At 47.1% G+C, this 141,415-nt stretch overlaps 4 protein-coding genes and 1 long non-coding RNA gene across 5 annotated transcripts; 1 reads left to right on the forward strand and 4 right to left on the reverse strand.

The window, feature by feature from the left end:
* Positions 1-3,247: 3,247 nt before the first annotated feature.
* Positions 3,248-16,925, forward strand: SLC7A9 (solute carrier family 7 member 9). Its single transcript, XM_071440256.1, has 13 exons — positions 3,248-3,626; positions 3,850-3,977; positions 5,143-5,290; positions 6,222-6,464; positions 7,017-7,142; positions 7,705-7,804; positions 9,195-9,239; positions 9,566-9,689; positions 11,787-11,890; positions 12,737-12,833; positions 14,083-14,232; positions 14,805-14,979; positions 16,411-16,925. The coding sequence occupies exons 2-13, from the start codon at positions 3,873-3,875 to the stop codon at positions 16,473-16,475; spliced, it is 1,482 nt and encodes a 493-aa protein (XP_071296357.1). The 5' UTR covers positions 3,248-3,626; positions 3,850-3,872; the 3' UTR covers positions 16,476-16,925.
* An 8,212-nt stretch (positions 16,926-25,137) lies between these two features.
* On the reverse strand, positions 25,138-59,633 carry LOC139596205 (hydrocephalus-inducing protein homolog). The gene is made up of 29 exons (XM_071440257.1): positions 59,536-59,633; positions 58,628-58,837; positions 55,561-55,686; positions 55,189-55,308; positions 54,921-55,055; positions 54,538-54,737; positions 52,649-52,773; positions 51,877-52,078; positions 51,285-51,465; positions 50,831-50,930; positions 50,215-50,333; positions 48,966-49,189; positions 48,084-48,151; positions 47,125-47,360; positions 46,292-46,392; positions 44,328-44,463; positions 43,723-43,884; positions 41,367-41,519; positions 39,283-39,521; positions 38,681-38,936; positions 37,553-37,696; positions 37,242-37,385; positions 36,440-36,753; positions 35,981-36,254; positions 34,845-34,943; positions 33,967-34,176; positions 32,630-32,767; positions 32,151-32,328; positions 25,138-31,673 (listed from the first exon to the last, which is right to left on the reverse strand). Exons 2-29 carry the CDS (start codon positions 58,817-58,819, stop codon positions 31,561-31,563), a joined length of 4,689 nt encoding a protein of 1,562 aa, XP_071296358.1. The 5' UTR covers positions 58,820-58,837; positions 59,536-59,633; the 3' UTR covers positions 25,138-31,560.
* Positions 59,634-63,366: 3,733 nt separating this feature from the next.
* LOC139596131 (uncharacterized) lies at positions 63,367-65,589 on the reverse strand. The gene is made up of 3 exons (XR_011681255.1): positions 65,381-65,589; positions 64,069-64,327; positions 63,367-63,503 (listed from the first exon to the last, which is right to left on the reverse strand). It is a non-coding gene; the product is annotated as an uncharacterized lncRNA (long non-coding RNA).
* A 2,132-nt stretch (positions 65,590-67,721) lies between these two features.
* LOC139596576 (hydrocephalus-inducing protein-like) lies at positions 67,722-89,644 on the reverse strand. Its single transcript, XM_071440982.1, has 12 exons — positions 89,624-89,644; positions 87,520-87,639; positions 85,623-85,757; positions 83,987-84,186; positions 78,426-78,618; positions 74,820-75,043; positions 73,231-73,298; positions 72,034-72,266; positions 70,479-70,579; positions 69,100-69,235; positions 68,484-68,648; positions 67,722-67,748 (listed from the first exon to the last, which is right to left on the reverse strand). The coding sequence occupies exons 1-12, from the start codon at positions 89,642-89,644 to the stop codon at positions 67,722-67,724; spliced, it is 1,623 nt and encodes a 540-aa protein (XP_071297083.1).
* Positions 89,645-96,569: 6,925 nt separating this feature from the next.
* Positions 96,570-121,887, reverse strand: LOC139596577 (hydrocephalus-inducing protein homolog). Its single transcript, XM_071440983.1, has 27 exons — positions 121,857-121,887; positions 120,786-120,937; positions 120,414-120,533; positions 120,146-120,280; positions 119,756-119,955; positions 117,867-117,991; positions 117,095-117,296; positions 116,500-116,683; positions 116,046-116,145; positions 115,430-115,548; positions 114,181-114,404; positions 113,155-113,222; positions 112,196-112,431; positions 111,363-111,463; positions 109,400-109,535; positions 108,795-108,956; positions 106,439-106,591; positions 104,347-104,585; positions 103,745-104,000; positions 102,612-102,755; positions 102,301-102,444; positions 101,499-101,812; positions 101,010-101,313; positions 99,875-99,973; positions 98,975-99,184; positions 97,639-97,776; positions 96,570-97,338 (listed from the first exon to the last, which is right to left on the reverse strand). Exons 1-27 carry the CDS (start codon positions 121,885-121,887, stop codon positions 97,012-97,014), a joined length of 4,623 nt encoding a protein of 1,540 aa, XP_071297084.1. The 3' UTR covers positions 96,570-97,011.
* Between the last annotated feature and the right edge of the window lie 19,528 nt (positions 121,888-141,415).

Below are 141,415 nucleotides of genomic sequence, written 5' to 3' on the forward strand. Positions count from 1 at the left end.
AAAGGTTCAAACTACAGTGGTTAAATGGGATCAGCCCTCAAAGTGTTTGCCTCAAAATGCCTTGGAATTTGAACTCATTCATGTCTTCATCTATTTGTGTGCCTATGTGAGAGGGAAGGATTCTTTTCCCACGGCTGTAAAATGTCATTTCTCTTGTCTATGAAGAAAATAACATTAGAATCCTTGAAATCAATGTTTATTTTTTCCCTTTGGTAGCTGCGTCAAGGAAGGATTGCTGGTAAAATGAAAAATCTTTTAATGGGTGTACAGCATCCCAAGGAGAGCAATCCCTAAAACAAAACCAGACAATAAATGAAGATACTTTTATATTTTTACAAGGAAGCACAGACTAGTTGAGGTCAAATCACTGCAGACTTAAGACACCTTTTAAACAGGTGGGAGCTCTCCAGACAGACATTGCAGGTGGACTAAAGAAACCATTTGCTCAGGCAAAAACTCAAACTACATCTTTGCAATGCTGCTTTTATGGGATCTGAAGAAACAAAATGGAAAACAGATCTGAAGGAGAAAGAAAAGGCAACTGACACATGCATCTGCACAAATTAATCAAAGATTGCACTAAATCTAAGAAAAATTCCTCAGCAAAACTTGACTTAACATTAAAGATTACATTCCCCATTATCTTTTCATCAAAATTAAGGGGTTTTTGGGGTTTTTGTTGGTCTGTAAATTCAGGGTAGAGGTGATGTGAAAGATGTGCCTGCTTCATTTCAAGGGACATTGTTAGCCCCATAATATGACCTCCCCTTCTTTTGTTTTCTTTTCACATCAGCCATTTCAATAGTCTCTGTGGCATTTCAGGAATAACACAGGTATGAAAAGATTATAAACCTTCATTTCAAAATTATCAGAATAGGGAACATGGAGGTGCATTACATAATATCTGATCCCAAATGAAACTGGGAAATGTGAAATTGTGAAATTGAAGGATATGAAAACATTGGTTAATTTAATAATATATCACAATTACCATGAAAAATATTTTAAAAGTCCTTCTAAAACTTTCAGAAAAAGGAATAAATTGTTCATATTTGCCTTTCATATGGTTGTAGCATGACTATAATTTTAACATGTTTTATTCTCTTTATCTGTAGGCAAAGGAAAAAACTCCCAAGTTTTGTCTGGCCATTCTTACTGTGGTAATTTTTCAAGAAGTTATTTAGGATGGAAGAGCTTCTCTTGTATCTTAACCCCATTTCTGTGAGAATTAAACAATAAAAACAAAGAGAGGAAAAAGTCAATGACGAAGAAGGTACAGTTTTGGTTTTGTTTTCTGTACCAACATTAACTCTGAAACCTCAGCCTTGGAGAAAAACATTCCCAGTGCAGTCTGGCCCAGAAAAAATGGCAAATATAAACTAACAATAATATTAAAACCCAATAATACCAATATTAAAAACCAATAATACTAAAACCAATAAAAATAAAAACCAGAAAAAATGGCAAATATAAACTAACAACTGTTTCACATGCTCTGAAGAGTCCGTTTTTAGTCGCAGATTTACATCACCATTGCAGAGGGAATTCCTGGTGATCAGTCCTGCATGCTTAAGGAGTTTGTTAAAACAGGAGGAAGACAATTGTCAAAACGTGCTTAGGGTGGGTTTGTTGATACTCGGACCCAACAATTTGGTCCTAATTCCCAGCCCTGATAGTGCACGTTTATGAGCCATTATCTCAACAAGGCAACAAATGTTAAATGTTAACATCAGGAGCCGGTACCCGAGCATGTTTTAGCTTTTCCCAGTGGGTATTTATTGACAAACTCATTTACAGGGGGTGCTCACTGACTGGAGTGTCACACAGCAAAGGAATTGTACAACTGCACTGCTAAAAACAATCAAGTGATTAAGATGATTAAAGGTCTTTTTGCAGGTGTTTTAGGGATGACTAGCTCAAATGAAAGCAGTTACCTTACTGCAGAATTCGGGATAATAATACTTTTTTTTTTTCCTGGATATACAACCGCATAGAAACAGAGAATGACATTTTTGACTGAAGCAAGATCTTTAAATATTTACAAAAATGGAAAATATTTGTAGCTGCAAGCAAAGGGAACACCAGCTGCCCACTCAGCTGCCTCAAGTTAATGAGAAACAAAGGAAATATTTTTGCTTGTGCTTCTGTACCTTCTCAAGATACAAACATCAATTATTTTAACAGGCTTCAAATAACATCTGAGCATATGGTTTTAATGCACACCCATAATGTGACAATTACTTCAAGGTTATCTTGCCGAAGCATTTCTAAATTAGCAACTACTTGCTGTAAAGATCATCAGAACAGACTCTCCACATTATGGTTCACTCTCACTATGTGATACACTGCTTAGCACTGGACAAACATTCTCACAAATGGAACAAAGCTGGATTTTCTTGGTTTTAAAGATAAACGAACTGGACTATCAGTTTACCTGTGGTTCCTAACTCAAAACTTCTTGGCAGAGAATGGGTTTAATGATTACCTTTTATAACCTCTGTACTTAGGCTGCTGCTCCTTCTTCATATTCTGGTTTCAGACATGGACACGCCTTGCTTCTAACAGGAGAAACACACTTGGCAAGGATTCCTGCACCTGATTAACTGCAAACAAATTGAAATAAATAAGGTAAGTGAAAGCAAGAATTGCTAAAGGTAATGATTGAAGCAGTCAAAATACAGGACTTTAAAAGAGAGATGTTGGGCACAAAGCTGCAGTGAAGTTCAGCCACCCAAGCCCTGCATTCTTCATGTGTGCAGCTTTCCTTCATAGGTTCAATCTTAAAAGTTAGATTCATTATGATTATCTTAAAAAATCTATAATTCAGAAGATAAATTTGATGTCTTTGTAGCCTAAATGTCTCTGAAGACCAACGATACTGAGATAGGTGTTCTGTCAATTTAAAATGCTGCAGTTTTTGTAGACAGTTACAAATTAATTTACAAAAAAACCCCAGCTTGTATTTCCTAAACAAGATGCCTTCCAGAGTTACCATCTGTATGAAAGCAGAAGGATCTTCAGCATTCAAAGTGAAGTAAATACAGTTGTAGAGTCTTAGGAGAAAAGAGATTTTTGACTGGATCTCCTTTAGAGACTCAGGACCTAACCCGATCAATTTCCTTCACTGTCTCAGATTGTATTTTAGACCAGTACTAGGGGAAACAAGCAAAATCCTCACTGAAAAAAACCCGTAAGTCTAAATTTAAATTTGAAAACAAACTCTTTACATTCCAGTTCTAAAAAGGACAGAACATTGAGTGGAAGACATTCACCCTGAATCAACAGAGAGAAGATTGGTGACTCTTTCTGAGGCAAAGAGCTGCTAAACAGATAATTCTGGGAGCTGCTAAACAGATAATTCTGGGAGCTGCTAAACAGATAATTCTGGGAGCCCGCACTCTGTTTAGCAGATGCTTCCATCTCCAAGGAACTGAGGCAAAGTCTGATTGAATGAAGAATGGAAAGAAGGTCTCCTAGATAAGAAGAAAACCAGTTTTTGGGAGGAAGATAAAATCTGTCTGGACCTTTGGAGTAGTTCAAAGGAAGGACTGGCTATAAAAGCTGGATCGTTGCAGTGAGGACATCCTGCAAACTGAATGTGAGAAGGCACAGACATCCCCTGCCAGGTGGGTGAAAGGAAAATCCACAGCCAGGCAGAGAGCAGGTGAAGCTGACATCCCTTCTCCTCTCCGAGCAGGTAGTTCCATGGAAATCCTTTTCCTGGCAGTGACTGTGTGCATGTGTTTGTTTTCTGGCGATATTTACCTGCACTAATCTGTACCCACGTGCATCAGCTAAAGTCAAGCTATATTCACATGCTAGAGTAAGATTTTGTTGTTATTTCCTTAGAAAATTCAACAAGGAAAAAACAAATGGGTGGAGAAAGCTTGAAGAGAAGAAAAGGAGAGGACAAAGGAAGAGAGGACAAAGAATCCATTGAGAGTCATGAGCCCCAAACGATGAACCTACAGAAGCAGGCAAAGCTTTTTCCTTTCCCCTTGGGTCTGTGTGTCAGGGGCTGGCAGAGGGAGGCACGAGGGGATAATCTGTGCATGTGCATCACAAAAACACCACAATGTGTCCCAATTTAGCAAAAATATCCCAAGACCTCCGCTATGTGGTTGGCTTGCACTTTCAGAAGCAGCCAGTTACTGAAGTTAAATAGCTCTGGTGTAAACAGACTAACCCCCCGAGAATATGTCATTGAAGTTAGCAGATATAAAAATAATTCAAAGACTTGCTCTAAGTTGATCAACTGAGGCATTTCATAAACGTTTTTTTCTGCATGTAATTTTCAGAAGTCATAGTGGATTGTCCAGCTCATTGTTTCTGAAAGTTTGTTATTGTTTATAGCCAGAAAATAGGCACTGGTACTTGATGACAAGTGGAAATCTCTCTCTTCCAGAAAATTACAGATGGTTTAGAAAACAGTTGTGTCACTTCCTCTCAGGAGGGAGTGGCATTTCTCTTAATTTAAGTAGCCTGGAGAAAGATTATTTATGTGGTTTGAGTTTGGTGCCAAGACTGGAAAAATGCTGATGTTATTAGAGAAGCCATAGTTATCAGAAAATACCAAGTAGCCCATGCCTCAGTTTCAGTGGTTTCATGCAATATTGTAGGTCACTCCGGATCTGGGAGAACGTGATCTTATCACCCAGTGGTATCAACACCATTCCTAGGTACAAATATTTAAAGCAAGGACAGGAAAACAGCTGCTCAACAACAACAGCAACAAAAAAGGATTCCATCCATGAATTTCTGAATCTTAGAAAATTCAGAATTCATCAAGTGCTGGCAAAAGAATGTCATGGCTTAATCAGAGAGGCAAGGGCAAGTTCACCCATTCAAGGTTATATGTGAGACTCACATAATCCAAAAGACAGTTTAATAAAGGAAATAGGCAGGCAAAACACAAACAGATGTACTTTTGAAAACAGCAGGAGTACACCAGAGGGTACATACACATCTTGATAAGAAGAGTGAAACTTTTCAAAATTGTTTAATATATTTCCTTACAGAACTTACATATTGAAAGCCAATAAAAATCAGTCAGTAATGACAATTACTGTAGTTCTATGATATTGAGAAGAAATTGGTGAATTACTAGAAGTTGCTTACAAAACCATCTCATTTTACTTCAAGGTGGGCCTCATTAGTGGAATCTGTATGATTGTTGGTACCATTATTGGCTCAGGTATCTTCGTTTCTCCAAAATCCGTTCTTGCCAATGTGGAAGCTGTGGGTCCTTGTTTAACCATCTGGGCAGCCTGTGGAATTCTGGCAACATTAGGTAAAAACTCAACATAGAATCTGAATCTTTGCCTTAAATCCTGATATCTGCTGTTTCTGCATACTCTCATTTCACAAATTAGGTTATAGCACCTAGACCAAAATCAACGAAATCCTGCTCTATATATGCAGTACTCAACCACAAATTAAAAATGGGGTGTTTATAGAAAACAAATTAAGCTTCAAAATTGTAAATCATACTCTATTTTGAAAGGAAGTTTTAGTTTTTCCTGCTTCACCCACTGACTGTAATAAAGAAACAGTCTTCTTCTTAAATAGCTGCCAATGTGTGAAATTTACGGGTTGTGAGTGAGCCAGGTACTTTCTGCTGGCTTTCTACTTCTGTAATTATAATTCTATTCTATCTGAAAATTTAGCTCTAAGCACCTCCAAATATTTCAAGAAGTAAAACAAAGAAAATTTTGAGCATTGTATCAGGGGGGCAGCATAGAAGAAAAACCTTAATTCAAGATGCCACATACAGCAATAGAACAGGAAGTATCTCTGTATTTAATGCTGAGCTTAGCAGACATTTTATTTCAAAATGGGGCAGAAAGTCTGTTTTATCAAGCTTCCAATAGATATGTCAGCCAGTGCAGTTCTCACTTAAGTGCTTCTTACAGTGTTCATTTCTTAAACAAAAATCAAATGAAATCAAAATGTTTGTTTGTTGTGGTGAAGTCTTACAAATCAATGGTAATAATTTTTAGACTGCATCTGAATAACTTCAGGGTATTTCTTTCAATTGCTCACAAGTACTTAAAATTTTATTTTGCATATACAGTGAAATATTCAGAAACACGAAGAGAGTAATGGTCAACTGTACAGATCAACTCCCTTCACTTTTCTACCTATTAAAAAGTGATCATCTGTTCAAGCAGTGCCAGGTTCAAAAGTGCATGAACTAAACCTGCTTTTTTTGTTCAATTCAGGTGCACTTTGTTTTGCTGAGCTTGGTACAATGATCACAAAGTCTGGGGGAGAATACCCTTACCTCATGGAGGCATTTGGGCCAATTCCAGCCTTTCTGTTTTCTTGGACAAGCTTGCTGGTCACAAAACCCAGCTCCTTTGCAATCATCTGCCTCAGCTTTGCAGAATATGCATCAGCTCCCTTTTATCCAGGCTGTGATCCACCCCAGGCTGTCATCAAGTGTCTGGCAGCAGCTGCTATTGGTAAGAAGCACAATTTTAAACAGCCCAGATCCAAAATTGCATCGTGACCTGTGTCTGGCCCCATCCACAAGTGCATTTTCCTTATGTTCCTCTTCTCAGAGACACCAGAAATCTTTAAGGCACAGTCCAGTGAGTCCTTCTCACAATAATTAATTAAACAGCATAAAAAGGATGGATTTAAAATTTTTTTAAGGTTTTTAGGTTTTTCCCTAGTTTGAGGGTTTTTTTTATTCTTCCTTAAGATAGATACATCTGTATAATGAATGCCTATATCTAGCAGAAAAGGAAGAAAAAATAACTGTGAAAATACTATTTCTTTATCTGAATGCTGTGCAACTTCAAAATGTTTTTATTAAAGGTACTATAAAAGTCTAATTCATAAATCTATTTTTCCTCACTATTATAATAAGTTATCCAAACACACTAAGTAAAAACTGTATATAATATAAACAAAAAGTGTGATAGAAAAGCAGAACAGTAAATAAAGGGAGAGGCAACTTTTCTTTAAATTCTGACAAACAGCGCAAAAATTTATAATTTGATTTCTTTTAGTGGTAATTACAATTGTGAATTCATTGAGTGTGAAGCTGGGAAGTTACCTCCAGAATTTTCTCACAGCTGCTAAAATGATCATTGTCACAATCATTATTGTAAGTGGAATTGTTCTCCTTGCACAAGGTAATAAAATATATGTTATTTGAAAAAAATTATTTTAGCTTTTGCTATGATGATTAAAAATTCCCCACTGAGAGAAGTGACACAGAAATAAGGGACAGCCCTGAATCTCTTCATTCTGGGTTTTAGTTCTAAATCTCTTGGAAATTATGGCATTTTATTTCACAGAAGGGGGACGGGTGCAAAATGTACCCTTCTACAGATCAATTAATAGAAACTACAAATCTACAGATCTACAAATGCAAACTACAGATCAATTAATACAAAAGGGTACTAATTAATTTTATAAGTGAAAAGTTAATACAAACTACAGATCTACAAATACAAACTACAGATAAATTAATACAAAAGGGTATTCATTAATTTTGTAAGTGTAAAAATACAAATTACAGATCTACAAACTACAGATCTAGAAATACAAACTACAGATCAATTCATTCAAAAGGGTATTCCTTAATTTTATAAGTGAAAAGTTTGAGACCTATATTGGAATGTTTTTTCATCTGGTGGGGGGATTACAAGAGTTAAATTCAACACTGATCAGTAATCTTCCTCTTATTTGCAGGAAAAACAGATAACTTTAAAGATTCTTTCAAGGGCAGTAAAATTTCTGTTAGCTCTATCAGTCTGGCATTTTATAATGGACTCTGGGCATATGATGGATGGTAAGAAATCTTTATTAACCTTCACAGTTACAGTTTAACAGCCTTTAACTGGGTTCCTCTCTCCCTGTAGAGCCCTCTGAAGAGATTAACAACTGACTTCTTATTAAGAATGTCTGGATGAATTCTGGAAAATAGAACACTAGTTTGGGTGAAAAACCCCCAAAACTCCACCCTCTTTTAGTGTCTGTTTGTTAGGGAAAGAGAATATCTTAGCTCCCCAAAGGACTATTCCTGCTGTGGTGCTGAAGGTGCTCAGATCCTGCAGCAATGAGGGGAATAGAACACATTTAATTCCATTGTGTTAGAGAAAACAGCTTTCCCTGCAGGCTGCCCCACCAAACTCCATTGTTTGTGAAATATGTAGTGGTGTTTGATTAGTCCAGGAGAACATAAAAAGGAACTTTGTGTCAGAAATTATAAGGTTCAACTTGCAGGTTTGATTTTTTCTCAGGGAATGTCAGTTGGCACAGAGTTCTGTTGGCACAAATCCATTGTTATTCTTAAATGTACAAACTGCAAAAGTCTGTATATAGGTCAGTACTTTAGAGCAAATAAGGATATAATCTTGATCTACCACACAGCAATTCCCATTTGAAAGCTTTTGAAACTGAATTGATTTTAAAAAGATTATTTTTTTAGGTTCTGTTTCCAAGCTTGAGTGCCTCAACTCGGGCATGGGTCTGCTAATTCAGGCATTCATATGGACTTTTTAAGAGGGTAAAGAAGCTGATCCCTAAATAATTATTTGTGTATGTAACCACCAGGCACTAACATTTGAAAATTTGCCTTTGAACTGTAAATACTAACTCTTCAGATTTTCAGAGTGGATGAATATAAAAACCTTGTTTCAATTAGGTTGAATATAAAAACCTTGTTTCAATTGGTCCACACACTCTAACCAAAATGGGTATTTGGAAATTATAATTCAGATAGGTATAATCCTTGAAAAGGTTTTCCTGCCTGTTTTCCAAAGGCAGGATGATTTACAGAACCACTCTGAAACAGCAGCAGATTTGCTTTTCTCTTTGCCCCCAGCACTTGTGCTTTTCTTTGACAAGACTCAGATACTGCAAAACTTGAAGTTGAAAGGCAATTTTGGAAATCTAAGATGTCTGCCAAAGTTTTGTTTGATTATTCTGGGATATTTTAACCAAGATTTAGTGTCAGAGGTACTAGAGATAATGCAGATAGAGATGGTGAATCAAGAGGCTGACTTTTGGATAAGAAGCTCACATTGGTTTTGTCCTGCAGTTTTCCCACGTAAAAAATTGATTTTACATTTTTTTTCCTTTTTAAAACTGAAAAGATTAAAACCAATAACAGAAGAAACAACCTCACCTCCTAGGTGAGTATTTAAACTGAAATACTCTATGAATGTTTTTCCTTCCAGGAATCAACTCAATTACATCACAGAGGAACTTAAAAATCCTTACAGGTAAAACTGTGTAGGAAAGCAGTGTTTTTACTGGCAAGAAATCAAACCCTATATATTTTTCTATAAGCAAGCATATATTTTGGTTTGTTTTTTAAAAGCACTAATATTCTATCATTCAAGGTTTGAGCACTAACAGACAAAGCTAATTAGCTAATTATTATTACAGGCTTTGTATCTTTGCAAAATTGTTTACAATCCTGATTTCCATAGCTCTACAGTTAAAAAAAAAAAAAAGTAAATAGGAAAAGTAAGAATCCAGAGTTTACTATGACAACTGTAGCAGTGATCCAGCAATGCTGATGGGGTTTTACTTTTCCATTCTTTAGAAATCTGCCACTGTCTATAATTATTGGAATCCCCCTGGTCACAGTTTGTTACGTTCTGATAAATGTTTCCTATTTCACTGTGATGACTTCCACAGAGCTCCTGCAGTCCCAGGCTGTTGCTGTGGTAAGTTATTTAATTTTGTACTAAGACATCTGCATTGAAGTCATGTGAGCCATTAAATTCCATTAATTTTTTGTAAGATAAAATTAATTTCAGTCCAAGCTGTTAGTGCCACCTTTCCCCCCAGTATTTACTATCATTCCTTAATCTAAAATTTCAGTAATGCCAAATTGACAGAGTAGTTGTGTCATCTCCAAATGGGAATAAAAGAGAACAAAGTCTTCTGCAAACATTTTGTAAACATGGCAGGTCAGAGGGGGAGACTGCTTTCCTTTGGCATCAAAAAGATGGAAAGGGAAATAACATCTGACAGCTGCTTTGGCATGTTCAGCGTTCCCAGTATTTCTGAGAAAGCAGCACATGCCAAAGGACAGTAGGTCTGAGTTTGTTATGGAGATAACAGCAAATTGTCCATCAGTCACTTCCACCTTATTCTTTTGGGGCTTTTTTCCTTAACAAATTTGAAAGATAGGATTTTTACATTTTTGCAAGACGTTCTTACAGGTAAAAGTAGAAATTACAGAAGTTTCTGAAGCCATAAAAAATACATCTGCCCCTTCAGTACCACTCAGTCAATTTTCTATGTCTCTGAGACAACTGAGGCCCTGCAACAATTTTCCTAATGCTGTTTTTTGGGGAAAACAAACAGCATGTGACAAGCATTTAAATATATACATATATATTAAAAAATACATATATTTATATTATATATTTTATATTTATATATATATTTATTATATATTTATTATATATATATACTTTATACATATAATATATATTTTTATTTATATTATATATTTTAAAAGTATATATTCCATATATATTAATTCTATTTTATATATAGATATAAAATAAAACAATAAAACAATATCATAATAATATAGAAATATTATTTAATAATATAATAGTAATTAATAAAACAAAATAATTAAAATATGTATTTTATATATATATATATATATATATATATATATATATATATATATATATAAATAGTCTAGCCCAGTGAAGAAGAACAGTAATGCTGAAATGCTTAAAAAATTTTAAAGAATAAAAATAAAAACAAAATAAATTTTAAAAAAATTAAAAGAAAAGCTTTTAAATTTAGCTCTTCTGTGCATTTCAGGAGCTTGTCTGCACCAAAAGGTACAGAAAGAATGTATGAAGTTAAATCTTGTATAAAAACCAGTCCCGTTCAATACACCTTTACACCCACACTCTGAACAGTCACAGCAAGCAGCACTGAAGTGATCAATCAATGAATTTACAGAACCTCAGCCCTGGCTCTGAGCAGAGGCAGCAGAGCCCAGGAGTGCCCTGTGCAGGGAGCTCTCCACAGCTGTCAGCAGCCTCTGAGTGCCCACTCCTGCACCAAGGAACATCTCTGATGGCAGACTCGTGCAAAACCAAAGCTCTTTATGCTTGACTTACTTAAAAAAACAAAAAAACCCCAAAACCGAACTAAAAACTGAACCTACCTGTCAAAAACATTGAAATTGAAATTCATTTGGACAAGGCACCTATCTGAGATCTACAGCAAGAACTAACAAACCATGCCACAGGTGAAAACTCAAATGTGGTGAAAGACCAGGGGATTTTGTCCTTGTTTGCCCCCATCTGAGGCTGTCACTGCTGATGTTCCTCCTCCTAGAGAGGCTGGAAGCAGCTTTTTGTGTGCAGCTTTTTGTGTGCAGCTTTTTGTGTGCAGCTTTTTGTGTGCAGAGCTTTTTGTGTGCAGCTTTTTGTGTGCAGCTTTTTGTGTGGACAGAGCTCTGCAGCAATTCCATCTTCCTGTCTTTGCAGACACATCCCAAAGCAGGGGTCTTGACAGAATTGAATTTCTGTGCAGTTTTTACATCTGCCTTCCAATGTCTCTACAGATGTTGCATCTTAAACATCACGACAAGAACACTCCACTCCATTTTATAGTGGCCAGTGAATGAATCCAGGTCTTTATTTGGCAGAGCATTCTTTAATAACTGCACAAAATACACAACATGATACCCATTTACTTTACTTAAAAAGAGACTCTAACATTACTGAATATACTAAATGGCAATTAAAATGATAAAAGTGATTAATTTTAATCCCATTTCCCAGACATTTGGAGATAGAGTCCTTTATCCAGCCTCTTGGATAGTTCCTCTCTTTGTGGTGTTTTCCACCCTTGGATCTGCCAATGGCACCTGTTTCACTGCAGGCAGGTAAGTCCCCATTCTAAATATCCTCATGGAAGGTTTTGAAGGATGGAAAAATTTGTATCAATGTAACTACAGACATAAGAACATTGTTCTGCTACACATTACACAAAATGTAATTTGAAATTGCCTGTAAATCTAGCTATATTGTTTAATTTTCAAGAGGAAACAGTGGTTAGGTTTGAAAAATTAGAAAACATGGTCTCTTCTTAATTCAATGAAGGTATACCACTATAGCACAAAAGGGTTTTTTTATCTCTCATAAATGTTAAAGCTGAGAATTGAACAGTTAAAAGTTACCAGTAAAAACATCACTAAACCAGCAAGGGTAGCTGACAACTATTCCTTTCTATCAGTTGTTCAGCACTTCCATTTACTATTTAAAATATTTTAAGATTTCAAAAGCATCTGAACACAATGTGGTTTTAAAGACCATTTTTGACAAAAGCTTGTCAATATACCTTTTTGCTATGAAACACATGAAAAAGGAAATATGTAATTAAAAGAAACACAGTTGGTAACATTTCCCAAACTAATTTTCAATAATGATTCTGAAATTAGTTTCAAGTGCACTATTTTAATACTGTTCAGAATTTGTTTTAGCTCACTGCTTTATATATATATATTTATATTATATAATAATTATATATATAATAATTTTATATATATATTTTTTTTTTTTTTTTTTTTAATACTGGTTATTTAACTTCCCTTATTTTGAACTGCTACAACCTTTAAATCCCAATGCATATCAAAGAAAATGCTGATGGAATTGGCTGGATGCCCACTTTAGTGACACTCTCAGAGTCCAGGAGCCACACTAACATCCCTGCCTTGTTCTTGTTTTCTCAGACTTGTGTACGTGGCAGGTCGAGAGGGGCACGTGCTGAAGATTCTGTCTTACATCAGTGTCAAGCACTTAACACCAGCACCTGCCATCATATTTTATGTAAGGATATATTTAAATACAGAAAAATAATCATCACCTATCAGCAAAAAATTCTCCAGTAATTCATACCTTCACAGCTTCTTACCAGCAGTTTTGACACTTATCATTAACTATCTAGACAAGAAAATTGCTAAATGCATTTTGGAAAAAGGACTACAAAAAACCCCCAGCTTCTCTAATTTGAATATATTTGTTCCAGAACTGGACTTTAAAAATCAAAATGGTGAAGAATCGATTACATGAGAACAAAAACTTAAATGAATGTTTAATATTAGGGACACCTTTCACAGGATGCTTGCAAGCAAGCTATCATTACTCTGTTTCCTCCATGTAGAAGATTTAATTCACACTAAAAACCACTAAAAAAGTCCAGTTAATAAATACATTTAAGAATAAATCTAGAACATCTTGTTATTTTTATTTTACCCATTTATCTTCAAGGCAAAACAAGATATATTCAATCCTGTCAGGAAAATTAATCCACAAACACCTGAGGTTTGTGTAAAAGGAGACAGAGGAGTCTCATAACTTTATTTGAATAGAGGGAGAGGCCATGGGGCATTCCCCTGGGGTCTCTCCAATTATTGGAGGACACAGCCTCCCTTTAATCCCAATTTCCAGCCACATTTCCCTCTCTTTTCCCATTGGCTGAGGTACTTGGGAGGTGCAGACTTCCCACATCACCTCATACAGACCTCGTTTCTAATGTGTGACCCCTGCTTTATCTTTCTCCTCATGTCTCTGTTCTTCTTCTCTAAATCCAGAGATGTAGCAGAGTCTTGAGTGAGTAACAGTCTGTGTGTGTCAATTAGTGGAATTCCTATGGAATTTATGGTTCTGCCCATTGCTTCTTTCACCTCTCCCTATCTGGCCTTATCGACCCTCCTGCCCACAGTTTGTTTGTAAAGACACCTCCTCCTCATTCCTTTCAATCCCAGTAGTACTAAAAACCTAAAAATATATTTTGTATCTTCAAGATAGCTAGTCAACAATAAAACAGATTAATGCATAAAAATGATAAGCATTTTGACTTAAAATCTTTTAAAAGATTGCACACAAAAATAACCACATGTTGGCAGGAAGCAGTCACAATCTTTAAAGGGGTTGCAATGCACTTAAACCCAAATATTTAAGCAAAAGCATTCACAGTTCATACTCTGGAACATCACACATGCAACTGTAATGAAACAGAAGCAAAATTCAGCCTTCTTCTATTATTGACTACTCTAATTTTTGTTTTCATTTCTAGGGGGCCATTGCTATTATTTATATTATTCCTGGTGACATTGATTCCCTCATCAATTACTTTAGTTTTGCAGTCTGGATATTTTATGGTTTAACTGTACTTGCACTGATTGTTATGAGGTTTACAAGGAAGGAACTCAAGAGACCGATCAGGGTAAGTTCTGTGTGGCTTTTCCTCCATTCCATAGATGCTGTAGCAGGAATTCACACTCAGTATCTGGGTGTTTAAGCAGCCCCCTTGGGCACTGTCGTTGTTTTTTATTCCCCTTACCTGAAATCCAACCCTTTAACAGCAGATCTGCACCAGCACTCATAAGCTCAAAGCTCATAAGGGCTGGGAAAAGATTACAGACTGTTGATTTTCACTTGCACAGACCACAGGGCAAAAGCCAGATTTTCAGAGATGGGTAATTGCAGTCAGCACACTGCCACTGAAAGAATATCCAAAGTAAGACCCCAGGCCATTGCATGTAAGTCAGTTCCCACATTTATTAAAATGCAAACCTGGACACTGCAATTTGAAATAAGAGATCTTAGTGGATAATTTGGCAGAAGTGTTTTCCCTGCCCATATTTCTGCTACTCCTTCAGTTGCCCCATGTGATTCCAGAAAAAGTAAAAAAATGCAATATTGCAAATAAGGCAATAAAAATATTCTTTCCTACAGGCAAATTCTGTAAAAACAGCCAAAGAATGAGGAAGTGATTTTATTCTTTGTATCTTGCAGGTACCCATCATCATTCCTGTCATAGTGACACTGGTGTCAGTTGTGCTGGTATTGGCACCCATCATCAGTGCACCTGAACTGCCCTATTTGTACTGTACTTTATTTATACTTAGTGGACTTATAGTTTATGCACTTTTTGTTCATTTAAAATTCAGCTGGGCACAAAAAATATCAAGTAAGTAAACCCAACACTTGCTAAACTTGAGATTAATTAGTATAATAAAGTTCACTATCTGGTCAATCCCTTCTAAAGTGTAAAAAATGCCATTCGCTTTTGTTAAAATTTTAGAAGTTTAATAGTAATGGAAATAGTAAAAAATAGGACAATAAGAGACAAAAAAAAAGCAAAGAATTCTGGACATCTGGGTGCTTTGCACAAAGAATTACCTCTTCAAAGCAATAGCCTGTTGATATTCATAGATCTCCTACATGATTCAAGCATTCCTTCCAAACCAGGGGTTTCTGCTTCATTTCAGCTTCTTCCCCTCATCTTGTAAATCAACCCCCTTGGTTCCTCCAAGTCTGAATCCTTATAAGGAGGCAATAATTCTTCTCTTGGGATCTCTGGGTCTGTTGCTGTTATCTCTAGCCAGAGAGGATAATGTGAAGAATTTCTTGATTATCTTTTCCATTCTTTGTGCTACTTACAAAAAGTATCTTACATCACATAGTTTCTATTTTAATATTATGCTCTAGCCTAAAACCTGTATTTACCACACTACTTAAAAGAGATTAATACAGCATAATTTTCTAACATAACACATAGAGTATTCATTTTAATATTTGTGAAGAGCCAATCATGTAATATGCATTTTTCACATAAAGCATGTGAGCAGAACGTGGAGGGAAGGAATTTCCCTAGCATGCAGTGGGCTTTACTCCTTCCTGTTGAAAAGAAATAACACCTGACTTGAGGAAAAATAGAGCTTAATTCACAAAAAACCACACATCACTACAGTAGCACAAGGAAACAGAACTAATTAATCTGTAAAGTTAGTTTTTCAGTTATCTGTAATTCAAAACATTGCTTTAGCCATTAACTGAAGGTTAGCAGACATTCTTATGCCACCAAACACTGGGCTTTTACCTCTGATTATTCATTTTACTATCTTTGCTAAAGAAAATGTTAACAGCATTAAGGTAAAAAAATAATCCCAGGGCTGAGTACAGTGAAAGCTGCAAGAACTCAGAGTGACCATTTATGAGCTGATTGCATAATCCCTGCAGAAATCTGATATTATCTCAGGTAAAACAGGATACACAGGTATTTCTAGGAGGGTAATTGGAATTAGCTGCATACAACAGCATTAGTTGCATTCTACAGACATTAAAAAACCCATCACCTGTCTCCCTTGTCCCTAGGATGATTAATTATCATGTAATAATTTTAATTAGATAATTTGGAAGCATTATACTCCAATGGAAGTCTGGAAATGAGGAATGCTGTAGTTTGGATCTTAAGGCTGTTTATTCCCCACCCTTTATTTTTCATTTTGAAATAGGAATTCAGATAAAAAAACCAACTACACAGAGAGATAGTTTTCTCACTTAGAGTTTAAATTGAAAGTTCTCTTATAAAGCCTCTAACAATAAATCTTTTCCTCAGAGCCCATGACTATGCACCTGCAGATGCTTTTGGAAGTTGTTCCAGAAGAGGACGTTACAGAATGAAGTCTTTTATACCCACCAGGTTGTTTTTAAGTGCTGTACTGGTTGAAATATATTCAATTTAGTTTGGCACACATATATACTTGCTAAATTGTTATGTTGGTACTGGTGTATTAGTTTTGCAACACTTCAGTACTTCAAAGCATCAAATATAGATAAATAAAAGATTTCCAAGCCAGACTACAGTGTCCAGCAAAGCTGGTTTCATTGTTTGTTAATAAATCATGGTGTCTTGTTTTCTGAATTACAATTTTTAGCAAAGGTGTGTTTTAATGTCTTTACAAGCAATTCCATGGGTGTTAATGTCATAGATGAGCAATGTGATGATTGACTCTCACAATTAACAGACAAACATCATGTTTATAGGCTAAGAAAAGTTTTATAGGTTTGTAGTTCTGTTGTACCCCCTCACGTGGCTACCAAGGGACATCTGGGAGGGCTGCTGGTCACTGTGGTGACATCTGAGCTCCAGTCAGGATTTGGGAAGAGATCTCCTCCACTGGACAGTGAAGAAGGGGTCCATGGACAGAGCTTTGGGAGGGGTTAAAGGGTTAAAAGGCCAAATCTCCATTGTGTGGGTGAGCAGGGTGGGGAAATCCTCTGCTCCAGGTGCTGTAACTTTTTTCTCTATTCAGTGTTCTGTTGTATTTTTGATAAGGTTTAATAAACCTTTCTCAATTATGAAAATTGAGTAACCATTTCTCACATTAACATCTCTGAAGTGGGTCAATGTCTCTACCAACTTCAAGCCCCAGGTTTGTTACAGAGCCCAGCCAGTTTGACTCCTGAAACAGACTCAGCACAAGGCTGAGTGTCTGCAATTTGGGGGGAAATGCCAGGTTCTAGGGGATATGGGGTAGGTGGTTTGGGAAGGCTGTACCTCACTGGTACCTCAGCCAATGGGGGAAGGAAGAAGGCAGCATGTGGCTGGGAATTTGGGAGAAAAGGAGGCTGCACCTGTGGGAACCCAGGAAATTCCTCTGGCTGCCCTGGAGGACTCGAGCCCCTGGCACAGAGCCCCAGACCCCTGTGCCTTTGATTGAGCCCTTGGAAAAAACAATTACCAACCTTAGATGAAGAATTACAAGCCACAACAGTTTAGGTAGAATGATAGTGAACTAGATAGATTTTTGGGGTTTTTAGAATGGGGATTCAGCAGGGGACAAGATGGAGGGATCTGGGTGTGTCCAGCCTTTCTCCTTCTTCTTCTTGGCCTCCATCTTCTGCTGTGATGGTGGCACTCACAGATTGGTTTAGAGTAGAAGCTCACTGTCTAACACAGGTGATGGGTATTGGGAAGGAATTGTAACCATTGTACAGGTAGTTTTTAGTATAAAGACATAACCCTGCCCTGGGGGCAGGCAGAGTGCCTGGAACTGTCCTGCTGGATGGACCTGGCAGGGCAGGAGAAAGAATTTTATAGATAAGGAACAATAAACAACCTTGAGATTGAGAAATGAAGAGCCCTGAGTGCTTCTTCAAGCACCGGGCTGGGAAAAGAGACTTTCTGACACTGTGAGCATCCAGAGTCCTGAGAGCACCCTCTGAAACCCTGAGGGAGGGAGAAAGCCCCACAGGCTGTGCCCCAGGGGACCTGCTCCCATTATCCCAATACAGGTGCAAGACTCCTCTGTCTCCTTTATTGTGACAAACAACTGCTCACTTTGAAAACTTTAAAAGGTTTATTAAACCTTTACAAAAACACAACAAAAGGACTAGGGAAGGAAAAAGCTGCAGCGCTGGGAACTGCCCTCATGGACATCACATGGCCAGTTCATCTTCAAGATGGATGCTCAGTCTTTTATAGCCCAGGGGTTGCACCAGCCAGGCCTGGCCCCTCCCAAGTCTGTCACTCAGCTCTTCTGTGCCATTTATCAGTGCAAACTGCTTTCTTGTCACTGCATTGGAGCTCAGGAGTTGCCATGCCCACCCCCTGGGCACCAATCTGCAAATGTGTCCCTTGCATGGGGCAGCTGGGAATGGAAGAACTTTTTACTGGGGCAGGGCATTTTTCACACTTGGCTTGCATTAACTTGCATGCCCACACTGCTCTTGTCTCATTGTCAGGCCTTGCATTGCCAGGCTTTATCTCCTTTGCATTTCCTTGCCATTCCTGACTACCCATATCCTTTGCCTTCCTGACTCATCCATGTCCTTTGTACCCCTTGCATTGCCCCGCTCCCCCATTGCCCAGCTTGAATTCCCTGCCCATTTTTACTGCTCTTCCCTTGCCTGTAGTTCTCCTCCCCTCGGACTCTCACTGCCTTGCTGGCCTCTCCCCTGCCTTGCCTGGCACAGCCATCACTTGCCTTACCCTGACCTTGCTCCCCTCCCTTGCCTTGCTCAGCCCTCCCCACCTTGAATTCCAAATCCCTTTTTTTCCCTGCATTTCTTGGCCTTGCCTTGCCCTGTTCCTCCCAGGACTCTGAACCCCTCCAGGTACCCCCAGTGTTTCAGAAGCTCATGTGGGGCTGTCCAGGGGAGGTTTGTCCTGGCAGCTTGGAGTGCTCTGGAAGCCTGGTGGGAAATGTGTGTTAGGAGTTTTGGAGAGTCCTTTAAGGGTTTGTGAGAGCAGAGCAGGGAATAGACAAAGCAGCTCCAATAGGCTGAAGACTGGCTGCTGATATTTACAGAAGACTTGACCACCAGTGAACCTGTTATTGTGGCAATAATGAGTAGTGATAATTGTGCCTTTTTATCTCCCAAGGCCATTTGCAAGTGTGGAACAGGCAACTTCCAGGGATGATGCAACTCCTTAACACCACAAGGTCCTTACTGACTATGGGAGCTGTTGTTTTCAAGCATTTTCAATTCTTCCTCCATCTAATTTTGCAAAATGGAGGCAGATCAGAGATTGGTGAGGGCTCAGATGCTGAAATCCTGTTTGGACAGTGGGATTGAGCTCCTCACAGGCATGATGGGCATCTAAACCTCAGGAACATCAATCTACCAGCACTATCCATGTCCAGAATCATGAATCATAAACTCAAGGGACGGTTTGGGTTGAAAAGGATCTTAACACTCACCCAGTGCCACCCCAGCCATGGCAGGGACCCCTCCCACTGTCCCAGGCTGCTCCAGCCCCAGTGTCCAGCCTGGCCTTGGGCACTGCCAGGGATGCAGGGGCAGCCCCAGCTGCTCTGGGCACCTGTGCCAGGGCCTGCCCACCCTGCAGGGAACAATTCCTTCCTAAAACTCAATCCAAATCAACTCCCTGTCAGTGTGAATCCATTTCCCCTTGTCCTGTCCCTCCATCCCTTGTAAATAGTGTCTCTCTCTCTTTCATGTCAGCTCCTTCAGGCATTGGAAGAAAAGAAGGGTTACCAGCTCTATTCTTTCACTTAGTTACTAAATTTGATAAAGAATTTTGATTAGAGAGCATTTCTTAAAAAAAAAGAAAAAGAAAATCTAAATATAGACCGCCCCCATTTTTTAATGTAATATGTGTTTGTGTGGATTAAAAAAAAAATTGTTCTGCTTTTGACGCAATTGAAAAGCTTCAAAATGTAGCAGCATACAGGAATAAACTCTCAGAAATATATTTTTAAATGTGACAGGTATTAAATACATAGTCCAGATTCTTTGGAGAAACACCTATTTGCCATCAGTTTGCCATACTGGGACACGTTTAGCATCACTTAATATTAGGATTTTTATTCAAGTGCTTAACTTCAGTTCATACAGACCTGTGAGAAATATGAATGTTCAAAATATTTCAGCTTGGAGCCTTCATGGACTTACAGAACTTGGATAGAGGGAAAGAAGAGAAATGTTATTCACAGCATTTAATGTAACAGAAATTCCACTGTATCAATGACCAGCTGAAAAAATGAAATGTTTTAAATAAGGTCACCAAGGTTTGATTTCAAATTTATGCTTTATATTTTATAATCCTATTATATTTCTGTAAACAAGAGGATGGCAAAGCAACCAACTTCTGTCCCAGCTCTGCTCTGAGCTAAATTAAATTTCCAAATAAGCCCCAGATGCAAAGAGCAGTTTCCTAAAGGCCTGAACTTCCAGGAACTCATTCTGCTATTGCCATCTTGTGGATGACCTGCAGCATGATGCTGCTCATTTGGCATCTCTCCCATCCTGCTTTGGTGAGGAATTTTTCCTGATATTCCACATTGCCATGGCAATCCATTACCTGAAAATTACAAAGTTCTTTATCTCAAAATAATTGAATTTATTAATTTCAATTAGTCCATTAAAGAAAATTAAACTTGTCTCCATAAATTGTCAGTTGCTTTGTCCAAGTAAGATATTGAGCAGTGGTAGTATGTGAACTGAACTTTAAAAAATATCAGCTGTGCCATAAAAATGGTTTTAATTACCTTTGTATGGCTCCCTTTTTGTTGGAGGATTGCATTGTGCTAAAGAAGAATGGGCCATTGCTTAAGGCACAAGGCTTATGTGAATCACAAGAGTATTCAAAGTCACAAAGCCTGGAAGATAAAAGTTTTAAATATTAATGTATGACAGATGGTGCAAAACTCAGAGATGCTGGTGCTCAATGGGAGGAGCTATATTATATATATAAAAAAAACTTGGCAGCAATATTGTGGACTTGGCACCTCCCCACCATGGGGAAAAGAACTGTGTGTGCACTGTTTGGATTTTCTCCTTAAATGTGGCATCCCAAGGCATTGCCAGCCTCTCTAACCAGCCAGCAGCGTGTCTACCTTCAGAGCCATCAGGGATTGGCTCTCCTGGACACTCTGGAAGCTTCCAGCAGCTTCTCAGAGCAGCCACTTCTGTGGCCCCCACCACTGCCAAAAACGAGGCTGTGCCAAACCTGCCCAAAGCCTGAGAGTTTTGTACCACAGCAGAATTCTGAAGGACATTGTGTACGTTGCCAAGGTGGACCCCATTGGTACAAAATTAAAGGGGATTTTAAAAGAGAGCAGCTTTTATAAATGGTAAAGCCATGACCTGAGCAGAAATACGCCACTAAAAAGATTCAAAAAACAAAAGATTTGACTTTAGATAAAGCTCAAGGAGTAATGTAGAAAAGACATAAAGACAAGACATAACATAGAAAAGACATAAAATAGAAAAGAAGTAAGAAAGACAGCCCTTTTTCAGGCATCATACTATGTATTTTGTCAGCCATTTTCTGAGTAGAGGAAAAGACTCTGTCATTAAAAATAAATTACAAAAGTAGTTTTTTCCATATGGTTTTCCCTACCCAGTAATTTCTGAATTTCCCACTGTGAGTAGATGATTAGTCAGGGCCTATTTACACAAACTCTGTGAGCTTGCAGAACACTGTTCAGGGAAAGGAGGGCTGAGAGAAAATCCTTTTAAATCAACACACATTGTGGAGTTCCTCAACACTGCTGTCAGAATTAGAGTACTCAGAATTTTGCTAAGTGGAAGGAGCCTCCCAAAAGTTCTTCTGCACTTGGACAGAGGGGCAAACCTGACAGCATCACTTCTAAATGATGGTCATATAAAGGTCCCTGTTATTTAGAATACTCTGTGCCTCTGTCCCAGTCAAATTTTATACCTCACACCCATGGATTTGAAAGATTCCTGATGGAGAGAGCCCCTGGAGAGAAAAAGAGATCTGAGGGTGGGAGCTGAGAGTTCTAAGCTTCACACAGTGAAGATCCTGGAGCTCAAGGTTTAGGAATACAGGTGGGAACCACACTGGAACCTGCCAGCTTCAGTGGTCAATTCATGGCCATCTCCAGGGTCACCACATTTTGTCACCTGGCGCCAAGAAACATCTCCCTTGGGGCCTGGGGCTCTTGCTAGCCCACTGACAATTATAATTGTAATTATAATTATAATATATGTTATAATTACAGTTATAATTGACATTCACAAAGCTTCACTTGCTCTCCAGACCTGCTGTTACCTCTCCCTGACTCAGTGCAACATGCCTAGACACAAGTTAGGGAGCGTAAAACAGTTCTGGGAGAGAAGATTTTTCTTTTCTAAACTGGTACCATGGGTTAAAACAAATATTTAAATTTTGTCTGAAGATATAAATTTGGTATTCATCACATAAAGATATTTAGAGGCTTCTGAGGTAACACAGGCAAGCTGTCTGGTGCTTAGAACTGACATGAATGTTCAAGTTCACAATATTTTGCATGATGTATTTTATTCATGTCAAAAATCATCTTCTGAAAAGAAATTATTAAAGGAGGCGGTTGTAGACACTTTCAAAGTTGTTTTGCACCTCCATCTGCAAGAAGCTGTTACAGTTCATTAGGGTTATGGTTTGCTAGGAGAAAGGAACACAGATCCATCCCTGGCAGTGCCCCAGGCCAGGCTGGGCCCTGGGGCTGGAGCAGCCTGGGACATTGGGAGGTGGCCCTGCCATGGCTGGGGTGGCACTGGGTGGGATTTAAGGTCCCTTCCAACCCAAACCATTTTGGGATTCTGGGATCTTTCTTTGCAACAGATCTTGAAATATGACAAGCAAAGTTTTGGTGCTTTTTTGTAATCTATATTTTTAATTTCACTCTGGTTAACCTGAGCCCTGTGCTGTCTGTTTCCCTCCCTTTGGGGTGGTGGTTTTTCTGCCTGAGGCTCCATTGTCCAGGTAAACCTGTGCAGGGAGTGGGCAGAAACCCCTGACAAACCTTTTGGACTTACTGCAACTGCTTGATGCCCAGGGAGGGACACAGAAAAAATGCTTATGCACACATATGTACAATTTATATTGTCCAGCTCACCATTCCATAATTAAGATGTAAAAAATATAAAAGCATATTTGTTTTCTTTAATGTAGTTCTCTGGCTGTATGATTCATTGCCCAGACATTAATTACTTGTTTGAATCCTATTTTCCACTCCCTGTCTCCTCAGCCCCAGTATCTCTAGCACACTATTTTTGTATTTCTTTAGGGATTTAGATCCTATCAAGTGATAGCCACGTGCATTTAACAGGAACACCAATGATTTCAGCTGCAGGACTCTTTGCACAAATGAACTGCAAACTGAGTTTTGGAACCCTGAACAAGATGTCTGAAGTAATTCTGAATAGCTCCCACTTCCATTGCTTAGAAGATCTGAGGAGCTGTTTATTTTCTGAGGGCATTTTGAACTTCTGATACTTCAGGAATTCAGAATACAAACAGTTTCCATATAAACCCTGAATTTCATTAGAGATTATTAGAAAAATTGAAAGGCCTTGCAATAGAGAAGTAATTGACCTGTTCTATTCAAATGAAGAACACTTCTGTACAGTTTAATAAAAAGCATCTGTCATAAAGATTATGTCCTACACATTGGGGGAATTCTGTCACCACAGACAACGCAGATTAATTGTAATAAACAGAAATTGCCACTAAAGCTCTCAGCTTATGCCATCTAATATTGGGTGAATAAATTTCATTTGCTAATATTATGAAACAGTAAGAGTATAATAAATCAAGCACCTAGGTCCTTTGAGAATTTTTGCATAATTTACCAAAACAAATTGATTTTAGCAGTAAAGCTACTAATTTACATGGGGAAGAATGGTTTTCCTAGTGTGATGAATTTAATTTCTATTTCCCTGTTTGCATGAATTCACTCAAGCAATTCATCACTGCTAGAATTAAACTACAGCCATGTTTTAGTTGGGCAGGCACATAACCTACACCTGGATGACAATAAAGTGTCTTTCAAAGGTAGGATGTGAAATTTAGTGAAAATCATTGGAAAGGCCACGCTACCTGTCAAAAATAAAACAATAAGATGCTGCACAGAAATAGAAAGTATTTGGAGAATTTTATCCATAGATTGGTTGTCAACTTTTCATTTCTGAGGTCTAAACCTTCTGATAATTGATAAGCTTTTGTCCTACAATGGGGTATTTTTTATAAGGAATAAAGGTGTAAAAGAGAGTTTGTAAAATGAGTAGGTTTAAATTAGGACAGAATGAACTTTCTCTTCTGATTTTTGAAATGAGTCATCCATCCAAACACTTACAACATGCACAACATGGGAATAAGTTATATTTTGCAGTCAGTTCAAGTTGGTTCATCTTGGGACTGAGAAATGAAATAATACTACTGGCAACCCAAGTGTGGAAGGAATGAATTTGCAGCTTTATGTCCACAGTCCAGCACAAAATAATCCAGTGGCTGCTGGAAACCCAGAGTGGGTGAGTTTGTAGGTATGGAAAGCAGAGCAAGGCTGTGTTTCCATGCCTGCTCTATTTGAACAGTGCAGCTCCCAGGCAGGAGGCTCCTGTTGGTCAGGATTGAGTCAGATTTGTGCAAGGATTCCATCCTTCCAACAGGGCAGGGCAGGGCAAAAACTGCCCAGAGTTGTTCCTTGCTCAGTCAAGAAAGCCTTGAAATACTGACATGCCTTATTTTTCAGATATCAAAGCAAACTGCAAGCTGCAGGAATCCAGGACAGAAAGCACAGTAGCTAAAATTGGCCCTTTCCCCCATCACAGGCAGCATCAGATCCAGTGCTCAGCAACAAACACAGCCAGAGGAAACTAAACAGTAAAGGATGTTCCCCTTTCTGCCTGGTGAGCTGAAGGCAGCTGGTTATATTTTAAGGCATAGTAGTAGAGATTGGATTGTGCCTGTAGATATTTCAGGAATAACATAATACAAAAGGAAAAGATCCAGATTCTTACAGGAATGGACACAGTGATCAGACTGGCTACTTTCCAGCTTTTCACCTCCCTCCATCCTTAGGATGAGAAGCAGAACCCTTCATTGTCATGATCCAGATGTGGTTTATCAGGCCTCTGACCTCTCTATTTATTAATGTATTATTTTTATATATATCATAATATAATAACATGATGCCCATGTTCAATTACAATGATGCAAAGCTTGTTCACTAGGTAATGACACAAGGTGTTTGAAAAGCTGTCACTTACTCTATTTAGCACACACATAATATGGAAATTAATTTCACAGAAAGTAACTTGCTCCTCTGAAGGAGAAGGGCACTGCAGGTATTTATAGACTATTTGATTAGTTCCTTTCAGCAGCATCAAATAGTATGATGCTGGAGCAGTCTGTATTTACTTAATACTGAACCTATAAAGAACCCATCATTTACATATTCTCCTCAAAAGCACCAGCTGCACATTCTTAAATAAAGTCATAAATGGCACTGACAAGACTTCATCCTTTAAATGAAAAAAAAGACACTCTGTGGTACAGACTGTGCCTGTACTTCACTCTCCAGACTTTATATGCTCAGAACTCTATAAATGATCTCAACTGGAATAAGAGAAGGCAAGTTGAAACTTCACATGAAAATGAAATTGTTTGCTTGTGGAGTCTATGTACATTCAACAACATTTTCTTTCCATATGTTATGGATAATTATTCCAAATATAAGAGTTAATATGTAAAAGAAAACATTAAAGACAGAGTAATTTTTACCTCCAACCATCACTTCTCCTTCACCCTTGCAAGATTCACACCTGTGCACTGCAGGCATTGCTTGTAATTTAATGCTTAATGGGAAATTGTCCTTTGTGTAAGTTTTAGTAGTGCCAACAGCAAGCTGGAGGGGTTCCCTTCTTTTTTTGAGTGTGTCCCTGTTTCCCATGTAACTGGATGGGAATTCTTTCTGGGGTCAGCATTTTGTTCTTTGCTTGTGGCAACAGAGTCCTGGAGCTCCTGGATGCTTTTATAGCACACAAAAAATGATTCTTATTTAGACACATTGTTAAGTCTGCTGAGAATATTCGTCATATTTCTCAAACAACTCATTCCAACTCCTTTCCTTCTTTATATTTTTATTTCCTTGGTTTTCCTGATAACCAGTTAGAGATGCTACTGTGTCACTGTCAGATTTTCCCCCTCCCCTTTTCTTTTTCCTTTTTTATTTTTTCTTTTTCTTTTTCTTTTATTTTTATTTTTTCTTTTCATTCTAACTTGTAAGATTATGTCCTGCTTGCTCTATGGAACCTTCCAACATACAGAATGTTTCTGCTACACTTCCATGGCTATTTCAAATATCCCAAGCCCTTCTACAAAAGGAGGCAGTAATGTCCTGAACACAGTGTAATGCTTCCATTGTACATTAGACTAGTTCCTGTATTTTCTTAATAAAAATATAAAAATAAAAAAGAGAGGTAGAGGGAAGGGACAGGAGCAAGGATGGAGAAATTATTTTGTTAAGGAAGCTCAACAAAACCTCAAGAGCTTTCTAGAATGAATCCTTTTAAACCCAGCCTTTTATGTCCTTGATAATGCAGGGTGCATCTTCCCTTTAATAATTCCTCCCATGAGGTGATTTGCAATTACATCATCTGTGCCATGGAGCCCTATAGCAAGCAAAACACCCCAAAACAGAAGTTCTTTATCAAGAAATTGAGCTTTCCTTTGACTAGAAAAGCAAGTCTGTAGCCATTAGTCTAACACATCAAGTCTTGCAAAGACTCAGCAGAACAGGGCCACAAAACTCTAAACTTTCTGTACAGTGTCTTGTTTGACAGCTCCATGGACTTAGAAAGCTTTGGGGATGTGGGTTGTATTTTTTAAATTTAATTTTAAATGTTCACTGCAGAAGAAAGGTGGACCTGTGAGAATAAATAATTTCCTGCACAGCAGTTCCTACCCCATCATGGTATATCAAGCACACATTGCCAATAAAGACTGCTTGAATCATACACAAAAACGTTGGAAAATGCTCAAGACTGAAGTAAAATTTTCTAAATCACGAACTGTTAACACTCATGCTCTCTGCTACACGTTGAATGCCTGCTAAATGGGTGCTTTATTGCCACAGCTTTCATCACCAGCTCCTGCAGTAATCCTTCTGTTCAATGATCCTGATTTAAACATCGTTACAGTTAACAACTCCTGATATTTGACTTTCAGCGTTTTGGCATTCAGAAATCCTTAAATGAAACAGTTCCATCTTCTAAGTGACAATAATAGTTCTCATTATACCAACCTGCAGGATTTCCATTCTGCTACATTTTGATATATTATAGCACTGCTTGTCTATGATCATTAGCATTGTATTAAAAATATACTTAATCTTTGTCATAAAGCTCATCAAATATTGATTTTTTTGTTTGGAAATAGAACTTTCTTCTTGGGAATTACTCTTCCTCTACCCATGCTGAACATGGGCTCGAGTTTAGCTTCAATCCAAGGATCTGACTGAATTGTGGTGCTATTGCAAGTGTGTACAACAATGCATTAAAACTGCAAGTTGTTAGACTAATTCATTGATATTACTCATTAATCTCTGTATTATTAGATAAAAAATAATTAAAACAGAAAAGACTTGGGTAAAGTGGTGGTCTTGAAGCCTGTCAAAGCATCTACAATTTTCCGTTTTCATGATTTTATAGTGAAAAGGGGAGGAGAGGAAAAATTCAAAACAATTTTCTACTCAGTTACCAGGAAAGGAGACCACATGCTGTTTTCTGTGTAATTGCAGCATCTGTTTGTCTGTCCAGCAGTTCAGCTGAATTTGACAAATGGGCAATGGTCTCACAGAAAATAATCTACCATGAATGCTGTGAAAACATGGAGCTACACTCTTCCCAACAGATACTGTTCCATTTGTTCTTTTCTACCTCTTGCTGATTAATAGATAGGGAATAGAAATGAATAAGAGTACTAAGAAACAGCTGGAGAGGAAAATAAAGAGCAGAATTCTGAAGATGAAAATTAACAAGGGGATGGAAGAAGCAGGGAGAAAGAATCAACAGCTTTTTCTTTTAATGGGTGACTATTTGAATCACAGAATCACTAGTTTGGAAGAGACCTTCAAGATCATCAGGTCTATCAAACCATGGTGAGGAAATTTTCCAAGCACAGGCATAGGATAAATGATAACAGAAGTACAGAATGTCTTTGATACAAATTCTTCCTTTTTGTAGAAAAACCAAAAAGAGTGCCCAGGCCTTGGCAGGGGCTGCCCAGGGAGCTTGGCAGTGCCCATCCCTGCAGGTGTCCCAGGAAGGGCTGGAGGTGGCACTCAGGGCTCTGGGCTGGGGACAAGGTGGCATCAGGCACAGCTGGGACTCCATGGGCTGGGAGGGATTTTCCATCCTCAGTGATCCTGGGATTCTGTGATAGCAGAGACTTCAGTGACCATGAGAAACTGATAAGGCCTTGGGAATTCCATGGACTGAATCCCATGGACTGAGTTCCATGGACTGAATCCCATGGACTGAGTTCCATGGACTGAGTTCCATGGAGTGAGTTCCATGCCCAGCTGCTATAGAGTAGGAAGGGCTCTCTAGGTGTGCATGTTTTGGGTTTCTCTAACACATCCAATCTGTGGGCCCCTGCACTGGGGCTGTCCCAGACCCTTGTGGTCTGTCCCAATTCTCATGGATCTCATTTATTTGCTTAAAAGGATCTTGGCAAAGCTTTTGTGCTGGCAGTTAAGCTCTAGAAGAGCCTCAAAGTGAGGAATATCATTAAATCCTTCTAGCTTCAAGTTTCTGGAGAGCTCTGTTCCCACTCCCTGTAACTCAGTGTAGCCAAGACTTCATTTAGAAGTTTTACAGACCTGGTGTGTGCCTCCAATTGGTCAGTAGCTTTTTTGCCAATTACTCTGTTGGTTAGAGAAAGGTATTAACTTGTCTATCAAATCTCTTTATTCTTAAATTGTTGACATATTTTCTTCACTGATTCTCATGGGATAGATCTAATGTTTATGCAGGTGTGGTTGTTATGTTAACAAACCATTCACACCAGGATTATATTCACATGGGAACTTGCAAAGTGCTAGCTGCACTTAGAAGAAGTGACAGGCCAGCCATGGATCTAACAGAGCAGGCCTGATTTTATGAGGCCTTTCTTTAATAATTTTTCTCCTTGACTGCAACACAGTGAATCAAAATGTTAGGAAAATTAATCCACAAACACCAGAGGTTTATGTTCAAAAAGGAGACAGAGGAGTCCTTTTTCTTTATTTGAATAGAGGGAGAGGCCATGGGGCATTCCCCTGGGGTCTCTCCAGTTTCTGGAGAACGCAGCCTCCCTTTTTATCCCAATTCCCAGCCACATTTCCCTTCTCTCTTTCCCCCTTGGCTGAGGTACTTGAGAGGTTCAGACTTCCTGATACACCTATACCTAAGATTTCCCTCTAAGGTATAACCCTCCCTTTTAATTTTTAATTCTTACAGAATTTAGGGGTTTTCCCTCCCTATTGTTTCTTTCATCTTTCAATGTCTAATTTCATTTATCAGCAAACCTAAAGTTAATTTGTAAAAGCAAATATCATTTTCCATTCATCAATCAGTGGAATCCTTCCCATTGTTTCTTCTATCTCCCAGTGCTGGTTTTATCTCCCAGCAGACCCACAGCTTCTTTGTAAAGACAAATCCACTATTCCTCTCAAAATCAATTACCATGATAGCACAATCTGGCAAGTATGTGATCACAGCTAGAAATCCCCATTCCTTGGCACAACTGGCATGTGGGCAGTGAGTTGGGAGCCAGAGAGCTGCAAAAATGGGTGCTGGTGGGGATGCTCCTCTTGATAACCTCAGCAGCAAAGTGGCACAAGTTGGAGCAGTGATTTTCACTTTAGAACACCTTTGCCTTTGGGAGTGCACCTCACAGAGGCTGCTCCTCTGGAGTTGGAAATCCCATTATGGATGGGAAAGCATCCAGAAGGTCAAGGAAGAGCATCAGGCCGAGCCCTGCAGGGCTCCCTTGCATCTGGCAAGGAGCAAGTGCTGAAAGGCTCCTGCCCCCCTCCTCCTGTGTCACTTGAGCTCCTTGCATGCCCCAGCAGCTTCCTGGTGCCTCTGGCTGCAGATCCAGCTGAGATCCACTCGTGTCCAGAGATAAAATCCTCACGTAGCTCCACAGGGGCTTTGTTGCTTTGTCCCTGTGAGTTCTGCAGTGCCAAAGTCTGTAAACCTGCAGGTTTCTGGCCAAAGCTGCTCATATTATATTAGACCTGCTTCTATTTTATACTGCATTGACAATATGTAGATACTGTATTAGCAGTCAGTTTAGTCATAATGAGCCACATAATCCGTGCCATACATCTCACACCTGACCAAGAGTGTTCTCTCTGAGCCTGCCACAATCCCCAGTGTTATCTGGGCCAAAGTACACCAAGGTGACGTGGTTGCTATCAGACTGTCATCCATGACCATCCTAAGGGTGTCCCTAGCTTCATGATGGGGGTTTAGAGCATTAGCTCTCCAATTCCAGTGGCAAGGGACATGGTGGGACTTCAAGCAGTGGTTAAGGGTGGCTCTAAAAGCTCCAGGTGCTTCCCACAGGTGGAAAGGATCCAGTTCTCTGTCCTGAAAAGCTTCATCTGGGAGAAGAGGAAGACTTTGCAGGATCTCATGGAGTTTGCACCATGCCTGGGCAGAGCCCAGCCTTCACAGATCTCTTCCCATAAGTCATTCCTTTCCCTGCCTTATTGGTAAACAAGGTGTGCCAATGCCAATCCTCGAGGTTCTTATGGCTCAGTAGGTTCTTCAAAGAGCTTCCCAGTTTCCCTTGGTCTTCTCAAGGTTTGTCTTCTGAAGAATATTTGGATGATTCAGTTTCTTTATCCTCAGCTGAAACCTCAAGGTTGGCAGTATCACTGGAGAAGAAACCACATCATTCCCATCATACAGGTACAGAAATTGCCTTTTTTTTTTAAATAGTATTTTTTTCCTCTTAACCTCTGTATTCCAGAAGAGGAGAGAAATGCCTTGTGGAATCATACACCAATAAAAAATGAGGGCTATCATGAATAAGGCCATTTGGAGATCACAAAGTTCACCAGTTCAGTTGCCCTTTCTGCCATTTACACAGCAAATGAAGAAGAGTTTGCTGGTGCTTGGTCCTTCACTGACTCTGGATATTCTGCTCACTTTCTAGGTATAAACACTTGAATACAAATATTTCTCCCAGTTACAAAAGAGAACACACCACGAGCTCTCCAAATTCAGCAAGTGGCCCAGAAATCTTGTAATCTGATTATGGCAGTACCTATCTGAGAGCTCCAAGTATGGAGGATGGGCTGGCCACAAGCAAAGGCAACTTTGGGAGGGAGCACAGCTGCTACTCCTCCAGTTTCCCAAGTGGGAATAACCCTCCCACCTCTTCCACCAGAGCCAGAATGCTGCTGGGGGAGCCCTCAGCTGAAGGGGCCCTGGGAGATGTTGGACACTAGCCTGTTGTTCAGCTCTGACAATCAGTGACTCCATCACCACAGATGGTGACAGATGATTCATCCTTTTCCTTTTCTTCTTCCTCTGGGTTTTTTTCTTCTTCTTGCACTATTTCCTCCTCTTCTGAAGGAAAAAATTATCCATAAATAGAAGACATGACCCATTGCCAATCCCATTGAAGCTGAGAGGTCCCACTTCCCCAACACTGGCCTGTCCCAGAACAATGGATGCTGCTGCTCCTCTCTGAATCCTCATGTTCATTCTCTCTCACAGGGGATCATGTCACCCCTGCAATGCCACACACATCCAACCCTGCCAAAAGCCCTGCCAGCCTCTCTCACACCTTTCCCAAGCTTTTCTGCCTGGCCATCATCCTTCCAGGCCTACAACAATGTGCTGGCAAGATCCTGGGAAAAGGATCCTGGGAAAAAGCCTAAATGGGCTCAACTGCTCAAAACTCAGGAAGCAACCACGGAGGCCAAAGTGTTGGTCTGGCAGCCCTGCAAGTTCCAGGCTTGAGGAGATGGGTGTGAGCTGCCTGATGTGTGATGGCAGGGGAGAACCAGGGGATCTTCCTGGGAGCCAACAGACAGTGCTCACCTTTCAGCATCCTGGGGCGGTACTTGGTAACCCCAGGGAAGGTCCCCTTTCCCTTCAGGATGATTTCTGCTGGTTCCAGGTGAGCCACATGGACCTGGAAAGTCTTGTGGAAGACTCCCAGCTTTCCTGGCAGATAATAGACTTTGAACACTTGCTTCAGGCCAGGTGGAAGGAAACCCTGCAGGGACAGGAGAGGAGGAAGGGACTGCATCAAAGCTTTGATGGGGGATGGCTCAGGGGACAGACAGGCTGAGAAGACAGGTTCTCATCCAGAAGAAACCATCAGACCACATCACTTTCCACCTTCCTTGTGCCCAAAAGCTCACACCTCCAACCCTGGGGTGCAGTGTGTGCTCCTGAGCTCTCGCAGGGCTGGGGCGTTTTCCCCCCATGTTTTTCCCTCTTTTCCCCCTTTTTTCCTTTAATTCTCTCCTGGGCTGCCTGGCACAGGGCCAGAGCCAATGTCTTGTGCTACTCACTGCATTGGGCACGACCACAGGCTCTCCAGGCAGAGGTTTTGCTGCAGTGCCAGTGGTGGAGCTTGGCACCACGTAGGTGAATTCCATAACCCCGGTGTTCTGCAGGGTCACCTGTGCTTTGAGGACTTTGTTAAACACCTGGAGAGAGGACAGAGGAGGGAGAAGTTACAGACACAGGCCTGATGCTGGCAACCTCCTTCCTCTTTCATGGCATTGACAGCACACAGCCACAATGCAACCACACAAATACAGAGAGATGGTAAAACCATGTAAAGGCCAGCAATAAATGAACCAGGGGACCAGGTCCTCTGCTCTCTGAGGGGTCACCAACAGCCAGGAGAAACAGAGGATGTGCCACACTGAGATGTGTGAGACGAAGCCAAAAGCTTATGAAGTTAAAGAATGGAAGCTGTTGGTTCTGCATGTTGCTGTTTGTGGTTTGGATTTGTTCAGGTTGGTTTGTTGGGTGTTGCTGTGAGCTGGCAGAGGGACGGGGTTGAAGACCTGACCAAAAGGAAGGAGGATGAGAGGGGAGGGGACAGAAAGGTTGGCATCAGAGAGAATGGAAGTTCCTGAGTACCCCTCCGAGGGGAAAGGGGCCAGGGACTGTCCCAAAGGGGATACAAAGATTGCCTTTTTGTTGGAGGGTGTGTTTGCTCCTCTCTGGGGCAGGGAGACACACGTCCAGCTCAGCTGAATGGTTACTAAGGAACAGTTTTTTGCTTTGACAACTTTGTCCCCATTGAATCGTATCTAAAAGTTTGTGCATTTCTGAGAGGCATTCCAGAAGAAAAGGCACCTGCATGCAAATATTGGCAAGAAACAGGTGACAAGAGAGGCACACAGGACAACACAGGCAGTGCCAGGAACTGGAAGTATCTGTGGACGTTAAAGTGAAAAGAAGTAAAGTGGGGATTATTCTGGGACATTGTTTTCAGCTACTGAAGTGACTGAAAGCCCAACTTCCTCCCTGGAGGATTTTGTGGATCAAGCAAGAGCATTTGACAAGAGCATCTCCTTGGAGCTCAAGCTTTAGGAGCAGATCAGTGGAGGGATATCTCAGGGACAGGCCCCTCTGGACATCTTCACTGGGAGCCTTGTGCTGCCAGGAGGCAGTGCCAGGTGCCTTGGAGAGGAGGGTGTCCTGTCCCTCAGCCAGGGGAAGGGAGGGGAGGGTGGGGATGGCCATTTCAAACCAGCTGGGCTGCTGGACGTGTCTCTCAAAGGTTGCATCCCAAGGCCCAGAGCCAGCAGAGGAGCTGAGAGGGGCAGAGAGCCTGGGATGGAGGTGGCCATGATGCCAGACAAGGAGCTGTGGCAGGAGCAGCCCGCGGTACCTGCAGCCCCCAGTCGATCTCCTCCACGTCCAGTTGGTAGCTGGGGCACGAGGCCTCCCCGGCCAGCACCACCTCGTAGGTGGGGCCTCCCTGCACGTGGCACAGCGCCCTGACACTGGCCACGATGTTGGCGTGCCCAAAGAAGGTGAAGGTGACCTGCTCGCTCTCGCCTGGCTGCAGCTCACCCCACAGGGGCCGGACATCAAACACCTGGAGGGAGAGGAGGGGACATCGAGATGCTGAGAGTGGAGATGGATGCAGAAGAGCAGCTGTGTCCTGAAATAGAGTCACAGCTGGAGGGGCCTATTCCCCAAACGCAGCCAGAATCATCCTAATCTCATCCTGTGTCCGTGCCACTGACCAGTGCAGGGACCATGGGGAAAATCTTCTCCCATAATCACTTTTCTATGAGTATACACTACGTTAAAGTCAACTGGAATGTCTCCTGGCAGCAAGAAATTCTCTCTGCTGCAGAACTTGTCTTTAGAAACACTTCTCACTGTCTTCAGAAAAACAGGAGACTTGGAGGTGGGAGCCCTTGGAGCTGGGGGAAGGCTCATCTGACTTCTGAGGCCTTTTTCCCTCTCTCTCACTTACATGCTGTTCCTTCAAGCTGCTACAGCCAGAGTTCCTACAAAAATGTCCCGAAAACCACCTGATGAGGTAAATGGGAGCAATGCCCTCCACAGGTGCTGCACAGCCCTACAAAACATCCCACATGGCCTCTCCAGTGACCGCTCGCTTCAGCAGAGCTTTGAGATGGACTGGGAGGGATGTGAGGCCCCTCTGTGAGCAGTGCTGAGGGCCACCAGTGGCACTGGGGCTACAGAACCACTTCCCACACTGGAAACATGGACATGAGACAAATTCCCACTTACCTCCTGCATTCCCAACTTGGGGTGCTCCATCTCTGAGAACCAACTCAGTCCCCTCATCCTCACCGGCCTCTGAGACGCCCCAGGAGTGGATGCCAGCCCCTGTTAAAAAGCACCACGGGCTGCAGTGAGCTGGCTGCTCTGAGCAAGATCACTCTGCTGCAGGCTGCACCTCCTCACCCACCAGGAGCAGCTGAAAAGGGGCCTGGGCACAAATCAAGGGTGAAAATGTCCAGGCCATCAGTTGAGTGTGGGTCCAAGCCCACCCACAGATGAGACCTGGGCTCCATCTGCACCTCCTACATCAAACTTGCCTGGGAACTGGGTGCCCCCAGCACTCAGGCAGGGAGGGTTGGAACTACATAATCTCTGAAAGTCCCTTCCAAGCCAAACCATTCCAGGATTCCAGGATGGCCACTTGAATTTCCCTGGTTTACGTGTGTGCATACATGGCAACAACCAGGAAATAAAGATGATTTTGTGCTTCTATTTGAAACCATTCAGCCACACTGTTCATATAGGGCTTTGTTTCTCCTGATTCAGAAAAACTGTGCAGTGTAGAAACAACTGGTATTTGTGTGTGAGCAGATACAACCCTTCTCCTTAAACCTAATGCCAACACTGGGCTTTTGAGAAACTCTTCTGCTTCCTTACATCTTTTTTTTAAACTGCATAATAGTAAGTGACTTTTTACTGCCCCATAATAAGTGACTTTGCAAAGTCTTGCTTTATAAAAGACACCTCTGGAGCTGTCACTGCAATACCAGCTTCTGGGTGAAGGCAGAGATGTGAGTGCTCTAGCTGGGTTTGGAAGGGGCTCCGTGGAGATCAGGAATCCTCTTCATGGATTGACACACATGGGAAGCTGGAAGCCTTCTCATCATGATGCAGATAAAGACCTCATTTTACATTGTAAAGAAAATAAGCCAAAAATCCCAAACTCAGCACAGGTCTGTAGGATCTGAACGAGCTTCACTGAGCAAAACTTTCCTATTTGTACCTCCCAGACACCCCATGTCCAACTGCCACTTTCAGGGCACAGGACAGAAGGGCAGCAAAAAGGGAGGTTGGCACGAGTATGATTTTTTGGTGGCAAGTTGGGGAGGCAAAGCAAGTGGTAGGTGCACAAGAAAATCCACCTCTGTTTCCAGGGAATGCTCTGCATCTGCTGGCTCCTGGTCAGAGTCCTCCTGAGCAGAATCCTCCTGAGAAGAGTCCTCTTGAGCAGGATCCTCCTGGGCAGGATCTTCCTGGGCAGGATCCTCCTCATCAGAATCCTCCAGGGCAGGATCCTGCGTTGTTTCCGGGGTTTCAGCCAGCTCTTCCACACTTTCAGTCCTGGAGTATCTCCATGGAAACACTCCCTTCTTCTTTGGTGACTGTGGCTTGAATTGAGGTGGTGAAGGCATGAACCTGGAAAATAACATAACTGTGATGGTGGACCTGCAGTGGGAGAGAGAGGTGCCTGCAAGAGCAGCTCCTCACTGCACTGCAGCCCCTGGCTGGGTGCCGGGGTGCTGAGCTCAGTAACAGCCACTCCAGAACCAGGCTGGAGCAGCTCCATGCTGGGAGCAGCACGGGGATGATGATGCTCATACCTTATGGTGTGCACCTTTCTGTCTGTCAGGAATGACCAGTGGTAGTTGACAGGTAGTGGGCTGCAGTTGGTCATCCCCATATGCAACACTTGTTCAGTGTCATTTATGATGCAGCCAAAGTCCACGGCCTTGGTCGGGAGGTGGAGATTTGGGAAGTAGACTTCCCCCCGAACACGGACCTTCTCCACATGAGGATGCTCCATGAAGCTCACCCTGAGAACCTTCTTTACCACCCAGCTGATCTTACTTTTCTTATAAGCTGGGTTAAACCGGATGTAGAGATGAAGTTCCTTCCCCACATCCACTCTCAAAGGCTGCAAGGAGATGAGCAGTAATTAATCACCTGTGGGATGATGTCCCAAGGTCTGGCAGCATGAAACAGTAAATGCTCCAAGTGACCCCAGCACGGGCTTCTCAGTTCATGGTTCATCTCTCTCCAGCAGGGCTCTGGCTGCAGGCACCACAGTCCAGTCCAGGATCCCTCAGGCTCCCGTTTCTGTGCTCAGCCCCAGTACAAGGGGGTGGCTGCTGGAGAGCTGGCATGGCTTTCCAGGAGACACCTTCCCTGCATGGCTTGCCTCCATCTGCTTTCCTGCTCCCCTCTCCTCATGTTTTAGAGCCAGCATGGATGTTACCAATTCAGATAAGATTTTGATTCCTTCAGCAGCTCTGCTGATTCAGCTCAGGCCAATCCACTGCTGACACTACAGTATAAACTTCTCAACTTGAGGACCTCCCAACAGAAGTGCACCACCACATCCCTCCTCCTCAAACCCCACTGAAGAAGCCCACAGAGGCTCACCTTGGCATTTGCAGGGAGGGGCTTCTGGTTCTCATTGCAGACCAGGAAGGGCTGCTCCAAGTGCAGCACAATGCTGAATGGCAGGGAGCTGGTGTTTTTTAATGTCAACAGCTGGTACTGCAGTGTCAGGGCATCACTGGGTTTCTACAGAAACAGGAGACAAGGGCAAACGACCTCAAGTGCCATAGACCTCCTTCCCCTTCCAATGCATGTCACATTTTTCCGCCCCAGAAGTGCATCTATTTCTATTTATTTCCAGCCAGTTTAAGAGTTACACCTTTAAATGCCAGGATGCAATCTGGTGACTTTACCTTTTCCACACGGAAAGCGATGGCTCTGGGGGACATTTGCACTCCAGGGCAAATGAAGTTGCAGATGACATCCACTTGCAGGATCTGTTTCTTTGTTATCTCTTTCCCCACCACAGCGTGACACAGCAGCCGCTCCTTCACCTCCTGCACACAAGAGTCCCTTGTCTCCCAGTGTGTGCTGGCAGGCCCAACACCCCACACTGCCTTGCCACCCACCCATGGGCCCCATTCCTGTCACTTGTTATTAGGGACTGTAGTTAGTCTCTGCTCTCCTCAGTAGCTCTCTTTTCTTTCTGTGCTGCCACCTATTTACTCTAACTATCTGTGCCCAGGGGTCCTGGAGCCAGGGAATGCATACCAGACTTAGCTGGCAGCTTCTCGGCAGAGTTTCATTGCCCTGGAAAGAAAGGTCCAGGTAGGAGAACACTCCCAGACTCTGCTAAAATCTCCCCCTCTGAGTTGCTCTCCAGGGGTGCTGCAAAACCTGGCTGCCCCTGGGACACCAGGGCTGGCTGAGACACTGGGGCAAGCAGTGATAGAAAAGTTGACCAAAGTCAAATTGTCAATTCTGATGATCCCTGGGAACAGTTTCCTGCCTGGATGGACATTGCACTGATCATTAGAGCTGGCACACTGTGTTTTCCCCTCCAGGACTCATAGCTAGAGCAGCCCTGTGCCCAAGTTTGTCTTCAGAGGAAAAGCAATGCTGCTCCCAGACACTCCTGCCATTCCCAGGGCTTTTCTTTTACTCCCTGGGTAAAGGGTTTTTCCCTCAGAAAAAGCACTTGACAGTAGTTTAATTCGCTTCCTGCCTGGGCTTCTAGTCTAAGTTCAACTTCTTTGCTCTTCCTTTCTCCCTCAGCACATGACACAGGTAAGCCCTGTTTGGCCAAAGGAGCAGTACTTCCTTCAGCCTGTATTTTGGGATCAGCAAGTTGGGTTTATGGTAGTTAGGGAAACACAAAAGAGCCGTAGCAACTGCTGGTGGCCAGCAAGGAAAGCAACTGGCCTTGAAACAGCTTCTTGAAGTCACTTGCTCCTTTTGCCAGGCCACTGTCAAGGGGCTGCAGAAGAAGCTGCAGGGGGGGGATCTGGTGGGGAAGGCTCAGCCCTGGGCAGGGGCCTCACCTGGACAGTGCTGGAGCAGCCTTCCAGCACCATGTCCACAGTCTGGCCCGGCCTCAGGTCCACCTGCACTGGCCGCACCTTGAACACGGGGCTGCCAGGCCTGGGGATGGGGGCAGCCCCTCGGCCCTTGGTGGCAGCGGGGGCAGGGGCCCGGGAGCCGCGGCGGAAGGTGCGGAACCCTTCTGTGCTCCAGTACAGCCGCTGCGTGCGGCGGCCTCTGTTGGTCAGCTGGAAGTGGTAAAAGCAGGGACTGAAGCTACAAGAGAAGAGAGATGGAAAATGTCATGGCAGCTGTTATCTCCCTGGCATCACTCAGCTTCAGCTTCACCCTGATGGCATTCCCTGACTGCAATAAAACCTCCACCCAAAAGGCTGCCCAGGCTCAAAGCTTCAGCCCTGCCAGGTCTTCCAGCTTTTCCATTTCTGTGGCTTTTCAGGATATCTAGCAACTCTCGGATGACATATTTCTAAATGAATTCCTGTGGCTTCATGGAAACAGAGCTAGGACCTTGAGTACTGAAGAAGATCTAGCCTGAAGGGCTATGGAAAAATTGTTCCTTGCTGAACACACAGGAGATGTGGAAGTTTCTAGAGTCTCCTACCTGAAGCAGGACTTCAAGTCGAGCTTCGGAACGAGAGGTTTGTCTGTGACAACTGTGGTGCCAATGCCCACAGCCTGGAGAGAGATGATGGTCACAGGGTTGTTCTGAATGAACACCTTCACCTTCTCCTGGAATTTCACTGTGTCATTCAGGTTTGCTATGACAGCCACAGACACCTCAGAATTAGGGGGGACCACTCCTTTGCTGGGCTCAACCCTCCAGCAGGAACGTTTCCCAGCCTGTAGGACAAGACAAACACAAAGTTAGATGGAAGCCATGGACCCCACTCTGCTGTGAGGTGCAGGAAACAGGAAGGCTAAAGAGATGAGTATAAAAACCATAAAGGTTTAATTTCCCTAAATGTAAGCTATGGTGTCCAGCACAGCAACTCCCCAAGAGCTTATACAACCTGTATTTTACCTTCCTTTAACACACTCAGGTCATTAGCCCTGTTTTGCTCAACCCAAGGGATGCTCCTCCTCAGGAGAAGGTAATTCCCCCTGCTGGCTCTCTTTGGAGTGCTTGCCAAGGGAAGCTGTTTACTCCCTGCTGGCTTCCTGGCAGCAGAGCTGCGTGTGCACAAAGGCTCACAGCCAGAGGAAGGCAGGACTGCTCAAATCCCAGCCCAGCAGCCGCACAGCTGGAGGACACTGCTGAGAGCCTGCAGAATAACTCTGCAAAGCCAGCTGAGCAAAATCCCAAATCTCCTTTCCCAAGGGGCCACCAGTGCTTCTCAACACCCCCTAAAGGACTGAAGCCCTCACTCCCCACCAATCTTCAGCTGTAGAGAGGTGCCCCAGTGCCCTCTGCCTAAAGAAAAGTCACCTCCAAATGCTTATAGCAGAGCAGGAAAGCAGGAAGCAGAAAGAAAACTGGACAACATGTGCTCTGTGGGCATGGCCCACTCTTCCCAAGAACTCTTGTCATCTGCTTTCTCATGGACTTCACAGAATGGCCAAGAGAGCTGGAGGCTGCCCAAAGGAGGGAGGAAAGGCCTTGCACCAGCACAGCTGTGCAGACACAGCTCTGCAGGTCTGGCCCTGGCAGGAGCACATGAAACCCAACCTTTACACACCATGAGCACCCAGCCAAGGGGCATTGCTCCCTGCAGAGGCTGAAAGCAGAACTCCATTGTGGAGTCAGGGAAAGCTGCCCTGCCAATCCTCCACTTTTGGATAACGTTTATCTCCCAAACAGCTGGAAAAGCAGCAAGAGGAAAAGTCACACCCCTCCTCCAGGCCCAAGAGGCTGAGCCTGGACTCTCACACAACACCTGATGATTTATCCACAAACACAAACAAGTCCACAGTGTCAGGGCTGGCTTTAACCAGATCCAGAAGTTGAACCCACCCAATATACAGAAGATCAAATGTCTTTTCAAAGCTTTTTTCAAGCCTTTCACAGATGCCCCCTCCAGCAGGGAGCACATCCCACTCAGACCCAAGCCACGTACCCTTCCTGGCTGCTCCTCCTGCCAGAGGAGCAGCTCCAGCCCTGTGGCCTGTCCCCCTCTGTAAGCTCCAGGAATGCAACAACCTTCCTCTGCAGGTGATCTCCAGAGCCATTCTGCAATGCTACAGAGACCACAGGCTCTGGGGCTGCACAACCCTCACAGGTGCATTTGCTTGCAACAGCACTACTGGTCTGACCCACAGGAGTTGTGAAACTTGCCTCCCCATGAGCAGCTTGAGAGCAGATCTCACACCCTGGTTTCTGCCATTAACACAAGTTTGGCACAAAGCAAATGCAGATGGAATGGAGTCCATGGGGAAATCCATGCCCTCTTAGGAGCAAAGGGCCACAGGTTTCTCTTGTTCTGAAAGCTCCAAAAACATGACTTGCACAGTTAAGTATCTTCCACAAAATAAAGAGAGAACTTGAAAACATGATCCAAACTCATTTCTGCTCCAGCCTCTCTGCAAACTATTTCACAGAGGCGTGCCTGAGATCCTGGCTCCTCTTGCTTGCACTTGGATGGAATATCTTGCTTCCACTCACACAGAACAATACAGAAATGTTGCATCCAAAAAACAAGTCAAGGGCTGCTAGTAAGCAGCACTTTTCCCAGCCCCACAGACACTTACCATCTCCACCTGGAAGGTTGCAGGAATCTCACACTGATTGGCAAGGTGGAGAGTTTTGGAACGATCTTCTAGGACTGGGATAGAGCCGAAGTTTATCTCCCTGGGATGGACATAGACAACGGGGCCCTGGCAAACGCACTCCAGGCGGATCTCCTGTTCCAGGAAGAAGGTAGGAAAGGTCAAAAAAAAGACACAACAAAGGCAGTTTTAAAAGCACAGCCAGCTCTAAGAGCATTCCTAGACTGGGGATAATGATGGCCCTTTGAAGCTGTCGGTGGTGCAGACTGAAACAGAAGGCCTGGAGTAAGTGTGGGGTCTGCAGTGATCCCACCTGAAAGCCACAAGCTCCCATTATCAGAGGACAGAGCCCTGCTGTTTGCCATGCTTGCTTCTTCACACCTCTTCCACATGGCTCTTGCCTTTACCTGCTGCCTGCTTCATTCACTGCTCCACCTTGGCCCAAAGCACCCTCCCACCTTTCACTGCTGCACAGCCATCCTTGAACACCGAGTTCTTTACAATTCAAAAAGCTACACTGGTGAAAGCAGCATGAGTCAGAAGCAAGGCAGGCTCTTCAGAGTCAAGATGAGGCAAGTTAGCTGCCTTCAATTTGTGCTTATGTGTAATCTTCATATATAGGAGTAAGGGGCATTAATTAGTAATTGCATCATTCAAGCAATATTTCTTCCTTAAAAAAAAGGCTGAACTGACTTAATAGTCTGAAACTCAAAAGGATTGTTCTTGCAGAGCTGGCACAGATGGTGGGAGAAGGAACATGGATCCCTTTGCTAAACTACCTGCTCACACCAGTGGAAACCAGGACAATTTATTCAATCTTGTTGGATTTCACTGGTCCTAAATACCCCAACTCTTACACAGGACTTGAATGCATAAAACTCACAACACCAATAAGATTCACTGGAGGGCTTGGAGTATGATTTAACCACAGAAGAAACCAGCCTCTAAGATGTAAAACCTTTTGCAATGTCTGACTTGAGGGAATGGCATTGACAACTGCCAGAATTACCTTAGTCAGAAGGAGCAGCATCCAGAAATGCACATCCCTTCGGGACATACATGACTGTGCAAAGAAGAGCCAGAAACTATGTACCAGGGCTGGTACCTCAAGAATAAGGAATAAAGCCCTGCATGATGAGGGATCTTTTATTCCTCTGGGAGAAGGCAGGCCCAGAGGGCTGCAGCCTGGCTGATGCTGCTGCCCAAGGCTCCCTGGAGGAAGCTGCAGGGAGGAGCTGTGCCTCACCAGCTGGCTTCACTTCTAGGTGACAGTGGGACAGAAGCAGCAGAGGCAGGGCAGAGCCCTTTGGAGAGGAGCAGAATAGCACCTGGAGGATGCCTGACCTGGCTTCAGTTAGGGTGTGACAATGGGACAGATCCTCACTGAGGAAAAGGCTTATAAAAACACACAAACCCTTCATCTACAGGATTCTTAAAAGGGACAAGAACAGCCCTGCTCAGCAGTGCCACGGGCAGTGTGACACACAGGAAGGAGAATAAGAGCAGACAGCAGCTTTGTCCTCAGTGTTACTGCTACACACACCCCCCACATCCTGCAGCACTGCTGCCTTTGGTGGGGTGCTCATGGCACAAACCAGACTATGGAGGGATGAGGAGCATCCGTGCCTGGCAGGCTGGGCCTGTATTTTGTAGCCACTCTTGCTGTTATGACATATGCCTCTTTAGGAGCTCTTTTAGAATCTTCTTTACAATCCTTGAAATCTTCTTCAGAATCTTCAGAGTCCTCTTTTAGGAGGCTTTAGTTCAGGAATTGCTTGCCTTATCCATTTCCAAACTTGGTGGAAAAAACAAGCAAAGCCTGTGCTGCAGATGCAAGTTGTGTGGATATTCATATGGTTTTGGCTGGGCTTTTGTTGAGGAGATATGCTGGGTATTTCTCAGACCTGAGGGACCTGGCTTTCAGAGAAGCCTCAGTCCAGCTCTGCACAAAACATTCCTTCAGTGTTTGCCTTAGCAAATGGTGCTGTAGCAGGATTCAGGGATGTCCCTGTGTGATGCTGAACAGTTGTAATGAAGCAGCACTTGTGTTCATCTGATAACACGGCAGAGAATGAGACCCAGGGACTGATCTGGGTTTCAGCCTGGGGGTGTTATCCCATCTCCCAGATTTGTAACTCTATGCTGGGTCAGGCACTGAGATTGCCACCTGTGAGACTCCCACTCTTCCTCTTTCCTAGGCATGAGCTGCTGCTTGTGCCCCCAGTCCCTTCTGTCCTTGTCCACCAGCCATAAATCACAAGTTCCTGGAAGAATCCCTGTGCAGTTTCCACCCCACTGGGATGAGCTGCTCAAGGCACACGCGTCCCCTTGCTCTCACCAGTGGGGATTCGCTCCCAAACACGGCCAGCTTAGCAGTGATCTTGCACTGTCCCAGCAACTGGGCCTCGAGTTCAATTGGGATCTCCACCGAGCTGTGAGCCTCGATAATGCCAGAGGGTGCAGGGCTGAAGTACCACAGAGCAGCCTCCTTCTTGTGTTCCTGGCAGGGACAGAATCAAAGGCATCTTCAGGACTGAGGAAACTTTAAACTCCTTAACCTCTACCACAAGAGCAACTCCCACATGCTTTTAAAAATTCTCAGGAGGAAGCAGGCAAAAAACAAGATGCAAGGTGTAGGTGCTGAGCATCACCAGGGGGTCCAAAAGTTGCTGCATCAGAAACACCCACCTGGGTGCTGACAGCCTCCTTGCATCAGATTTTCACTACCCTCTAAGCTCTCCCACTTGAAAGCAAGTCAAGGACTAGACTCTAAACATCTTCCTCAAGATGTTAAACTGCTTCCTAAAGTTTGTATTTAGGTTCTTGTTCTCAGAAAACCTTTAGCTTTGAATAGAAACCAGCAAGGTCTTATCCAAACCCATTTATTCCCCTAATAAGCCCCTCAGTAACATTTGAGGGGAGGAGATGGATGCAAGGCCAAACCTGAGTGAGAACACAGTAGGAGGCAGGAAAGTCGCTGTCATTCACCAGGGTCACCTTCTCATCATAACGGACCTTCAAGCAGCAGTGCCCCAGTTCCAGGACAGGGTTGAGCACTTGCAATGAAGGAACGATGCACCTGGGCAAAGAGATGACCCCAGGGCAATTAGAGACACTGGGAGCATGGAGAACTTTTGTCCTCCAGGAGCATGCAATGGAGCAGAAGATATTTGCAAATCTAACGGAGTAGAGTAGTAGAGTAGTCCTACAGCAGTCCAGAGCTGTCTTAGCAGTTTTTCCCCTTCTCTGCCCAAGGACACTTGCAAGGACTCCTGTAACAGTCCCAGTGGTCCATGAGCTCTGGGGGAGCCTTTCCAGTGAGGACCAGTGCCCACTGCAGCAGTGGCTCTCAACTGTCAGCGTCCGGCTGGCTCCAGCACTGCCAGCAGCACGAGGGGCCCTTCTCCCGAGAGCTGCCTTCGGGATAGCGCCTGAGGCAGTGCCCGGCTTGCGGCTGCAGGCACACCTTGGGCAGGACAAAGTCTGGTAAAGGCCGCAGCCAGCGGAAAGAAGAGGGCGGACTCCAACTGTGGCTTAATCCGGGCTTTAATGAACCCCGGAGGGACCGACAGGAGGAGACGGGGGGAGGGGGGGGGACAGCAAGTTTTAAGGGGTAGGGAGAACAAGGGAGGTGCCGGGCATTGGGCCAATGGGGGTGCAGTGGGGAGTGGGGTCCAAGGGATTGACACGTGGGCAGCACCAACGGGAAACATTCTGGGGAGGGGCCCCGGTCCCTCAGCCAACCATCGAACTCCCCTGCTGGAACATTCTAGCAGTAAGGGCGGGCAGTGAGAGTGATTGGCGGGGCACCGGGGAGGGGTCAGAAGACAAGATCCAAGGGTTTCCAGGGAAACCAGGGCGGAGTTTAGGGGATACATTGTTGGCTGGGGTGGAGCCAGGGAGACAGACAGCTCCAAAGGCGGGAAGGGAGAACTGGGGCAGAACCATTTTCAGACAGAAGGGGATTGGAACAAACCAACCTAATAACTTAACAAAACACACTGCAACAGCCCACCAAGGCTCAAGGAACACAAGACTCCAGTGTATCAGTGAAAATGACTCCCTTTTCTCCTCCAGCACTGTTGTCCTGCCTAAAAACTGAATCATCTCTTCCAGCAGTGGAGGGCACAAGGCCCACAGTGCAGGTGATCAACTTCTCCCAGTTCTTAGAGCTCCCTCAATTCTTTCCCCCATGGGTCTCTACACTGAGTGTCCCCATTTGTGCTTGCTTTACAGAACAGCAGCCCAGGCACTGCCTGGATGGCTCTGCCTGGGAGAGGGAACAGCACCAGGAACTGCATCCCTCTTGGCATTAAACTGACACCCACAGCAGCACAGCAGGATGGAATTCTGCTGCAGCAAGAACAACTTTGGGTCTCAACTCTGAGATCATGACTCAAAAGAGCCAGAGGGAAGCAGTGAAAGCTGAGCTGACCTGCCACATCAAGGACTACAGTCCTCTTTGTAAGATCTTTTGCTCTCCCCACTCCTGCCTGGAGCCTCTTCCCCACTGCACATGCAGTGCTGAAGTGAACCAGACCCCAGCTCTCAGCAGGCTGCTCCCTGTGTTCCAAACCAGTGCTGCAGGGTGGTCACAAGCAGCACAAGTTCACCACTTGCAGGAAGGACAGGCAAGCCTTTGGAAATTTGTTCCAGCTCAAGCACCAAACCCTAGGCCAACAGTTAATAATGTTATTCCTGCTCCCTTTAGAAAAAGGCCTGGGGCCATGGCTGGCTGTGAGCAGGGGGGTATCTCACTATGGGCTGCTTTCCTGGCACTGTTCTCATGTCTAGATGGGCAGATCCAGCTCATGAAGCAACACTTCTCCTTTGGAGCTGCAGCCAGGCAGCGTGCTGGTGCTGGATGCACGAGCAAAGACAAGCAGGTGCAGGAAAGGTGTTGGTACCTGGCTGTGAGGGGCAGTGCAAACGCCTTCTTGCCGACATCTTCCGCGTCCAGCACCAGCTCCAGCTTGTACTCCCCAACAGTGTTGGGACACAGGGTGACCTGGCAGAAAAGAAAAGAAGTGCAACAAATATTTGCTAACTCCCAAAATCTCATCACCCATGTGTGCTGGAACTCTTGCTCCATGGTAGACAAAGGGAGGATTTTGCTTTAATTTTCCTGCTGGTCCATAAGTAGAGCAACAGGCTTTGAGAGTAAAAAAAGCCCTCTGGCAATATCAGATTTGCTAAAGGGGCTAATTTTTCACTTGACTACAATGACAAAAATGCAGAAGAAGTCTGTTGTCTTGAATGGAACGAGTCCAGCCTTACAGCAGGAAGCTGAGGGCAGTGTGGCCCAGCACATGCTGGGCAGTTCATGGCTGCAGAGTATTTTCTGTCCCCACTGAAGATTCCTGCAGTGACTACAACTCATCTGCTGCCCCGGAGATGAGAAACAAGACCAGGAAGGAAAGAAAACTGCTTCCTCCAATGATATCTCTCTCTTTAACAGCAACTTTCTGTTTTCATCCTTCCTCTGCCCACTTTCAATCAAAGAAATCGCTCTCAAAACCACAAGAATGGCTTCAGGACTTGACCATATGGTATTGATCTCAGTGTAGGATTTTGGAAACAAACCAGTGCTCCTTGAGGAACATCCCGGGTAAGCCAGCTAGCAGAGGCCTCCCAGCAGTGCAGATCTCTCACTCCCAGGATGCTCAAAGCTGGCACCAGAGCTAAAGCCCTCCCACACTGCAGTGAAGCTTCAGCCCCAGCAGCTGGGCTCTTCCCATACCTTGATATCCTGGGATCCCAGGGCACGGACGGTCCCGCTGCAGGGACTTATGGTAAATTCCCTTGGCTTCCTCACAACTTGAGCTGGCCTCCTCCAAGCCTGGCTGCTGGGTTTGACTATCTGAGTAGAGCTGTCAATACTGGGCAGTCCCACGCCATCCCCAGGAACGTAGAGGAAGAAGCCCATGGGTGTTAGGGAGGTGTTAAACAGGCAACACTTCAAGGTGCGAGGAAAACCTAAGAAAATGACACAAATACCCATTTAGGCATCAATATCTCATGACTGCTGGTGTGAATATCCTGCTGGTAGGATAAAACTGGGCTTGGATTTTACTGCTTTGTGATCTGAACTACAGCTCATTGCAGTGGATCTATGGCTTGGCTGGCCAGCTATGTGTGGAGCAGACATCTCCCAGCCTGCTCACCAAGAGTCATTTAAACCCAGATGGGGAGGAAAAACCAACTGCAGGCACAGCCCAGGGCTTCTCCATGCCCGTCAACAGTGACTGCAGCAGGGAGGCAAGAGAGGCACAAAAAGGATGTCACAATCTCAAATGCCACTGAGGGAAGCACATGCAGACAACATTCAGCAGCACAGTTAAAAGAAACAAAGATAAAACAGCTGCCCCCAGCTGAAGAAACCTTAGGAATGAAATCAGATTAAGCAGGATGAATCTGCTATTACAGAACCATATTCCTGCCTGGTGCCTTTCTTTATTGTGCCACTAACTAAAAGGGAAACCAGAAGTGGCCAAACAGTGATGCTGACTTTTTATTCCTTTGGTCCTGTTTGATCTCATGATGGCAAAAGGGTACTTGAGGCACCAGCAGCCCTGGAATGAACACCCTGAAGAGGCTGTGGTGGAGGAACACGAGTGATGAATGCTCTTATGTTCAAGTGCTCCATTTCAGCACCACACCAAGCTCTGACACTGTGGTGCCAGCCCAGGGCACACTCACCAAAGGCAACGTCACCGAAGTGCAGGGCAGGCACATCAAAATGGAAAGTGGGTCCCATCACAGAGCCCCTGCAGGGACAAAGGCAGGGAGGCAGTGCCTCTGTTAAAGGGAATCACAAAGGGTTTGGGTGTCCTTAGGCAGAGGATGGACAAAGGCAGGGAGGCAGTGCCTCTGTTAAAGGGAATCACAAAGGGTTTGGGTGTCTGTAGGGAGAGGGTGGATAAAAGCTGCTGTCAGAGCCACCCTGGGTTTCAAATCACCCCAGCACCCTGTGCTCAGCACAGCACCCATGTGGGCAGGAGGCAGCCAAAGCAAAGTGCTCAGCAGCTGACAGATGCCCAAGTCCTTGGCACAGCCCCTGCTGCACAGTTCCTGACTCCCACATCAGCCCTTTGCTGGCTGTGCAAAGGAGGCACCAGAGCACTCTGTGCACAGGAGCTGGGAGCTCAGCTTGTCCCCCACAGCATGGCCATGAGAGGGGAGCTGAGGCTGCTGCTGCCCATCTGGCATGGATTATTAATGGAAGTTTTTAAAAACACTGCTGCTGCTGCAGAATCCTCCAGGCTGGCCCATCTGCAAAGCCCTGGGGGCCTTGCTGGGTGTTCAGGTGGGACATCCCAGAGCAGCTGCTGCCCAGAGCTGCTCCATCCCACTGCCTGCAACAGCCTAAGCAGGAGACATCCCTGCAGGGAGTAGCCACTCCTGCTCCTGGGTACCCACACAGGGCAGCAGGCACCCCCAGACTAAAGTGATGCCAGAGCCAAGATTAAGACGTCAGGCAACACCTTTTTTCTCTGTTCCACCACAAAATGAGGCAGATGGAAGATGATTACCCAGAGACAGCTACAGATGTGCCCAGCAAGCTCCCAAAGCCCTCCTCACCTGACAGTGAAGGTCACAGGCTTAGGGGATTCGGTCACATGGAAGTGGAATTCTTCCTCAAACTCCCCCCGGATGGTGGGACAGAAGGAGACCCGGATGACCTGGAGCTTCTCTGGTGCCACGATGCCCTCCTGGGGCAGGAAGGTGAAGCAGGAGCCCATGGCTGTGGTTGGAGGGATGAGCTTGAAGGGAGCCTCAATAGGCCCATTGTTGATCAGGTATGCCTGCAGCAGCAGAAAAGCAAAGTGGAACTACATGAGGAATGTTCCTTTCTTACAGAAGTCTGAGTCACTTTCAAATTAAACTATTAACTACTGTAAAAGACAGAGGATGCCCTGTGCTGCTGCATGGCAGAAGCAAAAAAATACAACTTTGAAATACAGCTTTGTATAGCTTTGGGTTTTTCATGCAAAGCAGTGATAACTTCACATAACCAGAGTCACTCTGGGGTTTTCCCACTGGCAGAGACAGTCCACTTTGACCTGCAGCCCAGAGGGGCTGCTCAGCATCACCCAGTTCATTCACAGCTGGCCCTAAGAGCAGCACTGGGCATCACAGCATTACCAGTGTCATCACCACAGTGATTTCAAATGTGCCCAACCCCGCCATGGGCAGGGCATGTTCAGCTTCCATTGCAGCCCAACCTGTTTACAGCAGGAGTGGGAGAAACCAGGAGCAAAGATGTAGAAAGTTCCTTTGCTTCTTTCCCAGAAACACTTGGCTCTTTCTAGAGCCAGAGGTACATCATGGCTGAAGTGTGGTGAGGGACTGGTCAGCAAGGGAAAGCACTGCCAAGGGCTTTGAGCAGCGCTGAGCCAGGAGGGTGGATGGTTTTCCTCTGACTCCCACGAATATGCAGGAGGGACATGACTGAAAACTGTTTGCAGTGGACTTGAAATCAAATGCAGCCAGTTTGTTCCAGCTGCTTTTGGACAGCCTGAGCACAAAGGTGATTTGTGTCTGGGACTGGAACAAAAGCCTCTGAACGTGCAGCTTTTGGACCCAGTGTTGGTTTCATGTGTCAAGCAGTTTTGCAGGAAGCCTCCCAGCTGATCTCCAAAGAAGACTGCCCAAAAGCAGGGACTGGGGTCTCATGAACAACAGACCCCATCCAAAAGATCCAGATTCCAAGAAATCCCCCAAATTTAACTAGTATCCCAACTACCCAAGTTGCCAGGAATTCCACAGGTCCACAAGGCTCACTGCTACCCTAGGAGCCACCAGGACCCACCCCAACCCTGCTGCTTACCTCATATCTGTGGGTTACTCTGACAGAAACCTCCCTGATGTTCATTTCCTCAAAGTGGAAATGGACCTGGGGCCCAAGGCCTTCCCCTGTGAGGAGCAGGGGCAGCCTGTTCTCACGGCCTGGGGAGAGATTTCTATTTCAGTACAGTAATTCCTTCTGCTATCCTGCATTTGCCAGGCTGCCTTAGTGCTAGTCCCTGACTCTGTGCTGCATGGGACCGGCTCCTGATGTCCCAGGAGCAGATATGGACCCTTCTCTTCCCTCAGGAGATGCAGTACATCCATAGAGACCATCCTTTCTTCTATCCCTATGTTGAGCATGGAACTTTAGGAAATGCCAGAAATTTTGTTTTTCCTACTTCTGGGCGCACCTCCCTTGGGTGTTTTTCCCAAGGGAGGAGGAGCAGACTAAATACAGGCAGCATTCAGAACAGCTGAGAGGGGAAAAAATCAAAATAGAGGAGATGCCCTGGAAGCTGCAGGGACAGTGGGCATGTGCCAGCACTGCCCTGCCGAGCACAGACCCTCCCCAGCAATGGCACAGGGGCCCAGTGATCTGGGGGAGTGTTTGCAGCTGGCCTTCGTTGCAGTGAGAGGGGCAGGGGAAGGAGCCGTACCCGAGATGTCGCAGTAAACTGTTCGCTCGTACACCTGGGCTGCCTGGGGCGTGAAGAACACGCTGATTTCAGCAGAGCAGTTCGGCCTGATCTCACCCTCCTAAAGCAGAAGGAGACACCCAAACATTCATCTTCAGACATCACATTTCTTGTTTTCAACCACAGTCCTGTAAGCTGTTATTTAGAGCATCAGTGACAAGCAAGGAGTGAGTAACACTCATAAGAACACTGACAACAGAGTTTGGAAGCTTTAGTCAGGCTCCTGCTGCCTGCAGGAGCCCACAGGGCAGAAATGCTTTTTGCAACCAGCTCTCTGACCTCACCAGAATCCCCATGACTTCTCTCTTGGCACACAAAGCCAGCTGAGGCAGGGATCAGTCAAGTGACCCTACTCAGGGATGAGGAGGAAGAGGAAGAAGAGAAGCAGGAAGGCAGGCTCTCAGCCATCATTTACCTTCGGCTGAAGGGAGAAAATGCCGTCTAACAGCATGGGATCCCCTCTGATCTTTGCTATCTCACTCTGGAAGGTGTGGTTGAGAAGAGCAAGGCGTTCTTGGCAAGTGATGTCCACTTCACGCTCCTTCAGAAAACCATACAACTTCTGCCTTTGCTGCTGATATATCCTGTGATACTGCCTGCAGGCATAGGAAAGACAAACCCAGCAGGTTGTTTAATGAGCCTTGTCTTTGCAGAGAGAAGTGGAAGTGCAGGAGCAGCTCCCCAGCAAAGGGCTGACCCTGAGCCATGGGGTCCCAAATGGATCAGAGGATCACTTGTTCACTCCACACTTGCAAGCTCAGGAGAGCTTTCCAAAGCCAGCAGCACTCAAGAGAACCTTCTGGCTCAAAGCCTCTGCCCCAGCTGAGGGAGAATCCAGCAGCCACCTCAGGCAGCTTTTCCTGACACACAAGTGCTTGGGGGAGGCAGGTAGCGATGGGCTGGTTTACTTACCCAAAGCCATTCAAAAGCACCAGTAGCTCCTGAAGCCATATGTTACTTCTACCCTTGGGCAAGGCATGGCACTGAAATGGATCTTTCCAACCTACCTCAGCCTCAGCTGATCCTCCTGTTCCTGAGTAGCAACAGCCTTCCACTGGAAGCGGGCTGTGATATCACTGCGGTTGTGGATGAGCACAGTTGCGCTGTTTGACATGCTGATGTACGTCTTCTCCAGGGTCACAGTGTTCCTGTCCAGCCCGATGGGGGCCTCCACAGCTCTTCCATGAAGGCTTGTGTGGGTGTCTTCACCTGGAACAAAGCAAAGGGCAGTCTTTGCTCACTCACTGGCTGATGGAAGCACAAGGAACAGAGCAAACCACAGGCAGCAGAAGAAAGTGTCACAGCTTTTAGCTGAACGAGCAGTTCCATGGCTCAGTCCATGTATCACAAGCTGAGAGCTGCATGTGCACAGCATGACAATGTCCTGACAACCTGCCAGCATTTCACCCTCTAGACCAAACCCCTACCAAAGGCTCCCTCATTTCCAGAGCTTTCAAAGCTTCATTATTCCCAGCCAGCTCCTGGGATTCATCTGGGCTCAGACTTCAAGCTCACTGTTCCTGTTGCAGGTGAGCTTTTCCCAGGTGAGATGCAAACAACAAATACCTGACATGCTCTCTAGAAATGGCATTTACATGGAGCTCTACAAGGATCAAGATGACAAACTACACGACTACAAACCAGATGACTAGAAAATGAACCCCCTGAAAACTATCATCATCTCCCTCTTGAAAGCCACGGCCACAGCAGCCTTTCTGCTTAGAACAGGCTCTGCTCTGAGGGATGCACAGAGTGCCCTGCGCAGTGCCCAGCACTCACCTGTGTCGTAGTGCACAACAAGGGACCCGGAATGGTCACCAGTCTTCAGTGGCTGAAATTCCACTGCCACCTGCACAGCGTCACCAACATCCAGAGCTCCCATGGTCGGAATGACAGAGAAAGGGCTGCAACACAGAGATGGTAGGACTCTTGGTGGAGATTTGGGGATGTTAACCCTTTTGCAGTCCAGTTCTGCTCACTTGTGCAAGCAAAGAGCAAACCAACCACAGTCAGCAGAAGACAGAAGAGACAGGGTCAGAACCAGCTGCTGACTCTAGTGTGAGGAGATCCAGCCCTCACAAGATCCTGTGGGATGAAATGACCTCATCTCCCCCATACTCTGTATCCAGCTCTCTGCAATGAGGCTCAAGGGTCCTTTGCATCTTGCTTACCTTCATCAGGCATCAGCTCCCCTTACTGACAGAGCTGACCAGTGAGCAAAGCTGGCAATTTTATGACCAAGTCTCTCAAAGCACCATTCACCTGCACTTTTGGTAAATGCTGTGTGCAAGGAGGCTGCAATCTGTTTCAAGTCCCATGGTACCATTATCTGCTACAGCCAAACATTCTTTTGTCCACTGGTGCCTTAACTGCCATTATTAAATGATTTTATTTTGGGAGAATCAATCTCATTAAAAATTGCCTCCCACACCAAGGAAGACAGAAAAATTATGGCTAATTGAATTGCCTCATGTGTCCACTAACACTTATTGCAGGAAGAAACCCAAATATCATCTAATCTTAACATACATTACTTTTAAGTGATGGTGTAACACCTGGCATCAAACAGCATTAACTATTCTAATAAATTCAGTCTGTTAGGTTACAGCAGCTCCATCTCTGTGCTGAAAAATTCTGTCCAGAGTCAGCAGCTCACAAGCTCCATCTTTCCCTCTGTCACTGCACCCCAGCTCTATTCCATCTGCTTCAATATTTAATTCTTGAAGTTCAGAAACTCTTTAAATCCCTATCAAGCAGGATCCAACATGCTCTGTAGCACTCAATAGAACTGCTGGCAAGCACGTTGTAAAAGGATACCAGACTTTATTGGGTATTTATTTTGGTGGTGACAAAACAAGATCTGGAAATCCCAGAGGAAAACCGTGCATGGATTTACAAGTTCCTGCCTACATATTTGCACTGTCAAATACGCAGCAGCCTGTTTGAGCAGCATCTGAGGAGCCTGGACTGGAGCTGCCAATAGCTTTGGCAGGCTTTGGTGGAAGCTCCTCTCGGACCCTCACGTTTCACAGCAGAAAAGTCAATTTGCCTTTTGACCTCTGTTTTGCCAGGGAAAAAAAAATCAAAGCCACTCAGTTGCCTGAGGTTAGACAGCAGGTCTGTGCTGCATTCCTGAGCTCAGCTCCTACACCAAGACCTCTGGAATCACATAACTTTCAACACACCACCAGCCAAGTGAACTGGTTTCCTTGCAGATATGGTGTCAAAAATGCATTACCCTCTCCAACCAACAGCAGAAACAGTGATTGTCTTCTGAGACTGACAGGAACAGCACAGGCTGTCCACAGCACAGCTCACATGAGGCATCTGATGCAGGGACCATTGGAGAGCCACGTGCCTGGGGCCTCCCAGAGAATGGGTCTGTTTGGCTAGCAGTGGTGAGTAAGCATTTCAGAAGCTGCTTGTGCTCAGCAAGCCAGCTACCAACGTGTTCCAGCACCCTCCAGGAAATCTGGGACAGAGAAAGCTCAAAGGCTGCATCCTGCTAAGAACACTGAAAGCAAGAGCAGATGCCATCCATCCTGCTCACTTCCAGCCAGGGCTGCAGGGCAGCAGCTCTGATGCTCTGGTTCCTTTGCTGCTCTTTCCCAACTCTGCTCTCACCCAAAGGTGATATCCTTTGCACAGGGACAGATGAGCTGCCTCACCTCTGGGTGCTCAGCTGGTAATAAGCTGTCCGGTTACCGACATTGTGAACCAGCAGAGTCTTCTGGATGCTGTGCTTGACTGGACACTCGGAGAAGTCCACCTGGTCAGGAAAGTCCAGGATGGCTCGGGGACCAATGGCCCGAATTGGCACAATGAACTCTTCCCTTTCAGTGTTGCAGGTGAGCTCATGGGAATAATCCTGCAGGAAAAGAAACTGTCTCAGCACAGAGCCTTTATCCCCATCTTAAGCACAGGCAAAGAGTATCTCCCAGTTCTAGATCCTCTGATACCAGAACAGGTCCTCAAAACCCAGGCCAGATGCCCTGAATCCAGCCTTGCAGGTCCACTGCAGACACCAACCTCTTGGGCCCTCCAGACTCACCTTTTTCTGCCCAGGGGTGAAGAGGATGCGGACAGTCATGTAGAGGCCCGGTGGCACCTTGCGGCACGCGTCATTGGGGCCCACCAGCTGGAAATAAGGTGAGATCTTCATGGTGACCTTCACCAAGTGAGGAACCTGCAGGAGAGACATGGAATGATGGTTTTTCCACTTGTGGAGACAAGTGGACATGCCCTGGTGCGATCCTTAACCACTCTTCTGTGCTCTCCTCTTCCAGCACAGCGTTAAACCTCCACGTCCCGGCACTCACCTTGTCCCTGTTCCTCAGAATCAGCGGCACTTCACAGACCTCATTGGGGCTGTAGTTCTGGAACACCACCTCTGGTGGGCAAGGCTGAATTGAGCTCTGCTCTGGGTCAGCTGCTGAGAACTGCAAGGAGAGGCCAGAGAGAGCAGAGACAGGTTCAGCTGCTGGGAGGAAGATTCTGCTCCGATCCCCAGTGAAGTAGAGACTCTGGGTGAGCACATCTGCCCAGCCCACACTGCGCAAACAGTGGCTCTCCCACCTCTGCCCTGGGCTGATGAAAAGCTCCTGGAGCAGGCTGAGCAGGCTCAAGCCAAGCTGCTCTTTTGGCATCCTCCTCAATTCTCACATCAAACAGCAAGGGCAGGGAAAGGCTACCTTGTGATGGGAGGTCCCAGGCTTGTCTTGAGGCTGGACAGCCTGAGGCAGCCTCAGCTTCTTAGCTCTGGCCAGCCTCTGCTTGGTGCTCAGAGACATCTCCTTCTGGAACGCAGAGGGAGTCAGCTGAAAGGCAAAAATCCAGCAAGAGTCTCAGAAATGCCCTTGCTCATGAAGGCTTTTCTTCTTCCCTTATTACTGATGAATAATTTGTGATCACAGCCATTAGGACAGTTCTGGAAACCCTGGAAGTTGCCTGCTGAAATACTTAGCACCAATAAATTAATAATACAGAGTGCAATAGACATACTCCAGCCACATGGCTCTGTCCCATGAGTCTCTCTGTGATTTGATGGGACATGTTTGGGGATTTCTGCTCTTTGGGCATTTGTTTCCTCTTACATTTCACTGGATTGAGGCAGTGACCTTTCCAGAGAGTGGGGAGGAGCTCTCAGAACTGCCTGAACTCCACCCCTGCACAACACTCAAAACTCACAGGCAGGAGATAGCACTGCTGGCTGAGTCCAAGGGAAGCAAGCAAGAGAAGCTGTACCAAGAGTGAGGTGCACAGGAATGTGTCCAAGTTTTAGCTCTCTCTGTTACTTAGCATTGGTTTTCTCTGTCTGGGCTGACAGAGCCCTCGAGAGAAGAAAACAGAGGGATGTCCTTGGCAGAGCCTCAGCAGTGGGGCATCTTCAGTCAAGTGAGCTGCAGACAGCAAGGGACCTTTGTGGCCCTGGCTCCAGTGCTGCCTGCAGGGCTGCATCTGTGCCCACCCAAAGCAGCTGTTAGGAGAAAATGCAGACAGGCTCTGTGTCTAGGGGGCTGCAAGAGATTTCCCCCTTGGAGGCGGACAGACCCCAAAGCCCAGGAAAATTTTGCCTGTCTGAGCAAAAAAGTCCTAAACGGGCTGAGTTATGGGAGAAATCTCAGCATATAATAGCAGTTAACACAGACAGTTTTTCCCTGCCACTTTTGTTATTTTGTTGGGCTGGGAGCAGCCGGAGGGTCCGGCTCCCTACAGAACCACTTCTTCCCTGTCTGTCTACGCTGCTGTCGCCGCTTCCCCGCTCGCCACGGCAACCCAGTGCTCCGCTGTTCCGCCGAGGGAGCAGCCGCCGTGCCCCGACCGGGACAAACCGCGGCTGCTGAGCCCGGCCCGGCCGCAGTCCGCGGGACCCCGCTGCCGGCCCATGGAGCTCGGCCCGGTGCCGGCCGATCCAGCCCGGCCCCGCTGCCGACCGATCCAGCCCGGCCCCGCTGTCGGCCGATCCAGCCCGGCCCCGCTGCCGGCCCATGGAGCCCGGCCCCGCTGCCGGCCGATCCAGCCCCGGCCCCGCTGCCGGCCCATGGAGCCCGGCCCCGCTGCCGGCCGATCCAGCCCGGCCCCGCTGCCGGCGGATCCAGCCCCGGCCCCGCTGCCGGCCCATGGAGCCCGGCCCCGCTGCCGGCCCATGGAGCCCGGCCCCGCTGCCGGCCGATCCAGCCCCGGCCCCGCTGCCGGCCGATGGAGCCCCTCCCGCCGCGGCGGGCACGCACGCTGGTGCGGTTGGCAGCACTTGCTCCATCTGCCGAGCAGGAGCCGACACAGCGCCTCAGGGCTCTAGCGGTGACGCTCTGTCCCTGTCCTGTGTTACTCCCTCTGTTTCTCATTTTCTCTCTTTTCTGTCCCCCCTCTGGTCGGGACCATGCCATTTCTTTATCAACAAACAGTTTTCAGATACACTACTTGCTGGGTTTGTGCCTTATTTTCCTCTGAGAAATCTATCAAAAAGAATTCTCCTCTGCTCCCCTTCCAGCAGGACAGGACAGTGACCCACGCACCTGTGCCTCCCGCCGGTGTCTGCCTCTGACAGCAGAGCCACCCACCAGCCAAGGCCGTGGGGGACTCTGTCAGGAGAGCACTTGTTTGACCTTCTCTGGCCCCAGCAGAAATTGCTTACAGCCCTGGGTAAGCTGGGTTTGGGGTTTTCCCCTCTGACTTTTTTCCCCCTTCCCCACCTCCCCCCCTTTTTTCCCCTTTAACACTCTCCTGGGCCACCTGACACAGGGCTGGGCTCAGTCACTTGTGCTACTTAGAGTGGTGGGGTTCACCAGAAACACACCAGGCAGATGCTGGTCTGCAGGGCTAGGCTTTAGCACCCACTTGAATTCAATCTTGCCACCGTTCACCAGGGTGACATCGCTGTGATGAATTTCATTAAATATCTGGAGAGAAGGCACAGGAGAGGGAAGTTACAGACCAGGCCTGCTGCTGGGAATCTCCTTCCTCCCTCCTGGGCTTGAAAGCAGACACATCATGGGAGCAGGGACCAGGGAGGAGATAGGGGCACTTGGGAACCTGGGGAACCCCCAGGCACAGGGCACCTGCACAGCACCAGGGAGCTCTGGCAGCACACAGAGCTGTGGTAACAACCATGTGAGGGCCAGCAATAAATGAACCAGGGCACACAGGCCCTCTGCCCTCTGAGGGGTCACCAACAGCCAGGAGAAACAGAGACAGCACTGAGGCATTCCAGGAGAAAAGGCACCTGCATGCAAGTATTGGCAAGCAACATAGATGCAACAAGGGAGTCACCCAGGGCAACACAGACAGGGCCAGCAGCTGGAAATATCTGTGGGCTTTTGACTGGAAAAGAGTGAAGTGGGGATTATTCTGGGACAGTCTCTCCAACGGTAGTGACTGGAAGCCCAACTTCTTCCCTTGATTATTGTGTGGATTAAGCAAGAGCTTTAGACAAGAGCATCTCCTTGGAGGTCTGGCTTTAGGTGTGGATCAGCAGAGAGATGTCTCAGGGACACACCCCTCAGAGCACCCCCACTGGGACCCTGCCTGCCCCAGAGGCAGTGTTAGGTACCCTGAAAAAGAGGCATTCCCAGCATTGTGGAGAGGGTTGGAGATGGCCATTTTAGAGCAGCTTGGATGCCAGATGTGTCCCTCAAAGGTTGGGCTTCCAAGCCCCAGAGCCAACAAAGGGGCTGGGAAGGGAGCCCTGGAGCGAGGTGGGCAGGAACCTGCTGGCCGTGGTGCCAAGGCAAGGAGCTGTGCCAGGGATGTGTGTGGTACCTGTAAGCCACAGTTGATCTCCTGGGGCCTCACGAGGTAGCTGAAATGTGAGATCTCCCCGGTCACCAGCACCTCGTAGGTGGGGCCTCCCTCCACGTGGCACAGCGCCGTGACATCGGAGATGGTGTTGAGGTGGCCAGAGTAGGTGAAGGAGACCTGCTGGCTCTCACCTGGCTGCAGCACACCTGACATTGGCAGGATACTGAAAGCCTGGATGGAAGACAGGAGAGCTTGAGCTGTTGAGCATGGCAATGGATGCAGAAGAGCATCTTGGAGCAAAGTGCAGCTGTACCTGGAGGGGCCTATTCCCCAAACACTGCCAGAATCACCCTCATCTCATCCTGCATCCATGCCACTGACCAGTGCAGGGACCATGGGGAAAATCTTCTCCCACACTCACAGATCAATGCATTAATTAGTACATTACGTGAAAGTGAACTGGGATGTCTCCTGGCAGTAGAAATTCTCTCTGATGCACAACTTGCCTTTAAAAAGCATTTCTTACTGCTTTTAGAAAAGGAGGAGGCTCAGAGTGAGAGCTCTCGGAGCTGAGCGAAGGACTCCAGCCCAGCTCATCTGACTCCTGAGGCTCTTCCCCTCTCTCTGATTTAAATGCTGCTTTCTCAAGGTGCTACAGCAAAAGCTCCTGCAAAAGTTTCCTATGGACCACCTGAGGAGTTCCAGGGGGAGCAGTGCCCTCCATAGGTGCTGCAAAGTGTCCTTGGGCAGCCCTACAACGTGTCCTGCATGGCCTCTCCAACTACCAGTTGCTTCAGCAGCCCTTTGTGATGGGCCTGCAGGGATGGGAGGCCCCTCTGTGGCCAATGCTGAGGCCCACCAGTGGCACTGGGAGCTCCAGCCCTGCTTGCCACACTGACAATGTGCAAGTGAGACAGATTCCCTCCTACCTTCTCTGCTTCGAGGGAAGTCTGCGGTTCGTCCACGGAGCTGCTGATTCCCTCAAACCCTACTTGGAGGCGGGGGAATTCAGGAAGTTGATCTGATTGCACCTGAAAAAGAAGCCATTTTCTATGCTGGGAGGAAGAGACAGCCACTTTGCAAAGTCTCTGTTTGTAAGACAGCTCCAGGGCCAGCAGTGCAATAGCAGCTCTGGGTGAAAGCAGAGCCCTGCAAACAGGGAGTCTGGCTGCCTTGGGAAGAGGCTCCATGGAGATCAGGACTCATCCCAGCTTGCTCTGGGAAGGAAGCTGGAGGCCTTACCATGATGATGCAGATAAAAGCCTCATCTTTCATTGTGAAGGCAAAAAATCCCACACTCAACACAGGTCTGTAGGACCTGAGTGAGCTTCTCCAAGGAAAACTCTCCTATTTCTCCCTCCCACACAGCCCACGTCCAGCCACTGGCCCTGCTGCCCAGCCCACAGGACAGCAGGGCAGCAAAAAGGGAGGTCAGCACGAGCATGACTTGGTGGTGGCAGGCTGGGGAGGCAACACAAGCAGTAGATGTACAAGAAAATCTACCTTGTCTCTTAAAGACTGGGTAAAATCATCCACTTCTTTCAGCATTCTGGCTGCCGGCTCCTGTCTCATCTTGAAGTGTCTCCATCGAGATGCTGGGGACTTCAAACTGGTATTCTTCCCTTTTGGTGGTTGGGGTTTGAATTTAGGTGGGCAAAGCTCATCTCTGGAAAATAAGATAACTATTGTGAAAAATGCCAATCACTTGTTTTCAAAATTTTAAAAGTTTAATAGTAATAAAATGGTTATAAAAATAGTAATACAATTAGAGTAAAAATAATTTGGACAATTTGAATTAGGACAACAAATGGGACAACAAATACAAAGAGTTATGGACGTCTGGGTACCTTTTTCTGGGCAGCACGAGCCCAAAAAAGGACCCCCACTAACAAAGGATTAACCCTTAAGAACAATAGCCCGTTGCATATTCATACACTTCATACATGATGCATAAATTCCATTCAAACATAGGATTCTGTCTGGTCTTCATCAACTTCTTCCTTCTAATCCTAACAGTGCCTTCGAGGCGGGAAGAAGTTCATTTCTTCTGATAAGAGAGCAATAAATTCTTTTCTCTGAAAGATTTAGCTGTCCTGTGGCTGCTATCTGGTTCGAGTGCCTCATTCCTTTCTAAAAAAAACCCCACTGACATAGTTCTTATTGTAACTACAAAAGTTACCTTTTAATTACAAGAGTACAAGGACTAGGAGCCCTTCATCAAGGTGGACATGGTCTCAGGCCACAGAGGTCTGAGAAAGCAGCTTTCACCCCAGCTTTCCTTCCCAGGGGAAACCACTGTGGGGGCTGTGCAGCACCAAAGTGGTGGAAAACCTATTCCCTGAGCATCCAGCCTGAGCACAGCTGCTCAGTGCCATTTGTCAGATGCCAGGCAAACAGCTTTGCTCTTGGCCAAGTACAAACAGGACACAGCAAGAAGAGCTTCAAGGGGAGGGCAAAGGTGCACATACCTAAACCTGGTCACCTCGCTGTCGGAACGGAATGACCAGCGGTACTGGACGGGCAGTGGGCTGAAGTTGGTCATCTCCAGGGAACGCACTTCTTCCGTGTCAGGCCTGATGAAGCCAAACTCCACGGAGCTGGGCTCCATTTGGAGATTTGGGAAGTGAACTTCTCCCTCAAGGCTGATACGCTCCACAAAAGGATGGCCCCTGACCATGTCTATCTTCAGAACCTTCTCTTTTCTCCAGCTCTTCAAATCCAGTTCATAAGCTGGGTCAAACACGATGTAGAGATGACAGGTCTCCCCTACACCCACTCTCACAGGCTGCAAGGAGATGAGCAGTAATTAATCACCTGTGGGATGATGTCCCAAGGTCTGGCAGCATGAAACAGTAAATGCTCCAAGTGACCCCAGCACGGGCTTCTCAGTTCATGGTTCATCTCTCTCCAGCAGGGCTCTGGCTGCAGGCACCACAGTCCAGTCCAGGATCCCTCAGGCTCCCGTTTCTGTGCTCAGCCCCAGTACAAGGGGGTGGCTGCTGGAGAGCTGGCATGGCTTTCCAGGAGACACCTTCCCTGCATGGCTTGCCCAGACCCAGCTGCCTGCTCCCTTCTCCCTGTGCCTTAAAGCCAGGATGGATCTTCTCAATTCAGATAAGATTTTGATTCCTTCAGCAGCTTTGCTGATGCAGCTCAGGCCAGCCCACTGCTGATGCTACAGAATAAACTTCTTGACTCAAGGAGCTCCCAACAGAAAGGCACCACCACATCCCTCCTCTTCAGACCCTGCTGGAGGAGGCCAGGGCTGCTCACCTGGCCACCTGGGAGGGGCTGCAGCTTCTTATCACAGACCAGGAATGGCTGCTCCAAGTCCAGCATGAGGTCCAGTGGCAGCAGGCAGGTGTTTTTTAAAGACAAAGGCTGGTACTGCAGTGTCAGGACATCGCTGGGGTTCTATGGAAACAGGAGACAAGGAAAAACAGCCTCAACTAGAAACAGACCTTCTTCTGCTTCTGCTGCAGCTCACATTTTTCAGCCTCACGAGTGCATACATTTCTATTTACTCTTTCTATTTGTTTCTACCCTTCCAGGAGGTATTTCTTGACAGCAGATGCTTTTCATGTTTAGAAACCACAGCATCCTCTGGAGGACAGGGAAAACTCCCAAGTACAGATGAGGGAATAGGCCCCTGAGAGGAGGTGGCTGCTTGACCAAGATCTAAAGCAGAAAGTGAATCCAGGCCATTTGTCTCCAGTTTTGTCTCTCTATTGGGCAGAACAGCACTAGAGGATCTTCACTCACATACAGTCATTTCTCACAACCTTCCTGGCTCTAGCAGCCTCAAAAAGCACTTTGTCTGCACCACGGGTCCTGCAGCCCCTGCTACAGGAACAAGGTGTCTGTGGTCTCAAAGCTCTGATCAGCCTGGGCTCTTCCTTCCTGTCTGAGCATTGTGCTGGGCTTCCTGCATGGTTTAGAGAAACCAGAGACTTTGGGAAACGACTTCTGCATGTACTGATACCAAACAGGTGCTGTGCCATAGTATGCAATAAATCAGTTTGGGTGTGTGGCATCGAGCAGAACCCAGGCAGAATCAGGGAGAGCTGAAAAGCTTCTCAATTACATCTGAACTGCCTGTTCCAGGGGGGATTCTGTACTTCACTGGAAGCCTGGGAACCAGAGGAGAGGCCTGAAACTACAGAAACCAAATCATTAACCATCTTCTCTTTTTCAGACAACTTGCAGGAGGCAGAAAGATGATGCTGGAGTTGGGATCCAGAGACTAAAGGGCACCTGCTCTGCCTCAGTGTTATCATCACTGCAGTTGCAGGATGCCTGGGGGTCCTTTGAAGCAGAGGAGGCTTAGGGAAATGCACAGAGCTGATCCATATAGCTGTACCATCAAGCATCCATGCCAACAGCAGAGAAGGCACAGAGACACAGGAGATGTTGGGTTTTTCCTTGTCAGCCTGAGGAATTCACAGGAATCTCCAGTTTTCCCAGCTTCCCTGCAGCATCAGTGTACAGACATCACCGTGCCTTGGAGGGTCCTCAAAAGCCTCCCTTTACAGTGAGCACAGAAACTGGCATTTCTCTGGGGTGGCCACCATCTCCTTGGCACTGCAGCTGGAACTGCACTTTTGCTTTGGGGAAGTCAAATACCAGTCTCATCTCTAAAAGCATCTTCACTCACTTTACAAAGTGCCTCAGGAAGGGTAAAGAGGGGCTTTAACACAAGCACACACCCCCCTCAGCCATGCTGTTAAAATGCCAGCATGCAATCCAGACTTACCTTCTCCACATAGAAAGAGAATTGTCTGGCTGATACTTCTATAGAGGGGTGAATGAACTGACAGGTAATGATTGTTTCCATTATCCTCTCCATCTTGGGGGATGTCCCAATGATGGCTTCACAGAACACATAATCCTGCACCTCCTGCAAGCAAGAGTCACTTGTCACCAGTGCGTAGTGGCAGGGCACCCTGCAAATGCCCTGCATTGGCTCTGCACCCACCACGGGCCCTATTCCTGCCACAGTTACAGTCCCTGCCCCCTTTTCTTCCTGTGCTCAATTGTCTGTAACACTGCACCCCAAAAGCACAAAAGGCACTTGTGAGAAACCCCCTCCCTTGACATGGCTTTTGTTTTACTCCGTGCTCACCCCAGATAAACCACTTGGCACTTGTTTAGTTCACTTTCTTTTTGGACTCCTAGTCTAAGTGTAACTTATTTCTCTGCCCTTCTTTGCTGACTCAGCATGCAACACTGCTTGCCCCAAAAGAGCAATATTTCCATCCACCCCTGCTTTGGGATCAGCACTGGGTTTTGCTAGCTGTGGAATCACAATAAAGTCTCAGCTGGTCTGATGGTGGCCAGCAAGGAAAGCAACTGGTGCTGCCACAGAAACGAGTAGCCTTAAATCAGTTTTGTGAAGGCCCCTGCTCATTTCCCCAGGCAAATGTCAAGGGCCTGTGGAACAAGCCCAGAGGAGGAGATCTCACCTGTGGGATGCCGGAGAAGCCTTGCAGCACCATGTCCTCAGACTGGCCTGGCTGCAGGTCCATTGACAGTGGCTCCAGCCCAAACACGGGGCTGTCATGTTTGGGGTGCTGGGAATCATCCTTGGCCCTGGGGCTACTGAGGGTTGAGACACTCTGGCCCCCCTCCTCAGGTGGGCTGTAGCATTCCACACTCCAGAAGAGCTGATGGTAACGGCGGCCCTTGTTTGTTACTTTGAACTGATGGATACAGGGCACGAGGCTGGAATAGAAGGCAGGATGGAAAAGAGTATGAGAGTAGCTATTTCCCTGGTCATCAGATTGCTCCCAGTGAGCAACCTGAGGTGTTAATTGCTTAGAGACTGTCTTCATTTCCAGCTCTTAATGTGGACCAGAAGTGGTGTCTGATAAGGTGCCCTTTTGATGTCATTATTGCAAAGAGAAATATGTTTATAATGGTAATGTAACATTTTCCAGGTGAGGCTAACAGGACGTGGTGTTTTCCCCCAAAATGTTTGTTCTGGGGTGATTCATACTGTTGCTGTATTTTGTATTAATCTGTGCCCAAAGCTGAAACTGAATCTTTGAGATGCTGCCCTTGGGGACCTTGTGTGTGGGGGTAGGATTGCAGGCATTCCTAAAAGCCGGCTCAGAGGCAGTTTCTGGATGATCCCAGCAAGCTGGTAAAAATCATCTGCCTGCTCCAGGAGAGGAAACCAGGGGAGCAGAGCCTCTCTCATTCGTATCAGCCTTGGCTCTGCACTGGTAGCCATTTGTAGAAATTTCATTTTGCAATTAGAAACTGTTTGGAAGTGAACTTTGCAAACTCTGCTGGCAACTCTGCCTCTGGAACTGCTCTGTGGGCTCCTGCCTTCCTGGTGGGGGTTGTCACCCTCCTGTCTCTTTGTTCCCAGGGCCCCTGCTTGCCTGGCAGGTGCCATTGGGAAAGGGCAAGGGCAAGAGAAAGGATCTTCCCTTGGTGCCTCAGCCACATGGAGGGACTGCCTCATCTGGGCACCATTTCAGGAACCTTTAGTTCTGGGGCAGCCTGTGAGATCATTACTCCATCAAGTGAGGACATCAATGTATTAGAACTAGAGACAGTTTGTGGCAATTTAGCAACTGGTTTCCCTTTCAGTGGCTTTTGAAGGTGTCTAACAACTCTCAAGTGCCCATCACATGTTTGTAAAGGAATCTCTGCCTTTAGGGAAGGAGTCAGGGCTTTGAACACTGAAGAAGATCTTGCCTGAAGGACTACAGAAAAACTGCTCCTTGTTGAGACAGGAGGAGAGGTGGGAGTGGAGAGATCTCCTACCTGAATTGGTATCCCAAGTTGAGCTCTGGGGCAAATGGTTTGTCTATGACAATTGTGGTGCCAATGCCGAAAGCCTGAAGAAAGACGGTGCTCCAAAGGCTGTTCCTAATGAACAGCTGGACAGTGTCATCAAAACCCACAGTGTCATCCAGGGTTGCTGTGACAGTCACAGGAACCTCACCCCTAGCAGGGATCGCTCCTTCACTGGGTTCAATAACATAGCAGTTGGATTTGGAAGCCTGTAAGACAAGCATAATATGCATTTAGGATGGAAACCACACACCCTGGTGTCTTGTGGGATATAAGAAAAGGAAAGACTAAAGAGGGGAGGATAAAAATCCTGAAGGCTTAATCTCCCTAAAGTTAAGCTACAGTACTGGGCAACAGCAGAGCTCATACAACCTGTATTTTCCCCTCCTTTAAGGGACTCACCCAATTAACCCCGTTTTGCCCAACCCAAGGGATGCTTATCCTCAGGAGAGTGTTCCTTCCCCAGTCTTTCTCTGCACTGTGGGCCAAGGAAAGCTGCTTTCTCTCTCCTGGCCTCTCACGAAGGCTCAAGGCCAGAGCAAGTATGACTGCTCAAATCCCACTGCAGAAACCACATGGCTGGAGGACACTGCTGAGAGCCTGAAGAATGTCTCTGCAAAACCAGGTAAGCAAAACCCCAACACCAAACTAATCTTTCCCAAGGGGCCATCAGTGCTTCTCAACACCCCCTAAAGGACTGAAGCCCTCACTCCCCACCAATCTTCAGCTGTAGAGAGGTGCCCCAGTGCCCTCTGCCTAAAGAAAAGTCACCTCCAAATGCTTATAGCAGAGCAGGAAAGCAGGAAGCAGAAAGAAAACTGGACAACATGTGCTCTGTGGGCATGGCCCACTCTTCCCAAGAACTCTTGTCATCTGCTTTCTCATGGACTTCACAGACTGGCCAAGAGAGCTGGAGGCTGCCCAAAGGAGGGAGGAAAGGCCTTGCACCAGCACAGCTGTGCAGACACAGCTCTGCAGGTCTGGCCCTGGCAGGAGCACATGAAACCCAACCTTTACACACCACGAGCACCCAGCCAAGGTGCATTGCTCCCTGCAGAGGCTGAAAGCAGAACTCCATTGTGGAGTCAGGGAAAGCTGCCCTGGAAAAAACCCTCGCTTTAGAATAACATTTATCTCCCAAACAGCTGGAAAAGCAGCAAGAGGAAAAGTCACACCCCTCCTCCTTGGCCCAGGAGGCTGTGGCTGGACTCTCCCACATGGCCTGATGCTTTATCCACAGACACAGACAAGTCCATGGTATCAGGTTTTAACCAGCTCCACAAGTTCAACACAGCCAGCATGAAGTAGAAGAAACCTCAAGCCCCTCACAGATCTCCCCCTCCAGCAGACATCCCAGCCAGCCCCAGGCCCAGCCTACAAGCCCTTCCTGGCTGCACCAGCCCTGCTCCCCCTGCCAGGGGAGCAGCCCCAGCTCCTTCTGCCCTATGCAGCCCCCACATATTAAACAGCCTTTCTCTGCAGCTGCTCCCCAAAGATGCTCTTCAATAGCACAGAGATCACAGGCTGGGGGGTGCACAACCCCCACCCTTGTCTTTGTGTGCACTGCCCAGCTGGCTTGACCCCCAGGAGGTGTGAAAATTGCCTCCCCACCAGCAGTCTGAGGACACACCTCACACCCTGCTCTCTACTATTAACAGCAGTTTGGCACAAAGCAAATGTAGATGGGACAGGGAAACCACAGTGAAATCCATGCTCTGGGGAGCAAAGGACCACAGGTTTCTCTTGATCTCGGAGCTCCAAAATGTGACACACACAGCTAAAGACAAAAGATAAAATTAAGGGAGAACTTGTCAACACAACCCAGATTAATTGCTGCTCCAACATCTCTGCACCTGACCTCACTGAGGGGTGCCCCAGCTAAAACCACTCCAGAGCCAGGTTCCTCTTGCCTTGCTCAGAGGGAATATTGGAGTATCTTGCCTCCTCTCACACAGGGCAATATGGAAATCTTGCTTTTAAAAGCCAAGTCATGGCTGCTACTGACCAGTCCATTTCCCTGGAAAACAGCCCCACAGATACTTACCATTTCTATGCTGAAGTCTACAGGGACAAGACCTTTGTTGAAGAGGGTAAAGCTTTGTGAAGCAGGCTGTAGAGCTGGGATGCTGCCAAACTCTAACACAGTTGGACTTGGGTAGATTTCTGTCAGCCGTCCAGAGCTCTGTAATTCTACTCCCTGTTCCAGGAAGCAGGCAAGAAAGATTAAAAACCACTCAAAACAAACCACAACAGGGAAACCTAAAAAAGCTTAAACAGCTCAACCTTGCTCAAGTTATTGCTTTAGGGACAGCTACCACACTCCAGCTGAAATGCTGGGCTTTTGGGAAAAAAGAAAAAGAAAATTACATGTTCACCTCATAATTTAAAAGGATTAAGGTAAGAGAACCTTTCAAACTACAAATTATTGGCCCAAAGGTAAAAGCTTTGCAAGAAATCTCTAGTTAAGACCAGGCTGACAGTTAAACAACTGGTTATTCTGGCAGGGAGAAACCCTCCTTTTTAAGGTAAGCAGCCTGATAGTTGAAAGCAACTGCTTTGTCAAACTTCAAGCTCCCTGGCACAGCCTGCATTGCCTGTCCTTGCTGTTCACTGATTTACATGCAGTGCCACAATGGCCCAGGTTCAGATGTTTGGTGCTGTCCAGGGAATTTGGCATCATCATTTCATTATGTTTTAATCTAAGTTTAAATCCTTACAACCACTCTTCAAATGCCAGCTTTCCTTTCTTTTACACAAAGCTCAAGGTTCCCAGAAGTCTTCTGACATCTTTTGTGCTCAGAGAGATGACAAGACATTTGAAAACAGGTGTTTCCAAAGTTAACAGCATTTTAAAGCTTAATTAACTAAAACTACCCTCAATTCCAGCTTAGATGAACTACCTTCTGCGTCAGACACTGAGATCACCACCTATGAGGCATGGGCTGCTTGTGCCACCCATCCCTGCTGTCCTTCTCCCCAGCAGCCTGTGCCTGTTTTCCCTGGAAGAATCCCTGTCCCTGTGCACCCTGCCAGGAGCAGTTGCACACAGGCTCACATCTTCCCTTGCACTCACCCGTGGGTTTCTCTCATCCCCGAACACGCCAACGAGAGCCTCGGTGAGATGCTCGCCCAGCGTCTGCACTTCGATGATAACTGGGATCTCTGCAGTGCCGTAAGGCTGCACAATCCCACAGGGCTTGGGGCTGGAGTAGAGCACGGGAGAGTCGTCCTTGCGTTGCTGGAAGGGACAGAATGAAATGCAACTTCAGAGGGACCTCTGAAGAAACTTTAGACTCCTTAACATCCACCGCAACAGCAACTTACACACACGTTTAAAACTCCCCAGGACAAAGGTAAAGGCACAAACGAGCTGCAAGAATTGTAGGCTTAGCACTCCCAGGGGATCCTGCAAGGAGGCTGCCAGCACAGGCACTGGTGTCTGTGGATGCAGCAGCTTTTCACAACCCTCTAAGACCTCCCACAAGAAAACACCCTGAAGACTAGACTAGAACATAAACTGTTTCCTCAGGAGGTTAAACTGCATCCTAAGGTTTACATTCAGGTAGGATCCTTTTCTCAGCAGATCTTTAAGACTGAATAGAAACCAGCAAGGTCTTATCCAAACCCTTTTTTCCACTAATAGTCTCCCCAATAATATTTGACAGGAGGAGGTGGACGTGATGCCAAACCTGGGGAATAAGCCCATAGCAGCCAGGAAGGTTGCTGAGGTTCCTGATGACGAGCTTCCTCTCGTACGGCACTTTCAGGTGGCACTCGTGGTACAGAAGGATTTGGGGGTACACATGCAGCTCTGGAACAAGACATCTGGGCAAAGAGATGACCCCAAGGGAGTCAGAGATACTGAGAGAATGGAGAACATTTACCCCCAAAGATTGTGAAATGGAGCAGAACACGTTGGTCACTGTCAAATGGGCATTGAACAGCCCTACAGGGATAAATTGCCTTCTACCTCTTCCCACTCCAACATGTCTTGTCAAGGAGGGGCAAACCCTGAGAGGCAGCACCCAGAGGCTGCCAAGTACCCCAGGCAGAGCACTTTGTGCCACAGCTGCCTCAGCCCCTCCTTTACCCAAGAAGGCTTGACAGGACTCCTGGAACAGTCCCAGTGACCCACGAGCTCTGGGGGAGCCATCCCAACAAGGATCAGTGCTCACTAAGGCTCAAGGAACACACAACCCTAGTGTCTCATAAAAATGACTCCCTTCTCTCCCATGGTGCTGTGGCCCTGCCTGAGAACTCAGCTGCTGGCCCCAGCCTTGGAGGGCACAAGACAGCAGCTGCCCCACAGAGTGGCTGATCAGCCACCCCCTCCCAGGCCCTGCAGCTCCCTGGATCCTTCACTGCACAGCTCCAGGCACTGACTGGCCCCAGCTCCATTTGCTTGACAAAATGGCAGCCCAGGCACTGCCTGGATGGCTCTGCCTGGGAGAGGGAACAACACCAGGGAGCTGCATCCCTCTGGCATCACACTGACACCCACAGCAGCACAGCAGCATGGAATTCTTCTGCAGCAAGAACGACTTTTGGTTTAAGTCTGAGAACATTAAAGCTCAAAATGGGAAGCACAGGGAAGGAGAAAAACTGGAGCTGACCTGCCACATCAAGGCTGCTTTCCCCTCATAAGACCTTGCCCTCCCCACTCTTGCTGGGAGCCACTTTCCCCTGTCATGTGCCCTCATGGACAGAACCAGACCCTGACTCTCAGCAGGCTGCCTGGTGTGTCCCAAACCAATGCAGGGTGGTCACAACCAGCACAACTCCATCTCTTGCAGGAAGAAGGAGAGGAGGCCCTCGGGAAATTTGTTCCACCTCAAGCACCAAAACCCAGGCCAATCAATGATATCATTGCTGGTCCCTTTAGAAAAGGGCCCAGGACCGTGCTGGGCTGTGAGCAGGGGCTTTTCACCACAGGCTGCTGTCCAAGCACTGCTGTTCTCATGTCCAGCTAGCACAACATGAGGCCATTAAGCAGCTCTTCTCCTTGGCAGCTGCAGCCAGCAAAGCCTGTGCAAGGCAGTCCCTGGGGGAGGCCAGGAAGGGCTGGTACCTGGCCTTGATGACCACTGATGCCACTTCCTTAGCAATACCCTCCAGGTCCACCAGCAATCTCCGTTCGAATCTCATCACGGTGTTGGAACACAGGGTCACCTGGTAGAAAAAAGAACAGTAAATTCTTCCTTACAAAAGCTCATTACCCACATGTGACATCCTCCAGTTCTTGAGGAAGGATTCGGCTTTAATTCTTCTGCTGGTCCATGTGTAGAGCACAGTCTCAGAGTAACAAAAGCCTTCTGGCAATACCAGATTTGTTGAACACACCTTGCTATCACAGCATAGGTCAGCTTCATTAAAACATTAGACTAAAGCTCTACACACCACTGTATTCAAATTAAGGGGCCAATTTCTCATCTGACTACAATGACATAAATGCAGAGGAAATCTGACTTGAACACAATGAGTTCAGCTTTACAGCAGAAGGCTGAGGGCAAAGTGTGGCCCAGCAGGTGCTGGGCAGTTCATGGCTGCCATGGTACCCAGAGCCTGGGCTGGCTCTTAGAACTCCGGCACCACGCCAGGAGTGGGGAACTGCCCCAGGGTGGGCATTTACCAGAGGCAGAGCCCTCAGAGCCACTTGCTGTACAGCGCAAGAGACAAGCCACCACAGGGACCAGGCAGAGGAGAAAGGAGGAGGCTCTCTGTCTTGAAGTTCCACAAGGAAGGGTTTATTCCAAATAAAGGAATCAGAGGCACAAGAGCCCTGGACACTCCTGTGCAAGGGCTTTTGTAAAAATACAAATCAGGGGGTGGATACAAACAGCAAATCAATAGGGAATCCTCAGGGGAGGAGTGAGGGGATTACATCAAGTGTCTGGGACCACTGGGGGTAGGAGGGTAAAGAGGATGGGTCACATGGCCAATGGGGTCTCCAAGAATAGGGGAATTCCAAAGGGGTATTGCAATCAGGGATTGGCCCGAGGTTAAAGTGGCAAAGAAGGTTTGGGAACAAAAGGGGCTGGGTTGCCTAGACAGGCAGGGAAAAGAGCTGGAACAAGGGGCAGGGAATGGCATGAGGGACAGCATTGAGGGAGGGTAAAACACAGGGGTGAGCCAACTCAGAGAGAACATGGGTGTACAACAGAACAAGGAATCGATAAAATCAATTTGAACCGCAACACATGGCTGCAGAGGTTTTTGTCTCCACTGGAGATCCCTGCAGTGAACACAAATTTTTCTGCTCCTCAGGAGAGGGAAAATGAGACCAAGAAGAAAAGCTAACTGCTTTATACAATGACATCTCTCTGACAGCCACCTTCTGCCTTCATCCTTGCTCTGCCCACTTGCAATCAAAGAAATCGCTCTCAAAAACACAAGAATGGCTTCAGGACTTGACCATATGGTATTGATCTCAGTGTAGGATTTTGGAAACAAACCAGTGCTCCTTGAGGAACATCCCGGGTAAGCCAGCTAGCAGAGGCCTCCCAGCAGTGCAGATCTCTCACTCCCAGGATGCTCAAAGCTGGCACCAGAGCTAAAGCCCTCCCACACTGCAGTGAAGCTTCAGCCCTGGTGCTGAAGCATCTACGGCTGGATTCTTCCCATACCTCAATGTCCTGGTGTCCCTGGGGGAGGATGGTCCCTTGGCTGGGATTCATTGTGAACTCCCTTGGCTCCACATAGAAATGAATTCCCTCCTTCCAGGATGGGTCACCTTCTTTGCGTATTTGATCAAAGCTGCTCACAGCCGGCTGCGTGCCATCGTCCGACATGCGGAGCTTGAACGTCACAGGCACCATGGAGCAGTTGGTGAGGCGACATCTCTGGGTATAGGGAAAGCCTAGGAAAGGACACAAATATCCATTTAGGCACCCATTATGGCATGATCCTGGTGGGAATATCCTGCCAGGATAAAAGTGAGATTGGAGTTTAGCTCTTTATTTTCTGAACTACAGCTCACCGAGAAGCTGCATGAGGAATTAATCATCACTGAGTTCCCTTTGACACTGATTCCAGACTGCAGCCTTGAAAATGCCCACTCCTAGCCCTTCTGAACACTGCAAGCTTCTCTCTTTGGGAGGGGAAGGAGCTCCCTCCCCTGCCCCAAACCATCACCAGTTATCTCTCAGTGATGAGTGTGCACCCAGACCCAGCATTTACTCTGAAAATTCAAGCTGTAAAATACCCTGGTAAGTCTGCCAACACTCCCACTGTTTTCACGATACATAAACAGTGAGTTGTCATTGAGAAGAAGCTACAGCAAAAGAAAGTGAGGATGGAATCAGGAACTAGAATGTGATGCACCTTAATGCAGTTTCTCTCTGCAGGACCCTTAAAGCATCTCTTGGTTTGGGCCAAACAGACTGAGCACATGACAGCTCAGAGTCCACTCAACTGGGGGCAAACTCCAGCCTTGGCTTGAGATTAGCAATTAGGAACCATGTCCCACCTCAGCCAACAAACAGGGACATCACAGCCATGCTGCTCACTGTGATTGTGCCTGCAAGGGGATCCCCACTTTGGCTCTGAGATTTGCTTTCCATCCTGCAAAGCCAGAGATACCGCCACACATGGTGGGGATCTGTCTTTTAAAGCAGGACAGAGACACTAGAAAATACTGCCTTTCTATTCCTTGGTTCTATTTGATCTCACAATGGCAAAATGCCCCCTGAGGCAGCAGCAGCAGCAGCAGCCCTGCAGTTCACAGCCTGAAGAGGCTGCTGGGGCAGACGAGGAGTGAGGGATGCTTTTCTGTTGGAAGGCACAGATCCCTGACGCTGTGTCCCAGCCCAGGCAACACTCACCAAAGGAGATGTCCCCGAAGTCGAGCTCAGGGAGGTCGAAGTGTAAATTCGGTCCAGTGACGCTGCCCCTGGAGGCCGAGGACAGAGCAGGAAAGGGCTCGGTTAAAGGCATTGCAAAGGTCCGGCTGTCGTGGCTCGGGGCACAAAACCTGGGCTCAGGGCACCCTGGGTTTCCAACCAACACAGCACCGTGTGCTCAGCACAGGGCCCTGTGCACAGGAGGCAGCTCAAGCCAAGTGGCCAGCAGCCAACAGCCACTGATGGGCAGGCAGGAGAAGCCCCTGGGATGCTGGGGGTCCCATGAAGGACCCTGAACACACACCCAGACATGGCTCCATGCCTCAGTTTCCCCAGCTGCAATGGGATGGACATCAAGGTGTCCCCACAAACTTCTGTAACCAGCCTTTCCAGCCACAGGTTCCCTGCTTTGCTCCTTCTTAGCTGGAACTGCTGTTCCCATGGAGGAGCTTTCTCAGGAGAGTTTGACCCACACAATCATTACAGACACAGTTCTGAGACATGAATCCAGGGGAGCCCCAAACATCCTCTGAAAAGAGCAGCAACAGTTCTACCCAGGGGACGGGTGAATCCTAGAGGAAAGGACTGGTGAAATGTTCCCTCTTGATTTCCAAACTAAAAAAGCAGCACTTTTCCTCCAAAAACAAAGCCAGCATAATTGTTTCTCCACTATGGGCAGACCTACTCACCACTTTTCTCTTGCCAAATAATAACTTCCTTGTTCCTTTTTATCCATCTCCCTTATCTTATTGGTACAATCAAGTGCAGACTGCTTTCATTTCTTTACTGCCTTGAGCCAGTGCCCCCCAACAGCAGGAGCCCAGCTCCAAAGCTGCAGAGCAGCCAGCATCAGCTCTCCTGCTTCCACTCCGTTATCCCAGCAGCACATGGCTCAGGCTGGCAGGGACAAGGCCTCACGCTGCTGTGGTGCTGAGGACTGAGCTCTGCCTCCCCTATGATCAGCCCTTCTCCCTTTGGCTGGGCCAGGATTGTCTCCTGCCATGGCACCAGCCCATGGGATGGTACCCCTGTCCTTGGCACAGTTCCTGCTGCGCAGTTCCTGACTCCCACATCAGCCCTTTGCTGGCTGTGCAAAGGAGGCACCAGAGCACTCTGTGCACAGGAGCTGGGAGCACAGCTTGTCCCCCACAGCATGGCCATGAGAGGGGAGCTGAGGCTGCTGCTGCCCATCTGGCATGGATTATTAATGGAAGTTTTTAAAAACACTGCTGCTGCTACAGAATCCCCCAGGCTGGCCCATCTGCAAAGCCCTGGGGGCCTTGCTGGGTGTTCAGGTGGGACATCCCAGAGCAGCTGCTGCCCAGAGCTGCTCCATCCCACTGCCTGCCATGGCCCAAGGCAGAGGGAGATCCCTGCAGGGAGGAGTCATTGCAGCTCCTGGGTACCACACAGGGCAGGAGGCATCCTGACACTAAGGCAATGCCAGGATCACAGCAGAGATTAGGACCTCAGGCATCACCTTTTTTCTCTGCTCAACCCCAAAATGAGGTAGGTGGGGGATGTCCCAGAGACAGCTACAGATGTGCCCACCAAGCTCCCAGAGTCCTTACCTGATGGTCAGGATCACAGGTGTAGGAGATCCAGCCACACTGAACTGGAATTTTTTCTCAAAGCTCCTCAGCACGGTGGTATGGAAGGAGATCTGAACAGTCTGGGTCCCACCTGGTGCAATCATGCCTCGCTCGGGCTCAACCGTGAGGCAGAAGTCCACATTTGTGGTTGAAGGGATATAGGTGAAGGGAGCATCAAGAGCTCCTTTGTTGATCAGTTTCACCTGCAGAAGCAAGAAAGCAAAATGGAAATACAGGTGGAACCTTCCCTTCTTGTGAGTTATTGTCTAATGATGCAATGAACACCCAGCAAAGGCAGAAGATGCTTTGTGCTGCTGAATGGCAGAAGTCAAAAGATACAACAGGACAAGTTCTGCCTTTGGGTTTTCATGCAGAGCAGTGGCAACTCCACAGACCTGCAGTCACCCTGGGCTTATCCCATGGACACAGAGCAGTGCACCTCTGCTCAGCATCACCAAGCTCATGGGGAGCTGGCCCTGAGAGCCCTGAGTGGGCTGATTGCAGCTGCGGAGTGAATCACCCCAGAGCTGCTGCTGCCCCAGTGAGCACAGCTCCAACAGCACCATCTACTCATTCACCTGTTCCCATACCATGAAACAATACATTGAGAATGAGGCATCAGCATCAAAATGTACAGACAGCACCATCTTTTGGTAAGAAAACTCAGCGTGTCTTTCCCTTCCCCAGCCGTGCTTTTGAAAGTGTCTGGCATGATGTAGTGCCTCATTTTCTACCTCTTTCAGTTGCTCCCTCATGAATTTTTTGCAAACTTGACACTATTGGGGGGGAGGCAAATAGGTAGAAAAATCCTTTGCTTTATTCCCAGGAACACTTTTCTCCTTGCAGAGCCAGAGATGCACCAAGGCTGAAGTGTGGTGAGGGACTGGTCAGCAAGGGAGAGAACTCCCAAGCCCTTTGCAATGGCCAGCACTGAGCCAGGAGGCTGGATGGATTTCCTGTCACTTGCAGGAATAAGCAGGGACACTTGACTGGAAGCTGTTTGCAGTGGGCTGAAGCTCAAAGGCAGCCAGTTTGTTGCAGCTGCTTCTGCAGAGCCCAGTCCAAAGGTGCCTTGTGTCTGGCACTGCCACAAAAGCCTCTGAACATGCAGCTTTTTGACCCAGTGTTGGTTTCATGTGGCAAGGGGTTGTTTTGCAGGAAGCCTCCCAGCTGATCCCTAAGGAAGGCTGCCCAAAAGCAGGGACTGGGGCTTCAGGAACAACAGACACACATTTCTGACCCCCCAGGTTTGAGCAGTACATCAAATATTCCCTGCTCACAGCTGCCCAGGTTGGCAGCAATTCCACAGCTCCACCAGGCTTGCTGCTGCCTCAGGAGCCATCAGGATCCATCCCAAGCCCTGCTGCTCACCTTAGAGACATAGGGGGTGTAGGCAAAAATCTTCCCAAGGTTCAGTGTAGGAGAGCTGAGTTCAACCAGGGGTCCTTGGCCTTTCCCTCTGAGGCACAGGGGCAGCCTGCTCTCACGGCCTGGGGAGAGATGTCCATTGCAGTACAATCATTCCCTCTGTCACACTGGATTTTCCAGGCTGCCTCAGTGCTAGTCCCTGACTCTGAGCTGGATGCACTCATGCTTGGAGCTACCTGGTCTAGGGGGAGGTGTCCCTGCCCATGGCAGGGGCCTTGGCACTAGATGATTTTTAAGGTCCACCCCACCCTCATCATACTGTGATTCTGTGGTTTCCTTCCCGTGCACCTAGAGGAGCTTTGAAATCCATTCAGTGCAGGCACAAAGCTCATGATGAGTTTGGCAATTACCAAACTACCTGGGCCAGGAGCACAGGCCTTTGTTGCCCAAGTGCTCCCCTTCTGACACTCAGCACTGTGTTCTGTTTCCACAGAGTGAGAGCTGCAAGGGGACAACTCCCACACAGGCAGAGAAGCAGCTGCTGGCCAAGGGTGCTCCCTCTACAAACACCCTGTGCTCAGTGGGGCTCAACCACCACTGCTCTGCTGCTGTCTGGGCACTGGGAGGTGATCCAGGGCCAGGGAGCACATTTCTAACTCAGCTCCTTCCACCTGATGATGGATCCATGGCAAATGGACCCATCCTGGAGGCCAGGGGCCTGCAGGGGCTTAGTGCTTGTTCACTAAAGCTGTTCTGCTCTGGAGCTCTCTGGCCTTTGAGGAAATGCTGGCAAAGCCGTGGCATGAAAACCTCTCCCTGCACTGCCTGGGCTGTTCTGGGATCAGTAAGGCAGACCCAGCATTCTGAGCCCTGGCCTTGCACAGGAGACTTCCTGGAGGCTGCAGGGCCAGGGGGGATGTGCCAGCACTGCCCTGCTGACCAGGGACTCTTCCCAGCACTTCCATGGGAGCCCAGTGGGCTCAGGCTTGCACCATGGCTTCACTGAGGGGGACAGGAGCAGGGCAAAGGAGCTGCACCTGAGACATGGCAGTAAGCCACACTTTGATACTCCAGTGCTGCCAGGGGTTTGAAGGTCACCGTGATTTCAGCCGAACAATTTGGCCTAATTTCTCCCTCCTACAACAGAAAGAGACAGCAAAGCATTGCTCTTCAAACTCCACATTTCTTGTTTCCAACCACAGGCCTGTAAGCCTTGATTGAGCATCAATGATGAGTGAACAACACAAGCAGCCAAGGAAAGCCTCCAAACCCAGCTCAACACAGCGCTGGAAGCTCTCAATGCTCAGCTGATCAGCTGCCACTCTCCACAATATTCCTGCTGCTCTGACACAAGCTCTTGGTCCCATCATGCTGCTGTCAGCTCCATGGGATGTAAGTGCCACTGTGCACTGGTGGCTCTTGGCCTTAGATGGGCCATAGGAATAACCAAGAAGAGAACATGATCCCCTTCCTTGAACTACAGATATTGTTAAGCTGTTTTGAAAGAAAGCAGAGGTTGGGATTATTCTGGGCTTTACTGCAAGATGAGAAGGGATTTTGCTCCGTGCAGACACCAGGCATTCATCATCTCTCCCAATGCCAGTACTCAGAATCAGGGCTCTGGCTGATGGGAGCACGTGGCAGTTTGCTTGCATCACCAGAAAAGGAAAAGGTTTTGTGTCCCTGTGTGCAGGAGAACTCCAAAGGCCCATTTCAGCCTTGCACCCTTGTGTCCAGGCTCACACAAGGATGACACTGGAAGGGACACTCAGCAATAGTGCAAGGCATGGTTACAGGAGGGGATTGGCATTTCTGTCATTAACCTTGGGCTGAATTTGGCCTCCTTTTGCCAGGGAACCATTGCAAGCTTCAGGTCAGTGTGTGAGCTGGCAGTGCTCCAACAGCCTCTGCTGAGCCCCACGTGTGGGGGGAGCCCCTGCCTACAGGAACTGCTCCCTGTGACACTGCCAGGACACGCACACAGGGCCTTGAGCTCCAGCCTGGCAGCAGAGCTGGGCTGTGTCAGGCTCCCAGCCCTGCCTTGAGCCTGCAGGGCACAAATGCTTTGAGCAGGGAGCTCTGCAGCCGCTCCAGAAACTCCACATCCTCCCTGCCAGCACATGGGGCCAGCTGAGGATCTGCCCAGTGACTGCAGCCAGGGGAATGGTGCTTGGGAGGAGGAAGAGGAAGAAAATGAGGTTCTCGGGTGTCACTTACCAATGGCTCAATGAAAAAAATGTCACTGGAGAAGAGCAGGGGGTCATCTTGCACCTTTGCCTTCTTCTCCTGGACCCTGCTTCTCAGGAGGGCAGTGTGATCTTCAGAAAAGCCCTGCACCTTCTCTACTTCTTTCTCCTCCATGAAGTTTTCCAGCCACTCCTCACCCGATGGGTGCAGCAAACGACACTGCCTGCAGCCCCAGGGAGAGACAAGGCCAGCTGATCATTTAATAAGCCACAGATTTGCAGAGAGAAGTGGGAGTGCAGGAGAGCAAAGCACTTGGGGAGGAGCAGCAGCAGCTCCCCAGCAAAGGCTGAGCCAAGCCACGAGGGTCCCACATGGATCAGAGGATAACTTGTTGTTCACTGGCACAGCAGGGAGTTTCACCCCACACTTGCAAGCTCAGGAGAGGTTTCCAAAGCCAACATCCCTCCAGAGAAACCTCCTGGCTCAAAGCCTCTGCCAAAACTGAGGGAGAATCCACCGACCACCTCAGCTGGCTTTTCCTCCCACTGAGCTGCTTGGGGGATGCACATAAAGGTCACAGAGCACCCACTGCAGCACTTCCCTGGGAAGGGGAGATGTTGCCAGGTCATGTAGGAAGAAGATTAGAGAGACAAGAGCCCAATTAGAACCTGAGGAAATCAGACATTGCAACCAACCTTTCCTTCCCAAAATGCCATTCCTGGTTGGAGTATAAATGGAACTGGAATGCTGAGTGCTGAGCTCCTGAAGCCCAGGGACACACACCCCAGTGCCAGGCATGGTTTATTTGGCCTAAACCATTCAAAAGCACCAACACCCCCCTGAGGCCATAGGTTAGTTTCAGTCTTGGGCCATATATCTCACTGAAATGCATCTTCCAAACCAACCTCCTCTTCTCTTTATTCTCTTCTCCCTCAGAAGGCAAAGCCTTCCACTGGAAGTGGGCTGTGATGTTACTCCTGTTATCAATGAACACGGTTGTCTGGTATGCCATGGTGATGAAGGTCTTGCCAGCCTCCACAGAATTTGTGCTCAACGCAACATCAACATCTACAGCTTCTCCATGGAGCTTTGTGTGGATACTCTCTTCACCTGGAACAAAGCAAAGGGGAGTCTTTGCTCAGCTCACTGGCTGATGGAAGCACAAGGAACAGAACAAATCCCAGGGCACAAAAGGTGTCACAGTTTTTATCTGAATGAGCAGTTCTGTGGATCAGTCCATTTGTCACATCCTGACAGCTCTGTGTGTAGAGTGGTGAGGATGTCCTGGGCAGCTCCTTAAACCCCTTAGTTCTGAGTGTGTTTGTAGAGATTTGGCCCCAAGGTGACAGGATGGAGAGTGGGATTGGTCAGTGTGCTCTGGTGACCCACTCAGATCACTGGGATTTCTGCATCCAAGTCCTTCAGGTGACAGGGCTGAGGAGCCCTGTTCAGCCCTGCCTTGCCCAGGGTCTCCCTGGGCATCCCACGAGACTCCCATCTCTCCTGATCCCTTGGATCCCTTGGATCCCTTGTTGCTGACCAGCAAATATGCCTGGGGGCAGGTGGGCAGCAAAAGGAGGCCCAGAGGAACAAGTGAAGTGACAGCGCACAGCAGGAGGGGACACAGGTGAGGAAACACAACCAGCCTGGCTCTGCAATATGACAAACCACTCTCAAATGAACACCATGAAAATCATCATCATCTCCCTGTCCAAACCCACAGCCACATCAGTCTTGAAATATTTTCTATTGTTCTGATCTCAAAAACCAAGCTGGCGCATTGCACATTAAATAAAAAAGGGACAATAGAAAGATTAATAAGTACAGAGCAGCTTCTACATTAAGACTGAATGGGATTCCTCAGTCTAGAAATCAAATGGGAGATAGATGTGAGAGGTTTGTAACAACATGAACAGCCTGGGAAATGGGCACAGGGAAAAATTGGTCTTGATTTGTCACCAAACAGGAACTTGAGGGCCTGAAAATGTTATTAGACAGAAACTACATATATGTGTAAGGGCCACATAGAAAAAGGATGTGTGAGAAGCCAGTGGAGAAGCAGCATATGGGACAGAGGTGTGCAAGAAATCCATTGCATTGGAGAGAGTCTGATGGAGACCTCACATCCAGCACGGCCCAGGAATCAAATAAAACTTCACCCAGGCATAGCCACATGGTAGTGGAGAATCAGGGATCCTCCTTCCTCCACTCAGCAACTCCCAGCAAAACAGGAATCAAAAATCTTCACCCTTTAGACGGGATCCACTTTCTCAAGCCCCTGAACACCAAGGAGTTTTCAGTTTTCTTTGGGGTAAAGCTGAACAGGGAGGTACCTCTGGAGGGAATGCAGGGGGAGGGACAACAGGGAGCCATGTGGAGAACTGTCCTGTGCCCTGCAGGGCCCAGCACTCACCTGTGTTGCAGCTCAGGAGGCTGCAATGGTCACCGTTGGTCAGCGGGTGAAATGTCACTGTCACCTGCATGGTGTCCCCAGCACCCAGAGTTCCTGCGGTCGGCACCACGGAGAAAGGACTGCAACACAAAGAGAGGGATCAGGGCTGGGGGGACACCTGGCCAGGAGATTCCTGCTGCACTGCAGCTCCCTGCAGCTCCCTTGGGCAAGCAGGGAGCAAACCAAGCACAGGCAGCAGAGGACAGAACAGACAGGCTCAGAAACAGCCACTGAGCCACTGCTGAGGAGATCCAGCCCTCACAAGATCCTGGGCGTAAAATGACCTCAGCTCTCCCATACTCTGCATCCAGCTCTCTGCAATGAGGCTCAAGGGTCCCACTGCCAGCAATCCCATCAGAGAATGGTTTGTGAAGAGCACAGAGAGGGTTCAGAGCTATCTGCATGCAGAACTTGACACTGACTGCCTCAGGAATTTCTCTTTTCCTGCTGCCTATAAACCTCATCTCAGGAGATGCAGATGTTAGGGCACTACCTGTCCTGGGATATTACAGCCTAGGAATCAGACAGGGAGAAGGAACTTTTCCTTGAAGACCAAGGAATAGTTACAGTTGAATTTGCAGTGTGATTCTTTGGTTTCTTCTGCCTTGAAAATATCCTGATTTAGCCTAAAAAGGGCACATTTTATCAACATTTCAATGAAAGCTGCTCTAAGAAAAGGAGCAGTCAAAACTCTGAAAGAGTGCAAATGCAGATTAGAGCAATAGAGTGACATGGAAACCCAAAAGGAGGATGCTATTTACAGTCTGAAGGAGCCCATGCCAGCTAAATGAAGCACCATGAGCAGGAGCACATCAAGGAAGCAGAACAGGAGGTTTCTGTGTGTTTACCAGCAATGCAGTCTGGGACTGTGGCTTGTTATCCAGGCTGGTAACTGTTGCTTGGCCCAGCAGAGAAACTCTGTGCGAGGTGTTGGAAATGTTAATGCAAATGTGTTGGTGCACTTTGGATTTAACAGGAGCCATCAGGATTGGTCACCAGGTAAAGAGCTCTTGCCTGACAAGCACAAGACTCTGTGCTTTGATGCTCAGGGACAGCTCAGGGGAAATGTGCTTTGTGCTCTTCTCCAGCCCCACTGAGGAAACAAAAGTTCCTGGCCTGGGTGCTTTGCTGCTGGTCAATCTGTCATTTAAAAGTCTGTTCTGGGGAGTTTGGTGATGATTACATCACACACAGAAATAAAGAGAACATCTGGCAAGCTGAGCTTGATTGATGTCACTTGCTTCAGGTTCAGCTCATTCAGGACCTCTTGCTGCAATGATGGGCTGAGCTGTTCCCATTCCCACTGGTGAGACCATCACTGGCTGATGGAGAAGCCTTGGGCCAGCAGTGTTCATGTGCTGGGCATGAGACTTTGGAGGGAGGGGAGGAAAGACAAGGCCTCAGCAGCCCCAGAGCCAGATCAGTGCACGTGCTCCTGCATCTGCCCCGGGGCTGATGCCAGCACTGCTGCAGGTCCCTGCTGGGGCTCAGGGGGATCAGTGCCTGCTGGGGGCAAGGCACGGGATTTTCTTCTTATTCTTTTGCCAGAAATTCCACCAGAACAGAGAAGCTGCCATTTAAGGGAATCCCTGGCCACACTTCAGCACTACCTTCCATTCCATTCCATTCCATTCCATTCCATTCCATTCCATTCCATTCCATTCCATTCCATTCCCTCCACTGCTGCCCCATGTTACATGTTCCTGCCCTCAGATGGCAGGATGGGAATAACACTCCTCGGGGTGACTTCAGGGGTGACTTCTTTCTCTCTTGCCTGAGAAAGAAGGTATCTTCCTCTTTTCAAATTATCAGGAGAAGAGGATCCAGCCAAGTCCAGGACTCAGTTTCAGGACTGAAAAACTCAGTGCAAATCAGCCCCTGCATCTCCTACATCCCTGGGCTGTACCCACTAGACTCCTCTGTTCCTGCTGTAGCAGTCATCTCTCTACTCCTCTGCATTTCAGCCAACATCACTAAGCTGTTCCCTGAGCCCACAGATAGAAGAGCTGTGAAAGAGACATCCCTGACACTGTAATAACCAAATGAAAACCACTGCCAGGAGATGGGGCTGGCAGGCTAAATTTTGGCCTTTTATCTGTTAATTGTGAGCTGTTCCTTAAGACAGTTCTCATCCTGTTAGAGCTGCCCTTTCAATGAATCACCATTGCACCCAACAGGCAGAAAAGAGAAGCTATGGAGGGGGTTTTAATAGGTTGTTTTCTTCTGCTTTTTAACTAGGTCCATTTGTTTGTTTGTTTTCTTGTATGGCATCTAAAGACAGGTCCAGATCTCCCAATGGCACCTTGCAATCCCCAGACACTGGTCTTGCTTTGAGCAGTGTGTCTGCTCAGATGATTTCCAGCAGAAATTATTCTGTACTTTTATCTTCTAAATCAGCCCAACTGCTTTTCACATATTCCCTAAATATCTCCTATTTCCTATACACCTGTGCATATACCTATGGGCATGTGGTACATTGAGAGGCATTAGAGGAGCTCGACCTTCATGAAAGCTCCCAGTGAAGAGTTCATGATCTTTTGGAAAACATTTAACACAAACCAAAAAGAAACAACAGCAGAAACACAGGAACTTCAGAGTATTCAAAAAGAAATCTCAATGAAAGGGGGCACAGCCTTATTCAGAGATTTAAATCATCTGTTTGAAATCTTAAACTGGCTTTCAAAGGTTCATCATGGAACAGAAAAGGCAGCTGATGCTCTGAGGTGACAAGGGAAATCAGAGCAGCTTTAGTAACAGGAACTGCACCAGCTGCCCACAGCACAGCTCATGTTGGGCATCTGATGCAGGGACCACTGGAGAGCCACGTGCCTGGAGCCTCCCAGAGAATGGGTCTGTTTGGCTGGCAGTGGTGAGTAAGCATTTCAGAAACTGCTTGTGCTCAGCAAGCCAGCTACCAACATGTTCCAGCACCCTCCAGGAAATCTGGGACAGAGAAAGCTCAAAGGCTGCATCCTGCTAAGAACACTGAAAGCAAGAGCAGATGCCATCCATCCTGCTCACTTCCAGCCAGGGCTGCAGGGCAGCAGCTCTGATGCTCTGGTTCCTTTGCTGCTCTTTCCCAACTCTGCTCTCACCCAAAGGTGATATCCTTTGCACAGGGACAGATGAGCTGCCTCACCTCTGGGTGCTCAGCTGGTAATGAGCTGTCCGGTTACCGACATTGCGAACCAGCAGAGTCTTCTGGGTGCTGTGCTTGACCGGACACTCGGAGAAGTCCAGCTGGTCAGGAAAGTCCAGGATGGCTCGGGGACCAATGGCCCGGATTGGCACAACGATGTTCTCCTTTGCCGTGATACAGGTGAGCTCATGGGAATAATCCTGCAGGAAAAGAAACTGGCTCAGCACAGGGCATTTAGTGCCATCCCTGTGACAGAAGAAAAACCATTTCCTGTAACTCATCCATGGCATCAATTTACTGGGCATCAATTTACCTATTCCACCCTAAAATGAACACTGAGTTTTTCTAATATGTCACATTTTAAAGGCACCAGTGCACTTTGCAAAAGCTATCCCAGTGGCATTAAGCTCTTGTGTCACTTGGGTCATACGGAGAACTGCCCTAGACCACCATAATTTTCACTCACAAATTTTAATGATATTAAATAATTCCTAAGCTCCTTCTAAGGAACATGGAGCTAGGGAACACAGCACATTCCTCTTTAGGTTTCTATATTCCCACTGTCTGAGAATAGGACAAAGTGTTAAACTGACTCTAAGCAGCAAGAGGAAGATGAGAAAACAGCTGCACCCAAAGAGATCCTGCACCTCTGGCCTGGTGCAGAAACATCAGTTGGCTCAGAACTCCCCTCTAACTTTGCCTCTCCAACCAAGTCAGGAGAAGAACAGTGCTAAGAGGTTGCAGGATGCTGTTGGAAAGGGCCTCTCTTTGTTTGCCTGCAAGGCTTCCTCCCTTCCATGCCATGTCCTAAACCCTTCTGTATGAACAAGTCTCCAGATGCCAGCAGTGAGATCAGACTTGCCAGGGCCTCAGCACTGCTGTTCAAACCTCCATGCAGAAGCACCTTTGGCACGGAATGGGTGCCAGCTGACAGAGCAAGCACAGTGACAGGCATGAAGACAGAGCCCCAGCAGTGCCACTGCCACAGGCTCTGGGCCCACAGCTCTGCCTGCAGCTTGTACCTGCCCTACACGAGCTCCTTCAGGCAGGTGTCCAAGTCCCCTGCAGCTCAGCAACCTCCTGCTGACCAAGGGCACCCAGAGCCCAGTGTGCCTGTGCCAGGCTGGGCTCACGGGCACAGCACATCCTCTGCCCTGCCCCTGCAGCTGTGCCATGGTCACCTGTGCTCTGGGACAGCACAGCTGCAAGGCTGCAGAACAGAGGGGCTGAAAAAGCACCGTCTTTGCTCCAGCCCAGGGGCAGGCAGGGAAGCTGTTGGCAGTCAGGAAGGAGGAAAGCTCCCTGACCTCTTTGTCCCTCGAGTGTTTTCCATAATAATGAAACCCCTTCCACTGGACCTAGAGATGGCTGAATATCTGTCAACATCTCTTTGTCATTTTCATCCTGTTCCCTGTGCATCTTCCCTTGGGAATGCTCAGGGATGTGCAGGGAGGGGAAGCAGAGCCTGTCAGGCCTGGCTGCAGTGCCTGCCAGCAGTGCCAAGGTGTGACTGGCTGCTGCAGGCTGCCTGCCCAGGGCCTGGAGCCCAGCTCACAGCATGCAATGGGCTGGAGCAGAGTGCAGGGAAAACAATGGCTGTGGAGATCATTGTGTGCTTTGGCTCCTCCAGCCTCACCTTGTTCTCATCGGGGCTGAAGCGGATGCGCACAGGGGCAGAGGCGCCTGGTGGCACGATGTGGTACACATCACTGGGGCAGGCCAGCTGGAAGTAAGGTGAGCTCTCCATGGAGACCTTCACCATCCGAGCAATCTGCAGCAAAGACATCAAATGATGATTTTGCCACTTGTGGAAACGAGAGGAGACCTGTCCGTGCCCTGCTGACATCCCTCCCTGGCCCCTTTTCCAAGGCACTTTCAGCTGTGCAGGCACAGGCACATCATTCACAAGGCTGAGCTTGAATCCCTCCTGTCTGGCTCCAGCATTGTGGCCAGGGCCAGTAGGGCAGTGCCTGGTGGGAAGGAAGGGCCAAGCAGGTCAGCACCAGCAGGATGGAGACAGAGCACCTGAACCAAGTCATCTGCATATTCAACAAGGCCAAAAAACCTGCTGGCTTCTGCCTGCACACAGCCATGAAGTTGTCATGTTCCAGGGGTGAATGTGCTACCGGAAAGCAAAGCATCAAATTGTCCTGGGGGAAGGAAAAAATTCCCTTCTAGCAGATGAGGTTTGGGTAGGGACGTTGTGGAGATAGAGTCATGCAGGCAGAGCAGCAAGAGAGGAGACCAAACCACTGTGGCCTTCCTGGGAATAAAAGTAAACCTGAAAAGCAAAAGAAGGAACACAGCAAGACAATCCCTAAAACAAGGAGATGGCAAAGAGAATTTAAACGGGCAGTAAAGCAGCAAGGAGGAATCATAAAACCATGAGAGCATTCAGCTTGCCAAAAGTGATGGAAACACAGACAGGCTGTGCCTATTGACTCTGGGCTTCAAAGGCATTTTCTGCCTGGAGAAACATGACCAGCACTGAGTGACAGTGGGGTTCCAGTATGCAAAGCCAATCTTGGCTCTCCAGGGCTTCTTGCTGCCTGTGCAGGCAAGCTGGGCTGCTGGGCATTCCTGCCTGCAGCCAGCAGGCCAGGTGCTGCCCTCTGGGATTCACAGACACAGCACACATGCATTTTCTAGCACACAGATATCATCAACCCCTGAGCACCAAAATGCTCTCAGAAAGTCTAAACCAGATGATTTGGACTCCCTCCTGTCTCTTCCCACCAGCCCACTCTTGGCACAAGGCTCATTTGAGAAATGTTTCCCTGACTGAAATTCCAATGGTCTCTGTTTTCCTCTTTACACTGGAACACAACTGGTGACATTTTTCAACTTTTTCCCTCTCAACTCTCTTGGGAAACTGCAAAACAATCACAAGTGAAGGTGAAAACCTCCAGGAGAGTTGGATGTGCTGTGGTTCTTCAAAGGGAAAGCAGAGCACCGTGTTGCTTTTGGAAAAGCTGAGCAGAGCTGAATGAAACTTAGCAGGAGCCTGAAGTGGCACCTAAAGGCCTCCCACTGCTTCTGCTCCATCACTCTGATTGCAGGGCTCTTTCAGAACACATTTCCTGCAGTGCCAATGCCATTAATGAGAAGTGATTCCAGCATAAAGTGGAGAAGACTCAGCCCCTGAGCTGACTGTGAGCTGCACAAAGGGAGCCAAACAGTCTGACAGAGGCAGAGATTCCTACCAGGAGCCAAGATTAACCAAGGAAACCCAGGATGTGGTATAGCTCAAGGCAAAGCATGAGAGCAGGTAAGAACTGTACAGGCTCAACATTCCTACCAATCCAGAGCTTTCAAGAGCAGGGAACTCCTTTGGCATAGATACCATCAATGCATGGCCAAAATTAGGAGACAGTTCCCAGCACAGGAAGATTTCCACAACTTGCAGAACAAAGGTGCTGAGACATTTTCTTCTGGATGTGCTGCAGCAGATAACTTGCTTTGCTGTACACTGGGGGAATGACAGCACTCTCCTCTTCCAGCACAGTGTTAAAGCTCCAGGTGCCAGCACTTACCTTGTCCTTATTCATGATAGACAGCACCATTTCAGAGACCTCATGAGCAGCGACGTTCTGAAATACCAGCTCTCGTGGGGAAACCTCAAACACGCTCCGTTTCGGGGGAGCTGGTGACAGCTGGAGAGGCGAGAGAGCAGGGAGAGGTTCAGCTGCTGGGAGGAAAGTTCATGAAGGATCCCTTACACTGATCCCCAGTGAAGCACAGACTCTGGGTGAGCATGTCTGCCCAGGACACACTGGGCAAACTCTGGCTCACCCACCTCTGCTCTGAGCTGATCAAGAACTGCTTGATCAGCTTAGAGCAGGCTCAAGCCAAGTTGCTCTTTTTATTTCTCCAGCTTTCCTTCTCCAGAATGCCAGGCAGCACGTTCCTTAAGCACAGCCCTGTGCCCACTGGAGCACTGACTGAGCACTCATGGAGTAAGTAAAACCCACAAATTTACATCAGATTCAATTTTGGGATGTCCTTTACTCTGAGACAGGGAAACTGAGGCCCACACAACTGCAAATACCTGTTTTGAACTAGAACTTAAGCATCAGTAAGAAGAGAACAGTACTAGAGGAGGTGTGAGAGATGAGGTGATATTTGGCTGAAGCCAAAAGGTTTTTAAGTGAAAGAATGGAATTTGTTGGTACTATGTGTTGTTTGTAGTTTGGATTTGTTCAGGTTGGTGTGTTGGGTGTTGCTGTGAGTTGGCAGCACCAACTGGCTGAAGACCTGACCAAAAGGAAGGAGGATGAGAGGAGAGGGGACAGAAAAGTTGGTGGTCAGAGAGAATGGAAGTTCTTGAGTACCCCTCCGGGGGAAAGGGGCCAGGGACTGTCCCAGCTGGGTACAAAGGGGATACAAAGATTGCTTTTTTCTTGGAGGGTGTGTTTGCTCCTTTTCGGGGGCAGGGAGACACACGCCTCTGTGTGTGGTTGCTAATAAACAGTTTTCTTTTGCTTTGATGATTTTGTCCCCTTTCATTGCATTTAAAAGTTACTGCCTTTCTAACAGAGGTAAAGGCAAAAATGAAGTCAGGAAAAAGACAAGTGAATGACAATGCTGAATGAGGATAAGGTTCAATTATTTTCTCAGCGACTTGGGTAAGAGTAGAGTTGGTATCTCCTTTTTCCATTAGCTTTAAATGGGTGCTTTCTTGTAATTATTGCCATCTTATTTAATACCATTGTAGAGGCATGTCTGGAAAGACACAACAACAGCAAATGCTTCTGGACCAGAGACATTGCTTTAAGAAGGCTCTCCCCTGCTTTGTCTGCCTTCTCCAGCCACACTGCTGTCACTGCAGAGACACAAGCAGGTCTCGTGTGTGACTTCACAGCAGACACATTCTGCTGAAGGGAGTGGCTGCAGCACACTGTGCCTTAGTTGTGCCTTTCCCTGAGGTGTTCCCAAGGCCCCTCTCTAGGGCAATCCTTAACCTGGATTGTGTTCCGTGTCGCTTGCTGCCAATTTCCTGCTCAACAGCCCACCTCGGTCACCTACCCCTTTGGACTGTGCTTTCTACTGAGCCAGTCCTGCCAGAAAAGCAGCTTTAAACACAACTCTAAGTAGGCACTGATCCAGATAAAGCACATCCATTCCCTTCTGCCCAGGGCCAGTCCCCTGTACATCTGGCAGCCTGCAAAATCTAACACCCCATCAGGGTCCCAACACATTGTTCCAGCCCAAAGCAGTAATGCAATTTGTTTTGCTAAATCTGAAGTAATTCCTGCAGGTCCTCGGCCTCAAAGGCCAACGCTGCCACTGTGGAGGGAATGCTGTGACCCCAAGCATTTGATGGTGACCACACCAAAGCAAGAGGTGGCTCCTTCAGCAGGAGAATGGCAAATGGCAATTTTGTGCCTTTGCGTCCTCAGCCTTCCCCCCCTGGTTTTAGCAATGGCAGCTACACTCCAGCACAGCCCAGCAGCTTCAGCAGAGGTCATTTGTGTTGGCTTAGTGCAGATCAGGACTCCCAGTCTACCACTCCCAGCAGTTTGCAATGACAACAGGACCTGGACACTGAGGTCTTTTGCTGGAGGCGAGCCTGTCACAAGCACTCACCCTCTTCAAACTTCATGTTAAACAGAAAGGAAAAGAGCGTGAAAAGGCTACCTTTTGACGAGTCTCACTCATGTCGACACATGGGCCAATTCTGGGCAGAAAACTCCTCCCAGTGCTGGCCTCCTGCTTTGAGTTGACAAATTTCTCCCTCTGGAACTTAGAGGGAAGCAGCTGAAAGGCAAAAAAAAAAAAAACAAACCAAAAAACAAACAAAAAAACCAACCAACCAAAAAAAAAAAACAGCAAGAATGTCAGAGATGTGCTTGCTCAGAAAGGCTTTCCTTGAACAAGTGGCACTGATGAATAATTTGTGATCACAGCCACTAGGACAGTTCTGGAAACCCTGGAAGTTGCCTGCTGAAATACTTAGCACCAATAAATTAATAATACAGAGTGCAATAGACATACTCCAGCCACATGGCTCTGTCCCATGAGTCTCTCTGTGATTTGATGGGACATGTTTGGGGATTTCTGCTCTTGGGGCATTTGTTTCCTCTTACATTTCACTGGATTGAGGCAGTGACCTTTCCAGAGAGTGGGGAGGAGCTCTCAGAACTGCCTGAACTCCACCCCTGCACAACACTCAAAACTCACAGGCAGGAGATAGCACTGCTGGCTGAGTCCAAGAGAAGCAAGCAAGAGAAGCTGTACCAAGAGTGAGGTGCACAGGAATGTGTCCAAGTTTTAGCTCTCTCTGTTACTTAGCATTGGTTTTCTCTGTCTGGGCTGACAGAGCCCTCGAGAGAAGAAAACAGAGGGATGTCCTTGGCAGAGCCTCAGCAGTGGGGCATCTTCAGTCAAGTGAGCTGCAGACAGCAAGGGACCTTTGTGGCCCTGGCTCCAGTGCTGCCTGCAGGGCTGCATCTGTGCCCAGCCAGGAGCTGGGAGAGAACAGCTGCTTTGGAAGCTCTTCCAGCTGGGACCAGCCGTGGCTCTCAAGGCTTGGGGCAGAGTTTGAGCTTTCCCCTCACATGCCCAGGTGCCCAAGGGCAGCTTGGTCAGAGCAGCACAGGTGAGTGCCCAGCCTGACAGAAGGAATTGCTGTGGCAAAGGGGAAGGAAAGAAGCCCATGCTGAGGGCTTCAGCTGTACATTGGTTTCACTTGGCTCTGCTGGCACAGCCAGGCAAGGCGCTGGGCTGTCCCTGACACATCCCACAGTGTTCCCTACTGCACCAGGACAGCCCCAGCAACAGGAGCATGGCACAGAGGGCTGGGGAGGGGCTCTGCAGCTTCAGAGCACTGCTGGACAACAGGGGCAGGGAGAGCAGGGACACCAGGGCAGTTTCCAGCCTTAACACAGCCCCAGGGGCTACTCACATTATTAGGCTTAAGTCCTTCCCTATGCAAAAGTCGAGGTGTTGGTGTCCTTCCTGGGAATCCAGATGCCATTGTGAAGTGATGATGTCACAGATGAGTGACAGTCCCTCAACAGAACTGGAAGGAGCAACAATGGAACTCTGAAAATCCAGAACCCAGTTCATGGCAGACTCAAGGGATATACTGGTGCTAAAGATTTTCTATGATTTGAAAGTAGCTATGTGCTTGTTTGGCATAAGCAGCTAGTATTGTTAGGCCTCTAGTTGGACTTTATTTGAACTACATGGTTACCTTGTGCAAGTCAAAGATGGATCATACTGAAACCTGGAGCTAAAATGCTCAACATTAAAAATACTTAGAACAATCAAAGCTGTAGCTTAAATATTACTTAAAAACAGCTTGAGTGGACCTCCTTTTCTTTAGGCTAAACAACCCCTGCTCTCTCAGCTGCTCCTCACAGGACTTGAGAGAGACTGGAGTGTTATGGTTAATGGCTTAAATATTGCTATAAAGGACTTTTTGCCCATTGTGACAAAATTGAATAAGAAGCTGAGACCACCCAAGCCCACCCTTCCCTGAAAATGCCTCCTGACTGGAACTTGGCACTGTGAGTTAAGCTGCCTAAGGGAACTTGAGACAAGATAAAGCTGACACTATTGTCCCATTAGCTCAGGTCTGGGGAGAAGTGAACAAGGCTGAGGGAGAAAAATACATCCCCACTAAAGCCAGACCCAGCAGCTGTGCTGAAAATCAGCTCTGTCTGCCTTCAGGCTGGGGAAGTCATAGCCACAGACTCGTCTGCTGAGGCCAGGTTTGCACTCAAACCTCCCATCAACAGAGGGGGGAGGAGGAAATTCTGGGCGTGTGGCACAACCTCTGCTAAGGGGCAGTGGACACCCATCCTCCCTCAGACAAACTGGCTCAGCTCTAAAAGCCCCCAGCCCCAGAAGGCCACATCCAGGGGACCTTCCCATGAGGGGCAGCTGAGGGGGTGTCATAACCCATCAAAGACCTCCAAAGTGCCCCCAGAGCCATTCCTGAGGCCTTGCACCAGACAACTGCAGGGCATACAAAGTAACACAAGAGATCTGAAAAGCCACAACCCAATTCAGGGCAGACTCAAAGGATATCCTAGTGCTAAAGATTTTATATTATTTGAGAGTAGCAAGAGACAGAGCCAAACTTGCCCCACCCCAGGGAGCTACCTGGGCAGTGCCACCTTGCCCAAATCTGCATTAATCCTTTGGAGTCTTCCATTTTGTGAGGCCTCACCACAGAGAAGACCAGAAGAGGATTGAATGGGATGGGATCCATGGAATGGTGATATTTTCTACTAAATCTGTCTCTGTCACTCTCTTCCCCCCTTCCCAGCTCCCTCCCTCCCCCCTCCTTTTGCTATTTCTTTCTCCCTCTCTCTTCCTCACATTTACTGTTCCATAAAATCCAAACTATTGACTTTGGCACATGGTCATGTTTTGCACCTTAATTGAGGGCCATCTCCTTAATAATTTTAATAACCAGATCATAACAACCCCCTGAAACTTGAACAGAACTCATTCACCTATAAGTAGTTTAAATAAATACTATAGGAAAAAAAGGATAGACTAGTATATTTAGGAAATGTTGCATTTCTTCAGTGAGATAAAAAGCACCATCAGCAGACCATATATGGTTCATCCCCTCAGCTGTACATGCCACCGAACTGAAGACTGGCATTATCCCACCCTGTATTTCCCTCTGGCATTCTCTTTCAGAGCAGAGATGTGACAAAACCAGAAAGTACAACCTGAGTCAATCTTTACCTTCAAACGAAATTCAGGACTCTCTGGCAGAAACCAATGTTCTGCAAGTTTAGGAATCCCTCGCAGTTTTGCGAGTTCTCGCTCACAGAAAGCACCGTTCTGCGAACAACTCCCCGGCAATGGCCGAGTGCCGCCGCCCGAAGGCACCGAGTGCGAATGAGCAGCAGCGCCGGCTGCGGGCGCTGAGGCCACGGCGCCGTCACAGACGCTGAGGGCCCGGGCGCGGTTACCGGGCAACCGCGGCACCGAGCCTGGGGCCGGCCCGGGCCGGGCCGCGCTGCTTTGCAGAGGACATTGGCACTTTTGCTGCTGACTTGGCTTTAGTGCTTTCTGAAGGGTCTTTCTGTATTTATGAAAGATTAAAATCTGGTGATAAAGGCACCTATGGCACTGCTCTTTGTATAGCACTAGGATGCTATCCTGGCTGGAGCCCCAGCAGGGGCTGAGGGAGCTGGGCAGGGGCTGAGCCTGGAGCAAAGGAGGCTCAGGGGGGCCCTTGTGGCTCTGCACAACTCCCTGCCAGGAGGGGACAGCCGGGGGGTCGGGCTGTGCTCCCAGGGACAGGGACAGGAGCAGAGGGAACGGCCTCAGGCTGGGCTCAGGCTGGGCACCAGCAGGAATTTCCCCATGGAAAGGCTGCTCAGGCCTTGGCAGGGGCTGCCCAGGGAGCTTGGCAGTGCCCATCCCTGCAGGTGTCCCAGGAAGGGCTGGAGGTGGCACTCAGGGCTCTGGGCTGGGGACAAGGTGGGCATCGGGCGCAGCTGGGGCTCCATGGGCTGGGAGGGATTTTCCAACCCCAGTGATCCTGGGATTCTGTGAATGCAGAGACTTCAGTGACCATGAGAAACTGATAAGGCCTTGGGAATTCCATGGACCGAGTTCCATGGACTGAATCCCATGGACTGAGTTCCATGGACTGAATCCCATGGAGTGAGTTCCATGCCCAGCTGCTATAGAGTAGGAAGGGCTCTCTAGGTGTGCATGTTTTGGGTTTCTCTAACACATCCAATCTGTGGGCCCCTGCACTGGGGCTGTCCCAGACCCTTGTGGTCTGTCCCAATTCTCATGGATCTCATTTATTTGCTTAAAAGGATCTTGGCAAAGCTTTTGTGCTGGCAGTTAAGCTCTAGAAGAGCCTCAAAGTGAGGAATATCATTAAATCCTTCTAGCTTCAAGTTTCTGGAGAGCTCTGTTCCCACTCCCTGTAACTCAGTGTAGCCAAGACTTCATTTAGAAGTTTTACAGACCTGGTGTGTGCCTCCAATTGGTCAGTAGCTTTTTTGCCAATTACTCTGTTGGTTAGAGAAAGGTATTAACTTGTCTATCAAATCTCTTTATTCTTAAATTGTTGACATATTTTCTTCACTGATTCTCATGGGATAGATCTAATGTTTATGCAGGTGTGGTTGTTATGTTAACAAACCATTCACACTAGGATTATATTCACATGGGAACTTGCAAAGTGCTAGCTGCACTTAGAAGAAGTGACAGGCCAGCCATGGATCTAACAGAGCAGGCCTGATTTTATGAGGCCTTTCTTTAATAATTTTTCTCCTTGACTGTAACACAGTGAATCAAAATGTTGGGAAAATTAATCCACAAACACCAGAGGTTTATGTTCAAAAAGGAGACAGAGGAGTCCTTTTTCTTTATTTGAATAGAGGGAGAGGCCATGGGGCATTCCCCTGGGGTCTCTCCAGTTTCTGGAGAACGCAGCCTCCCTTTTTATCCCAATTCCCAGCCACATTTCCCTTCTCTCTTTCCCCCTTGGCTGAGGTACTTGAGAGGTTCAGACTTCCTGATACACCTGATACCAAAGATTTCCCTCTAAGGTATAACCCTCCCTTTTAATTTTTAATTCTTACAGAATTTAGGGGTTTTCCCTCCCTATTGTTTCTTTCATCTTTCAATGTCTAATTTCATTTATCAGCAAACCTAAAGTTAATTTGTAAAAGCAAATATCTTTTTTCATTCATCAATCAGTGGAATCCTTCCCATTGTTTCTTCTATCTCCCAGTGCTGGTTTTATCTCCCAGCAGACCCACAGTTTCTTTGTAAAGACAAATCCACTATTCCTTTCAAAATCAATTACCATGATAGCACAATCTGGCAAGTATGTGATCACAGCTAGAAATCCCCATTCCTTGGCACAACTGGCATGTGTGCAGTGAGTTGGGAGCCAGAGAGCTGCAAAAATGGGTGCTGGTGGGGATGCTCCTCTTGATAACCTCAGCAGCAAAGTGGCACAAGTTGGAGCAGTGATTTTCACTTTAGAACACCTTTGCCTTTGGGAGTGCACCTCACAGAGGCTGCTCCTCTGGAGTTGGAAATCCCATTATGGATGGGAAAGCATCCAGAAGGTCGAGGAAGAGCATCAGGCCGAGCCCTGCAGGGCTCCCTTGCATCTGGCAAGGAGCAAGTGCTGAAAGGCTCCTGCCCCCCTCCTCCTGTGTCACTTGAGCTCCTTGCATGCCCCAGCAGCTTCCTGGTGCCTCTGGCTGCAGATCCAGCTGAGATCCACTCGTGTCCAGAGATAAAATCCTCACGTAGCTCCACAGGTGCTTTGTTGCTTTGTCCCTGTGAGTTCTGCAGTGCCAAAGTCTGTAAACCTGCAGGTTTCTGGCCAAAGCTGCTCATATTACATTAGACCTGCTTCTATTTTATACTGCACTGACAATATGTAGATACTGTATTAGCAGTCAGTTTAGTCATAATGAGCCACATAATCCGTGCCATACATCTCACACCTGACCAAGAGTGTTCTCTCTGAGCCTGCCACAATCCCCAGTGTTATCTGGGCCAAAGTACACCAAGGTGACGTGGTTGCTATCAGACTGTCATCCATGACCATCCTAAGGGTGTCCCTAGCTTCATGATGGGGGTTTAGAGCATTAGCTCTCCAATTCCAGTGGCAAGGGACATGGTGGGACTTCAAGCAGTGGTTAAGGGTGGCTCTAAAAGCTCCAGGTGCTTCCCACAGGTGGAAAGGATCCAGTTCTCTGTCCTGAAAAGCTTCATCTGGGAGAAGAGGAAGACTTTGCAGGATCTCATGGAGTTTGCACCATGCCTGGGCAGAGCCCAGCCTTCACAGATCTCTTCCCATAAGTCATTCCTTTCCCTGCTTTATTGGTAAACAAGGTGTGCCAATGCCAATCCTCGAGGTTCTTATGGCTCAGTAGGTTCTTCAAAGAGCTTCCCAGTTTCCCTTGGTCTTCTCAAGGTTTGTCTTCTGAAGAATATTTGGATGATTCAGGTTCTTTATCCTCAGCTGAAACCTCAAGGTTGGCAGTATCACTGGAGAAGAAACCACATCATTCCCATCATACAGGTACAGAAATTGCCTTTTTTTTTTAAATAGTATTTTTTTCCTCTTAACCTCTGTATTCCAGAAGAGGAGAGAAATGCCTTGTGGAATCATACACCAATAAAAAATGAGGGCTATCATGAATAAGGGCATTTGGAGATCACAAAGTTCACCAGTTCAGTTGCCCTTCCTGCCATTTACACAGCAAATGAAGAAGAGTTTGCTGGTGCTTGGTCCTTCACTGACTCTGGATATTCTGCTCACTTTCTAGGTATAAACACTTGAATACAAATATTTCTCCCAGTTACAAAAGAGAACACACCACGAGCTCTCCAAATTCAGCAAGTGGCCCAGAAATCTTGTAATCTGATTATGGCAGTACCTATCTGAGAGCTCCAAGTATGGAGGATGGGCTGGCCACAAGCAAAGGCAGCTTTGGGAGGGAGCACAGCTGCTACTCCTCCAGTTTCCCAAGTGGGAATAACCCTCCCACCTCTTCCACCAGAGCCAGAATGCTGCTGGGGGAGCCCTCAGCTGAAGGGGCCCTGGGAGATGTTGGGCACTAGCCTGTTGTTCAGCTCTGACAATCAGTGACTCCATCACCACAGATGGTGACAGATGATTCATCCTTTTCCTTTTCTTCTTCCTCTGGGTTTTTTTCTTCTTCTTGCACTATTTCCTCCTCTTCTGAAGGAAAAAATTATCCATAAATAGAAGACATGACCCATTGCCAATCCCATTGAAGCTGAGAGGTCCCACTTCCCCAACACTGGCCTGTCCCAGAACAATGGATGCTGCTGCTCCTCTCTGAATCCTCATGTTCATTCTCTCTCACAGGGGATCATGTCACCCCTGCAATGCCACACACATCCAACCCTGCCAAAAGCCCTGCCAGCCTCTCTCACACCTTTCCCAAGCTTTTCTGCCTGGCCATCATCCTTCCAGGCCTACAACAATGTGCTGGCAAGATCCTGGGAAAAGGATCCTGGGAAAAAGCCTAAATGGGCTCAACTGCTCAAAACTCAGGAAGCAACCACGGAGGCCAAAGTGTTGGTCTGGCAGCCCTGCAAGTTCCAGGCTTGAGGAGATGGGTGTGAGCTGCCTGATGTGTGATGGCAGGGGAGAACCAGGGGATCTTCCTGGGAGCCAACAGACAGTGCTCACCTTTCAGCATCCTGGGGCGGTACTTGGTAACCCCAGGGAAGGTCCCCTTTCCCTTCAGGATGATTTCTGCTGGTTCCAGGTGAGCCACATGGACCTGGAAAGTCTTGTGGAAGACTCCCAGCTTTCCTGGCAGATAATAGACTTTGAACACTTGCTTCTGGCCAGGTGGAAGGAAACCCTGCAGGGACAGGAGAGGAGGAAGGGACTGCATCAAAGCTTTGATGGGGGATGGCTCAGGGGACAGACAGGCTGAGAAGACAGGTTCTCATCCAGAAGAAACCATCAGACCACATCACTTTCCACCTTCCTTGTGCCCAAAAGCTCACACCTCCAACCCTGGGGTGCAGTGTGTGCTCCTGAGCTCTCGCAGGGCTGGGGCGTTTTCCCCCCATGTTTTTCCCTCTTTTCCCCCTTTTTTCCTTTAATTCTCTCCTGGGCTGCCTGGCACAGGGCAGAGCCAATGTCTTGTGCTACTCACTGCATTGGGCACGACCACAGGCTCTCCAGGCAGAGGTTTTGCTGCAGTGCCAGTGGTGGAGCTTGGCACCACGTAGGTGAATTCCATAACCCCGGTGTTCCGCAGGGTCACCTGTGCTTTGAGGACTTTGTTAAACACCTGGAGAGAGGACAGAGGAGGGAGAAGTTACAGACACAGGCCTGATGCTGGCAACCTCCTTCCTCTTTCATGGCATTGACAGCACACAGCCACAATGCAACCACACAACTACAGAGAGATGGTAAAACCATGTAAAGGCCAGCAATAAATGAACCAGGGGACCAGGTCCTCTGCACTCTGAGGGGTCACCAACAGCCAGGAGAAACAGAGGATGTGCCACACTGAGATGTGTGAGACGAAGCCAAAAGCTTATGAAGTTAAAGAATGGAAGCTGTTGGTTCTGCATGTTGCTGTTTGTGGTTTGGATTTGTTCAGGTTGGTTTGTTGGGTGTTGCTGTGAGCTGGCAGAGGGACGGGGTTGAAGACCTGACCAAAAGGAAGGAGGATGAGAGGGGAGGGGACAGAAAGGTTGGCATCAGAGAGAATGGAAGTTCCTGAGTACCCCTCCGAGGGGAAAGGGGCCAGGGACTGTCCCAAAGGGGATACAAAGATTGCCTTTTTGTTGGAGGGTGTGTTTGCTCCTCTCTGGGGCAGGGAGACACACGTCCAGCTCAGCTGAATGGTTACTAAGGAACAGTTTTTTGCTTTGACAACTTTGTCCCCATTGAATCGTATCTAAAAGTTTGTGCATTTCTGAGAGGCATTCCAGAAGAAAAGGCACCTGCATGCAAATATTGGCAAGAAACAGGTGACAAGAGAGGCACACAGGACAACACAGGCAGTGCCAGGAACTGGAAGTATCTGTGGACGTTAAAGTGAAAAGAAGTAAAGTGGGGATTATTCTGGGACATTGTTTTCAGCTACTGAAGTGACTGAAAGCCCAACTTCCTCCCTGGATGATTTTGTGGATCAAGCAAGAGCATTTGACAAGAGCATCCCTTGGAGCTCAAGCTTTAGGAGCAGATCAGTGGAGGGATATCTCAGGGACAGGCCCCTCTGGACATCTTCACTGGGAGCCTTGTGCTGCCAGGAGGCAGTGCCAGGTGCCTTGGAGAGGAGGGTGTCCTGTCCCTCAGCCAGGGGAAGGGAGGGGAGGGTGGGGATGGCCATTTCAAACCAGCTGGGCTGCTGGACGTGTCTCTCAAAGGTTGCATCCCAAGGCCCAGAGCCAGCAGAGGAGCTGAGAGGGGCAGAGAGCCTGGGATGGAGGTGGCCATGATGCCAGACAAGGAGCTGTGGCAGGAGCAGCCCGCGGTACCTGCAGCCCCCAGTCGATCTCCTCCACGTCCAGTTGGTAGCTGGGGCACGAGGCCTCCCCGGCCAGCACCACCTCGTAGGTGGGGCCTCCCTGCACGTGGCACAGCGCCCTGACACTGGCCACGATGTTGGCGTGCCCAAAGAAGGTGAAGGTGACCTGCTCGCTCTCGCCTGGCTGCAGCTCACCCCACAGGGGCCGGACATCAAACACCTGGAGGGAGAGGAGGGGACATCGAGATGCTGAGAGTGGAGATGGATGCAGAAGAGCAGCTGTGTCCTGAAATAAAGTAGAGTCACAGCTGGAGGGGCCTATTCCCCAAACACAGCCAGAATCATCCTAATCTCATCCTGTGTCCGTGCCACTGACCAGTGCAGGGACCATGGGGAAAATCTTCTCCCATAATCACTTTTCCATGAGTATACACTACGTTAAAGTCAACTGGAATGTCTCCTGGCAGCAAGAAATTCTCTCTGCTGCAGAACTTGTCTTTGGAAACACTTCTCACTGTCTTCAGAAAAACAGGAGACTTGGAGGTGGGAGCCCTTGGAGCTGGGGGAAGGCTCATCTGACTTCTGAGGCCTTTTTCCCTCTCTCTCACTTACATGCTGTTCCTTCAAGCTGCTACAGCCAGAGTTCCTACAAAAATGTCCCGAAAACCACCTGATGAGGTAAATGGGAGCAATGCCCTCCACAGGTGCTGCACAGGCAGCATCCTGGGGCAGCCCTACAAAACATCCCACATGGCCTCTCCAGTGACCGCTCGCTTCAGCAGAGCTTTGAGATGGACTGGGAGGGATGTGAGGCCCCTCTGTGAGCAGTGCTGAGGGCCACCAGTGGCACTGGGGCTACAGAACCACTTCCCACACTGGAAACATGGACGTGAGACAAATTCCCACTTACCTCCTGCATTCCCAACTTGGGGTGCTCCATCTCTGAGAACCAACTCAGTCCCCTCATCCTCACCGGCCTCTGAGACGCCCCAGGAGTGGATGCCAGCCCCTGTTAAAAAGCACCACGGGCTGCAGTGAGCTGGCTGCTCTGAGCAAGATCACTCTGCTGCAGGCTGCACCTCCTCACCCACCAGGAGCAGCTGAAAAGGGGCCTGGGCACAAATCAAGAGTGAAAATGTCCAGGCCATCAGTTGAGTGTGGGTCCAAGCCCACCCACAGATGAGACCTGGGCTCCATCTGCACCTCCTACATCAAACTTGCCTGGGAACTGGGTGCCCCCAGCACTCAGGCAGGGAGGGTTGGAACTACATAATCTCTGAAAGTCCCTTCCAAGCCAAACCATTCCAGGATTCCAGGATGGCCACTTGAATTTCCCTGGTTTACGTGTGCATACATGGCAACAACCAGGAAATAAAGATGATTTTGTGCTTCTATTTGAAACCATTCAGCCACACTGTTCATATAGGGCTTTGTTTCTCCTGATTCAGAAAAACTGTGCAGTGTAGAAACAACTGGTATTTGTGTGTGAGCAGATACAACCCTTCTCCTTAAACCTAATGCCAACACTGGGCTTTTGAGAAACTCTTCTGCTTCCTTACATCTTTTTTTTAAACTGCATAATAATAAGTGACTTTTTACTGCCCCATAATAAGTGACTTTGCAAAGTCTTGCTTTATAAAAGACAGCTCTGGAGCTGTCACTGCAATACCAGCTTCTGGGTGAAGGCAGAGATGTGAGTGCTCTAGCTGGGTTTGGAAGGGGCTCCGTGGAGATCAGGAATCCTCTTCATGGATTGACACACATGGGAAGCTGGAAGCCTTCTCATCATGATGCAGATAAAGACCTCATTTTACATTGTAAAGAAAATAAGCCAAAAAATCCCAAACTCAGCACAGGTCTGTAGGATCTGAACGAGCTTCACTGAGCAAAACTTTCCTATTTGTACCTCCCAGACACCCCATGTCCAACTGCCACTTTCAGGGCACAGGACAGAAGGGCAGCAAAAAGGGAGGTTGGCACGAGTATGATTTTTTGGTGGCAAGTTGGGGAGGCAAAGCAAGTGGTAGGTGCACAAGAAAATCCACCTCTGTTTCCAGGGAATGCTCTGCATCTGCTGGCTCCTGGTCAGAGTCCTCCTGAGCAGAATCCTCCTGAGAAGAGTCCTCTTGAGCAGGATCCTCCTGGGCAGGATCTTCCTGGGCAGGATCCTCCTCATCAGAATCCTCCAGGGCAGGATCCTCCAGGGCAGGATCCTCCAGGGCAGGATCCTGCGTTGTTTCCGGGGTTTCAGCCAGCTCTTCCACACTTTCAGTCCTGGAGTATCTCCATGGAAACACTCCCTTCTTCTTTGGTGACTGTGGCTTGAATTGAGGTGGTGAAGGCATGAACCTGGAAAATAACATAACTGTGATGGTGAACCTGCAGTGGGAGAGAGAGGTGCCTGCAAGAGCAGCTCCTCACTGCACTGCAGCCCCTGGCTGGGTGCCGGGGTGCTGAGCTCAGTAACAGCCACTCCAGAACCAGGCTGGAGCAGCTCCATGCTGGGAGCAGCACGGGGATGATGATGCTCATACCTTATGGTGTGCACCTTTCTGTCTGTCAGGAATGACCAGTGGTAGTTGACAGGTAGTGGGCTGCAGTTGGTCATCCCCATATGCAACACTTGTTCAGTGTCATTTATGATGCAGCCAAAGTCCACGGCCTTGGTCGGGAGGTGGAGATTTGGGAAGTAGACTTCCCCCCGAACACGGACCTTCTCCACATGAGGATGCTCCATGAAGCTCACCCTGAGAACCTTCTTTACCACCCAGCTGATCTTACTTTTCTTATAAGCTGGGTTAAACCGGATGTAGAGATGAAGTTCCTTCCCCACATCCACTCTCAAAGGCTGCAAGGAGATGAGCAGTAATTAATCACCTGTGGGATGATGTCCCAAGGTCTGGCAGCATGAAACAGTAAATGCTCCAAGTGACCCCAGCACGGGCTTCTCAGTTCATGGTTCATCTCTCTCCAGCAGGGCTCTGGCTGCAGGCACCACAGTCCAGTCCAGGATCCCTCAGGCTCCCGTTTCTGTGCTCAGCCCCAGTACAAGGGGGTGGCTGCTGGAGAGCTGGCATGGCTTTCCAGGAGACACCTTCCCTGCATGGCTTGCCTCCATCTGCTTTCCTGCTCCCCTCTCCTCATGTTTTAGAGCCAGCATGGATGTTACCAATTCAGATAAGATTTTGATTCCTTCAGCAGCTCTGCTGATTCAGCTCAGGCCAATCCACTGCTGACACTACAGTATAAACTTCTCAACTTGAGGACCTCCCAACAGAAGTGCACCACCACATCCCTCCTCCTCAAACCCCACTGAAGAAGCCCACAGAGGCTCACCTTGGCATTTGCAGGGAGGGGCTTCTGGTTCTCATTGCAGACCAGGAAGGGCTGCTCCAAGTGCAGCACAATGCTGAATGGCAGGGAGCTGGTGTTTTTTAATGTCAACAGCTGGTACTGCAGTGTCAGGGCATCACTGGGTTTCTACAGAAACAGGAGACAAGGGCAAACGACCTCAAGTGCCATAGACCTCCTTCCCCTTCCAATGCATGTCACATTTTTCCGCCCCAGAAGTGCATCTATTTCTATTTATTTCCAGCCAGTTTAAGAGTTACACCTTTAAATGCCAGGATGCAATCTGGTGACTTTACCTTTTCCACACGGAAAGCGATGGCTCTGGGGGACATTTGCACTCCAGGGCAAATGAAGTTGCAGATGACATCCACTTGCAGGATCTGTTTCTTTGTTATCTCTTTCCCCACCACAGCGTGACACAGCAGCCGCTCCTTCACCTCCTGCACACAAGAGTCCCTTGTCTCCCAGTGTGTGCTGGCAGGCCCAACACCCCACACTGCCTTGCCACCCACCCATGGGCCCTATTCCTGTCACTTGTTATTAGGGACTGTAGTTAGTCTCTGCTCTCCTCAGTAGCTCTCTTTTCTTTCTGTGCTGCCACCTATTTACTCTAACTATCTGTGCCCAGGGGTCCTGGAGCCAGGGAATGCATACCAGACTTAGCTGGCAGCTTCTCGGCAGAGTTTCATTGCCCTGGAAAGAAAGGTCCAGGTAGGAGAACACTCCCAGACTCTGCTAAAATCTCCCCCTCTGAGTTGCTCTCCAGGGGTGCTGCAAAACCTGGCTGCCCCTGGGACACCAGGGCTGGCTGAGACACTGGGGCAAGCAGTGATAGAAAAGTTGACCAAAGTCAAATTGTCAATTCTGATGATCCCTGGGAACAGTTTCCTGCCTGGATGGACATTGCACTGATCATTAGAGCTGGCACACTGTGTTTTCCCCTCCAGGACTCATAGCTAGAGCAGCCCTGTGCCCAAGTTTGTCTTCAGAGGAAAAGCAATGCTGCTCCCAGACACTCCTGCCATTCCCAGGGCTTTTCTTTTACTCCCTGGGTAAAGGGCTTTTCCCTCAGAAAAAGCACTTGACAGTAGTTTAATTTGCTTCCTGCCTGGGCTTCTAGTCTAAGTTCAACTTCTTTTCTCTGCTCTTCCTTTCTCCCTCAGCACATGACACAGGTAAGCCCTGTTTGGCCAAAGGAGCAGTACTTCCTTCAGCCTGTATTTTGGGATCAGCAAGTTGGGTTTATGGTAGTTAGGGAAACACAAAAGAGCCGTAGCAACTGCTGGTGGCCAGCAAGGAAAGCAACTGGCCTTGAAACAGCTTCTTGAAGTCACTTGCTCCTTTTGCCAGGCCACTGTCAAGGGGCTGCAGAAGAAGCTGCAGGGGGGGGATCTGGTGGGGAAGGCTCAGCCCTGGGCAGGGGCCTCACCTGGACAGTGCTGGAGCAGCCTTCCAGCACCATGTCCACAGTCTGGCCCGGCCTCAGGTCCACCTGCACTGGCCGCACCTTGAACACGGGGCTGCCAGGCCTGGGGATGGGGGCAGCCCCTCGGCCCTTGGTGGCAGCGGGGGCAGGGGCCCGGGAGCCGCGGCGGAAGGTGCGGAACCCTTCTGTGCTCCAGTACAGCCGCTGCGTGCGGCGGCCTCTGTTGGTCAGCTGGAAGTGGTAAAAGCAGGGACTGAAGCTACAAGAGAAGAGAGATGGAAAATGTCATGGCAGCTGTTATCTCCCTGGCATCACTCAGCTTCAGCTTCACCCTGATGGCATTCCCTGACTGCAATAAAACCTCTACCCAAAAGGCTGCCCAGGCTCAAAGCTTCAGCCCTGCCAGGTCTTCCAGCTTTTCCATTTCTGTGGCTTTTCAGGATATCTAGCAACTCTCGGATGACATATTTCTAAATGAATTCCTGTGGCTTCATGGAAACAGAGCTAGGACCTTGAGTACTGAAGAAGATCTAGCCTGAAGGGCTATGGAAAAATTGTTCCTAGCTGAACACACAGGAGATGTGGAAGTTTCTAGAGTCTCCTACCTGAAGCAGGACTTCAAGTCGAGCTTTGGAACGAGAGGTTTGTCTGTGACAACTGTGGTGCCAATGCCCACAGCCCGGAGAGAGATGATGGTCACAGGGTTGTTCTGAATGAACACCTTCACCTTCTCCTGGAATTTCACTGTGTCATTCAGGTTTGCTATGACAGCCACAGACACCTCAGAATTAGGGGGGACCACTCCTTTGCTGGGCTCAACTCTCCAGCAGGAACGTTTCCCAGCCTGTAGGACAAGACAAACACAAAGTTAGATGGAAGCCATGGACCCCACTCTGCTGTGAGGTGCAGGAAACAGAAAGGCTAAAGAGATGAGTATAAAAACCATAAAGGTTTAATTTCCCTAAATGTAAGCTATGGTGTCCAGCACAGCAACTCCCCAAGAGCTTATACAACCTGTATTTTACCTTCCTTTAACACACTCAGGTCATTAGCCCTGTTTTGCTCAACCCAAGGGATACTCCTCCTCAGGAGAAGGTAATTCCCCCTGCTGGCTCTCTTTGGAGTGCTTGCCAAGGGAAGCTGTTTACTCCCTGCTGGCTTCCTGGCAGCAGAGCTGCATGTGCACAAAGGCTCACAGCCAGAGGAAGGCAGGACTGCTCAAATCCCAGCCCAGCAGCCGCACAGCTGGAGGACACTGCTGAGAGCCTGCAGAATAACTCTGCAAAGCCAGCTGAGCAAAATCCCAAATCTCCTTTCCCAAGGGGCCATCAGTGCTTCTCAACACCCCCTAAAGGACTGAAGCCCTCACTCCCCACCAATCTTCAGCTGTAGAGAGGTGCCCCAGTGCCCTCTGCCTAAAGAAAAGTCACCTCCAAATGCTTATAGCAGAGCAGGAAAGCAGGAAGCAGAAAGAAAACTGGACAACATGTGCTCTGTGGGCATGGCCCACTCTTCCCAAGAACTCTTGTCATCTGCTTTCTCATGGACTTCACAGACTGGCCAAGAGAGCTGGAGGCTGCCCAAAGGAGGGAGGAAAGGCCTTGCACCAGCACAGCTGTGCAGACACAGCTCTGCAGGTCTGGCCCTGGCAGGAGCACATGAAACCCAACCTTTACACACCATGAGCACCCAGCCAAGGGGCATTGCTCCCTGCAGAGGCTGAAAGCAGAACTCCATTGTGGAGTCAGGGAAAGCTGCCCTGCCAATCCTCCACTTTTGGATAACGTTTATCTCCCAAACAGCTGGAAAAGCAGCAAGAGGAAAAGTCACACCCCTCCTCCAGGCCCAAGAGGCTGAGCCTGGACTCTCACACAACACCTGATGATTTATCCACAAACACAAACAAGTCCACAGTGTCAGGGCTGGCTTTAACCAGATCCAGAAGTTGAACCCACCCAATATACAGAAGATCAAATGTCTTTTCAAAGCTTTTTTCAAGCCTTTCACAGATGCCCCCTCCAGCAGGGAGCACATCCCACTCAGACCCAAGCCACGTACCCTTCCTGGCTGCTCCTCCTGCCAGAGGAGCAGCTCCAGCCCTGTGGCCTGTCCCCCTCTGTAAGCTCCAGGAATGCAACAACCTTCCTCTGCAGGTGATCTCCAGAGCCATTCTGCAATGCTACAGAGACCACAGGCTCTGGGGCTGCACAACCCTCACAGGTGCATTTGCTTGCAACAGCACTACTGGTCTGACCCACAGGAGTTGTGAAACTTGCCTCCCCATGAGCAGCTTGAGAGCAGATCTCACACCCTGGTTTCTGCCATTAACACAAGTTTGGCACAAAGCAAATGCAGATGGAATGGAGTCCATGGGGAAATCCATGCCCTCTTAGGAGCAAAGGGCCACAGGTTTCTCTTGTTCTGAAAGCTCCAAAAACATGACTTGCACAGTTAAGTATCTTCCACAAAATAAAGAGAGAACTTGAAAACACGATCCAAACTCATTTCTGCTCCAGCCTCTCTGCAAACTATTTCACAGAGGCGTGCCTGAGATCCTGGCTCCTCTTGCTTGCACTTGGATGGAATATCTTGCTTCCACTCACACAGAACAATACAGAAATGTTGCATCCAAAAAACAAGTCAAGGGCTGCTAGTAACCAGCACTTTTCCCTAGAAAACAGCCCCACAGACACTTACCATCTCCACCTGGAAGGTTGCAGGAATCTCACACTGATTGGCAAGGTGGAGAGTTTTGGAACGATCTTCTAGGACTGGGATAGAGCCGAAGTTTATCTCCCTGGGATGGACATAGACAACGGGGCCCTGGCAAACGCACTCCAGGCGGATCTCCTGTTCCAGGAAGAAGGTAGGAAAGGTCAAAAAAAAGACACAACAAAGGCAGTTTTAAAAGCACAGCCAGCTCTAAGAGCATTCCTAGACTGGGGATAATGATGGCCCTTTGAAGCTGTCGGTGGTGCAGACTGAAACAGAAGGCCTGGAGCAAGTGTGGGGTCTGCAGTGATCCCACCTGAAAGCCACAAGCTCCCATTATCAGAGGACAGAGCCCTGCTGTTTGCCATGCTTGCTTCTTCACACCTCTTCCACATGGCTCTTGCCTTTACCTGCTGCCTGCTTCATTCACTGCTCCACCTTGGCCCAAAGCACCCTCCCACCTTTCACTGCTGCACAGCCATCCTTGAACACCGAGTTCTTTACAATTCAAAAAGCTACACTGGTGAAAGCAGCATGAGTCAGAAGCAAGGCAGGCTCTTCAGAGTCAAGATGAGGCAAGTTAGCTGCCTTCAATTTGTGCTTATGTGTAATCTTCATATATAGGAGTAAGGGGCATTAATTAGTAATTGCATCATTCAAGCAATATTTCTTCCTTAAAAAAAAGGCTGAACTGACTTAATAGTCTGAAACTCAAAAGGATTGTTCTTGCAGAGCTGGCACAGACGGTGGGAGAAGGAACATGGATCCCTTTGCTAAACTACCTGCTCACACCAGTGGAAACCAGGACAATTTATTCAATCTTGTTGGATTTCACTGGTCCTAAATACCCCAACTCTTACACAGGACTTGAATGCATAAAACTCACAACACCAATAAGATTCACTGGAGGGCTTGGAGTATGATTTAACCACAGAAGAAACCAGCCTCTAAGATGTAAAACCTTTTGCAATGTCTGACTTGAGGGAATGGCATTGACAACTGCCAGAATTACCTTAGTCAGAAGGAGCAGCATCCAGAAATGCACATCCCTTTGGGACATACATGACTGCGCAAAGAAGAGCCAGAAACTATGTACCAGGGCTGGTACCTCAAGAATAAGGAATAAAGCCCTGCATGATGAGGGATCTTTTATTCCTCTGGGAGAAGGCAGGCCCAGAGGGCTGCAGCCTGGCTGATGCTGCTGCCCAAGGCTCCCTGGAGGAAGCTGCAGGGAGGAGCTGTGCCTCACCAGCTGGCTTCACTTCTAGGTGACAGTGGGACAGAAGCAGCAGAGGCAGGGCAGAGCCCTTTGGAGAGGAGCAGAATAGCACCTGGAGGATGCCTGACCTGGCTTCAGTTAGGGTGTGACAATGGGACAGATCCTCACTGAGGAAAAGGCTTATAAAAACACACAAACCCTTCATCTACAGGATTCTTAAAAGGGACAAGAACAGCCCTGCTCAGCAGTGCCACGGGCAGTGTGACACACAGGAAGGAGAATAAGAGCAGACAGCAGCTTTGTCCTCAGTGTTACTGCTACACACACCCCCCACATCCTGCAGCACTGCTGCCTTTGGTGGGGTGCTCATGGCACAAACCAGACTATGGAGGGATGAGGAGCATCCGTGCCTGGCAGGCTGGGCCTGTATTTTGTAGCCACTCTTGCTGTTATGACATATGCCTCTTTAGGAGCTCTTTTAGAATCTTCTTTACAATCCTTGAAATCTTCTTCAGAATCTTCAGAGTCCTCTTTTAGGAGGCTTTAGTTCAGGAATTGCTTGCCTTATCCATTTCCAAACTTGGTGGAAAAAACAAGCAAAGCCTGTGCTGCAGATGCAAGTTGTGTGGATATTCATATGGTTTTGGCTGGGCTTTTGTTGAGGAGATATGCTGGGTATTTCTCAGACCTGAGGGACCTGGCTTTCAGAGAAGCCTCAGTCCAGCTCTGCACAAAACATTCCTTCAGTGTTTGCCTTAGCAAATGGTGCTGTAGCAGGATTCAGGGATGTCCCTGTGTGATGCTGAACAGTTGTAATGAAGCAGCACTTGTGTTCATCTGATAACACGGCAGAGAATGAGACCCAGGGACTGATCTGGGTTTCAGCCTGGGGGTGTTATCCCATCTCCCAGATTTGTAACTCTATGCTGGGTCAGGCACTGAGATTGCCACCTGTGAGACTCCCACTCTTCCTCTTTCCTAGGCATGAGCTGCTGCTTGTGCCCCCAGTCCCTTCTGTCCTTGTCCACCAGCCATAAATCACAAGTTCCTGGAAGAATCCCTGTGCAGTTTCCACCCCACTGGGATGAGCTGCTCAAGGCACACGCGTCCCCTTGCTCTCACCAGTGGGGATTCGCTCCCAAACACGGCCAGCTTAGCAGTGATCTTGCACTGTCCCAGCAACTGGGCCTCGAGTTCAATTGGGATCTCCACCGAGCTGTGAGCCTCGATAATGCCAGAGGGTGCAGGGCTGAAGTACCACAGAGCAGCCTCCTTCTTGTGTTCCTGGCAGGGACAGAATCAAAGGCATCTTCAGGACTGAGGAAACTTTAAACTCCTTAACCTCTACCACAAGAGCAACTCCCACATGCTTTTAAAAATTCTCAGGAGGAAGCAGGCAAAAAACAAGATGCAAGGTGTAGGTGCTGAGCATCACCAGGGGGTCCAAAAGTTGCTGCATCAGAAACACCCACCTGGGTGCTGACAGCCTCCTTGCATCAGATTTTCACTACCCTCTAAGCTCTCCCACTTGAAAGCAAGTCAAGGACTAGACTCTAAACATCTTCCTCAAGATGTTAAACTGCTTCCTAAAGTTTGTATTTAGGTTCTTGTTCTCAGAAAACCTTTAGCTTTGAATAGAAACCAGCAAGGTCTTATCCAAACCCATTTATTCCCCTAATAAGCCCCTCAGTAACATTTGAGGGGAGGAGATGGATGCAAGGCCAAACCTGAGTGAGAACACAGTAGGAGGCAGGAAAGTCGCTGTCATTCACCAGGGTCACCTTCTCATCATAACGGACCTTCAAGCAGCAGTGCCCCAGTTCCAGGACAGGGTTGAGCACTTGCAATGAAGGAACGATGCACCTGGGCAAAGAGATGACCCCAGGGCAATTAGAGACACTGGGAGCATGGAGAACTTTTGTCCTCCAGGAGCATGCAATGGAGCAGAAGATATTTGCAAATCTAACGGAGTAGAGTAGTAGAGTAGTCCTACAGCAGTCCAGAGCTGTCTTAGCAGTTTTTCCCCTTCTCTGCCCAAGGACACTTGCAAGGACTCCTGTAACAGTCCCAGTGGTCCATGAGCTCTGGGGGAGCCTTTCCAGTGAGGACCAGTGCCCACTGCAGCAGTGGCTCTCAACTGTCAGCGTCCGGCTGGCTCCAGCACTGCCAGCAGCACGAGGGGCCCTTCTCCCGAGAGCTGCCTTCGGGATAGCGCCTGAGGCAGTGCCCGGCTTGCGGCTGCAGGCACACCTTGGGCAGGACAAAGTCTGGTAAAGGCCGCAGCCAGCGGAAAGAAGAGGGCGGACTCCAACTGTGGCTTAATCCGGGCTTTAATGAACCCCGGAGGGACCGACAGGAGGAGACGGGGGGAGGGGGGGGACAGCAAGTTTTAAGGGGTAGGGAGAACAAGGGAGGTGCCGGGCATTGGGCCAATGGGGGTGCAGTGGGGAGTGGGGTCCAAGGGATTGACACGTGGGCAGCACCAACGGGAAACATTCTGGGGAGGGGCCCCGGTCCCTCAGCCAACCATCGAACTCCCCTGCTGGAACATTCTAGCAGTGAGGGCGGGCAGTGAGAGTGATTGGCGGGGCACCGGGGAGGGGTCAGAAGACAAGATCCAAGGGTTTCCAGGGAAACCAGGGCGGAGTTTAGGGGATACATTGTTGGCTGGGGTGGAGCCAGGGAGACAGACAGCTCCAAAGGCGGGAAGGGAGAACTGGGGCAGAACCATTTTCAGACAGAAGGGGATTGGAACAAACCAACCTAATAACTTAACAAAACACACTGCAACAGCCCACCAAGGCTCAAGGAACACAAGACTCCAGTGTATCAGTGAAAATGACTCCCTTTTCTCCTCCAGCACTGTTGTCCTGCCTAAAAACTGAATCATCTCTTCCAGCAGTGGAGGGCACAAGGCCCACAGTGCAGGTGATCAACTTCTCCCAGTTCTTAGAGCTCCCTCAATTCTTTCCCCCATGGGTCTCTACACTGAGTGTCCCCATTTGTGCTTGCTTTACAGAACAGCAGCCCAGGCACTGCCTGGATGGCTCTGCCTGGGAGAGGGTACAGCACCAGGAACTGCATCCCTCTTGGCATTAAACTGACACCCACAGCAGCACAGCATGATGGAATTCTGCTGCAGCAAGAACAACTTTGGGTCTCAACTCTGAGATCATGACTCAAAAGAGCCAGAGGGAAGCAGTGAAAGCTGAGCTGACCTGCCACATCAAGGACTACAGTCCTCTTTGTAAGATCTTTTGCTCTCCCCACTCCTGCCTGGAGCCTCTTCCCCACTGCACATGCAGTGCTGAAGTGAACCAGACCCCAGCTCTCAGCAGGCTGCTCCCTGTGTTCCAAACCAGTGCTGCAGGGTGGTCACAAGCAGCACAAGTTCACCACTTGCAGGAAGGACAGGCAAGCCTTTGGAAATTTGTTCCAGCTCAAGCACCAAACCCTAGGCCAACAGTTAATAATGTTATTCCTGCTCCCTTTAGAAAAAGGCCTGGGGCCATGGCTGGCTGTGAGCAGGGGGGTATCTCACTATGGGCTGCTTTCCTGGCACTGTTCTCATGTCTAGATGGGCAGATCCAGCTCATGAAGCAACACTTCTCCTTTGGAGCTGCAGCCAGGCAGCGTGCTGGTGCTGGATGCACGAGCAAAGACAAGCAGGTGCAGGAAAGGTGTTGGTACCTGGCTGTGAGGGGCAGTGCAAACGCCTTCTTGCCGACATCTTCCGCGTCCAGCACCAGCTCCAGCTTGTACTCCCCAACAGTGTTGGGACACAGGGTGACCTGGCAGAAAAGAAAAGAAGTGCAACAAATATTTGCTAACTCCCAAAATCTCATCACCCATGTGTGCTGGAACTCTTGCTCCATGGTAGACAAAGGGAGGATTTTGCTTTAATTTTCCTGCTGGTCCATAAGTAGAGCAACAGGCTTTGAGAGTAAAAAAAGCCCTCTGGCAATATCAGATTTGCTAAAGGGGCTAATTTTTCACCTGACTACAATGACAAAAATGCAGAAGAAGTCTGTTGTCTTGAATGGAACGAGTCCAGCCTTACAGCAGGAAGCTGAGGGCAGTGTGGCCCAGCACATGCTGGGCAGTTCATGGCTGCAGAGTATTTTCTGTCCCCACTGAAGATTCCTGCAGTGACTACAACTCATCTGCTGCCCCGGAGATGAGAAACAAGACCAGGAAGAAAAGAAAACTGCTTCCTCCAATGATATCTCTCTCTTTAACAGCAACTTTCTGTTTTCATCCTTCCTCTGCCCACTTTCAATCAAAGAAATCGCTCTCAAAACCACAAGAATGGCTTCAGGACTTGACCATATGGTATTGATCTCAGTGTAGGATTTTGGAAACAAACCAGTGCTCCTTGAGGAACATCCCGGGTAAGCCAGCTAGCAGAGGCCTCCCAGCAGTGCAGATCTCTCACTCCCAGGATGCTCAAAGCTGGCACCAGAGCTAAAGCCCTCCCACACTGCAGTGAAGCTTCAGCCCCAGCAGCTGGGCTCTTCCCATACCTTGATATCCTGGGATCCCAGGGCACGGACGGTCCCGCTGCAGGGACTTATGGTAAATTCCCTTGGCTTCCTCACAACTTGAGCTGGCCTCCTCCAAGCCTGGCTGCTGGGTTTGACTATCTGAGTAGAGCTGTCAATACTGGGCAGTCCCACGCCATCCCCAGGAACGTAGAGGAAGAAGCCCATGGGTGTTAGGGAGGTGTTAAACAGGCAACACTTCAAGGTGTGAGGAAAACCTAAGAAAATGACACAAATACCCATTTAGGCATCAATATCTCATGACTGCTGGTGTGAATATCCTGCTGGTAGGATAAAACTGGGCTTGGATTTTACTGCTTTGTGATCTGAACTACAGCTCATTGCAGTGGATCTATGGCTTGGCTGGCCAGCTATGTGTGGAGCAGACATCTCCCAGCCTGCTCACCAAGAGTCATTTAAACCCAGATGGGGAGGAAAAACCAACTGCAGGCACAGCCCAGGGCTTCTCCATGCCCGTCAACAGTGACTGCAGCAGGGAGGCAAGAGAGGCACAAAAAGGATGTCACAATCTCAAATGCCACTGAGGGAAGCACATGCAGACAACATTCAGCAGCACAGTTAAAAGAAACAAAGATAAAACAGCTGCCCCCAGCTGAAGAAACCTTAGGAATGAAATCAGATTAAGCAGGATGAATCTGCTATTACAGAACCATATTCCTGCCTGGTGCCTTTCTTTATTGTGCCACTAACTAAAAGGGAAACCAGAAGTGGCCAAACAGTGATGCTGACTTTTTATTCCTTTGGTCCTGTTTGATCTCATGATGGCAAAAGGGTACCTGAGGCACCAGCAGCCCTGGAATGAACACCCTGAAGAGGCTGTGGTGGAGGAACACGAGTGATGAATGCTCTTATGTTCAAGTGCTCCATTTCAGCACCACACCAAGCTCTGACACTGTGGTGCCAGCCCAGGGCACACTCACCAAAGGCAACGTCACCGAAGTGCAGGGCAGGCACATCAAAATGGAAAGTGGGTCCCATCACAGAGCCCCTGCAGGGACAAAGGCAGGGAGGCAGTGCCTCTGTTAAAGGGAATCACAAAGGGTTTGGGTGTCCTTAGGCAGAGGATGGACAAAGGCAGGGAGGCAGTGCCTCTGTTAAAGGGAATCACAAAGGGTTTGGGTGTCCTTAGGCAGAGGATGGACAAAGGCAGGGAGGCAGTGCCTCTGTTAAAGGGAATCACAAAGGGTTTGGGTGTCCTTAGGCAGAGGATGGACAAAGGCAGGGAGGCAGTGCCTCTGTTAAAGGGAATCACAAAGGGTTTGGGTGTCTGTAGGGAGAGGGTGGATAAAAGCTGCTGTCAGAGCCACCCTGGGTTTCAAATCACCCCAGCACCCTGTGCTCAGCACAGCACCCATGTGGGCAGGAGGCAGCCAAAGCAAAGTGCTCAGCAGCTGACAGATGCCCAAGTCCTTGGCACAGCCCCTGCTGCACAGTTCCTGACTCCCACATCAGCCCTTTGCTGGCTGTGCAAAGGAGGCACCAGAGCACTCTGTGCACAGGAGCTGGGAGCTCAGCTTGTCCCCCACAGCATGGCCATGAGAGGGGAGCTGAGGCTGCTGCTGCCCATCTGGCATGGATTATTAATGGAAGTTTTTAAAAACACTGCTGCTGCTGCAGAATCCCCCAGGCTGGCCCATCTGCAAAGCCCTGGGGGCCTTGCTGGGTGTTCAGGTGGGACATCCCAGAGCAGCTGCTGCCCAGAGCTGCTCCATCCCACTGCCTGCAACAGCCTAAGCAGGAGACATCCCTGCAGGGAGTAGCCACTCCTGCTCCTGGGTACCCACACAGGGCAGCAGGCACCCCCAGACTAAAGTGATGCCAGAGCCAAGATTAAGACGTCAGGCAACACCTTTTTTCTCTGTTCCACCACAAAATGAGGCAGATGGAAGATGATTACCCAGAGACAGCTACAGATGTGCCCAGCAAGCTCCCAAAGCCCTCCTCACCTGACAGTGAAGGTCACAGGCTTAGGGGATTCGGTCACATGGAAGTGGAATTCTTCCTCAAACTCCCCCCGGATGGTGGGACAGAAGGAGACCCGGATGACCTGGAGCTTCTCTGGTGCCACGATGCCCTCCTGGGGCAGGAAGGTGAAGCAGGAGCCCATGGCTGTGGTTGGAGGGATGAGCTTGAAGGGAGCCTCAATAGGCCCATTGTTGATCAGGTATGCCTGCAGCAGCAGAAAAGCAAAGTGGAACTACATGAGGAATGTTCCTTTCTTACAGAAGTCTGAGTCACTTTCAAATTAAACTATTAACTACTGTAAAAGACAGAGGATGCCCTGTGCTGCTGCATGGCAGAAGCAAAAAAATACAACTTTGAAATACAGCTTTGTATAGCTTTGGGTTTTTCATGCAAAGCAGTGATAACTTCACATAACCAGAGTCACTCTGGGGTTTTCCCACTGGCAGAGACAGTCCACTTTGACCTGCAGCCCAGAGGGGCTGCTCAGCATCACCCAGTTCATTCACAGCTGGCCCTAAGAGCAGCACTGGGCATCACAGCATTACCAGTGTCATCACCACAGTGATTTCAAATGTGCCCAACCCCACCATGGGCAGGGCATGTTCAGCTTCCATTGCAGCCCAACCTGTTTACAGCAGGAGTGGGAGAAACCAGGAGCAAAGATGTAGAAAGTTCCTTTGCTTCTTTCCCAGAAACACTTGGCTCTTTCTAGAGCCAGAGGTACATCATGGCTGAAGTGTGGTGAGGGACTGGTCAGCAAGGGAAAGCACTGCCAAGGGCTTTGAGCAGCGCTGAGCCAGGAGGGTGGATGGTTTTCCTCTGACTCCCACGAATATGCAGGAGGGACATGACTGAAAACTGTTTGCAGTGGACTTGAAATCAAATGCAGCCAGTTTGTTCCAGCTGCTTTTGGACAGCCTGAGCACAAAGGTGATTTGTGTCTGGGACTGGAACAAAAGCCTCTGAACGTGCAGCTTTTGGACCCAGTGTTGGTTTCATGTGTCAAGCAGTTTTGCAGGAAGCCTCCCAGCTGATCTCCAAAGAAGACTGCCCAAAAGCAGGGACTGGGGTCTCATGAACAACAGACCCCATCCAAAAGATCCAGATTCCAAGAAATCCCCCAAATTTAACTAGTATCCCAACTACCCAAGTTGCCAGGAATTCCACAGGTCCACAAGGCTCACTGCTACCCTAGGAGCCACCAGGACCCACCCCAACCCTGCTGCTTACCTCATATCTGTGGGTTACTCTGACAGAAACCTCCCTGATGTTCATTTCCTCAAAGTGGAAATGGACCTGGGGCCCAAGGCCTTCCCCTGTGAGGAGCAGGGGCAGCCTGTCCTCACGGCCTGGGGAGAGATTTCTATTTCAGTACAGTAATTCCTTCTGCTATCCTGCATTTGCCAGGCTGCCTTAGTGCTAGTCCCTGACTCTGTGCTGCATGGGACCGGCTCCTGATGTCCCAGGAGCAGATATGGACCCTTCTCTTCCCTCAGGAGATGCAGTACATCCATAGAGACCATCCTTTCTTCTATCCCTATGTTGAGCATGGAACTTTAGGAAATGCCAGAAATTTTGTTTTTCCTCCTTCTGGGTGCACCTCCCTTGGGTGTTTTTCCCAAGGGAGGAGGAGCAGACTAAATACAGGCAGCATTCAGAACAGCTGAGAGGGGAAAAAATCAAAATAGAGGAGATGCCCTGGAAGCTGCAGGGACAGTGGGCATGTGCCAGCACTGCCCTGCCGAGCACAGACCCTCCCCAGCAATGGCACAGGGGCCCAGTGATCTGGGGGAGTGTTTGCAGCTGGCCTTCGTTGCAGTGAGAGGGGCAGGGGAAGGAGCCGTACCCGAGATGTCGCAGTAAACTGTTCGCTCGTACACCTGGGCTGCCTGGGGCGTGAAGAACACGCTGATTTCAGCAGAGCAGTTCGGCCTGATCTCACCCTCCTAAAGCAGAAGGAGACACCCAAACATTCATCTTCAGACATCACATTTCTTGTTTTCAACCACAGTCCTGTAAGCTGTTATTTAGAGCATCAGTGACAAGCAAGGAGTGAGTAACACTCATAAGAACACTGACAACAGAGTTTGGAAGCTTTAGTCAGGCTCCTGCTGCCTGCAGGAGCCCACAGGGCAGAAATGCTTTTTGCAACCAGCTCTCTGACCTCACCAGAATCCCCATGACTTCTCTCTTGGCACACAAAGCCAGCTGAGGCAGGGATCAGTCAAGTGACCCTACTCAGGGATGAGGAGGAAGAGGAAGAAGAGAAGCAGGAAGGCAGGCTCTCAGCCATCATTTACCTTCGGCTGAAGGGAGAAAATGTCATTGTCTAACAGCATGGGATCCCCTCTGATCTTTGCTATCTCACTCTGGAAGGTGTGGTTGAGAAGAGCAAGGCGTTCTCGGCAAGTGATGTCCAGTTCACGCTCCTTCAGAAAACCATACAACTTCTGCCTTTGCTGCTGATATATCCTGTGATACTGCCTGCAGGCATAGGAAAGACAAACCCAGCAGGTTGTTTAATGAGCCATGTCTTTGCTGAGAGAAGTGGAAGTGCAGGAGCAGCTCCCCAGCAAAGGGCTGACCCTGAGCCATGGGGTCCCAAATGGATCAGAGGATCACTTGTTCACTCCACACTTGCAAGCTCAGGAGAGCTTTCCAAAGCCAGCAGCACTCAAGAGAACCTTCTGGCTCAAAGCCTCTGCCCCAGCTGAGGGAGAATCCAGCAGCCACCTCAGGCAGCTTTTCCTGACACACAAGTGCTTGGGGGAGGCAGGTAGCGATGGGCTGGTTTACTTACCCAAAGCCATTCAAAAGCACCAGTAGCTCCTGAAGCCATATGTTACTTCTACCCTTGGGCAAGGCATGGCACTGAAATGGATCTTTCCAACCTACCTCAGCCTCAGCTGATCCTCCTGTTCCTGAGTAGCAACAGCCTTCCACTGGAAGCGGGCTGTGATATCACTGCGGTTGTGGATGAGCACAGTTGCGCTGTTTGACATGCTGATGTACGTCTTCTCCAGGGTCACAGTGTTCCTGTCCAGCCCGATGGGGGCCTCCACAGCTCTTCCATGAAGGCTTGTGTGGGTGTCTTCACCTGGAACAAAGCAAAGGGCAGTCTTTGCTCACTCACTGGCTGATGGAAGCACAAGGAACAGAGCAAACCACAGGCAGCAGAAGAAAGTGTCACAGCTTTTAGCTGAACGAGCAGTTCCATGGCTCAGTCCATGTATCACAAGCTGAGAGCTGCATGTGCACAGCATGACAATGTCCTGACAACCTGCCAGCATTTCACCCTCTAGACCAAACCCCTACCAAAGGCTCCCTCATTTCCAGAGCTTTCAAAGCTTCATTATTCCCAGCCAGCTCCTGGGATTCATCTGGGCTCAGACTTCAAGCTCACTGTTCCTGTTGCAGGTGAGCTTTTCCCAGGTGAGATGCAAACAACAAATACCTGACATGCTCTCTAGAAATGGCATTTACATGGAGCTCTACAAGGATCAAGATGACAAACTACACGACTACAAACCAGATGACTAGAAAATGAACCTCCTGAAAACTATCATCATCTCCCTCTTGAAAGCCACGGCCACAGCAGCCTTTCTGCTTAGAACAGGCTCTGCTCTGAGGGATGCACAGAGTGCCCTGCGCAGTGCCCAGCACTCACCTGTGTCGTAGTGCACAACAAGGGACCCGGAATGGTCACCAGTCTTCAGTGGCTGAAATTCCACTGCCACCTGCACAGCGTCACCAACATCCAGAGCTCCCATGGTCGGAATGACAGAGAAAGGGCTGCAACACAGAGATGGTAGGACTCTTGGTGGAGATTTGGGGATGTTAACCCTTTTGCAGTCCAGTTCTGCTCACTTGTGCAAGCAAAGAGCAAACCAACCACAGTCAGCAGAAGACAGAAGAGACAGGGTCAGAACCAGCTGCTGACTCTAGTGTGAGGAGATCCAGCCCTCACAAGATCCTGTGGGATGAAATGACCTCATCTCCCCCATACTCTGTATCCAGCTCTCTGCAATGAGGCTCAAGGGTCCTTTGCATCTTGCTTACCTTCATCAGGCATCAGCTCCCCTTACTGACAGAGCTGACCAGTGAGCAAAGCTGGCAATTTTGTGACCAAGTCTCTCAAAGCACCATTCACCTGCACTTTTGGTAAATGCTGTGTGCAAGGAGGCTGCAATCTGTTTCAAGTCCCATGGTACCATTATCTGCTACAGCCAAACATTCTTTTGTCCACTGGTGCCTTAACTGCCATTATTAAATGATTTTATTTTGGGAGAATCAATCTCATTAAAAATTGCCTCCCACACCAAGGAAGACAGAAAAATTATGGCTAATTGAATTGCCTCATGTGTCCACTAACAATTATTGCAGGAAGAAACCCAAATATCATCTAATCTTAACATACATTACTTTTAAGTGATGGTGTAACACCTGGCATCAAACAGCATTAACTATTCTAATAAATTCAGTCTGTTAGGTTACAGCAGCTCCATCTCTGTGCTGAAAAATTCTGTCCAGAGTCAGCAGCTCACAAGCTCCATCTTTCCCTCTGTCACTGCACCCCGGCTCTATTCCATCTGCTTCAATATTTAATTCCTGAAGTTCAGAAACTCTTTAAATCCCTATCAAGCAGGATCCAACATGCTCTATAGCACTCAATAGAACTGCTGGCAAGCACGTTGTAAAAGGATACCAGACTTTATTGGGTATTTATTTTGGTGGTGACAAAACAAGATCTGGAAATCCCAGAGGAAAACCGTGCATGGATTTACAAGTTCCTGCCTACATATTTGCACTGTCAAATACGCAGCAGCCTGTTTGAGCAGCATCTGAGGAGCCTGGACTGGAGCTGCCAATAGCTTTGGCAGGCTTTGGTGGAAGCTCCTCTCGGACCCTCACGTTTCACAGCAGAAAAGTCAATTTGCCTTTTGACCTCTGTTTTGCCAGGGAAAAAAAAATCAAAGCCACTCAGTTGCCTGAGGTTAGACAGCAGGTCTGTGCTGCATTCCTGAGCTCAGCTCCTACACCAAGACCTCTGGAATCACATAACTTTCAACACACCACCAGACAAGTGAACTGGTTTCCTTGCAGATATGGTGTCAAAAATGCATTACCCTCTCCAACCAACAGCAGAAACAGTGATTGTCTTCTGAGACTGACAGGAACAGCACAGGCTGTCCACAGCACAGCTCACATGAGGCATCTGATGCAGGGACCACTGGAGAGCCACGTGCCTGGGGCCTCCCAGAGAATGGGTCTGTTTGGCTAGCAGTGGTGAGTAAGCATTTCAGAAGCTGCTTGTGCTCAGCAAGCCAGCTACCAACATGTTCCAGCACCCTCCAGGAAATCTGGGACAGAGAAAGCTCAAAGGCTGCATCCTGCTAAGAACACTGAAAGCAAGAGCAGATGCCATCCATCCTGCTCACTTCCAGCCAGGGCTGCAGGGCAGCAGCTCTGATGCTCTGGTTCCTTTGCTGCTCTTTCCCAACTCTGCTCTCACCCAAAGGTGATATCCTTTGCACAGGGACAGATGAGCTGCCTCACCTCTGGGTGCTCAGCTGGTAATGAGCTGTCCGGTTACCGACATTGCGAACCAGCAGAGTCTTCTGGGTGCTGTGCTTGACCGGACACTCGGAGAAGTCCAGCTGGTCAGGAAAGTCCAGGATGGCTCGGGGACCAATGGCCCGAATTGGCACAATGAACTCTTCCCTTTCAGTGGTGCAGGTGAGCTCATGGGAATAATCCTGTGGGAAAAGAAACTGTCTCAGCACAGAGCCTTTATCCCCATCTTAAGCACAGGCAAAGAGTATCTCCCAGTTCTAGATCCTCTGATACCAGAACAGGTCCTCAAAACCCAGGCCAGATGCCCTGAATCCAGCCTTGCAGGTCCACTTTCCACTGCAGACACCAACCTCTTGGGCCCTCCAGACTCACCTTTTTCTGCCCAGGGGTGAAGAGGATGCGGACAGTCATGTAGAGGCCCGGTGGCACCTTGCGGCACGCGTCATTGGGGCCCACCAGCTGGAAATAAGGTGAGCTCTTCATGGTGACCTTCACCAAGTGAGGAACCTGCAGGAGAGACATGGAATGATGGTTTTTCCACTTGTGGAGACAAGTGGACATGCCCTGGTGCCATCCTTAACCACTCTTCTGTGCTCTCCTCTTCCAGCACAGCGTTAAACCTCCACGTCCCGGCACTCACCTTGTCCCTGTTCCTCAGAATCAGCGGCACTTCACAGACCTCATTGGGGCTGTAGTTCTGGAACACCACCTCTGGTGGGCAAGGCTGAATTGAGCTCTGCTCTGGGTCAGCTGCTGAGAACTGCAAGGAGAGGCCAGAGAGAGCAGAGACAGGTTCAGCTGCTGGGAGGAAGATTCTGCTCCGATCCCCAGTGAAGTAGAGACTCTGGGTGAGCACATCTGCCCAGCCCACACTGCGCAAACAGTGGCTCTCCCACCTCTGCCCTGGGCTGATGAAAAGCTCCTGGAGCAGGCTGAGCAGGCTCAAGCCAAGCTGCTCTTTTGGCATCCTCCTCAATTCTCACATCAAACAGCAAGGGCAGGGAAAGGCTACCTTGTGATGGGAGGTCCCAGGCTTGTCTTGAGGCTGGACAGCCTGAGGCAGCCTCAGCTTCTTAGCTCTGGCCAGCCTCTGCTTGGTGCTCAGAGACATCTCCTTCTGGAACGCAGAGGGAGTCAGCTGAAAGGCAAAAATCCAGCAAGAGTCTCAGAAATGCCCTTGCTCATGAAGGCTTTTCTTCTTCCCTTATTACTGATGAATAATTTGTGATCACAGCCATTAGGACAGTTCTGGAAACCCTGGAAGTTGCCTGCTGAAATACTTAGCACCAATAAATTAATAATACAGAGTGCAATAGACATACTCCAGCCACATGGCTCTGTCCCATGAGTCTCTCTGTGATTTGATGGGACATGTTTGGGGATTTCTGCTCTTTGGGCATTTGTTTCCTCTTACATTTCACTGGATTGAGGCAGTGACCTTTCCAGAGAGTGGGGAGGAGCTCTCAGAACTGCCTGAACTCCACCCCTGCACAACACTCAAAACTCCCAGGCAGGAGATAGCACTGCTGGCTGAGTCCAAGGGAAGCAAGCAAGAGAAGCTGTACCAAGAGTGAGGTGCACAGGAATGTGTCCAAGTTTTAGCTCTCTCTGTTACTTAGCATTGGTTTTCTCTGTCTGGGCTGACAGAGCCCTCGAGAGAAGAAAACAGAGGGATGTCCTTGGCAGAGCCTCAGCAGTGGGGCATCTTCAGTCAAGTGAGCTGCAGACAGCAAGGGACCTTTGTGGCCCTGGCTCCAGTGCTGCCTGCAGGGCTGCATCTGTGCCCACCCAGGAGCTGGGAGAGAACAGCTGCTTTGGAAGCTCTTCCAGCTGGGACCAGCCGTGGCTCTCAAGGCTTGGGGCAGAGTTTGAGCCTCCCCCTCACATGCCCAGGTGCCCAAGGGCAGCTTGGTCAGAGCAGCACAGGTGAGTGCCCAGCCTGACAGAAGGAATTGCTGTGGCAAAGGGGAAGGAAAGAAGCCCATGCTGAGGGCTTCAGCTGTACATTGGTTTCACTTGGCTCTGCTGGCACAGCCAGGCAAGGCGCTGGGCTGTCCCTGACACATCCCACAGTGTTCCCTACTGCACCAGGACAGCCCCAGCAACAGGAGCATGGCACAGAGGGCTGGGGAGGGGCTCTGCAGCTTCAGAGCACTGCTGGACAACAGGGGCAGGGAGAGCAGGGACACCAGGGCAGTTTCCAGCCTTAACACAGCCCCAGGGGCTACTCACAGTATTAGGCTTAAGTCGTTCCCTAAGCAAAAGTCGAGGTGTTGGTGTCCTTCCTGGGAATCCAGATGCCATTGTGAAGAGATGATGTCACAGATGAGTGACAGTGCCTCAACAGAACTGGAAGGAGCAACAATGGAACTCTGAAAATCCAGAACCCAGTTCATGGCAGACTCAAGGGATATACTGGTGCTAAAGATTTTCTATGATTTGAAAGTAGCTATGTGCTTGTTTGGCATAAGCAGCTAGTATTGTTAGGCCTCTAGTTGGGCTTTATTTGAACTACATGGTTACCTTGTGCAAGTCAAAGATGGATCATACTGAAACCTGGAGCTAAAATGCTCAACATTAAAAATACTTAGAACAATCAAAGCTGTAGCTTAAATATTACTTTAAAATAGCTTGAGTGGACCTCCTTTTCTTTAGGCTAAACAACCCCTGCTCTCTCAGCTGCTCCTCACAGGACTTGAGAGAGACTGGAGTGTTATGGCTTATGGCTTAAATATTGCTATAAAGGACTTTTTGCCCATTGTGACAAAATTGAATAAGAAGCTGAGACCACCCAAGCCCACCCTTCCCTGAAAATGCCTCCTGACTGGAACTTGGCACTGTGAGTTAAGCTGCCTAAGGGAACTTGAGACAAGATAAAGCTGACACTATTGTCCCATTAGCTCAGGTCTGGGGAGAAGTGAACAAGGCTGAGGGAGAAAAATACATCCCCACTAAAGCCAGACCCAGCAGCTGTGCTGAAAATCAGCTCTGTCTGCCTTCAGCCTGGGGAAGTCATAGCCACAGACTCGTCTGCTGAGGCCAGGTTTGCACTCAAACCTCCCATCAACAGAGGGGGGAGGAGGAAATTCTGGGCGTGTGGCACAACCTCTGCTAAGGGGCAGTGGACACCCATCCTCCCTCAGACAAACTGGCTCAGCTCTAAAAGCCCCCAGCCCCAGAAGGCCACATCCAGGGGACCTTCCCATGAGGGGCAGCTGAAGGGGTGTCATAACCCATCAAAGACCTCCAAAGTGCCCCCAGAGCCATTCCTGAGGCCTTGCACCAGACAACTGCAGGGCATACAAAGTAACACAAGAGATCTGAAAAGCCACAACCCAATTCAGGGCAGACTCAAAGGATATCCCAGTGCTAAAGATTTTATATTATTTGAGAGTAGCAAGAGACAGAGCCAAACTTGCCCCACCCCAGGGAGCTACCTGGGCAGTGCCACCTTGCCCAAATCTGCATTAATCCTTTGGAGTCTTCCATTTTGTGAGGCCTCACCACAGAGAAGACCAGAAGAGGATTGAATGGGATGGGATCCATGGAATGGTGATATTTTCTACTAAATCTGTCTCTGTCGCTCTCTTTCTTCCCCCCTTCCCAGCTCCCTCCCTCCCCTCTCCTTTTGCTATTTCTTTCTCCCTCTCACTTCCTCACATTTACTGTTCCATAAAATCCAAACTATTGACTTTGGCACATGGTCATGTTTTGCACCTTAATTGAGGGCCATCTCCTTAATAATTTTAATAACCAGATCATAACAACCCCCTGAAACTTGAACAGAACTCATTCACCTATAAGTAGTTTAAATAAATACTGTAGGAAAAAAAGCATAGACTAGTATATTTAGGAAATGTTACATTTCCTCAGTGAGATAAAAAGCACCATCAGCAGACCATATATGGTTCATCCCCTCAGCTGTACATGCCACCAAACTGAAGACTGGCATTATCCCACCCTGTATTTCCCTCTGGCATTCTCTTTCAGAGCAGAGATGTGACAAAACCAGAAAGTACAACCTGAGTCAATCTTTACCTTCAAACGAAATTCAGGACTCTCTGGCAGAAACCAATGTTCTGCAAGTTTAGGAATCCCTCGCAGTTTTGCGAGTTCTCGCTCACAGAAAGCACCGTTCTGCGAACAACTCCCCGGCAATGGCCGAGTGCCGCCGCCCGAAGGCACCGAGTGCGAATGAGCAGCAGCGCCGGCTGCGGGCGCTGAGGCCACGGCGCCGTCACAGACGCTGAGGGCCCGGGCGCGGTTACCGGGCAACCGCGGCACCGAGCCTGGGGCCGGCCCGGGCCGCGCTGCTTTGCAGAGGACATTGGCACTTTTGCTGCTGACTTGACTTTAGTGCTTTCTGAAGGGTCTTTCTGTATTTATGAAAGATTAAAATGTGGTGATAAAGGCACCTATGGCACTGCTCTTTGTATAGCACTAGGATGCTATCCTGGCTGGAGCCCCAGCAGGGGCTGAGGGAGCTGGGCAGGGGCTGAGCCTGGAGCAAAGGAGGCTCAGGGGGGCCCTTGTGGCTCTGCACAACTCCCTGCCAGGAGGGGACAGCCGGGGGGTCGGGCTGTGCTCCCAGGGACAGGGACAGGAGCAGAGGGAACGGCCTCAGGCTGGGCTCAGGCTGGGCACCAGCAGGAATTTCCCCATGGAAAGGCTGCTCAGGCCTTGGCAGGGGCTGCCCAGGGAGCTTGGCAGTGCCCATCCCTGCAGGTGTCCCAGCAAGGGCTGGAGGTGGCACTCAGGGCTCTGGGCTGGGGACAAGGTGGGCATCGGGCACAGCTGGGACTCCGTGGGCTGGGAGGGATTTTCCAGCCCCAGTGATCCTGGGATTCTGTGCTATACAACTTGGACAAAAAGGTTTCCCACCTCTGACGGGTTTCATAATGAGAAAGGAAATTTTTCAGAGTACCTGGACCTTCATAGTCATGAAAAATGATCCTTGTGCTAAAATTTTACTCTGCCTTTAGCAAATAGAAAAAAGCTTATTACGGAACTGCTTTCCCTAAAAACAGGGTAGGAAAAAATTAACATCTGAAAACAGTTAAATATACATATTTGTCCTTCATTGAAGAGCAAATAACAGACTGCTTAGCTTTAAACATATGGCCTTGAGTTCTCCTGACTTTGTGGGAATGAAAGCCTTTAATCAGATTCACATGGATGGAAGTATCTGAGTATAGAAATGAATACAAGATCAATGTTAGCAATGAAGTCACACTTCCTGGAGTGTCTCATGCATTTGTTGACCAAAGAAGAGATTAATTGTTTCACTTGTAGAAATTTCACTGGTGCCTGAATTTCTGAAAGGTAAATATTTAAGCAAGAAAAAAAACCATGGGCAATAAAAATCGGATACTTGTAAAGCCATTGGTAAAAGCCTCATCAATATTCAGGTGAAAATAAGAGTACTTTCCTAAAAAGCAAAAAAAAACCCCTCGTACATCACTCATGGTTTGACAAGAAAAAGCAGTTCTTACTTCAGAAATTTTCCCAATCTGAAATGAAAATGTTTCAAAAAAAAGAAAGAAAATTAGAAAATGGAGCAAGAAATCCTTATGGATTGGTTGTATTAGGAAAATGCTGATATGCAATACATCATGTTTGACCCTGATAACCTCTGATCAAAATTTAAATGGCTCTCTGTATAAATCATTATATTGTAATTATTTTCTCAAAAGACTCATGATTATTTAAAAAGTACAGGATTCATCACTAAGTGATATTCCCAGAATGAAAATACTATTATCAGAATAATAATAATCTTCCTAGAAATATCAGTACAATAGAGAGTTTGTACCAAATCAAAATAATTTAAAAATTAATACAACTGGTGCTGAAATTTTTACGTGCACAGCATGGAAGAACACTGAGCTATGTAAATGGCTACATCTAAGAATTTTTGTAAGAGAAGTATCTGATTGGTACTCTTCACTTTAATTTTATCAAGACCATCTTGATAACTCTTTTTTTGGACTGTGCTGGTTTTAGCTACAATGCAAAGAACAGAAATTTGACAAATCTATTTTAAAGGGTCAGGAGTGCCAGGACAAGGGGGAATGCCTTCAAATTGACAGAAGGCAGGTTCAGATCAGATATTGGGCAGGAATTGTTCCCTGGCAGGGTGGGCAGGCCCTGGCACAGGTGCCCAGAGCAGCTGGGGCTGCCCCTGCATCCCTGGCAGTGCCCAAGGCCAGGCTGGACACTAGGGCTGGAGCAGCCTGGGACAGTGGAAGGTGTCCCTGCCATGGCAGGGGTGGCACTGGGTGTGTTTTTTCCAACCCAAACTCCTCTCCCCTCTCCTCCTCTCCCCTCCAAGTATTTTAATTCTTATCATTCTACAAAGCACAAGACCAGCACAATTACAACAGTTTAATGTACAGCAGACCTGGAATAAAGTCTGCTTCAGGAATTTTTTATGATTCACCTAGTTGGGATTTAGAGTGCTTAATCCCATTTCTACTACCCTGATAGTCCTGTCAGCTATGCTTTCCATTTTCTTTGCTTCCCAGGAATGCAAAGCATTCTCAGTAGCTGTTTTATAGAAACTCTTGCTGCTCCACTGTCTCTCAACAAGTATTTTTGACAAAACCCTATTGTGTACAAGAAAAGCATTTACCTCCAGATGATCAAACCCAGGGGAAGACATGAGGTAATCTCTCCAGAATATTTGCCTTCCTCTGTTCAGTCTTTCTGTGAGGTGTTATTTTTCATAATATTCTTATGTCCAGGCTATGGGAATTTGTACTTTGGCTCATTTCTGAAAACAGAAGCTGCCTGAGGGCTTGAGGGAGCCTGAGCCATGCTAAGGTGAATAACCATTTGACCTCTGATTTATGCTGTGAATAACAGGAACATTTTTCCAGGTAATCCATTAGTCTTATTTTCATATTATGCTTCCAGAAATCTTTGCAATAGCTTTTCTAAAGATGAACATTATGCAGCCTCTGTTGAGAAAATAATAGGAGGTTTGCACACCATGGCCAGTGGAAACAGCATCAACCCACATATCAGCTCAGCAATGTTTTTACTGAAATTGTCTGCAGCTGGGTGATTGGAGTGCAATTTATTTTCACAAGCCATCACTTCAGGCACTTTCAGATGGCTTTTTATGCACATTAGTGACATTGCCCTGCGTTAATTGCAGGTGTTATATTTATTTCTTTTATTTCTGTGCTGCTGTTCACAGGTTGGAGGGCACAGCACAAGATCACACCCTGGATAAGGCTGGGAGGGACCTCTGGAGATTCTCTAATCCTCCCTCCTGCCCAGACCAGGGTCAGGCAGAGCAGGTTGCTCAGAGCTGCCTTCAACTCAGGTTTTTGGTGTCTCCAAGGCTGGAGAACTCAAAATCCCTTTGGACAACCTGTTCCAGGTTTGGCTGTCTTCACAGTGAAAGGGTTTTTTCTTATGTTTAAATGGAATTTCCTGCATTTCAGACTGCTGTGATTACCTCCTCTCCCTTCACTCCATGCCACTGAGAAGGGTTTGGCTCCATCTTCCTTCCTACCCCTGGCAGGTATTTACACATTCCTGCAATGTTCACAATGGTCATCAGCAAAGGATAAACTGGAAGGAAAAAAATAACTGGAAAATTTCAGTTGTTTTAGCCTCTTCCTGCTTCACTGATTTCTTTTACTTCTTATGGAACAATTTTACATAGCAGTACTGCCTGCAGACCTGAAACAGGCTGGAGTCTCCTCTGGGCTGGAGGAGAATAACAACTGGTCCTCTCCTATTCTGAGGAATAAACAGAATTGTAGCACAGACTGAATTAAGCTCTGAGAATAAAGGCAGAGTTCCACTCCTTATGCCTTTATGGCAATGAGAAGTTCCTATGCTCCTTCTCACCAGGGTGACAGAATATACAAATAAGAAGAGCCTCAATTTCCCCTCTGCACAAGGAGGACTTTGACAACAAAATAACACCTTCTTCCATGAATTTTCAAATTTTCTATCAGAATAATATATTTAAATTCAATTTATAAATGAGTTAAAATAGCAAAAAGGCAAAGAAAGGTTTGGTACCAGAAAATAAGAAATAGAGAAGGAACTTCAGGTATTTTAGCAGCTTGCTCACTGTCCTCCACCCCCACAGTGTGGTGAGGGAGAAAATAGGAAGAACTAGAGTGGGAAGACTTGTGGGTCAAAATAAAGACAAGGAAATCACTTATCAAGTACTGCTGAGAGGAAACCAAACTCTCACCCTGAAGCTTCTCTTTTCCAGGCTGAGCAATGCCAGCTGTGCCAGCCTTTCCTCCCAGCAGAGCTGCTCCATCCCTCTGCCCATCCTGGAGCCTCCTCTGGGCTCTCTGAGCAGCTCCAAATCTTATGCAAGGACAGGAAGGATCTTGGTGGATAAAACCAGGAATATTCATTCACCTCTTGTTACAGGGGCCAAGCCTGGCCAAGCTGTGTGATTTACAGAACCCTGAGCTACTTAACAGAATGATTTTCCTTTACTCCCCTGCCAAGTCTCTGCCTGTACTACCTACTTCAGTTGTTTTGCACAAGTGCAGCAGCTCAGGGTCGTTAGAGGAAGCAGGGCAAGACCAGTAATGACCTCACAGCTGGATTGTACAGGCTGCAAGGAGAGCAGAGAGTTTGTATCTGAAACCCTGAACATTTCACATAATGACTTAAAGTTCTAGTGCAAGTCTGCATTTTGAAAGACTGAAAAAAAATCCCTGCTTTGGCACATGACACTAAAACTTTGAATTTCAGCATTTCTTCAAAGGCATTCACACATACAACAGGAGATAATTCTGTGCATATTTAGTGAGCATTTATAGCAAGAGTCATCACTTCTGTTCTCTGCATCATCACAATATCCATTACAATGAATTTTAGTCTAGACAGTTTTTTTCCTCATGATTAAAAATGTTTATTCATAAAATAATTTAGTTTCACATTTGGGAACTTTGTATAATTCATTTGCATTAAATAACAGTTTTAGTGGCTTTAAAAAGAAACTACTTATTTTCTGTATACACATCTCTTATAAAAGGACTTGAATATTAAGGTAGCTATCATTTATAGCTGCTACCACCTTGGATTTCAGTGCAATTTATCAGGCTTTGTGAAAGCATTTCTGAAATACCTTGATTAAATAAACATTCCATTGGTAGATTAATCAGAGCTTTCATAATATTTCCACAGAATATTTATTTGAATTAGGTTTTAACTAAGGTACCTTCATGAACAAGGACTGCAATAGGCATTTAATAAAGCCACCAAATACTTGACTGCTTTTTCTCTGTGCTTAGACATCATTGCAGCTGCTGCTGACTAGATTAGAAATGGTGTTAAGGAAGATTCAGATTAATGAAACAACATGTAAAGTCATGGGAGAATATATAAATAGACAAACCACACAGTTATCACACAATCTGTTCTTGTACCTGCCCATTAACACAGATTTATTGTGTCTTTACACAACTGAGTGCAAGTGTGCTTTACTCTGAAGGCTTGGACCAAAGATTCTTGACTTCAACAGAAAACTCCTGTGACTTCAAAGAGCTTTGCAGCAGAGTTTTTATCAACTGTGAAACAAACCTCTCTTACAAAAAGATGTTCAGCATCAGACCTTCTAATTTAAACTCCAACTATTATCCTTCAAAACTGGGTTTATGCTAAAGCAGATCTGATAATTAACTCACTTTGACATCTGACTCTTTCCAGAGTTCTAATGGTCTCTGCCTGTTCAGAACAAGGCTTGAGTGCAGAGATCCAGACACAACCCTTCAACACTGCTGGCAAGTAGGGACACCAGGAATGCAGTCACAGCCAATGGGAAGGAACACACCCTGTTGGAAGAAATAAACATCCTCCAGAATAAGGGTACTTTGGAAAAATTTAAATATACACTGACAAAGGAAAACTCCTGGTTTGAAGCAGTCTATAGCTTAATTCTTTGTGCCAATTTCCATCTAAGAAAGCTTCTCACCCCAATTAAGGTTCTTTTTTAGACCCAAGACAATGGTTTTGTTAATCTGTAGCAACAGGACATGTTTATTATGGGACTAAATCACACAGACTCCATTTTCTTCAAAAAGCCCATTCTTTATTCACATAACTCCTTTTTATACAACTTTACAGACCTCGTGTGTGACTCCAATTGGTCAGGAGCTTTCTTGCCAATTACTTTATTGGTTCCTAACAAGCTGTTATCTTGTATTAATTGGTCACTCAAACCCCCGTGGTGTAATGCAGGGAAAGTAGTGAGAGATAGGATTCATTTTTTTATCTAATGGTGTAAAAAGAGCTGATACAGGTGCTGGTTGTTTTTCACCCAGGAATAGATTGTTGTGTTAACCAACTGCTCCCACCAGGATTGCTTTCACATGGGAACCTGCAAAGGGCTAGCTTGCCTTAGAAAGAAGTGACAGCTAGCCAGAGCAGGCCTGATCTTATGGGGCCTTTATAAATTTTCTACTTTATTGCAACAGTTTATAGCCCTGTTTAAACCAGAATACCACTCAGATTTGTCATGTGTCCTCTGCTGTCTCAGTGATCCAGGGCAATATGAAATGTGGCTTGCAAATAAATTCTGACAGCCAGTGCTGTACCAGTGATTCTGACCATCAGCCCCACATTTCCCCCAAGCTCTGAGGTACAGCCAGCACTGGGAACCCATTTTTACTGACCCAAAGCCTTTTCTCATTCCATCTAACTCTTACACATGTTCACATCACAGAACTCTGCAGTTCTCATTTATTCAAGTGCTTCTCTTTTTAGGAAAAAATGCCCTTCATGCCACGTAATTGCACTGCTCAGTGTGGCTGAGGAACTGGATTTGGGCTATGAATAGGATACAGTCATCCTGAGTATTTTCCCAGTTAATGATCTGTGCTAAAATAAACCTGCAACTTCATCCATTAGCACTGTTTTCTACAGAAGAAGGGAAATGCAATCAAAACAGAAAAGGAAAAAATGAGTTTTGGCTGCAGGGCATCATTGTTTTTGCTTGGAATCAAAATCAGGAAACAACATTTTAGGACTGTAAATCACCTTAAATGCTAAGCAACATCATAGACTTGGGTGTCAATCTTGCTTCATATGTTGATTCCAAAGGCCTTATTTCAGCAGTTCACCTTTGAGTGCCTTAGGTGAAGTGTTCTCAAGGTGAAAGCATTTACCTTTGACCAGATGGAAATACCCATTGCTGTCAGATTTCTCTCATCTTCAACACCACTGGGAGAAGATGGAAAGAGACTGTTCTTCATTCAAACTCTCCTATCCACTTCCCTTTGGCTTTTTTCGTTAACTTTGAGGGAGAAAATTGCTTAGCTCATTTTTTAGTAATTAATTTTTAGTAATTAATTATATACAAGTATTGCCTTTTTCTCCTCCTCTCCCCCGCTCAAAAAGAAATTAGTGCTGGAAATTACTGTGTGCTGTATTTTTTCCAGTGTACTCACTGTACAAGTCTTAAATTCATTGTTCCCTCCTCCAAGCAGTGGCAAATTGTGAGATATTTCTCTATTACTTCCCATCACTTTTAGCTACAGATGAACATCTCAGGAGCTTGAAACTGATGGTGAAAGGATCACGTTGACAGCAAACCTCTTCCTTTTCCTCACCACAGCCAAAGACAAAGCTCAGAAATCTTCCCTCAGCGGAGGTCTGGCAGCTTCAGACTTTCAAGAAGCTCCAAGTCTGCTTGCCTGGAGTTGCTTCAGAGCCCAGGCATTGTCAGGTGTGCAGGAGAAATGAACGTGCAGGATTTCAGGAACTGCTCTGCAGTGGGCAGTGTGAAGGGCTGGCAAATGCTTTTACAAAGGCATTTTGTATTGAGGCTACAGTTTCTCTCTGACATATTAATCCACACACCAGCAAGTGAGAAATGAGACCTCAATTCCAGCTTGGATCATCTGGCCTGAGCTTCCACATGGATAAGAAGTGCTGTGATAGTTCTCTATAGCAGCTTAATTTCAAAATCACTGAAGCCTGAAAGCCTCAAATGAGTTTTCCCTTTCTGAAACAGAAAATAAAACTTCAAGATCCAACTGTTGAAAAGCTTCCCTTAATCTCCTGGGAATCACAGTGCAGTTTTATACAGTAATAACAGCCATCATCCCCATAAATCTTAATTAGAATAAAGCCTTAGCCATATAATATGGAATATGTTTTATGCACAACCTTTCTTACTGCTAATCTTAAAAAAAACGATATTAAAAAATTATTCCATACAGAGTAGTAAATATCTTAAAGCACATACCTTACATACATTACATTGATAGTAAATATTGAATTTGAGGGGTGGAGGACAAAAATTTGAAGCAGCCCTCCCCTTGATGATTTCAAAGACAAGTCATAAGTAAAAACTGGGAGGTTCCAACACTATCCAACAGCAAAAAAAGTGATTGGCAAGGTCAGACTGCTTCTAGAAACAGCATTTAAACACTGCCTTTACTGAAACTTGAAGAAATTGCTAAGACAAGGGACAACAGAGTATTTAGAAATCAAAAAACACTTAAGTAGAAAAAAGCTTTCCTCACGGGGAGCATGAAAACAAAATTGATTCTGCAATTGACCTGAGATATTTAAATTGACAGAATTAAACCTAGTGTGTCCTCAGGAAAATCATGTAGTATAGTTTTCCAATATTAGTGTATTGTCCAATTATCCTTCTAAAGATGCATAAATCACCATTTTACCTAAATGCTTTCAAAAAATCCGGTTATCAAAGCCCCATTTATTTTAATTGCTCAACTATCCTCATTCCAACTGGTTGTTTAGGAAAGAGTGCAATAAAAAAATAATAAATAGTTGAAACATTCGCTCTCAACAATTTGCATTGAGGTGTGGTTTTATTGTCACAGCTCTTGATGGATTTCTTTTCCACATTTCAGAGTCAAATCAAAATCCAAATAAATTATTAGCACATCCTGCAGCAAGGGATTTCAGTGCTTAACAAAGTAAATGTTAAATTTTATTATATTTTAAATTAATTTATGGTACCGATGAGGAATGTTCAGGTCTGTCCCCTGAGTCTTTCTACATTCAGTCAGTACTTGAAAAAAGAAAATTATTACCCTTTTTTTTTTTAATTAAGGTTACCCTACTTTGCATGTGTTTAAAACTCTGTTACTGCTGTGCACGAGTAGGTTCAAGAGTAGACAAAATACAACATTCTTGACTTTAACAAAGGACAACACCTGAACAAGGTGAAAGGGCTGATTTTCAGACAGATTTATGCTTTGGCCTTTAGTTTTGAGCAATTGCTCTGTTATGCCCTGACTTGCCTGAAGATGGTACTGGCATCCCACAGACCTTCCTGCAGCTCCAAAGCAGCACAGCCCAACTGCAGCACCTCATCTTGCCATCCTCAGAGCAGAGCTGAAACCAGCTCAGGCAGCTGCTCTGAATATTTTAATCCTGTTTCTTCTCTAATTTACAGTAATTTGAATCTAAAATAATAAGTTCTTCATGGTGCATTATTGTGCAAATAGCATTTAATGAACCTATTTTTCTGCAGCTCTAAGTTAGCTTTCCAGAGTGAGCATTGCTACAGGTGGGAAAATAATGGGTGTTTCAGTTCTAGATCCAAACCTTCAAAAAATGAGGAGTGGCTTGGGGGATTTCTAACAGAACTTGAGGATGGAAAAGGAGAGAGAAGATGGTGAGGGGAAAACCATCCCTGCCTTGGGGCAACCTGCAATGCATGATTTACCACAAAATAAACTATTTAATGCAAAAAGACTGCACAAAACCACTGAAAAACACTGTTTTGAGGAAGAAATTAAGACATACTTAAATTGAAAGGGTTATTTTTTCTCACTGTATTTCACTTTGAGACAGATGATGAAACACTAACTACTTGCTTATTTCTGGAGAGGTTTACTAATTTTTTAATAAAAAACCAAAATACTTCTTATTTAGGAGCAGGAAAACTGAGAGGAGTGATGAAGACCACTGGAAATATATATATTATATATATATGTGATGCAAGTTATATATAAGTTATGGATAAAAGACATAACTTAGAGTCAACTGATGTCACTGATCTTAAATGGCTTTGAATTTGCATTTTTTAACTTTCATCTTTTCAGTCTTTATATGACCTTGATAATTTTAACCTTTATTTCTTTATAGAATTGATTGATATGCCAACAAAATATGAGTTTGTTTTAAAGCAAAAGAAATCCACAAAAAAAAAAAAAAAAAAAAAAAAACCTGAATGTCTTAATCTTCTAATAATGAAATGTAAAGGATTTTTGTTTAAACTAAAAGAAAGAAAAAGATTTGTATGTGCCAGGCAGCATCCTGGAGTCTAAAGGGAAATCTCTTTTTAATGCTGCTTGGAGACAAATGATACAAGGCCTTGAGTGACAGACTGTGTTCACCTTGTGCTGAAAACTGGGAGTGTGAGGCAATGTTTTAAAGTCTATTCAAATGAGTGAGCAGATTTGTTTGAATCAAGATGATTTTTGTGCTGTGAAATGACTCAGTTTTGGTATCAAAGATGATTCTTTTCGTACATGATGCTGAATAGAAAAACAAAACAAACCAACAATCCAACGTATCAGGGGATGGGGCAGAGAAGGCAAAATTTTTCCACATTTTAGAAGTTTCTATTCTGGTGACAATGAAAATTCACCTTGGAAAGAACAACTGGATTAGAACAGAGGGCAGACTTGACTAACCTAATCCAAAACACCTAGGGAAAAAAAACCCCAAAAACTAAAGCTGATTCTATGGATTCCTGTCTTCACTGACTTTAGAGAATTCACTGGACTCTGAACAGTTCATTTACATATAACAGCCAGGTTTTTCTAATAAAAAGCCAAAAATACACCATAAATTTTCACAAGTATTCATAGACATATGGAACATTTCCTTTCAAAGACTGGACCCAGGGAATGGCTGCCAGTGCCAGAGGGCAGGGCTGGCTGGGATCTTGGCAATGAGGAATTGTTCCCTGGCAGGGTGGGCAGGCCCTGGCACAGGGTGCCCAGAGCAGCTGGGGCTGCCCCTGGATCCCTGGCAGTGCCCAAGGCCAGGCTGGACACTGAGGCTGGAGCAGCTGGGACAGTGGAAGGGGTCCCTGCCATGGCAGGGGTGGCTCTGGATGGGATTTAAGGTCCCTTTCAACCCAACCCAGTCTGGAATTCCATGACTGTCTGAAGTCCTGAGAGAGCAGTTGTAGAATCTAAATGTGGATCTTCCAAGCTAGGAGTGAAACATAACCTGTAAGCCTTTAAGGGCTGATGTTTGAGCACCATCACCCATAAACACATATAAAACCTTCCACTTCTGAGGCAACCCCACAGACCCAAAATAAAACCCATCAAATTAATTGGGCTCCCCAAGAAACTTGGAGGAAGGGTCAAAATTCTGTTATTTCTGCCAGGTCAGTAGTGAGACACACCATCACAAAAACCAGCCAGAAAACAGACCTTGACCTTTCCCCTCATCCAGCTCTCTGCATCAACTTCCACTTCAGCTCTGTTTTCATAAAGATTAAACAAAAGAACTGGATGGCAACTGCATCTGCTGCCTAACTTGGAGCCAACACAAGTGTGAGATTACCCTTTAGCTACTGAATAATCCTTCCCTATATCATACCAAAGATCTGAAGGATTTCATGCTTCTGTGGTGATAAACTTCTGGAGTTTTGTCCATATTCTTTATTTTCCAGTTCTTGAGTGTTGCTGAAGGAAGCAACTATTTTCCATTTGAAGGAAGGACAATGCCAAAATGGCAACATAATGGTTTCACTTGTAGTTATGTAAGTTTGGAGTACCCAAGTGGGGTCCTGAATATTAAAGGTTTTTTGAAATTTTTTTTTGACCAATTATTAATTGCCCTGATTTAATGATCTTCCTAATGATCTTTTATGTCCTATTGGAAAAATCATTTTACCACAAGGATCTTCCATCTTTCCTTCATTTTATGTGATCTGAAATCTGTTCTTCAGAGAACACAGAGAACATCTCTCACTTGCCTATTTCCTTCTTATTTGTGAACTTATGTCTTTTGATGATATTTTTATTTGCTTGCATCTCCTTTGAAATTTGAGTTCTTGGTCACTGAGATTGTTGTGATGTAGCTTCAGCTCAGCTTCACTTCATATTTTTCTGAAAGACAGGTAACAGTGTGAACCACAAAGATTATTTGCTGTTCTTTGCAGCATGTGCCCAAAAAGTTTTCTCAAAATACTTCATTGTTTAAAAGGTGATTTGAGAGCTTTTGTTATTGCTGCATGCATTTCCCTTAATAGGGATTTCATCTTTCCAGACCATGTGTGCTTTAAATGGATTCATTCAGGAAATATTTCTCTGAGTTATTGATGGCTCTAAATTAACACTGTAATAAATTAGAAATAGCTCTGACCTCCTGTGCTTCTGTGATTTGTCTGGAGGCTCTCCACAGGGGACAGCAGAGAAAGGAGAGCTCTACAAGCATGCACATCCCATCCCATCCCATCCCATCCCATCCCATCCCATCCCATCCCTATTGTAAATGCAGGTCCACCTGCATTAGGAAGGCAGGAATGATGCATCTGACTCCATGTTCTCAGAAGGCTGATTTATTACTTTATTGTACTATATTACATTAAAGAATACTAAAATATACTAAAGAATACAGAGAGGATACTTACAGAATGCTAAAAAGATAATAATGAAAACTCCTGACTCTTTCCAGAGTCCCAACACAGCTTGGCCCTGATTGGCCAAAGAGTGAAAACAACTCCCAGCAGAATGCAATGGAACAATCACCTGTGGGTGAACAATCTCCAAACACATTCCACAGGAGCACAACACAGGAGAAGCAAATGAGATAAGAATTGTTTTCCTTTTCTCTGAGGCCTCTCTCAGCTTACTTTCAGCTTCCCAGGACAAAAACCCTGGGTGAAGGAATTTTTTCAGAGAATGTGAATGCCACCTTTCCCTTCCCTTCCCTTCCCTTCCCTTCCCTTCCCTTCCCTTCCCTTCCCTTCCCTTCCCTTCCCTTCCCTTCCCTTCCCTTCCCTTCCCTTCCCTTCCCTTCCCTTCCCTTCCCTTCCCTTCCCTTCCCTTCCCTTCCCTTCCCTTCCCTTCCCTTCCCTTCCCTTCCCTTCCCTGTACTTCATTTGTTGGATTCCTTCTGGCACAGGGGCCATTGGGAGTCGCTCCCTCCACAGCTGTTACACACAACCACACCACCAGATATCTGTCCTCTTTAGGATTTTGGGTGCCAGGAAGAAATCATGACTTTGCAGGGAAAAAGCCCAATGCAATGCTCAGGTGAATGGATGCAGCAGGACATTTACACTTAATACAATTAATTACATTGCAGAGTCAGAGCACTGACTGAGGCTGAGAGCCAGAATAAGGAGATTCTGAGAGCTGCTGTCAAGGAACTGCCAGAGAAGAACACAGATAATTGACATAATTCCTGCTTTCTGACTACAGAAAATGGCGTAATGCTCTTATTAAGCTCAGACTTTTACCTATTCCTTATTTCTTCAGGGAAAGAAGGTGATAAATTCCTTCTTCAGTAAATCAGGTGAGTCCATGTGCTCTGAGCAAGGCACAGCAGACTTGTGCAGGACCCTCAAGGTTGGAAAATCCCTCCCAGCCCATGGAGTCCCAGCTGTGCCCACCTTGTCCCCAGCCCAGAGCCCCAAGTGCCACCTCCAGCCCTTCCTGGGACACCTGCAGGGATGGGCACTGCCAAGCTCCCTGGGCAGCCCCTGCCAAGGCCTGGGCACCTTTTCAGAGAAAAAAGAAAGTATAAAACCTCTCACTACAAAGAATGTACATCTTCCCAGCTCTCAAATTTCTCTAACTCTTAAATCTATCTTGTCTTGACTGATTTCAGTCCTATCCCCTAACATTCATTTCCATACCCTGCAATTCCATAGGTGCTCAGTAATTCCCAGTTTCTAACTTCATTATGGGCATCTCATGGCATTGAAAGGTTTTGTGTGCACATTTCTTGCTGTGCTGGAAGTGCAGCACAATTTGCACCTGCTTGACTGAGCAAAGAAATCTACTCTCTGTTCTCCTACCTGGAAACCAGAGCCAACCACTTGGACATGCAAGATCAATCTAAATGAAAGTTTGGAGTTTCATATCTCCCTAGAAATCCATCCTAAAAATTCTTTTGCTCATGGAAGCCTGACTGTAAATGGCTTCCACTTCTTATGGCTTTAATTCCTGATTTCAGCCAAGTCAACAGGAGCATTTCTCAGTGATTTTTATTTTAACTGTGTGTAAATTCCAATGGCCGGTTAATTGGCAGCCAGGTTTGTATTTCAGTTCTTATTGACATACTGAAAATATCCAAGACTGCAGGATTCCTTTCCATGGTTTTTAAGGCAATGTAGTTCATTTACATGGTTTAAGTATGATGCATTCTAAAAATTCTGCAATTACCAAAAATTGTTTAAAAGAAAGCTATAGCCCACATTTCCTTCACCTTATTACTAAAAATAACAGTAATGTTTTCACTTACAGCAGTGCAGAATTTTTGTAGCTTTAATTTTTAAGCTCATTCAGCTCTCACTCTTTACCTTTGTATGTGTTGCATAGTAATATTATTATTCTTGGCTCTGCTTATAGCTTCATGAAAACTATACAACCTCCTTTAGTATTCTTTAGTCCTTAACAAGCAAGACTGGGAATTGAGGAGTAATCACTAATGCTTATCTGCCTTTCCTATTTAAAAACAATAATGATGTTCACTCATCCTGAACAAGGACTTTAATTAATCATTGTAGTAATGCAGACTGAAGTCCCAGTGTTACTATCACTGACACAAAACAGTAATATTAAGTCCTGCTTAAATGCTTTTATTCTGCAAAATAAATCTTTGCATCAAGACCCAAAAATTTAGTAAAATTAAAATATAGCCCCATTATTCTAGTTCTTACAAAATTTTCAAGCAGGTGTACTATTTCTAGGCAGGCATTGCTTTTGTCCTGTGAGAGCTGACAATTACACTATGTACAGGATATGTTTTCTGGCAGTGAATAAATAAATACATTTTCATATATTTTCTGTCTATATATTTTTCCTTATGTATATAATTAATTCTTATATTAAGAGACAAATTTCTCCTTCTATAAGTACTTACACTCAATTTTGCAAGGTATATCTAATTTCCACAAGGTGTAGCTTAACCTCCAGGTTTGCTTCTTTGGGTTTAAGATTACCCTCTTTCAATGGGCATGGGAAGAACCCACCTTTGTGCATCACCTGCCAGACTGGCACCCTGATTGACTGAAATACATCTTCACCTTCTCTTCAGACATGGCTACTATTAGCTAATAGCCTAATTAGATTAAAAGCTACCCAGTGCATCTTTTCCATGTGAATAATTCAAATGCAATAACTAATTAAACTCTTAAGGGAAGCACACAGCTATTTATGCTGCTGCCTTGGAGCTCCCATCACAGCGGCCTCACACACACACATCTCCCTGTTCCGTCACATTCCAGAACATTCCCCCAGGCTGAGGATGCTGCACAAGGAAGTGCTGTGCAGCTGAATTCTCTGGAGAGCAGGAGCCAGTCGTGCAGGGACTTCCCAAACTCCAGTTTCTAAGGAAGACAGGGAAAACCAAAAGGAAATGCATTTCTGCAGCAGCCTGAAATGCAAAGGGCCACACTTCATATGCACTCTGCCCTGTACAGTGCCATCCTCTGTACAGGGTGTAACTGGGGTGTTTGGACATCTCTTTAGCTGGATTGTAATGTATTTATTTTTACAGGATGTAAAAATAAATACATTACACATGTATTTATTTTTACGGGATTTTTACACTTTGTTTTGCCCTCAAGCCTTGCCACAGCTGCTCAAGGAAAACTTTCCATCCTAGATTTTCCACAATTCTGGTCCTGCCAATAGAAGGGTGAGTCAGCAATGCACAGAGATGACAGTGTTAAAATGAAAATGAGAAATAAAAGAAAAATGAAATGAAATGAAATAATGAAATGAAATGAAATGAAATGAAATGAAATGAAATGAGAAGAAAAAAGAGGAGAGGAAAGGAAAAAGGAAAGGAAAGGAAAGGAAAGGAAAGGAAAGGAAAGGAAAGGAAAGGAAAGGAAAGGAAAGGAAAGGAAAGGAAAGGAAAGGAAAGGAAAGGAAAGGAAAGGAAAGGAAAGGAAAGGAAAAGAAAAAGAAAAGAGAAAAGAAAAGAAAAGAAAAGAAAAGAAAAGAAAAGAAAAGAAAAGAAAAGAAAAGAAAAGAAAAGAAAAGAGAAAAGTTCTTCTGTTTCCATTGGGTGACACAGCATTCCAGAGGCAGGGACTGTGCTTTGCATTCCAGGCAGTTGTGGACACATCTCCTGACCTCTGAGCTTTCACTACCAAATTAGCAAAGGTGGATGCTGACTTTTCCCCACCTAGATCTTCAGGTCACAAACACAGGTATCAATCAGTGCCTGTTAGTCACCTTGGTAATGTAGAAATCAAAGCACTAAGTATTTGTCTAGCTGGGTAGAAACCTGGTATCAAGCTCTCAGCATGAAAATTGAATCTGATTTTTAATGAGGAGATTTGGATAGGTGGTCTGGTTTTGAACTTAAAAACACTGAGAAACACTTTCCAAGTGTATTTTTGTCCTTTTAATTAGAGCCTTTTCTCATTTTTCCAATCCCTTTCAACAAGCCTCTAATATTTTTTCAGCCTTGCTTTTGAGGGGCAGGCACAAAGTGAGGCAGATATACTGAACAAGGGGATATCAAAGGCTGAATTTCCCCTGTTGCTTTAACCACATGAAAGCTCTCCAAATGTATTCCCTTGCTCCTCTTAGTGGTTTGTATAATGAGATCAGTGGAAGTGAACACTAACATCTCCCTGTTCCATTTGCAGCTGCTGGGAGCTGAAGGATAGCTGTGCTATGGTAATGATTCTATTTGAAAAGGGAATATTTGCTACTGCATTCTTTCTTACAGGGTGAGGGTTTTTTTTTAAATTTTTTTTTTTTAATTTTAATGTTCTGACTGTGTTCTCAGTTTTGGGGAGGAATGGGAGGAAACAGAAGAACACTAGAAAGGAATGATCCCTGCCTTGAAAATTTAAAATCTGATGAGAAAGAACGAGGGCAGAACTAACTGGTGGTGTCAGAGGACAGAGAAAAATTTATGATAGGGTAAGGAGGAAGGAAAGTCTGTGGTTGCTTATCAAATCAACTTTATCTGGAGCTCTGATGTCCAAAATAACTTGTGCCAGTCTTCAGAACTGGAACCAGTAAAGCTCTGCAAGAATCAGAGAATCCCTGACTGGTTTGGGTTGAAATGCACCTAAAGCTCATCCCATTCCACCCCCATTCACACTGTCCCAGGTTGCTCCAAACCCTGTCCAACCTGGCCTTGGAGACTTGCAGGGATCCAGGGGCAAGTCCTGTCCTTGTCTCAAATCCTTGGCTCAAATATTCCTGCCATGCTCAATGCCCTCCCTGCAGCCTGCTGTATAAAGCATCTCTTCACATGATAACCTCCCATACATGTAAAATGATGGAACTGTTTCAGATATGTTTCACAGCTGAAGCCATGACAGCAATAAAACAGTGCAGAAAAAAGCTCCCAAACCTGACAGAAAATTGGATTTATTTGTTGGATGCTGCACACATCCTGCTGTGGTGCCACTCTGGGCTATAGAAGCTGCTGCTTATTCACAAGTATGAAATGCTTATG

The sequence above is a fragment of the Agelaius tricolor genome, unplaced genomic scaffold, assembly GCF_023055355.1.
Source record: "Agelaius tricolor isolate 1412-34295 unplaced genomic scaffold, bAgeTri1.0.p SCAF_15, whole genome shotgun sequence".
NCBI classification, from domain to species: domain Eukaryota; kingdom Metazoa; phylum Chordata; class Aves; order Passeriformes; family Icteridae; genus Agelaius; species Agelaius tricolor.

What these genes read in the sequence shown, in the direction of transcription:
- SLC7A9 (XM_071440256.1), top strand. Translation starts at nt 3,873, where the DNA reads ATGGGTGGAGAAAGCTTGAAGAGAAGAAAAGGAGAGGACAAAGGAAGA. An exon ending in AACTCAAGAGACCGATCAGG is followed by an intron (nt 14,233 to 14,804) that starts GTAAGTTCTGTG and finishes TGTATCTTGCAG; the next exon opens with GTACCCATCATCATTCCTGT. An exon ending in CTGGGCACAAAAAATATCAA is followed by an intron (nt 14,980 to 16,410) that starts GTAAGTAAACCC and finishes TCTTTTCCTCAG; the next exon opens with AGCCCATGACTATGCACCTG.
- LOC139596576 (XM_071440982.1), bottom strand. Translation starts at nt 89,644, where the DNA reads ATGAGTGAGACTCGTCAAAAG. An exon ending in CTATCATGAATAAGGACAAG is followed by an intron (nt 85,758 to 87,519) that starts GTAAGTGCTGGC and finishes TCTTTGCTGCAG; the next exon opens with ATTGCTCGGATGGTGAAGGT. An exon ending in TCAGTGGTCATCAAGGCCAG is followed by an intron (nt 69,236 to 70,478) that starts GTACCAGCCCTT and finishes CTCTTTGCCCAG; the next exon opens with ATGTCTTGTTCCAGAGCTGC.
- LOC139596205 (XM_071440257.1), bottom strand. Translation starts at nt 58,819, where the DNA reads ATGTCAGGTGTGCTGCAGCCAGGTGAGAGCCAGCAGGTCTCCTTCACC. An exon ending in CCAAGTTGGGAATGCAGGAG is followed by an intron (nt 34,177 to 34,844) that starts GTAAGTGGGAAT and finishes CTCTCCCTCCAG; the next exon opens with GTGTTTGATGTCCGGCCCCT. An exon ending in CTGTGGTCGTGCCCAATGCA is followed by an intron (nt 32,329 to 32,629) that starts GTGAGTAGCACA and finishes CTGTCCCTGCAG; the next exon opens with GGTTTCCTTCCACCTGGCCT.
- LOC139596577 (XM_071440983.1), bottom strand. Translation starts at nt 121,887, where the DNA reads ATGCTCCTGTTGCTGGGGCTGTCCTGGTGCA. An exon ending in CTGGGACCTCCCATCACAAG is followed by an intron (nt 120,534 to 120,785) that starts GTAGCCTTTCCC and finishes CTCTCCTTGCAG; the next exon opens with TTCTCAGCAGCTGACCCAGA. An exon ending in TGGGATCCCAGGATATCAAG is followed by an intron (nt 111,464 to 112,195) that starts GTATGGGAAGAG and finishes CTTTTCTGCCAG; the next exon opens with GTCACCCTGTGTCCCAACAC.